The 114,042-nt window shown below is 41.8% G+C and overlaps 7 protein-coding genes and 1 long non-coding RNA gene across 17 annotated transcripts; 4 read left to right on the top strand and 4 right to left on the bottom strand.

The window, feature by feature from the left end:
- Positions 1–1,695: 1,695 nt before the first annotated feature.
- On the bottom strand, positions 1,696–11,622 carry LOC110974217 (mitochondrial ribonuclease P catalytic subunit-like). Of its 4 annotated transcripts, none has more exons than XM_087143017.1 (7): positions 11,452–11,622; positions 8,863–10,005; positions 7,277–7,415; positions 6,756–6,905; positions 5,389–5,540; positions 3,956–4,145; positions 1,696–3,297 (listed from the first exon to the last, which is right to left on the bottom strand). In XM_087143017.1, exons 2-7 carry the CDS (start codon positions 9,969–9,971, stop codon positions 3,286–3,288), a joined length of 1,752 nt encoding a protein of 583 aa, XP_086999143.1. In that variant the 5' UTR covers positions 9,972–10,005; positions 11,452–11,622; the 3' UTR covers positions 1,696–3,285. The 4 variants fall into 4 exon arrangements, with proteins under 4 accessions (XP_086999143.1, XP_022081381.2, XP_022081382.2 ...); XM_022225689.2 differs by having other exon boundaries at positions 1,696–3,302; positions 11,452–11,621; XM_022225690.2 differs by having other exon boundaries at positions 1,696–3,302; positions 11,384–11,621.
- A 35-nt stretch (positions 11,623–11,657) lies between these two features.
- Positions 11,658–21,430, top strand: ppp2r3c (protein phosphatase 2 regulatory subunit B''gamma). The gene is made up of 12 exons (XM_022225692.2): positions 11,658–11,856; positions 14,333–14,457; positions 14,651–14,700; positions 15,110–15,164; positions 15,777–15,889; positions 16,311–16,479; positions 16,881–17,013; positions 17,492–17,623; positions 18,174–18,310; positions 18,828–18,965; positions 19,452–19,579; positions 19,667–21,430. The coding sequence occupies exons 1-12, from the start codon at positions 11,793–11,795 to the stop codon at positions 19,800–19,802; spliced, it is 1,380 nt and encodes a 459-aa protein (XP_022081384.1). The 5' UTR covers positions 11,658–11,792; the 3' UTR covers positions 19,803–21,430.
- Positions 21,323–48,069, bottom strand: ganab (glucosidase II alpha subunit). Of its 3 annotated transcripts, none has more exons than XM_022225614.2 (26): positions 47,966–48,069; positions 46,914–47,021; positions 45,849–46,079; positions 44,986–45,156; positions 42,977–43,019; positions 42,190–42,253; positions 40,885–40,981; positions 40,532–40,633; positions 39,834–39,912; positions 39,410–39,580; positions 37,882–37,943; positions 37,294–37,371; positions 36,985–37,060; positions 36,169–36,295; positions 32,743–32,966; positions 31,927–32,023; positions 31,203–31,304; positions 31,005–31,063; positions 30,367–30,551; positions 29,413–29,477; positions 28,384–28,460; positions 27,890–27,964; positions 26,975–27,088; positions 25,455–25,564; positions 24,632–24,735; positions 21,323–24,147 (listed from the first exon to the last, which is right to left on the bottom strand). In XM_022225614.2, the coding sequence occupies exons 1-26, from the start codon at positions 48,034–48,036 to the stop codon at positions 24,035–24,037; spliced, it is 2,805 nt and encodes a 934-aa protein (XP_022081306.2). In that variant the 5' UTR covers positions 48,037–48,069; the 3' UTR covers positions 21,323–24,034. The 3 variants fall into 3 exon arrangements, with proteins under 3 accessions (XP_022081306.2, XP_022081305.2, XP_022081307.2); XM_022225613.2 differs by lacking the exon at positions 36,169–36,295 and adding an exon at positions 36,373–36,499; XM_022225615.2 differs by lacking the exon at positions 36,169–36,295 and adding an exon at positions 36,373–36,499 and having other exon boundaries at positions 47,920–48,032.
- Positions 48,070–48,134: 65 nt separating this feature from the next.
- LOC110974178 (uncharacterized) lies at positions 48,135–54,250 on the top strand. The gene is made up of 5 exons (XM_022225616.2): positions 48,135–48,459; positions 49,532–49,573; positions 50,322–50,583; positions 50,932–51,068; positions 51,342–54,250. Exons 1-5 carry the CDS (start codon positions 48,432–48,434, stop codon positions 51,902–51,904), a joined length of 1,032 nt encoding a protein of 343 aa, XP_022081308.2. The 5' UTR covers positions 48,135–48,431; the 3' UTR covers positions 51,905–54,250.
- LOC147800237 (uncharacterized) lies at positions 53,390–55,430 on the bottom strand. Its single transcript, XR_015427146.1, has 2 exons — positions 55,309–55,430; positions 53,390–55,082 (listed from the first exon to the last, which is right to left on the bottom strand). It is a non-coding gene; the product is annotated as an uncharacterized LOC147800237 (long non-coding RNA).
- A 256-nt stretch (positions 55,431–55,686) lies between these two features.
- Positions 55,687–72,811, top strand: LOC110974251 (heparanase-like). Of its 5 annotated transcripts, XR_015427145.1 has the most exons (14): positions 55,687–56,112; positions 57,665–57,798; positions 58,670–58,819; positions 59,896–60,035; positions 61,902–62,075; positions 62,642–62,825; positions 63,699–63,953; positions 64,791–64,905; positions 65,818–65,930; positions 67,151–67,303; positions 68,061–68,216; positions 69,803–70,591; positions 71,132–71,183; positions 71,496–72,811. XR_015427145.1 is itself a non-coding variant. In XM_087143032.1 (13 exons), exons 1-12 carry the CDS (start codon positions 55,864–55,866, stop codon positions 69,831–69,833), a joined length of 1,854 nt encoding a protein of 617 aa, XP_086999158.1. In that variant the 5' UTR covers positions 55,687–55,863; the 3' UTR covers positions 69,834–69,870; positions 70,448–72,811. The 5 variants fall into 5 exon arrangements, 2 of the variants coding, with proteins under 2 accessions (XP_086999158.1, XP_086999155.1); XR_015427144.1 differs by having other exon boundaries at positions 69,803–71,183; XR_015427143.1 differs by having other exon boundaries at positions 71,132–72,811.
- Positions 72,812–74,182: 1,371 nt separating this feature from the next.
- LOC110974278 (Y+L amino acid transporter 2-like) lies at positions 74,183–98,668 on the top strand. Its single transcript, XM_087143048.1, has 13 exons — positions 74,183–74,284; positions 77,450–77,904; positions 86,376–86,493; positions 86,699–87,022; positions 87,725–87,850; positions 88,460–88,553; positions 88,936–88,980; positions 89,320–89,443; positions 91,183–91,286; positions 91,470–91,566; positions 92,101–92,250; positions 93,497–93,674; positions 94,538–98,668. The coding sequence occupies exons 2-13, from the start codon at positions 77,797–77,799 to the stop codon at positions 94,639–94,641; spliced, it is 1,572 nt and encodes a 523-aa protein (XP_086999174.1). The 5' UTR covers positions 74,183–74,284; positions 77,450–77,796; the 3' UTR covers positions 94,642–98,668.
- A 2,822-nt stretch (positions 98,669–101,490) lies between these two features.
- Positions 101,491–113,627, bottom strand: LOC110974285 (Y+L amino acid transporter 2-like). Its single transcript, XM_087142707.1, has 12 exons — positions 113,206–113,627; positions 109,988–110,105; positions 109,525–109,848; positions 109,292–109,417; positions 108,873–108,966; positions 108,477–108,521; positions 106,876–106,999; positions 106,184–106,287; positions 105,475–105,571; positions 104,821–104,970; positions 103,592–103,769; positions 101,491–102,507 (listed from the first exon to the last, which is right to left on the bottom strand). The coding sequence occupies exons 1-12, from the start codon at positions 113,302–113,304 to the stop codon at positions 102,428–102,430; spliced, it is 1,539 nt and encodes a 512-aa protein (XP_086998833.1). The 5' UTR covers positions 113,305–113,627; the 3' UTR covers positions 101,491–102,427.
- Between the last annotated feature and the right edge of the window lie 415 nt (positions 113,628–114,042).

Raw genomic sequence — 114,042 nt, forward strand, 5'->3', positions numbered from 1 at the left:
ATACAACCCATGTATTGGGGTGCTTCATAGGTTTGTGTATGTCGAAATCACCTGTGTACAGTATGATAAACCTCTGTGTGCTCTTTAGTTTTAAAAAGGTTTACTTTTTATGTCTGGTTTGTAACAACAAATGCTCTGGTAAGAAGTTGATGAACAGTGCTGCTAAATGTACATGTACAGTGTACGTTAAACTTTTCTTGAGGGAGAGTGCCTATTACTTTTAAAAGAATGTACTTAAAAACACATTCTGATGCATTTTTTCTATTCTTTGCCATGGATGAGGAAGTCGATTTTATTTTCCAATGCAGGTTATCCCCACGTGCTTTAAAAACCTACAAAACTCTTTTGTTGCCAAGTAGCACGCGTGGAGCTGGAGGCAATTTCGTTGCGCAGCGTTGGGTCATACATGTAATTCCCTGTAGTTTGACACAGTGTTTTAAGTGCACATTCCGCATAGCCAGGGATATCCTGGATAAATAAGAATGCATCAAGCGTTACCAAGGTTACCAAAGGTAAAGCACTGAAAGACTTGGTCATCAGTTTTGTGATTGTGGGGAAAATCTACATTGATTTTTCTCTTAACGTTTTTTTGTATTGTATTGTTTTTCCTTGGTAGTTTAACTGGGCCTTGGCATTCTTTGCTCTTGGTCTTCAGTTTCCAACTGGGATTCTCTCGAAGATGTCTCAAAGAAATATGAATCTGGCAAGCTTAAGAATGACACTGAAAAATAAATGTTTGTATGCCAGATATTCATAAGTTACATTCGTGCTCACATTAAGTAAGTAGCTGCCTCAACAGAAAGATGTGATTGGTCAGTCTTGGACAACAAGGTGACACTCTATGGTTGGGTTATACCTGTACATCATCAAGGTAACCTGAATCGTTGACACTGATTGGTTGATCCTGTGAATACCACATGCGGCGTTACTCATGTTGCAGAGTCTTTTTGCCTTCTGCCAAAACCATAGCCCCGGGCTTAGGTGTGTTCCCATCAGGCTAAGATGCGACAGGGTTGTGCACATTCAACTGAAAACTGGCCATGTACACATTGCACTTCTTGCAAGTAACCCTCATAGTGCCATTAGTGGTGGCAGCACAAATGTTATATCCCACTACCCATGTGTGCTTTAAGAAATACCAAGTGCTTACAAGTGCAGAGTAATGATGTGGGGGGGTGCTGGAAGACAGGACTTTTTGTAGTGCTTCTGTACACGTACCACTGTTGTACTCTTGGGCAGTGTACATGTAGTTTCCAGATGCACCACAAATGTAAGGGTTAAATGTATGAATAAACATAAAATTGTGGGTGAGTGGACTTTACATAAACTCTGGTTTTTTTTTAACATTTCCCAGCAAAACCCATTTCCTGTCTAAACATATGGGAGGGTGTTTCATATCGCAGCTTTTGTTAAAGACAACAAACTTTGATGTGCAATTTCTAAGAACAAAGCCCTCCCACTTTATTTGAACATTACATATTTTATAGTTTTAATCCTCAAAGTTATTAATTAATGCGTCAGTTGACATACCAAAGTATGTTTGCGGTGAAGACTTGATTGCTTAATGCAAGGATCATATCAGTAAAAAGCTGTTCACTTGATGTCGTCTTCAATAAGAACACATTTCTGTACTTAAGGCCATATGCAGTGTTCCAATAACACATTCAAATAAGTAAATGCACATGTATATCAAAATATATTTTTTCCTTGCAAGTTTATTAGAATAAAATAATACGCACAGGATTTTTATTCGAAACATTATTCGCCACAATCAGTTTTGTTCAGTATTTTATGATCGTTATTTTATTTTGCTGCTAAGATAGGATTTACCTTTTTTGTGCACTTTCCCTTAGGATAGAAAGTTTATTTTTTCAAATAACTTGTACCTTGTATTATCCTTGTATTTATTGTTTCAACAAGTTTGCTTTGTTATTTATAGGACTAAAGGTTTAGCCAATTGTAGTAATTCATTGGAGGACAATGAACAAATCATTCAAGCGATCATTTGTTAGAATACTGTTAGAGTGTTGCTCTCAAGTATTTGTTTTAATTTTTGTGCAGTAGCAAGCAGTATCAATGGACATCCAGTTTAAATTAGATGATTCGACACCTTTCACAAAAAGGATTAAAAATAGAAAATAATATATGAATTTTTAAAACATCGCAGTTTTGAGTTTTTGTGTGAGTTTTTTTCTTGCCTTGGAGTACTTTCTACTGCATTTTGAAATATGTCAAACGACCCTTGCAATGAACTTCCAGGTACTGAAGAAGCTGGAAAGATTGGACCTTGATTAGAATTGTGATTGGCCATTAAAATCTGCCAAGGGGCATGACCCAGATGTGTGACTCCACAAATTCTGAGTTCTAATTGCTTTTGTTTGGCTCAGTCAGAATTATGTGTGGTCAGAAATGTACCCTTCCCTGTCCATATCTAGTTCAATAAACTTTGGTGCAGATGTGAAGTCTTCAAAATACATCAATCATGCCACACAGAATTGGTTAACATGGATGCCACATCTTGGAAACAGCTTCGAGGAAGAAACTACCTTTGCAGTATATATTTTTCAGTCACTATACAGTTGCCAAAAAAAAAACCACCTTGGGGCAAGTACCAGCCTTTCACTGACAGACTGATGTAAACCTGCCACTCTACTACTTGAAAGGATTCCCAGTTCTGTTTCAACCACTCACTGGCTTACTCCTAAGCTGCATTGCTCAAATGGTTTTTTGACTTGATTTTCACCGGTCCTACTTTTGCATCCAAATATAGCCTGGATTCTTTCTGCCTTTGTAGTCTAGTATTCACTCTTGGAAAAAAGCTTTGCATAGTCTCTTGATCTTGTGGCTTGGCCCGTCCGTCATCAGCTGATCACCGTTTCCTTCCAATTCAAGGCAGTGGGAGACTGTCTTCAAAAGGGGAAGTAAAGTCTCAGATTTCGTCACTGTCGACAGGGTATCGTATTATCGCGATGAGTTCAGTGACTACAGGTATACCTAGCTGAATGGCAGAATGGCACATAACCAAAAAAGAACAACGGCTATCTGTTTATCACTAGTAACTCTTGGGTTCTTTCATTCATTTTACCATCCCGCCACGGTCAAGCCAAACAGCACAGAATATGGCCTTTTGCAGAGTTTCTTCCGTTGTTCGTGAATATGTGGGCACTTTGGCCTCATTTGACTCTCCTGGCACACAGCCAATCCAGTGGTACTTGGTAAGAATATCGTGGGAGGCCGTCGTCGCAAGGGATGTGCCAGCCTGTGTCACTGCACTGGGCCACGGTGTCATATGCAATCCTGTCCTGGGGAAAGGGAAAGTCACGTCTTATTGATGAGTCTGAGAGTTGGAGTACATATCCACATTCAATGGGAGACTTTGAGATGTTTGGTGGCAGTAAACATGAACTGGTTCTTTTTACCGTTTCTGAGTGCGCATTTATTGTTCTGAGCACACATGCATACATAGTTCTGAGCGTGCACAATACTGTGGGAAGAATATGTCTGCTGCCACCAGCGTTTCAAAGTCTCCTATTTGTTACAGGAAAACCACGAAGAGTTCCTATCTGGGCACTTCACAAGAAGTTAATGTTTGAATAAGACAATACCAGGCCACAATTGGAGGTGTTCACAAATGTGGGTGCGTTGGAGATAGCAGCATAATCGTTCAATCTCTGCACATATAAGTCAATCTCTGCACAATCAGTCAACCTCTGCACAATCGGTCAATCTCTGCACAATCGGTCAATCTCTGCACAATCAATGGATTTTGCAGCAGGATTTGCCAATCCTTTGCCATAACCGAATTGCTGTTTCTAATTCCTGGATGTGGTAAAGTATTTCCAGGATTTCCTGCAGGATTGATCGATCATGCCGAACTTACCAACCTACTGTGGAAAAACTTCCATTTTTCTACTTTTTACAAAAACAACTTCTTTTCGGGAGCATAGGCGCTCACTTTGAAAACAGCTTTTCTCCCCTCGATGCCTAGCGGATATATCTGGTGTCCTCTCTGCCATTTGACAAATGATATGTGGGTGGGTTGATCGAGTAACGCCTTGTGATCTCGCAGCATGTCACGTGACACATAGCAGGCCTTGGGGCCACTGTGCAGGGTTGCATACAACATGAATGGATCGTCTTCAGAACTGGAGAAAGAGCAGAACCTTTGATTGCTCCCCGATGGCAAATGAAATTGCTACATTTGCTACTCCCTGGGCCAATTTCATAGAGCTGCTTAAGCACAAAATTTTGTCAAGTGTGAAAAACCTTGCTTGACAAATCAGGCTACCAGCCAAAACTCCATGTGATGCATATTGTTTTGGAATAAAATTCACCTGTCTTTTGGTTAGCATGCCAATCACACAGATTTTGAGCTGGTAACCTTTGTTTTTTAAGCAAGGTTTTTTTGTGCTTCAGCAAATTTTGTGCTTAAGCAGCTCTATGATATTGGCCCAAGCTTGGTTTTACCTAATGACACTGTAGGAATACGGCCCACCCAATTGCAATCACTAATGTAAATGAAATGCTTCATGTCTCTTTGTTTATCTCCCTACAACTCATTGTGAGATACCAGACAGTTACAGTCTTGGTGTGTTTTCATTGATTAATTGAAAAAAATTATCGGAAAATGCTAAATAAAATTATTTCGAATGTTTTGTTTGAAACAGTTGAAATTTAAACGATCGGAAGTGATATGCGGGAACAATCAAAAGAAATTTTACTTAATTAGTTCATTCAATTAAAATATGTGAACAAGTTACGAATCTAAATCTGTTTATCTAAATAAATCTAAATGTGACTCTGCATGGGCAAAATCATCAATCATTAATCAAGTGATGAGCTACTAAAATGAACTTTAACAAAGGCATTCCTTTTAACAAATTCTGTACAATCAATTTTCATCGTCATTTTATTGTGGACTGACTCATTGCCCAACTTGTCACATGACTGAAAAAAATCTCTGCATGGTGACGCTGCTATTACCATTCCTCATACATATTCATGAGAGAGCTGGATTCTCAATGGTCCATTCATCATCATTATCATGTACCAGTCCCCGTTTTTGCTGCTTACCAAATACAAACAAGGATCGGCACACAAATTGAATACATACATAAACTATTCCCCAACAAATCAAGGCAACAATTTGCTATGCTATGACACACAAGCAGTGACACTGCTATTACCATACCTCATACATATTCATGAGAGAGCTGCGCATGAGGAGATGGCAGCACCATGAGCAGCAATTTGGGGGGTATGATAAAACAGACCATTAGTTTCTTTCAATTCAAATGCTTGCTCCGATCAAAGTTGAAAATTGACCAACGAAATATACAAAAACTCAGGCCCCCCCCCAATTTCCATCCAGACATCAGAGCTCCTTACATATTTTCGGTGAAGAAGCAGTCGGCAAGATCCCGTATGACATCCATGTGATGCCTGGTCCACGCTCGGCTGTACTGCAGCATGTGCTGTCGTCCCAAGACCAGACACTTGAGGCCGCACTCTTGGGCCAGATACACCACAAACTGTCTCAGCTGCATATCGACAGAACAGAAGCATAAGCAGAAATATTGATGAGTTTCTATAGGGGACATTTTAAGCTAAGCTTATGTCAATCTCCAACAAAACCATCGGAGTGGCGGCAGAACATCTCTAAAAGTAGAGGAGTTACATACATGTACATGTAACACATCACACAACGCCAGAAGAAATTCCTGTTATCTGATTGGTGGATCCTCATTTGTGTCATGAATGACTGGGTATATTCAACAACTGGCCACTGAATATACCCTGCTGAACATACCACTATATACTACAAACATGTATAAGCAATAGGCACAATTACAGCTCTTCACACAAACATACAAAATTTTGGGCAACACCAATAAACATGGAATGTCATTCTATCTCCACTCAGTTTGAGAACCCTCTCAGTTCATGAGTGATAGCGATAAATAGAGCTGAACAAATCAAGCAAGCTGTTAAAAGAGCAAATTGTAACGAGTATGTTGATTAGCATGAATTGAATTGGACCATGAAAACTTTATACCGCGGATTTTATGTTGAACTGACAAAGAAAACTGTGACTGGTATAAAAAGTTTTCAAAGGACATATCCTGAATTCAGGAGTTGCATAAAACATACAGTATACTGAAAGTATTCATGCACTGGAAAAAATAATTACATTTGACGGCAGATTTAATGTTCTATTCCATTTGGCCGTGGTTCATGGAATAGAACATTCATGTGTTACTCCATGAAAGTTAGTGCACTCATGAATATTCATCTTTGTATACTGTACATCTAGGTAGTGAGGATGCAAATCTGTATGATTTTTCACAAAGCAGAGGTAAATGCCTACTTGTCCAGTTGTCAGCGCTGTCGTCAAGACCATCACAAGACTACTGGTAGATATAAGGCCAGAAAAAAGGCCACTCACAAGTAACAGGATGAACAATAGCAAAGGAATATTGTTTGTTTGTAGTTCAATTGAATACATGTACATTGTAGCTTGGGGCTCCAATTCAGACTGGAGGTCTTGTGTTGATGCCGTGATGGTTGGTTTCGTGCGTCTTAGGCAGTCTTAACGGGTCTTAACCACAAACCTGCTCTTTGCTTTTGCCGGCGGCATCAAGTACAAACAGCATGCTAACCTTGCTAAAACACTCTCAGTCCCGATCTCAAACCTTCTATGCTTGTGACTTCCCAAAAAAAAAAGGTGTACATCAAATGTCCCAGTTGCTACATACCAATTTTGACGGCAGTGTGTTCTTCCGTATGTGGGCAAGATTGAGCCCATCAATGATGATATCATACGGAGCCCCCTCATCCACGAATTCCATAAAGGCTTCAAACTCATCCGGGCGGGTCTTCTGGAAGATGTCTCCTCCCTTAATTACCTATCAGTGAGAAACGGACAAGTCTTTCATTACAAATCTGCATACAATGTACATGTACCGTAAAGTCAATTTGCCACTTACTCTTATGACCAAGGATAATATAACTGGAACAGTGAATAACTCTGACAACAAAGTCTGCAAGGGATATTATAAAATGGTTGAAAGTTTCAGGGAGACAACCGAAATATGTTCAAGAACAGAAAATTACAGGTAGGACCAGGCATCAAATTCAAATTTCATTTACTGACATATTTCATGTGTCTTTGATAATGGCAAGGGTAAAAAACTTAATGCACAATCAGTGGACTATTCAATCTGGGGACATCTGTACTGAGAACATAAGACGGGCGATGAATATCTCCCTGTGGTACCTTCTCTGTGATTTGATGTTGAAGGTTCAGGAATTCCTCCTCGCCGATGTCTAGCGACTCCAGCCTGGAGCCGCAGCATTTACACTTCCCACCTATAGTTACCCTGGTCATTGATGCCTTCCACACTTCTCCTTGCCTCCTAGAACAGATATTGGTCACATATGACAAAAATATTACTCTTGGAAATGTTTCTAAAATGGCTAGAGCAAATCAAGAAAAGGTTTGCTGAAACTATGCTCTTTGAAGGGCAACAAATGTTACAATCTAAGTTATCTGATCAGCTGTTCTTTAACCCTAACCGCCTAGGTCCTTTTGGCTAGGATATCACCCTCAATCCTTCAAAATCCTCTGGCAATTCCTCTCATTATGTTGAGGCAGTGTGAATGGTATCCTGGAGCAGTATGGAGGATTTCACAAATTCACATATAATTATAAGGGCATTAATTTATGCACGGATGAACATAACACTGGGGCTAACCCACAACCTTGAGACAGTGCATCCTTTACAATCAGCAATGCAATTTTGCCATGCAGCCTCAATCCTCCCAAATCCTCCAAAACCGCCCAGAGGATTTTGAAGGACTGAGGATGGTTAGGGATAGCCCAACAGTCCCAAATCCTCCGATTTCAAAATTCAATATGATTATACATACTAGTATACCCAAGGAGTTAGGTTTAATGGAGAGCATTTCATGTGTTCCCTGCCTTTAACGCTATTAATAGCATGCTATTAATAGCACCACTGAAAATTGAATTCAGAATAAAAGATTCAACTTATAATCTTCTTAAGTTTCAGCTCACTGTTCATGCAATCCTTTGGTTATTAATCACAAAATTTGATGCCAAAACATATTTAAACACAGGCAGTATCTCAACTAGCAATAAAAGCATTTTACACTGGTGAGAAGAAAAATTCCCAGCTGGTGGGATTCGAACCCATGACCTCCTGCTCACTAATTCAGACTTGTTAACCATCCAACCACCAAGCCTGACACTGTCAGCCAGCCAAACTCTTAAGACAGCAAAGAGGTTACAATGACTATAAAATTACTTGCACACATCAATGCAGGCCAAAATCTGTATCTCTCTGACACAAAGTGCAGTCATCATCAGTCACATACGAAACAGTGGTACACTGGCAACTACCGGAATGAGATGTACTGATAATGTACCTGTAACAATCTGAGTTTTGGTGAGGCCTACACATACATTGTAATTATGCCATTTAAACGCTCCAAATATTTACCACCTAGCTATTGTCTTGTCATTAACCTACTGTAGTTGTACCATTGAACATTCTGAAGCCTTTCAACTAAGCCCGCGGGGACGGGGGGTGCTGTGGGTGCTGAAGCACCCCTAACTTTTTTTTGGACCAGGGTGCTGGTGTACAAAATATCAACCCAAACTTTGACCATATTAAGTCACAAACATAATCAAACTCACTACTGTCAGAGATCCACCGAAAAACCCTAGATATTTATGATTTTACAACTTCAGCACCCCCTAAGAAAAATGTGTTCCCGTGGGCACGCTTTCAACAATATCTTTAGTGCTAGTTTTCTCAGGAAAAAAGGAAACAGTCTTACCTATGAAACCAGTGTTTTAACTCATTACCCACAGCCACAGATGGGTAGAGTCTCTTAGAAGAAAAATACCTCAGCAGCTCACTGACCAGCTTGGTACTTCGATCACAGAAGGCAACATCCTCAGTCTCGCAGTGGAAGGTTTGCAGCAGCTTAAGACAAGTCTGCTCAGAGGGACAGTTGCCACGACTGTACAGGTCTTGGAGAAGCTCTTCAACCAGGTTGTACTCCCCCTGATCGCAAGCAGTGCAGATGATGAGCTGGTAATTGCGGGCAGACGGTGCCCCGACCTGCTTCAAGTCCTCCAGGAATCTCAGGCTCTCCCGCCACCGGTCAGTCTGGGAGAAACCGGCAATGAGATTGGTCAGCACCCCGTCGTCCAACACCGGATGGTTGGCGGTGAACCAATTATAAACCGAAAACAGTTCCTCCTGGTGGCCCTCACAGACACAGAGATACAGATAGGAACTCATCAGAGGGTACGTCAGGGGTACCTCCTCTCGACGGATGAAGTCCATGAGGGAGCGCCCTTTCTGAAAGAACGATTTATTGCAGAGGCGGGCCATCGTGCGTGACTCGAACAGTGCCTGGGACTGGTGCGGTAGGGCCTTCTGATTCCACTCTTCCTTCAGCAACTTCCACTGCTCTGCTGACAAGCACTCATCTGTTTCTTCAAGATCCTCTAATGGTGAAGCGGCACCTTCCCTGGATTTTTCACCCATTGTACCATCTAGATTGTTATTCTCTGCTGCCACATTGACTCTTCTGCCCTCCTTCTCCTGAGAGTGGTCCAGTAATGCAGCACTGGATGTTGACAAGTTCCTTGAATTTGAGTGGCCAACATTAGGTTCAAGTTGTTTGCAAGTCCAGAAGGAATTGATAATTTGGGGTGGTAACACTGGTCCCCTCATAGACATGCGACTGCCTGAAGAATCTGTCACAGCACCAGTACTGACAGCAGGTTGAATGGCTGGAGATTTTAGGAGCTCTGCAGGAGTCCAGATTTGCCTGGATTTTGTAGGACCAATCCTCGACTGGAAACATCTCTTCCAGCAGAAAAAATGATATCTAAGGAGCCAGGTGGTTGACATTCTGTTGCTTAGGACATTCATAACGGCCGATGATTTACGATGACTTATAATTGAGCTGAAAACAAAAATCAGACACATTATGCTGATTCATGTATTTCCAAAACAAAAATTTTAAATGTCGGTAGAAACATATCTGGAAATCAAAATTAAATTCCATTACACAAGTGTGCCATTCACACACATCAAATGTACAAAACGGGATGCTGTTATGCTCCCATTACAGTGCCAACTATTGTTGGGACAATCAAAAATCTAATACTGCACTTCGGCTGGCCCAAGTACTTTCGTACTAGGTAACGCAATTCAACAGAGAATTTCTGAAGTGTGGCTCACACCTGACAGAATTCATCAAAAATATGCCAACCCAGCATTTCATCCACGATGAAACTAAAACTACCTTCTGCCATTATGTGTTGCTGATATGACAGTGGCTATGGCTACGGCTATGCTATGGCACACAATACCCATTGTTGTGCCATCCAAATTATAGTTTGGACAGGTCGGACACTAAGGATACATGTACAGTAAGTTCACCTGTACTTGTGACAGAACTCAAAAATATCTTAGGACTTCACTTCCATATTCAAACTACATGTGTACCATCATGCAGGCAGTGGACAAGCATATTTTTATTCAACTAATAATGTAGTGATCATGATGCGCACATATTTACCATGGAGATTTGGGTTAAATGTTCTCAGCTTTTGGTACTTAATTCTCCAGATGAACAAGTCACTGAGAAATAAAGATTTGAAAGGATGGGTGTATTATTGATAACGCCCTCAATATTTGGCGAAAGTTGAAGTCTCATTAGTTGTTGGATGTCCGACAAATAGCAAACGAATAGTGATCATTTACCCATTTTTAGACAATTTCAACCAGTTCATTTTTGTATTTAGTTTATAAAGCTTTATGCTCTGTTGTTTTTCCCAATTCTCCCTGGAAAAGCCTTAAATTTGCACATAGCTGCAAAAAGAAAAAACGTTGAAGTGACAATTGATCATCGACAGTAAATTAACGTCAAAATTAACGTCAGTACATAATTTCACTGAAGTGAAGAGTTTCACGACAAGAAAGTTGGATGCGCAAATACATTATTTGTAAGCGCGAATTTAGGGTAGGCCTACTCCACGAATTTCCGAATCTGGGTCATCTCGTACAAGTTGACCTGGGTACGAGTTGACCGGATTCCTACTCCACGATACATGTACTTTGTTTTGGTCACACTAATTACTACTACTAGCATGACTAGGAGTAGGATAACCGATCAAAGACAAAATTTGAAATGAAAAGGAGTACAACACACTAGTAGTAACCATGGTTACTACTATGGTCTTAGGTGCCATCTGAAAATAAATTCTGATCCTGGATCAAGAATGTGAGGATTTTGAGAGTTTTGTTCTGTGAAGTAAGCCTTTGAAGTGTGATTCTACCTCTAGATCGTGGCTGTGACTGGAAACAATGAAAGTAACGTTCACATGGTTAAGTTGTAAAATGCTACCCGTGCTCTTATTCCTCCAATGTCCAGTTTAATCTTGAAGGCTAATATTTGATGATTCCCGCCAAAGACTGAATGAAGTGCATAAACTCCCGGCGCCATGCAGTTCCAAGCATGCTCTTGCATGCTGAATACACGTGTACGTGGGCTGAGATGAGGTCAACCTCATGGTTTGTAGCTCTATGGGTCAACTAACCTTTCGTGTCATTGAACTTTTCAACGACCGACGTCAGTTGAAAACATGGCGAGTAAAGTGCGTGCTTCAAACAAGGTCCAACGTTGGAAGATTTTAAGTTTTTACTGATTGAAACTAAAAGGAAAACGGTCCTAGGTTTACGGCTTACATGTCTCTCAGCAAAATGGACTGGGTGACATCATTGAAGGAGTATAACGTCAAGAAAGGAAAAAGTAAGTTTTTAATATTTTATCGTCTGTTAACTGGGGGCCGGGCATGCATGACGTTTCGTCATCCGGTTGTCGCAGTGGTGTACCTGTTTATATGGAATTCTATGAGACATGAATATATTTCCGACACCTTGGAAGTTGGAACTGTAGTAGGGCCGAGGCCTATATTAGCCCCACACACAGCGCTGCAGTGGTTCTCTTTTAAGTTTTACAATCTGTCTCTGCGAACTGGTGAAACGACTGGTCAAGTTGTCCTGACGGACGACTTGGCAAACAGTCGAGTTGTCTCAATGGTCGAATTGTCTGAAGTCGAGTTGGCAAACGGTTGAGTTGTCCGACATCTGAGCTAGGCCTATATAGGCGCAGGCCTATATAAAGAGTTCCATATGCGGTTTCGAGTCAACTCGGACCCAAACCAACTCGTACCCATGCCAACTCGGACCCACGACCAACTCAGACCCGTGTCAAGTCAGCCCCAATACTAACCCGGACCCACGACCAACTCGGACCCACAACCAACTCGGACCCAACACTAACTCAGACCCACGACCAACTCGGACCCACCCTGAGTCAACTCGGACACAACCCCAGGAGCGTGATTAACTTGTTGAAACTTTTTAGTTTGTCCACATTTACATTTTAGCATTTGGTAAATGACACTTTTGCACTGCATGCTGCCAAGCTGTAACGTTTTGAAGCGTCGTATGTCTGCTCGCGAGCTCATTATTAATATTTTGTGATCCCACGGTTACTTATTTTCTACAATAAGACGTGCCATAATCACGAGGGATCATAGAATTATTTATATAAATCCCGAATTTGGGATTGATAGTTTCCGGTTCAGAGTATTTCTTTCACAAAAAGGATAGAGGATAGAGGCAGGCGGCTACATTCATATGAGCGCATAGTTTTACTACTATTAGGGGGGTATCTTCGGGAAAAGGCAAATAAAAAAGTTCATAAAATTGAAACGAAAAGTGATCGATCTGTCCATAATCTTGAATTTTCAACGAAAAAATGAAGGCCAACCTCTTCGCGAGGTTCAAGAGTCAGCGCTATTTCGGTCTACGGGCGCGTATTTGGTGTAATGCAACCATAAGACTCAGTGAGTCCGAGTTGACTCGAGGTGGGTCCGAAACGGCGTGGGTCCGAGTTGGCGTGGGTCCGAGTTGGTTGTGGGTCCGAGATGGTCGTGGGTCCGAGTTAGTATTGGGTCCGAGTTGGCGTGGGTCCGAGTTGGTCCTGGGTCCGAGTTGGCATGGGTCCGAGTTGGAATGGGTCCGAGATGGTTTGGGTCCGAGTTGACCTGATCCCCCATATGCGGACGCCACTTGACATCCTGTGCACGAACCCTATGGGACTGGTCTGAAAAATCCTAAGACTAAGTGTTTTCTTAAGTAAACAACTTGGTTTTTCCCCCCTAAATTGAACTTTTCTGGACATGGTTTTGCTTTCTGTTCTGACCATGCTGACCACTCTCTATCATCAAGTAAAATCCGATGGAGACTCAAAAATTCTGCAAGACGATATGAACAAGCTGTGCAAACGGTCCAAAACATAGCAAATGAGCTTTAACATTGCCATTGTCATACACGTTGGACAACTGGATAAAAACGTAAACATAAAGCCATTAAACCTGGAAGTTACGGATCCAATAAGATGGTCTTTCTGCTCGACAGGCCACGCATGTAGGAGTTTTGTTCATGGTATCCAGAACAACTGCTCAAATTAATGCCAACTGTGATTCATTTGAAAGGATAAAAATTTCGGGTCTCAATGTAACTTGAAATCAAATTGAGAAATTAAAAACTAGGAGAACGAGAAAGAGGAAGTGGTAGAAGTCAAGACATGGCAAATGAAAGTGTTTTTTCTCAAGCTGCATCACCAAACCAAAGTAATAAATGCGGAGAAATTATTCCTCATTCAAGAGACCACAACTGGCCAATTTCTTCAGACGTACACATAGGGCACTGCAGATAATTGTAAAATGTTTGCAACACGTGTGCAAATTATGGGGATGTAAGTTTACTACAGCCGATCCCATTCGTTTGCAGACCACGGTTTTCCTGACGCTTTGTGACATCCGGTGTTCTTCAAAGTACTAGTCCATTTAGGATGTTAGTCAAGCCTTCAACTAATTAAAGTGAAGCCATAAAAATTTCACTTTATTTAAGAACTTGTAAGTTTTGGTCAAAGTACCAAGTGCGGAAATTATGGTAACCCGTGGATAAACTATCCATGTACGTCTTACCCCCAGGACTGTGGGGTTCCTCGTCCACTGCACTCCCACGACGACGAACCCCACAGTTCAGGGGGTATGCACATGTATAAATGCCATTAAATGGAATGAGGGGGGAAGTCGTGTTCTTCATGTTCATCAGTTTGGCATCTGCATATTTTATGGCGTATTTTATGACATCACCACACGAATCCAAAACCACAGGCCACATGTATTTTTTTACTTCATATACCTATATAGAGAAAAGCGAGAGCGAGGTACGATCAGAAGAGATGGAGACCTTTACCAAGCTGTACACCGAGCTGAAGGGTCCTAGCAAACAGCAGGATAAGAGTTACTCCGTCATCCCAAGGTTTTACTATAAGGTAGGTGTACAGGAAAGCGGCAACTGCAAGCCACTTCATGCTGTTTGATATTAACATGTCAACTTTTGTCGGGGTGCCAAGGTTGGCTACAACTCGGAGTAGTGTCGGAGTTCAAAGTTCATAACCTGTATGTTAACTGTTAGCATGTTGTGTAATGGCAGTGTCTTAGATCTGTTCATATTTATTGTTGCAGCTTCCAAGTGAGGATGAGGTGTTGCTCCAAAAACTCCGAGAAGAATCCAGGTGAGAATAATTTGAATAAGTTTATGTCACCAAGGATGGAGTTTATGTCTGTGCACGTCACTGTCAATAAGGAAGTATACCATAGTCTGTTCCAATCTGATTTAGCTCTTCCAGGCTGTATGTCTAGTTCCAAAGGTCACTAGGAACGGATGCTAGTCCGTAGCAAGATCCAAGATCCTTTTGAGGTATAGCCATATTGTTTGCAGCATGGATATAAAGTGTTGTCCTTTTTTGTTACTAGGCCTTGCATTTTATCAAACACATGTTGTGGGAAGAGTTTGCTGTTTTTCAAAGTGAAGAGCTCCAAGTTCAGTTGGACTGGAATGGAGTGGACAAGTTTTTATGCCAATATCAAACATGAAGAACACGTATTCCTACAGTATATGTGCTTTCAATATTGCCATTACAGGGCTGTGTTTCTTCAGCGGAGGAGCAGGGAACTGTTAGACAACGACGAGTTGCAAGTATGTACATTAGCCTTTTAGAAGCATGGCAGACACAACAAGATGGCGCTATTTGAAGTGGGTAAATTTGGAGCAAACACAAAAGATTTTACCAACTTCAAATAGTGCCCTCCTGTTATGTCCCCCATGCTTCGAAAAGGCTAACGTATTCCGTACCTTGGATCAATGTATTACTCCATTCTACACTTGCGAACCCTCTTGAAACAATTCTGCCCAGTTGAAATAATTTTGAAGTAGTTTTGATGAAGGTTTCTACCTCTTCACCTTCACAGAACAGTTTTTGGGAGTTTGAGTTTTGTTTCTAAGAGTACAAACAAAAACGAGAGCTTGTGACGCGTGGTTTCAGTGCCCAACTTGAGGAGGGAAACCTTCATGCATTTGTGAGACTGGAATGGACTGGGAAGGTGACTGGGTGAACAGTAGCTCTGATTAATGAGAAAGGCTGCACTGAAGTTGGAGCGATTGGACCGCACATCAGTCCAAATCAAATCAACACAATAGTTAGCTCTGCCTATCAATGATTCATGTACTCTTAGGTGGGTTTCAGTCATGAGTGAGGAAAGCTTGAGCTTGGCATTAAACTGGTTTCTAAATATCTATCCCTCCGTGCAGAACCTGTGGTTTTTGCTGGACAAACACCACACCCCACCAATGGTCGGCGAGGATCAAATGATCAACTACGAAGATTTTCTCAAGGTGGCCACGGAAGCTGGGCCTAAGTGCAAGTAGGTTCTCCCAAATCCAGACCTCAAAAATTGGGCAGGTTTTCTTGCACCATGCAAGTTAAAAATCTGTGTACTTTTTAATTCCTAATTATCCAGAAAAATGAAAATGTATGTTATACTCTGCAACATGTAGTTTGTGCAAGTCAGGAACAGCTTTAAACCTTGAGATTTTTTCTTTAACTTTCTGCTTTTTAAACAAATAAAGTGTAATTTATGAAATTTAACTTAAATCTTATCAGTCATCAACAAAGATGAGAATGTGTTGAATAGTTTCTATCATTTAGTATCGTGTTTTTAGAAATTGGAAGCCCATATGAGCAGTTTCATCTGTGAGCATTTCCTCACAGGTGAATTAAGTTGGTTTCTCCATTTTCAAATAGGTTTTGGATGGCATTTCCTTTTTCTTCCCCCGCCCCTTCAGGCCTTTCTTCACAGCCACGGTCTTTGCCAAGTTGCTGCAGACAGATCCCTACGGCCGAATATCCATCATGCAGTTCTTCAACTATGTCATGCGGAAAGTGTGGCTCCACCAGACCCGAATCGGACTCAGCCTGTACGACGTGGCCGGTCAAGGCTACCTCAAAGAATCTGTGAGTCACATGTTTGACTGACTCCCGCTGTTTTCTGTTACGCACTTCAAAAAAGGGGATTTTGTTCAACGCTCTCTGCAAAATATAAAGGCTAAATTGCGCTTGAAGGAATAAGCTTGACAGATTCGTTAGCTCAAGAGAATGACGATTTGTCGGGATGCTTTTTTTTTCTGTAAGTTTGTAAGTTTAAAATTAAAGAGAGGGTGGACAAAATTGATTTGAAAATGGCTTGACTTGATTTCAGACTGGAAGTCTGGTATTTGTATTGTGATGGTCCTACGGGATCTTGTCGTAGTCTTAACGGGTCTCGCCTACAACACACTACTCAACCATGGGTGTAGACTGCTTTGGTTCTGAAGGAATGCTCTGTCGTAACCAGTGTTTGCATCTTCTTTGTGAAGGATCTTGAGAACTACATCCTGGAGCTAATCCCCACCCTGCCTCAGCTTGACGGACTGGAGAAATCCTTCTACTCCTTCTACGTCTGCACAGCCGTCAGAAAGTTCTTTTTCTTCCTGGATCCAATGAGAACAGGTGGGCTGCAGAAGTTGATATTTGTATGCATTTGTTACTTGACCATGTGGAGTTTGCTAATATTATGGTGTCGTGGATGGATAGGCTGATACTGTCAGAGAGTTGGTTGGCAGGTTTGTGTATTCCTTAAAAGCACGGGAGTGTGCTTCCTTGTATGCTGTCCCCCTGAGAGAGAATAAGGGACTGTTTGGAGACGGGGGGGACGCTAATGGGATCTGAAGTAACCAGTTCAGTCGTGCTTGATGAGTGTGCGTTGAAGTCTGTAGCCAGTCCAAACGATTGTGAGCCTTTGTCTGCTTAGGAGTGCTCGATGGGGGCCCCTCATCACTGATAATGGTGCAAATATTAATTAAAGATCGATTGAAAATGTCACAGAAGTGCCTGCGCTTTGCAGTGACAGTTGCTTTCTTCTCACCTGAGTCCGTAGTTGTGCTTATGGATGGAAGGGTTGTCCTTTGCTTCCTCTGTCCTGTTGCAGGCAAGATCAGGATCCAGGACATCTTAGCCTGCAGCTTCCTGGATGACCTGCTGGAGTTGAGAGATGAGGATCTGCCCAAGGATGCCCAGGAGTCCAACTGGTTCTCAGCACCCTCGGCACTCAGAGTGTACGGTCAGTACATCACCCATGGACCAAATCCGATCATGAGATCGTGCACCAAAGTTGTGGTTGAGTTTATCTCAAGTCCGATGTCATTAGAAGTCAGTCACATGCCATCCAGTCTTAAGTGACAAGCCATTCAAATGAACTGTGATAGAGGCACTGCCTTGGTATAGCTCATCCCTTGTAGCATGTGACCAGACTTGCGAAGTGAGTCTGACTGTGAAGGACTGGACCACAACGTTGCCATTCAATCAAGAAGTTCACGGCAATATTAGAAGCCACGGTGCTAACCACTGTTAACAACGACAGCCCCATGAGGGTTCTTCTGATCTTTAGCTGGCATGCATTAAATTCCTAGTAAAGCACTCCCTTAAATAATTCTCTACCAGCCGTGAAACCTTCATTCACATCCCTTGATTTCCCCTTGTTGATTTGTACATTGGACTTTGGCTACACTTTACCGTTGCAACCTTGGCTGGGAGGGACCCAAGCGTACAATGATCTCAGCCTCGGACATGTCTGTAATAAAGCGGGAAGTATTATGTCCCCTAACCCCCAGGTCAATATCTGAACCTAGACAAGGACCACAACGGCATGCTGAGCAAGCAGGAGTTGGCCCGATTTGGCACGGGAACACTGACTAATGTATTCCTGGACAGGGTCTTCCAAGAGTGCCTTACCTATGACGGAGAAATGGTAAGCAAACCCCTAACCCCCGCACGACCGCCGTTATCCTGATTTTTATATTTCTCTTTCGGAACTGCACTGAACGAGTTTCATTACAGAGGGAAAGAGGGGAAGGAAATTGAAACCTGCTTCATGACAGGTTGATTCAATCATTTTCCAAGACCATGTTTTGTCTTTACTTAATTGCTTTGCTTTCACAGTTTACCATTGTTCTCATCAAGCACACAGCAAGGTCAAACAAGCGCCATCAGTTAACTAGTTCACTGATTCTCAATGCACCATTCCTCAGTGGTAGTCCCGCACTACAAAGGTCTCTAGTTAAACTGCCACTGCACTAGCCAATCCCTGCTCCCTACTGGGCATCGGGACAGGTAAAGGATGTGACCAAGCTTGGCAGACTGATCCTTAATAGTCACCATGACTAATCTCACCATAGCCAACCGGCATGCCCCTGATCAGAGTTGTTTAGACTGGGGTCAACCATGGTCCTTTATTGCACTTTCTCATTATTTGCTTCGTGTCCTAGGACTACAAGACCTACCTGGACTTTGTTCTTGCCATGGAGAATCGGAGAGAGCCCCAGGCCTTGCAGTACTTCTTCCGTCTTCTTGACGTGCAGGGCAGGTCCTATCTCAATGTCTTTGCTCTTAACTACTTCTTCCGTGTGAGTATGTAATTACCAAGGGAATGGGTTTTGTGGAAATGCTTTGGCCGCCATGTCAAAGTGCTGTTGGGTATTGAAAGTTTCTTATCCTTAATATAAAGTTACCAGTGTTGTGGTCAAGTACTGGTAGGTAGCCAGACTTTCACACTCTGGTGTCAATGCATTGGCAATCCCCAAAATGTGGTACCAGGCTAAAAGACTGTCATTAGCTTGCACATCATGTGAACTTTGCATCAGTTATTATACATGTATGTACTTTCACACACGTGATCGTTTGGAATAGTTGGTGAATAAAAGAATGTCCTTGTGAAATACTGGACTACTGCACTGTAACTTGCTTCATAATGCTGGCTTTACTCCAGACCTACCTTGAAAAGGCCAGAGTTTGAAATTTTCCCTGTTGAAATCATTCTGTTGATTGGAAATACTGAGTCATGAATCCAGATAAAGAGTTCAGCGATTCTGCTTCATCTTGTGCATTTTCAGGCAATCCAGGAGCAAATGAGACAGCACGGCCAAGAGCCCATCTCCTTCGCCGATGTGAAGGACGAGATCTTTGACATGGTCAAGCCGGCCGATCCCCTCAAGATCACGCTGCAGGATCTCATCAACAGGTGGGTTGGTTTCTTTTCTCAGGCTGTGATTAAAACAATGCTGAGAAATTTTTTCAGTCTTGAGCATTTTCCGTTTGGTTTCTCCAGCAATCATGGCGAGACTGTAGTCAGCATCCTGATTGATCTGAATGGTTTCTGGACCTATGAGAACCGAGAGGTCCTCATGGCTGAGAACAACGCCACCAATCAGGCAGAGGGCAGTCAGCAGGACCAAGACATGTGAGTGAAGATCTGACCTCAACAAAATAGACGGACTGAGTTGTTCTGAATTAGTGGGCTGACAACTTACCAGCAGTTTGTGTCGTAAACCCGGTAACAAGAGAGAGAACAGACCAAGGCTGTGCTGTGTGCCGGTGGAGATTTTGATCTGCTGAGATCTTGAAGGAAAGACTTATTTGTATGATAGCCAACTGCAGATGTGATGTGGGCTTACAACATGCTGGAAGTCAGTGCTGGAAATATGGTTGGCGCTGTGATGCCTTGCGCTTCACTAGATCTTGAAGATGCATCCTGTGTGGGTGCTTGGTTGATGGGTCACAACCTATTTCAACTTTCCACCTCTGAGGTTTCAGCCAGAGAGGTGTCTTGCACCTTTCCTGAGGACAACATGTAAGCTGTTTTTGACATCCCAATCTGTTGTGCAGATGAATGTCACAGCATGCAGAACTTCAACAATTTAAACTGTCGCTCGTTTGAAGGCAATTTTGGATACGTCAACCGAAGAACCATATTATCTGTGCATAAGATTATCGCATGGGATAGGGGGCCAGGAAGCGGTGTTAATAATGCTGCTTAACATTGGTTCTACTCAAAGCATGGGCCATGTTCAATCGGCAACCATTTGTTTTTTTCCAGTGGTAGAGAAGTCATTTGAATGCAGACAAAAATCATACCGACAGAAGTAGAAAACCTGGGTGTTGCAGGAAAAAAAAAAACAGTTTGAAGAAATTCTGGGTCCGAGTTGGAAATTCTTGTGTCTTCTACAGCTAATCTTAAAAGTGTAAATACACCTCTAGGTCATTGACAAGATGTTAACTTATTGAACCTGTAAAGGCTACAGTCATCGTGTATATCATGTTATAGATTTTTCATTTAAAAACTGATTGTAAATCTGTAAGAGTTTTGCAAGACGTTGTCTGTGCATGTGGCGAGTTTTGCTCTTCACCAACTTGCATTTGTTGCACTGTATAATGTTGTCTGAGGGCTTGTGAAAAATGCACAGGCTGACAGGGGTGGGACTTGAAGTGAACTCATGGTCCTCTGCTTACTAGTGCAGAGGTCTGAATATCCAACCACCAAGCTTGCGGGCTAAGGACAAGTTTAATACAGGCGATTCACAATAGTGCGCCACCAAGAGTTTGCAACACGTTGGCCAATCATAACGTGCCAAATTTGTCAACCCTTTCCAAACGCGCATTGGGTCAACAAATTTTGCGTATTGTGATTGGCCAACGCGTTGCAAACTCTTGGTGGCGCACTATTGTGAAACGGCCGTATTCTATGTGCAGCAGGCACTTTGCCAAGCATCTTATGAATAAGACATTAATTTTCTTTGCAAGGGTTGTTACATATCAGCAGACATTTATGAAAATGAAACCATTTAATTTCTTCTCCACCTTGATTGACTTTCCAAGGTCATCTCAACTGCAGTAGGCACTAATTCAAACCCCCTTTGTAATGACAAGGGCCTCGTATCACACAATCCACACCACAGAGTAACCATAAAAAGACATGCAAAACATATCCATTTTTAAATTTTATTACGATTTCTGTAACAGAGACATACAATAACCCATGTAAACAAATTCTATCCTATGGAAATAAAATGTCAAAGTTTTTGTGAAAACAAAATTGTGTGTACTTATGATATTGAAAGTTGGATGCGTGCCAGGTTTCTGAAACCGGCAACTTGTAATTGAATTCTAACGAGACTTCACTGCACGTCTAACAGCTTGCCAGTCAAACCAAGAAAAAAAACCCAGATGTACACCATATTTATAGAAAATGTATTGAAATTTTTTACAAAATCTTAACAGTGATTACGATGATTAAATCACAATGAACATAATTACTCTCATACAAAATTCCCAAGTACACAGAATCTCGCCTTGGGACGACTCTTGTTAACAATCAAAAGGCTTGCTTCAGATTTTCTATTCTTAAGTCATGTGCATAAAAGGCACGCACAGCTTGCTGGGTTACAGGAGATAACATTGGTTTCAAATCAACAAGTAATATTTACACTTCTGAATATTACTGTAAGATTTTGGTATTAGCTTCATTGCCAAACATTTTGTGGGCTGTTGGAAAAAAATGCAAAAAATAAATGCTGCAGTTGTGCATGGAGTCCATTAATGATATCACACATGCTATAACAATTCAGGAAAACCTAAGATGATTTGAGCCCTTCCTATTGGTCGAGAGTCTGTCACATGGCCGGTCTCACATGGTTCATAAAGCACTGCTCAGTGATCTGGAACATTTTCCGATATTACAGGAAAGTTCAGATTCCTATGAAATCTGGTGCCTTTTCCTATATATTGGTTGTATCAATACAATCTTCACTATGCACAATACTACCCATGTGTGTGCATTTGTGACAATCCTCAATTCAGATTACATTGGCCCATCACATAGTGCACTACCTCACGCACAACGTGCAAGATGTGTGCCAGTCTCTATAAGATTGTATACAACTACTTAAGAAAGGAACATACCATAAAATCGCTAGAGAAGTTTCAAAAAAATCGAAGTAAAATTGTTGAGCAAAATCGTTAGAACGTTAATTTTTTTACTTCTTTAGACTTTCTGACTTAAAGGGTATTTATGAATTATGAAAATGGACACTGGTAATGTCCTTTACCTTCGGTTCAGGCCATTACCAGCAATCTATTCTCTTAATCCCATCGTTAACAAATGTCTAGGACCGGCCATGTACATATTTATTCCTCAAGGAATAACAAATAGACTAGTCTTAGAAACTACCTGAAGACTGACAGAGAAACAAAAGGGCTTTGGGAGCAATTGGTACATTCTTTCACTCCTGTGGCTACAGCAAGCCTCTCTTAACTGTAAAAGACAGAACAAATTATTCACTGAAAAATGATAACAAAGATAAGTTTAATTCCTTTGCAGCCTGCTAATTATTCCTGATCAAACAATACTGATTTGCCAAGTTTCTAAACTCTGTGTTTCTCCTGTCTTGAGTTTTTCTGTGTCCTAGTTTCACATCATCTGTTTACAACCTTCCTTCTGGAACACTAAAATGGTCCCCTTGAGAAATGTATGCTTTTTTTTTGGTATTGTGTTACCAATGGGAGTTGGTCATTCTCAACTTCAAATTTAGTAAATCTGTGAGTTCCCTTTTTAAGCTCTAAATTTTCTTTATCAGTTCTACATCTCTGCACCCAAAACCTTATACCCATTACATTCCATCCCATCACGAGTTCCCAGTCTAATTCAAAAGATGAGCTTTCACACTTCAGATGGAGCGAAGCGAATTCAAATTTAACCTTGTTAAACTTTTCCAAGTGAAAATCGCATGAGTTGAAATCACAAATTCAACCTGACGTCATAGTTTCAGGTTGCTGTTTTCGCATTTGCGGCAAGTGTGCACTGGCCTCTAGAATAGATATGTATCAACAGCAAGTCTCCTGAATCAGTCTGTCCACGGTTCACTAACTGCAATGTAATTCAGCTGATGTGCTGAACAATGCAAGTATGCTCACCGTGCATTTTGGGGGGTTTCCTTCATGGTGTGAGTAAAATACATACATGCATTAGTACATTGCATACTATGATGAATCATAACATGAAGCTGGATGGTTCTCGGCATACTGTGGTTGGGCTGGTCATGCAGTCTGACACAGTTTCAGAGAGCCCCTCAAAGTTTGAAGTGTGCCCGTCCACGCAGCAATGAGCCAAATGGGGAATGTAGAACACATATTCCAGCATGATCTCACCAAGATCATTCTCCAGAAAGTGTCCGCCTTCACAGACCACCACTCCCACTTGACGACCTCTGGCATTCTGCAGCTCTTCTCAAATGTAACCCGCTCTGTGAAAATGAGTCACAACTGGCCAGTGCAACTATCAAGTTAAAGGCGTTTAAAAGAACCTTGCACCATGTAAAACAAAGGAATCCACATCTGTCACTCACATGATGTCCATTCTCATCAGGATGACAAACTGAGTGATACATCAACACAAACAGCTCAGTTTACTCTTTCTGAGGTAAAATGAAACTCAAAAGTGCCTCTGGCGATCTGACTAACTTTCACGAAGCGGGCCACGAATGACAGCGTCTAGTTACTTCTGTAGAAAATTGATGTTCTCACTGTAAAGTTCCAAATGTGACAAGTTTATAGATGCTCCCACAGGACTGGGACTTGGAGTGTGTACCAAGACTATGTGTGGAACTCACTGAAGGACCGGGCGGAATAAATACTGTCTCATTTATTGCCTGAGGGTCATGACCCAGTCGGTAGCCATGTTGACTTCTGGTTTCCTGATCACCAGTACTTTGCTGTCCTCATTGAAGCTAAATTCTACATTGTGGGTCTCTATGACTGCAAAGAAATAAGACAACAGACTGAGAATTAGTCTCAAATTTCTGTGTGCAAGAACGAGTGACATGTATAATCGTTCCAATGCTTGAGTAATCTCCACTGCTTTTGTACAGACACAGAGGCCAAAGCTCATGTAGCACATACGGTCCATTAATGTAATGGCTCTGAGCGGGACCGAGAGAGGGCGCAAGTTTCCTAGCAACAGAGGCTCCTCTGGTGGAAACTCCGCTTTGCTGGTTCACGAATGACAGAGATGCATGGCTTGCGTACGCATCGCCAACAAAATGAATACTTGCCCCTGCTCGAGGCAGACAAGACCATGACAGGAATTTTGGCCCAAATTATATTCCCATGCCTTTCGAACAGCACCACAGGCTTAGGAAATGGGCGCTCGGCAGGGCCAGTGAGATGTTTGGAACTCCAACACTAATGACACTGAGGCAACAAATCCTTAAACATTGCAAAAAGTAGACAAGCTGCTTACGATCTCCAGACAGTTGGATGGAACTCGGCGACTTCTCCATTCCTAATACCACCACCCTCTCTAACCATGATTTAGTCTTGTACCTGGCATTCATATCTAGAGACCTGATTATCAGGAGAAAAAAACACTTGTTACCAGACTGATCTGGGGTGAAGCCACTTTCATCAGTCTTTTGAGGAGTCTAAAACTCTGGCATTAACAGATCACAGATGTAGTTCTTATTTCAAGAGAGAAATTTTAGAAGAAATTGTGAGACCCTTTTATTTTAAAAGTGGACTTAAAATTCTCAAAGTTATGGGGGAATATGATATGAAAATTTTGCATTTATTTTCAAAAGCCCACGAGTGTTTGAAATTTGCAAAATATCATCCCTGGGTATGAGACAATACTGCCTCATACCCAAAAGAATTAGCAGTTTGTACGCAGGACTGTGGGTGTCTGAAGCGGCAAGAATTGTGGGTGATTGAAAATTAGCAGATGTGGATGGACGACTCATCTTGCCTTTGATATACATATTCTCGATGCACTGACATAAGGCAAGGTGACCAAATAATACATGTACCTAAACACAATCTGTCCAATCAGATTAACTGAAAGTTAGCCTGAACTGGCACCCTGGAATTTGTGGGCACCGAGTACAGAGAAAAAAAATACCAAGCTATGAAGTACCAAAGTGAATATTTCACGTGCACAATTATGTGTGTAAAAGGTATTCGTGTAAGAACCAGCGCGTGGTAAACCAACATGCGTGCGTACTCCATTCCTTTGCACTACCCTTTCTGATTCAAAATGACGTCAAACTTCGATACTCTTTAAGTCTTACCTTGATTGAATGACGTTGTTTTGGAAGCTAATGTGCTTGTACTGAAAGAACCCTGACTTGAAATCCAAAGAATGGCCGTCGTCCATGTAGAGCTGTCCAGATGCCTGATGCTGTATTACATCAAAACAAAAGGTGGAGAGGCATGATATGTCTAAGTTAATGCTGTATCCCAAACGGTCTTCTAGAGCTATCACTTTATCTGTTGTCAGCGCTTCATTGTGGGTTCCAATGAGCGAAGACCTAAATCTAGCTCTACACAATAGATCCGGATGCAGCCTAAGACTTGATAAGTTGTATGAGGACTGATGGTGTGATGATGGGTATTCTATTGCATGAGGACTGATGGTGTGATGATGGGTATTCTATTGCATGAGGACTGATGGTGTGATGACGGGTATTCTATTGCATGAGGACTGATGGTGTGATGATGGGTATTCTATTGCATGAGGACTGATGGTGTGATGATGGGTATTCTATTGCATGAGGACTGATGGTGTGATGATGGGTATTCTATTGCATGAGGACTGGTGGTGTGATGATGGGTATTCTATTGCATGAGGACTGGTGGTGTGATGATGGGTATTCTATTGCATGAGGACTGGTGGTGTGATGATGGGTATTCTATTGCATGAGGACTGATGGTGTGATGATGGGTATTCTATTGCATGAGGACTGGTGGTGTGATGATGGGTATTCTATTGCATGAGGACTGATGGTGTGATGATGGGTATTCTATTGCATGAGGACTGATGGTGTGATGATGGGTATTCTATTGCATGAGGACTGATGGTGTGATGATGGGTATTCTATTGCATGAGGACTGATGGTGTGATGATGGGTATTCTATTGCATGAGGACTGATGGTGTGATGATGGGTATTCTATTGCATGAGGACTGATGGTGTGATGATGGGTATTCTATTGCATGAGGACTGATGGTGTGATGATGGGTATTCTATTGCATGAGGACTGATGGTGTGATGATGGGTATTCTATTGCATGAGGACTGATGGTGTGATGATGGGTATTCTATTGCATGAGGACTGATGGTGTGATGATGGGTATTCTATTGCATGAGGACTGATGGTGGGATGACGGGTATTCTATTGCATGAGGACTGATGGTGTGATGATGGGTATTCTATTGCATGAGGACTGATGGTGTGATGATGGGTATTCTATTGCATGAGGACTGATGGTGTGATGATGGGTATTCTATTGCATGAGGACTGATGGTGTGATGATGGGTATTCTATTGCATGAGGACTGATGGTGTGATGATGGGTATTCTATTGCATGAGGACTGACGGTGTGATGATGAGTATTCTATTGCATGAGGACTGATGGTGTGATGATGGGTATTCTATTGCATGAGGACTGATGGTGTGATGATGGGTATTCTATTACACAATATGGACGCCGACGAACAGAGTAAGCCTGTGTTTGAATGACCATGCACAGTGGCGACAGCCACACTTATTAGCTCACTGATTGAAGTACTTTAAGAAGGCTGATTGTTTACTTTGGTATCCAAGGCAACAATGAGCGTGTAGGGATCCTCGATGCCCAGGAATGAGCAGCGGCGCACTCTCTCCTTGCGAGGGACGATGGTGCCGCCCCGTTGGAAGACTGGGATCTGGTAGACACAGAAAGAACAAATCATAAGGATGCAATGCCTGCCCTGTGGCCATGTTAGGAAACTCACAAATTGTCATCTTCCAAAACAAATACCGGGTTGTGGCAACCAGGAATAGACATCATGGTTTCTCACTGTAGAATCTTCTGCCGCAAGAGCCTTTGGCCATTTCATGAATGTTACAAAAGTAGACATCACAGCAAACCACATGATAATTTTTACTTAGTAGAACTGGCATGAAACAGTCAAATGAACTAAAGCAAGAACTCACCACATGCACATAAGCCTGACACATCTAGGCAGTGAATTACACTTAGCAAACTTTTCCTGCTTACCAGTGAACATCGTCACAAAAACAAATTAAACTCCATAGTCGTGAAATATTTCACATTCAACAGCTTTGTTACTCTTTTACTGTGGTATCAGAAACATGTTAGTGAAAATCCCAAGAGGAATGTATGAGACGAGAGTCAAAATTAAGTTCCCAACAGAAACAGTATCAGAATGGGTTACTGATGGACATAAACCCAGCCCATCAGGACTTGACCCTGATATTTGTCAATATGCATATGTCTCAAGAGTTTCTGCTCAAATACAAATTCTGTCACAGCTCTACGGACCATGTGTACAGAGCGAAACTCCCTAAGCCAAAATGCTGACCAACATTCTTGTTAGCTTCATCCTCTTCTCCATCTTTACAAGATCCCTTCCTCTCATACCAATGTTTATTACCGATTTGTACCCATTCAACTGAAGAATATATAACTATATCTTTTATTACGGAAGGCCCACTGCACATACCTTCTCAAGATTCACATAGATGGTCTGTGTGCTGGGACCAGTGTATTTCTGTGCTGTTTTCACGTCATACCAAATCTGATGAAATAACGGTAAACGCTTATGAGGGGGGGCTGATATCAGTGTCAATCCAACTGTCATCCAACCATTTGAAAAACGAGTAAGTTTGTAAAAAACTGATGAAAACTAAACACAGAGATCATGAGATGCATACTAGAACCACTTCAGCACTGATTTGTTTACAAAGAACCTGTTGGACAGAACAGGGTTTATTCATACATAATATTTGAACCTGAAAAAAAAAAGATGAAGTTCCCTACACTACGTCTAAAAGTATACAACTCCAGCACAGGATGTTAAAAATGGAGGAAATGATAGGAAACGAAAATACAAAGTCCAACATCCTATCAATGTAGGAAAAATATAATTTCTGTACAGCACTGACTTTGAAGTACTGCTCGTCGTTTTGTCTTACACTACAGAAAGGATAATCTTACCGTATCTTGTCCAGGAAAGTAAACACTGACAGAGCTGGCACCTTTGCTGGTAACGGGCTCAACGAGGAGGGAATCACCTTCAGAAAGGGAACAAACATAGGGGAATGCAATTTATTAGGAAGGGGAAATTTGGAGGTTCAAAGCTGGGACTCTCGACACATATCATCTATGCATATTCTTGAATGCATCACAGGGACATGGCAGTTGTGATAAGTCACAAATTTTTTGTCGGGCAGATGTCACTTTTTATTGGGTTTTTATTACTCCAAACTGACATATACATGTATTTATAAACTCTGCGTACTCAGTATTATTCGAAAGAAAGTGAAAAAACGTCACAACCTTGCTCGGGTGGGACTCCGACTGAACTTGCCGGCGTTATCTGATCTCTGGTTATCACCAAGGTATACAGTGATAGCACAAGGGGATCTTGGACCAATTGTTGAGGGTGCTATGTAGCAACTGTACAAGTACCCTTCATTGGCAGATCAGGAGGGCGGAGGGGAGGCAACATGGGCCATGCCCGCCCCCCCATAAAGGGGACAAGAATTTTTTCGGTTTTGAAACATGAGAGAACGGTAACATTTGTGGGCTTATTTCACTTCTCTTGATGCTCAAAGTGAGTAAAAAGCCTCTACAGTTAGCCTCATCCCTAAGAAAGGTCATTAAAGGTTACATTAAGAAATATCCTAATTTTTTGACCTCCCAAATACAATTTTGGCCCTCGTTCCAGAATTTGGTTCTGGATCTGCCCTGAGTCATTCTTGAAGATTTTTAGGCCTACAGACTGTTTTGATGTCAAGAGACAAACCCTGATATCATGAAAAAGCTGCAAAATGGAAAATTCCCCATTTAGTGTGGAAATGGCCTTACTGCTTCAAGAACAAACTCCTTGGCTAGCATCGTGACCTGTGCTTATACTGTAACAACTACAGAAACACTTTGATTTTAGCAGAATTTTAATGCCAAAAGAGGCAGGAAGAAGTTGGACGTTATGTTTCTTGGAAGTCACTGAGAATTCCATCGCACCTATCATGAACTGGTCCTCCATGGCGAAGGTCTTGGGATCATCAGGAAAAGCCAGCCACATTGGTCTGTGGAAAAGTTGGCAGAAACAAGGAAAGAATATTGTCACGGATTGAAGAACTTGATGCGCAGGGTGGGGAGAACTTATGCAATGGATTGGAAAGCTGAAGAGAGGAGAAATTACAACTCGCAACCTCCCACAAATGACCTTCAAGAGAAAACGGTGTCAAAACTCTTCACATTGTTGTATCCTACAAATCAATAAAAACACGTCATCTTTCAACACAGATTAATCAAAACTGTAAAAAATGTAAACATTGGTTTTAGATCTTCCTAAACTATTTATGGTAGCTTGAAACATGAAGTGGGCGTACATTATAGGTGAAAATGTGAAATAGTCAGGCATAAGAAGTTTTAGGAGTAGTGAGTAAACTTCAACTCCATCTTCCTAGGCTTAGGAAGCAGAATGGACACAGCTTTGATTTCTTCCCAATCTTCTACTGCTTCGTGAGAGGGATCCTTGAGGGTGTGACCACTGCCTCAATCCTGAAACTTTCTCCGGGAATAACTTTCACTATGGTCCTGTTTGTTTCACATGGATCTAGATCTTGATCAGTGATCCTACTGCCAGTTCACTCTCTCTATTACGCAAGTTATGGTGTCAGTGAACAAACGTCGGATTACTGATTGTGATCCGGATCCACGCAAATCAAACGGGCCCTATGTGGAGACAGTGTGAATGATATCTTGGAGCAGTGCCGGTGACTTCTAGTATGATCTAGGCCTACGTTTATACAAGGCTGAGCATTGCACACAAAGTGTGGCCAAGACTTTGACATGATGTATCCCGGCAACTCGGCCACACACATGTTCTTTACACAGCCTCAATCCTCCAAGATCCTCTGAAACCACTTGGAGGATTTGAGACCACTCCTCAATCTCTCATGACTGGCTCACCTCATCACAGGCTGGCCAGTTTTGGACGCCTTGTAGAACGCCGTGTACCAGTACGGCAGCAAGGCATAGCGCGTGCGGATTGCCATCCTCACAACGTCCATCATGTTGGGTGGGAGAAGCCACGGCTCACGGCGCTTGGTGTCCAGATGGGCGTGTGCTCGGAAGAAGGGTTGGAAGGCGGCAGCCTGGGGCCAAATCAGAGTTTTGAATTTAAAAAAGAATCTAAGCTCTATGTCTGAAAAATCTCAAGCACACTGCTTTTTATCTCCCCTCTATCTGCGCATGGAACTGTGTGGGCTTGGTCATACTTGATATTTTGTGCACAATTTGGGTCGCACGTAATAGCTACGACACATTTTCATAACAAAAGAGAGAACAAAAATTCCGAATATTCTGTTTTTTCCCAAAACAAGTTTGACACCCCTCCTCCCTGAAAATTTGGTTCGAAACCTAACCATGCCGAGGTGGCAAAAGTGTGTGTTAAAACATCATCTACGAACTCTCCATGCCAGAGATATAGGAAGGACATCACCATTGAACTCGCAATTTAACTAATACAACTAAGGCCCTAGCGGTCAATAAACCAGCAGATTATAAAACTATTTTATAGAACAATGAGAAGGAAGTTAATTCCTTACCTGATACCATCTAGTCAGTAATTCCGGTTCGGGGTTCTTGAAGAAACCTCCAACATCGGCTAACATTAGAAAAAAAAAAAGGCCCATAAGATATAAGAACAAGAAATTTCAAACAAGGAAGAACTAACAATTACTAACGAGATTCATACCCAGTGAGCAAGTCTCAATAAAAAAATTCACAGAGCTGCTTTTGCTTACCACCTATGAACGGGATACCAGCTATGCTGATGGAGAGCAACATGGGCATGCTGATCTTGAGATGTTCCCAGCTCGCCTCATTATCACCTGTCCAAATAGCACCTAGAGCAGAGGAGCAAAACAGTCAGGAAGCCGCTTGGGACACGTAGTGCCTACTGTTCATGCTAGCTCTTGTTCCATTAGCATTTTTCAAAATCCAACAAAGTCTAAATCAGCACCTCAACAGAGACGTAGAAATCTTGTCAAATAACTAGGTGAGATTTTGAATATGAAACAACTGCAAAAACGTTCGTCTGTCCATGCTCGCCTTACTACTCACGAGTAAAGTTATGGCTGGATTTTTGATGGACTTAATGCCCTGTTCATTACTTACCTTCCACACAGGGCAAAGACCCAATCTGAAAATCTTCCACATTCTGTTTCAATAATGGGCAGCAAAGTTAGCCACGTTTTCATCATGTACGTGCACTCCTTTATTTCACGGTCATAGGGTCAATTGCAACAATGGAATCTGTGTTCTTCTGCATTCAAATGACCATTGCTTCCGTTTTAAGTGAGATGTCAAAATTTGTGGAAGGACATGTCAGTTTGTAGGTCCCAGTTAATTATCTTGTTGGATTCTACGAATAAACTTAAGGATCCCACCAAAAACGTTGACACTATCTTTCTGTGGTGTGTCCATTTTGATATGGAGAATTGTTGCCCCAAACATTCCATTCTTTACCATATTTCTGGCTTCCTGTGAAGAAGGCCCTGGACAAGACAAATGATCGCTCCTTCCCATTGGATCTTCGATGTTGACCATCAACAGTTGCCATGTGCTAAAAGATGAATAAGTGAAACAAAGCCCAGAAAGCAGCCTTATATTTAATCATACCAAATTTCAATTACCAAAAATTGATGAGATTGACACGACAGAGGAAACTCTGAGCCTCCAACCTAGAAATCCATTTTTTAAAAATAGCTAACTGTGGACGGAAGATGTGGGAACTTTTTAAATTTTGGCACACTTCAGAAAAGATTTTATAAGTTTATGTTCATTCACTGAAACAGCCATTTCAGTGGTGGGGGGCTAATGATCCAACCCTTCCCTCACCAGCATGCAAGAAAGCATCTTGGAAAAGGCAGCAACAAGATTCTACCCACTTGTGAATTGCATTATTTAGGCCCTAAAGTTTACATTTCCCAAAAAGGCAAGATCAGCTGAGACTTTCTGGCTTCCCGCCACACATCTCAAAAGTCATCTGAACAGTTTTGTACGACATTTCTCAGTGCAATCTCATATGAGCATCCACTGAGTGACGTGTTGCAACCGGCCGTACGTAGAGGCAAAGTTAGACAGACTTCTCGAACTTAGTGTGTAGGACAAAACCAAATGAGGAATTAGCATGGTTGAATGTCAGCCGGAGGTAAGGCAGGGTGCGCGAGGCTTTCTAGCCCATCAGCCATCGCTCATTTACACATCCTCTTGTGAACCTCTGTGTTCAAATTATAATTGCCCATCCAACAGCGTTTCCTCCTGGGAGATTTTCTAACATACCACATATAGACCATACAAGTTGTGCACGTCCCTGTGTTCCCAACCGTCCTGGTGAATGGCATCCTTGTGCATGGTCACCTCTGGACCGTTGAACACGGACGGCTCGTTCATGTCGTTCCACGTGAACAGGTGGGGTGTAGAGCCCTTGTAGTTCTCCAGGGACAGCTGCTCCGCCCACCAGTTACGGGTGTCGGCCCGGGTGAAGTCGGGATAACTGGACGAACCTGAGTTGGGCAAGGTAAGTGTTCTAGAAGTTGTCAACTCCTCCAATCTGACAGTGAAACTCTGTGCGACGGCAAAATGTATGACAACGGTTTCACTGTTTTGGAAGGCAATAACTAACACACACTAAACTCTAATGCGTCCTCGATCTTTATTCAGCATTGAGAGTTTCTCTACATAGCGGGCAAAATTTGCTTTGTTTAGTGGGTGTGTGGGGAGGAGGGTGTTAGAATACTTTGAATAGCATAATATCATGCACAGTGTCTGTGTTGCTGTTTGCCTTGGTGTGATGCACTGATTAAGGGGTTCCGCATATACAGTCCTTTACGACAAAATAAAATACAGAGTTGTAAGGGCCAGTGTTTGTTACTACAGGTATTAACCTAGCAGCCTTTCCCTAGTGGTTTTACATTGTTGGCATGAATTGAACACTGTATCACTTGTTCTTCAACACCATGCTGGCTAAAAAGCCTTCTGCACACTTTTTTGATGGTTGGAACTTGTGTGCTACCCAGGTTAAGTCTTGTTAGTTGAAACTTGTGAGTGTGTTACCCAAGTTAAGTCTTGTTAGTTGAAACTTGTGAGTGTGTTACCCAAGTTAAGTCTTGTTAGTTGAAACTTGTGAGTGTGCTACCCAGGTTAAGTCTTGTTAGTTGAAACTTGTGAGTGTGCTACCCAGGTTAAGTCTTGTAAGTTGAAACTTGTGGGTGTGCTACCCAGGTTAAGTCTTGTTAGTTGAAACTTGTGGGTGTGCTACCCAGGTTAAGTCTTGTTAGTTGAAACTTGTGAGTGTGCTACCCAGGTTAAGTCTTGTTAGTTGAAACTTGTGGGTGTGCTACCCAGGTTAAGTCTTGTTAGGTGAAACTTGTGAGTGTGCTACCCAGGTTAAGTCTTGTTAGGTGAAACTTGTGAGTGTGCTACCCAGGTTAAGTCTTGTTAGGTGAAACTTGTGGGTGTGCTACCCAGGTTAAGTCTTGTTAGTTGAAACTTGTGAGTGTGCTACCCAGGTTAAGTCTTGTTAGTTGAAACTTGTGAGTGTGCTACCCAGGTTAAGTCTTGTTAGTTGAAACTTGTGGGTGTGCTACCCAGGTTAAGTCTTGTTAGTTGAAACTTGTGGGTGTGCTACCCAGGTTAAGTCTTGTTAGTTGAAACTTGTGGGTGTGCTACCCAGGTTAAGTCTTGTTAGGTGAAACTTGTGAGTGTGCTACCCAGGTTAAGTCTTGTTAGGTGAAACTTGTGGGTGTGCTACCCAGGTTAAGTCTTGTTAGTTGAAACTTGTGGGTGTGCTACCCAGGTTAAGTCTTGTTAGTTGAAACTTGTGGGTGTGCTACCCAGGTTAAGTCTTGTTAGTTGAAACTTGTGAGTGTGCTACCCAGGTTAAGTCTTGTTAGTTGAAACTTGTGAGTGTGTTACCCAGGTTAAGTCTTGTTAGGTGAAACTCGTGAGTGTGCTACCCAGGTTAAGTCTTGTCAGTTGTATCTATAAGTGATGAGGTGGAGGAAACAAGTTTCGAACATGGGGAAGTAAGTCCCACATATGCGCACAAGAAATCAGCATGATTAAAGTGCCTCATTAGTTGTTAACTCTCTGACACCTGACCCAAGTACCACATCAGCTGCATTCACATGTGTTACTCTTGGTACTTGAGGTTGCAGGAAAATTGTGGTTTCAGTGGAGCAACACCCCTCCATTATTCACTCAACACAAGTCACTGTTATTATTTATTCATCGGTCAGATGGTCCTGTCCTATAGTCAACCCATAGAAATTTTGAAACGAGGCCTTACACTCCTGCTGTTTGTGTACTCAGGAGTGTACTCGTGTTAACAGAAGTAAAACACTAGAGCACAGCCTGTGATTCCCAATGTATATTAACTTACTTATGCCTTTAAGAGAGTAACGCATACTCTGTCACCTAATCTTCAACCTGAGTTTCCCACGTTCTCATTACTGTGTTTGTACCCTGACATTTGCACACTGAATGTTCAATATTTACAAATTATCATACAGTGAAGAGTGCCCAGAGACTGATTTGCAAATGGTGAACGTCATCTAGTCAGGGGTTTAGATAATTTTCTTCAAGCCGTGAGTACAATACCCACATCCTTGCTCCGAGTAGAGTACAGTATTCTTTCGCCCTCAGTATTGTTTAGTACGGTACTCTTCTCCCTGAGAGGGAGAGTACTGTTCTCCCTGAGAGGTGGAGGAACTGAGTAGCCATATTATGAGAGTTTGTTCTTTTGCCTTAATAAATATAATAATACTTGTTATTTCTCTTGAAAATACAGTAAACATACGGTGCTTAGTGATAACCATGAACTCATGACACCGTAGACAAAATCACATAAGTCCGTATCGGCCCGCGTATGACGGCAAGTGTGAGGCTACCATGTTGACCAGCTGCCGTGCGCACACGTGTGTGCCCAGCAGTGGCCATTCAGACAATCTTGGTGCATTTCGTCACTCGGCGGTCAAATGCGCTCACACTCAATCTTTCTAAGGTGTTTCATACCTAAATTGTCCAAAAATGATACCTAGTTTCTTTCAGATTACCGGAAACCCTCTAAAAACACCATTTCAAAAATGCCCGTGGATCAAAGCATGCAGAAAACTTCGTGTTTTTTGATGATAAGTTTGGGCAACTCAAACTCTATCCATTTGTGCAAAAAACAATGAAAATAGAGGGGTCCTTGTGGGCTAGAAATCAATCAGTCTTCAGGAAGTCTGGTGACCAGGTTTTTGTGCACAAAAACAATCCATGCACGCAACACATGCAGAGTAGCCCATTTGGTTTATAACACATTTCATTTCTGGTCTTCCCCGTGGATTCGGGATTTTGTGAATAATTTATCATGGTGATGCACAGAGCAGCGGGACAAGCTATACATAGACAAACATGAACAAATTGGTTTCAGCAGCATCTGCTACAAACGTTACTCTGTTGGGCAGGGCATAATTGATGAAATATGAAAAACAAAGAAACTTATGGTATTCTTTCTCAAGTAGAAATCACTGCATATTTTACGTTCTGCATGAGGTTCTGCAAGAGGGTTTATGCTGTGTATTTTGACTAAATTTCCAAGTCAGGAAGTGTGTATATGCCAATGCGCACATTATCTAAACCCCTGTCTGGTGAAGTGATGCTACATGTCTCCATTCCAGGTTCCCATGCATACCCGTTTCCCCCACCACGCACAATACCTACCGGGCCAGCACCAGCCTTCGTACTCACTGCCATCGGGATTCTTAATCATCAGGTCTAGTTTCCGGGCTTCTCGATACATCCTATAATTGTCATCTCTTTTGAGATGCGGGTCGGCAGAGGCTACAAACTAACGGGGTGGGAAGGGTGAGGAAAAAGGGGAGGATTTCAACAACTCGGAACAATCAACGCGAGCAGAATACGTACCTGGCCAACACCAACCCTCATATTCATTGTTGTCGTGAGTCTTTACTAAGAAACCATTGTCAACGGCTTGTTTGTGCAAGTGAAATCCAGAATCCTTCTTGAGATGAGGATCGACAATGGTCACCATCTATGGAACAGAGTACAATTCAAGGTTCTTTCGACAGCAGCAAAGAACTGCAGACGTGTTAGCAATAGCTAATTAAAACCTGTACCCCTCAAATGTGAATTTTTTAAAAAAGTAAGGTCGGTGATCCATAAAATGACTTTAAGAGAGTAGGCCAATCTAGTAAGCCCCACCCCTGCATCCCTGAGCAATAAACACTCCTCTCTTATGTCAATATGCACGTTCCAGCTGTACACATCATACAAGAGTAAAAGCTCTTGGACTTTTGTGCCATCATGTCAGTCACAAATCAGGGAGCTCCGTGATTGATAGGAGCAACGTAGGGCTGAGCGTAATGGTCTAATCTATCCTTCGGCCACGAGGCATCCCATGTCCTGCCAAACGGCTCATTCTTTCTGCTTTAAACATTTGTTCTGTACCATTCCACAGTGAATCAAAGCAATTTTCGTCCAAAGAATTTGGACAGTTTCTTTATCATTTAGCTCTACCTTTCTTCCCTTGGCTGCGACTTGGTTCTGCATTTCCTCAGGATGGGAAAACTTGTGTGAATCCCACGTCATATACCTAGCAGGATGAGGAAAAAAAGTTCGCCAATGACACGAAACAGCAAAAAAAAGATGCCAAAACCTGGAACCTTCCTGCAGAAGCATCTGTTACAAATGCCGTCAGTACCCTTAACATTTGCACAGAGTATCTGCAAAGATATTAAGAGGTCTCAGATTCAGCGCCAAGGGCAAGACAAGACAAGGGCTCCTTACAAGATCAGGATATCTAGATATACGTCGTCATGTCCATACCTTTTGCCATCCGTGTGCTCAATATCAAGCCAGATGACATCGCAGGGGATGTCGTGTTCGTCAAACTTGGCATCCACACTGCAGAAAAAGAACAAGAGTTGATTTTGTTTTTTAAATGTTTCAGAACTCCAAGTCTTCAAATTCTGACAGGTCTTGGAGGATTGAGGGCGGTAGATTCTAGGTACCGTTCCTTAACGTGGGCTTCCAGCTCCTAGAAACTTACAGTACAAAGAACATCTGCACAATTTCCTGTAGCTAGGACTTTGAAGGGATTCAGTCAGACTATGGGCAAAAGTTCCCAAGGAGATGCAGTTAACCTTGACCCTAGTCGACTTGGCACACTTACATGCACAGTGAACTGGATAAGCATCCAATCAGATGCTATTTAGTTTTGAGCATACTCCAAACACAACTGCACGAACAAAAGCATGCATACGATATGTTGGCCCAGCAAGACATAACAGATTGCCCTCTCTCTATTGTCCACTCACTCCGACCACATTACTGTGGCATCCAAACTGTGGAGTTGAACTGAACCAACACGACGGCCTAGTACAAGGAAAGAGGCATTTCTTTTATGCGACTGACCTTTTCACGTCATCCTCATCATTGTAATTCCAGCGACTCTGATGATATGCAATGGCAAACAACTGGAAAAAAGAGAGAACAGAAACAGTAAATTGGTATCACACAACTGAAAATGGCACTATGGTGACGAAGATTCTGTCGACAGTAGGCCTGATTATTATGAACCCCTCGTTCAAATAATCAATTTCTATTTGACCCAACAGATGACCATGTGATAACAGAAGCTGCTTCTCCATGTTTCACATGAGATCAAGCAGTGTCAGCCATATATTACAGCCACGTTACTATAGGGGCTCAAGGTTGTCGACCTCTACATGGTGGGCTCTGAAACTGTCTAACACAGGCAGGCAAATGACAACGACCTGAGATACAGCAGCGATACAGCAGCAATACAGCAGCAACACAGCAGCAATACTGCAGCAATACAGCAGCAACAGAGCAGCAATACAGCAGCAACACAGCAGCAATACTGCAGCAACACAGCAGCAATACAGCAGGAATACAGCAGCAATACTGCAGCAAAACAGCAGCAATACAGCAGCAATACTGCAGCAGTACAGCAGCAGTACAGCAGCAATACTGCAGCGGTACAGCAGCAACACAGCAGCAATACAGCAGGAATACAGCAGCAGTACAGCAGCAGTACAGCAGCAACACAGCAGCAATACTGCAGCGGTACAGCAGCAATACTGCAGCAGTACAGCAGCAGTACAGCAGCAGTACAGCAGCAACACAGCAGCAATACAGCAGGAATACAGCAGCAATACTGCAGCAATACAGCAGCAACACAGCAGCAATACTGCAGCGGTACAGCAGCAATACTGCAGCAGTACAGCAGCAGTACAGCAGCAGTACAGCAGCAATACAGCAGCAATACTGCAGCGGTACAGCAGCAGTACAGCAGCAATACAGCAGCAATACTGCAGCAAAACAGCAGCAATACAGCAGCAATACTGCAGCAGTACAGCAGCAATACTGCAGCAATACTGCAGCGGTACAGCAGCAACACAGCAGCAATACAGCAGGAATACAGCAGCAATACTGCAGCAGTACAGCAGCAATACAGCAGCAACACAGCAGCAATACAGCAGGAATACAGCAGCAATACTGCAGCAATACAGCAGCAAATAACAGACGGTGAATTGTCAGTTTGCATATAATCATGATCATTATGGTAGATTTTTATTTTCAGTGATAGCAATAGCAAGCAAACATTTAATCAGTACATAATTACAACCTTATATCAACTCTGCATACGCATACACTTTATACAAGTCACAAACCATTCTATCCCATTCTTTGATGGATTCTAGAATTAAGTATTGCTTTTCATTTTCATTGAGCTGCATTTCATTTTGGAACATTTGAATCAAAACAATAAGTATACAAACAAAAACAATTACTAAAACATCCAAATATTTGAAATCTTGACTCAGCCTTAACAGACATGAAGGCATCTAGATGGATACGCACTTGGATAAAAAGGCACTAAATTTGAAAATGTGGAATTACTAGGAAGGTCACTGACCGGTGGGAACTGCGGCATGCCGGTAACCAAGGCATACTGGTACATGACCTCCTCGGCTGTAGGGCCCATGAAGAAAAAGACATCCAGGATACCACTCTCTGAGAACCAGTGGGTGTCTACCTGAGGCACTTCTGTGTCTCGGACCAAGTCTAGCATCCTGTTGAACATGGACTACGTAAAAAACCAAAGGAAGACTGTTAACACGGGGAGTGGGATCTAACTTGAAAAAATGGCCATGAAGTAGTATTTCTTAATCACAGCAATTCTAAAAATGGGCTCTTTACCGACTCATAACTTGAGTTAACTCACAAGTGGTCATTTTCAAAAATGTGGCTTGTCCGAGGTGTGCTCTGGTCAAGAATATGATTAAGAACAAGCCATGAACATGCATGAGACTATTCAGACTTCGGAAACATCATCTAACCTTGTCCGCAGTATTTGAGCTGATGTCAATCCACGTTTCTGCCGCATTTAGCCACAGAAGACCCACTGTCCTTTCAGAACTGCAAAATTAAGGCACATTATAAGACAAAATTCAAGATAACACAGCACCAAAAGAAGAGTTACTGACAGAGGAAAACTCCATCAGACACGCAATACATAATATTCGTGTTAAAGTCAAGTCCAGTCCATTGTAGGTCAAATTTCACATCTGAGTTTGAGTCTGGTTACAGGCAGTGGGAGATGAATAAAAAGATGTATTCCTTTGTCAGGATTTATCTGAATAGTTTGTGAATTGACTGGAGACCGGATCACTTTGAATGAACTTGAGAGGACTTGTGATGGACTCGTTTTGCAACACCGCTTGGAACAATACTTGGTATTTTTGTTTGCATTGGTGTGATATCAATTGAATAGTATGCTCTTTCTGACAGGGAAAAATTGTTTACAAACAAAAACAACTATCCCTTTCAAAATAAAACCAGCTGACAAAATAGGGGCTCACTCAAATTTCTTTCTTTTCATTTGTCATTAATGTTCAAGTATTTCTTGATTTTGTTTCATTTCTCATATCACAATTAGTATCACCTCTGAGCATCAGCTCTTGCTGATTCCAGACCTACGTGCAAGGGTCTTTGCCAAAACTACTTCTCTCTTGGTTGAAGCCTCAGGTTAACTTACTTGTGTGCCAACATGTATGGTACTGAGCCGTACAATGCCATTGGGTTGTAAAGTTCGTACTCAAACACATCCAGGTTGTACAAACGGTAAGGGTCGGTGCTCCTGATAAGAAATATGAGGAAAACAAACAGGCTTCATGATACAAAATGAAGTTTTAGGGTTATGATTTCAATGACAGAGTGGTCCACCAGAGGTAACAACTTGCAAATCTTTTAAAAATTTAACAAATTAGCAGGAAATTTTGAAGTACATATCACTGGCAAACAAGCAACCTTTTTTTTATTTCAGACATAAAACTGCTTGGCATTAAACTGGCCTTTCTGTTTTTGTGAGGAAGCGTCAGCAATACTTACACAGTGGTCTTTAGAGCAAAGGTGTCCGCATGTTCTGGTATGCCGTACACATGATCAAACCCAGGAAAGCAGAAGTCCACGCCGACTGACGTAGGACCTAAAAACCAAAAATAATAACCAAGCATTTGTGACAAAATCACCAACCGGTGGATCACGATGAAGTTGTAACACTGCTTTCTGGCAGAATAAATCAGAGAGAGAGAGTCTCTTGAGAGCAGCGAAGGTTGGGGATAGACTTCCTTTAAACCAACCAACCAGTGACGGCGAGAATGCTGCTTATTGGACAAGGATCTTGCTATGGGTTTGTTTAAACAAACAATTGTGCCAAGTTGGTGCACATATGAGTGACAACTCTTTCTATATTCTTTTGTCTGGGGGAGCGAGGCCCTTTTATAGTCATTTGTGTCATTTTCTATCACTCTGAGTGTGCAGATAAATACTAGGTCCATCATGACAACCTGCATACAGCACGACAGGTCTTGCTCCACAAAATTTCAACAATGCTTTATGGGGTTAATACACCATGCACATGCACACATTTTTTTACACACCTTTGGACTATCCTATGTGTTAAGTTTGTAGATTTTGGGTGAAAATTTCCTTTACCCATCCAACTTCATTTTGTGACAAATCGAAGTTGGATGATTTATCGTTTGGAGCAAAAGCACATATGCAGATTTTGCCGCCAAATGTGGCCTCTGATGTGCAGTTGTCACGCCTCGCTGCATTTCTCATAAAATACACTGAACTACATCAACACCACTTGTTAAAGTCTGTGATAAGTCAGCATTTATGAGGATTTCAGTATCTGCATATGGAGCATCACCAGGATTTTTTGGAGGGGGGGAAGAACAGTGTTTTTCCAGAGGGAAATATTTCTGAGGGTAGGGGAGGACAAGGGCAAAGCACTCATGAGCTCAGCAATGATAAACAACAAACAATGGGAGGGGAGAAATCTGGAGGGGTTTTAAGCAAGTTGGGGATTTTCTTCCACTTTTATCTCTTTTTTTCATTCTTATTTTTCTAAGTATTTTCCAGGGGGCCCCCTCGCAATACCCACATATCTGTAAACAAGTAATCCTCAATAACATCAAGGTGGTCAGATTAATTCTTTTCCTCATGGGATCCGCCTCATGGGATCCGCCTCATGGGATCCACCTCATGGGATCCGCATACACTGTATATACTCTATGCTGTAAACAAAGGGATCAACATGCGCATATTGTGTTGGGTCCAAAAGATTCTGTTGCTAGGTACAATAGCGCCCTCTGTCATTCACGCACACAGCCCATTGTCAAAGTGTACCTTTAGGCCTGCTGTCCTTGTGCGTCTTAAATGTCTCCTCCCAATTGTTTGGTTCCTCTGCATCCTGAAAAAGTCAAAAGACGTGGCAAATACACAACCTGGACATTTCTCTAGAGTCAGCCGCTAGTATGCTCTACTTGTTTGGGATAGAAAAAGTTCCTTGTGGCTTGCGAACTTAAGCCGACTCAAAAGAGGTGGAATTGTGTATACCTATCACCGCAGCTACGTTAAGCATGTCACTTGGGTCAAGACGAGTACATGTACATTCCTGAAGCATGACCAGCAAGTAACTGAGGGCGTACTCCCAATCAGACAGAAGCACACTCTTTTATAATGTGGTTAGTCCAATGATAGAAAGGTGAAAATTGACCTGTTCATGCAATGTGATCGAATTTGTAGGACTTGGTATCAAAGGCCCAGGGTGATGGTGTGTGAGTTGGAACACACATGGTTCATTGTGTGCAGTGTCTGGCTTGCTGTACCAATTGTTGGACTATGCTTGATTTTGTCAGGTTTGGTTCTGTTCAATGCAAGTCATCCTATACTGCATAGACCCATCCATGCCATATCACTGCAACTCCAACGAAGTCATCTTGTTGGAGTTTATCAGGTTTGGTACAGTGACCTACTTGTGCAAGCACATAGATAAGAACATGTATCTGTGGGATTTTGTGAGGTTCAGTATACTCCCTAGTGCAAGAGCCAAGGGGGTTAGGGTTAACATGCACACAGGTATAAGAGTGACTGGATTTGGTTTTCATCTTCTCAAGAGGGACCTCTCTCTCACCTCTTCACCTGCTCCTAGGCCCTCTTGCTCTGGTGACCTGGGACTGTGGGCGAGAATACACCAGAAATGAACCTCTTTTAGATTGAATGTGACACTTGGAAACCTCATAGTTAACTTGCATGATTAGCTGTTGCTTAACTAACCACTTGCTGCCGGGTGGATTTTTCTTGAGCAAGACAAGATGCCGGGTCCTTTTCAAGATTTTCCATATTCAAAATTCTTCGAAAATTCATCATTTCATTTAATGGCCGTTTATACCTACATGAAGGACTCTTTGGGTACTACTCTAAAGCTGACAGGTGACCTTCATTGACTCCTGAATATTTCAGCCAGGCCTGCAGCCTTGGAAAAAGAGCCCCGATTGTGCGGTGTTGCATAAGATTCTTTTGTTCCCGAAACTGGCAGAGTGCACTGCTGACCTCTTTTCAATAGGGGCCAGATCTCTGGTGGTGGAGAGCTTTTGTCCCTGGTGGTAATCCACTCATTCTAAATGCCTCAAACCATGGCATACTGTTTCAAAACAAGGCTGGATTATCTCCACTATTGAAAGCGAAAAAATGTCACTAATGCCCAGCAGCTCAGTCTTTTGTGCGGAGCATGGTCTTTTGTTATAAGGCCCAACTCTTTTGTCCCAGTTCCGGGCTCCCCGGCTCTGCATATAAAGCCTATGTACTCGAAAACGGGTTGCCTGGCAGGAAGTGGTTAAGGTTGAAAATTGGCAGTCTAAAAGAATTCATACATCTGTGTGTTGTATTTCCATACTTCTAGTAAATGCACTCTGAAACTCAAGACCAGAAGGTGGAACACAATCTTGAAACAATTTCAGCTCGTATGACGTCATCCGCATAAACAGCAGAAAAATTTTACTATTATTAAAAATTGATTGTGTGGAACATAAGTAGTAATATTTCAATGAGAATGATCCGCTTCTGACTATGGCCACAACAAACTGACAGAAAATAGAGAAGTCCATGCCATTGAACATTAAGTAAAGGTGTGGAACCCTGAAGGTTGTAAGCCTTTGGAAAAATCTACTGGGATTTGTACAGAATTTGCAGGATTGAGAATGATAGAGCTGGGTCCCATTACGAGATGTTACTGTCATCAGAAGGTGCATCAAACATCTGATTTTGTGCCTGCACAATGTTGGACTTTAACAGTTTGGGGAGGGTTCACAGCAGGAAATGCATGGGGCACTTGGGTTACTGCCACACAGCAGGAAATGCAAGGGGCACTTGGGTTACTGCCACCTAAGACTGGTAACAGAGGTACTGTACAGAGAAATTTAAAATGAGGAGCCACCAGCTCCTAGAAAAAAAACAGATAGGCGCCAGGTGATCATTTGTAAAATATGACTGACAAGGTGGGCGATTAACGGGCACAAACCATGGTCTCCATTGGCGATAAGAATTAAACATTTGGTCACATATCGTCATTTTTTAGGCGCAAATTTTGCATCATTGTTTTAGGCGCAAATGCAACTGTTTTGGTCGCACCGTGTAGTGCTGGGTAACCGTAGGCTTGTTCATTGGTAAACAGTTTGTCAGGGCTTGTCCAGTGAATTTAACCCTCTCTTAGATCAGTGCAAACTGAATTTTTTAAGATGAAATTCTTTCTTCCTTTGACTCAAGACGATACAAAAAGTTGAAGGTGATTGAAAACCACAACGATTTTGATGCCAAATTGGCCTTGCAAAAATGGAAACTGTTCATAATCAGCCTTTTTTTATAAGCAAATAAAATTTAAAGCAAAGCAAAAATCGTCCAATCCCAAATTTCAAATAACAGTTTTCAATTAAATTAGGATCGCTTGTTTAATTATGATGATTTTGACTATGTGGCTGCATGGGCTAACAACTAAATTATCTAGTTGTGGTTTGCAATAACATGAAAGTCTATGGGAAATGGCTTAAGCCACTAAAAAAGTGGCTTCCATAGACAATCATGTCATTTTAGCCATAGCCAAGTAATTCGGACATGGCCTGGCTCTTCTTGAACTACTTTACAAACCTCTTTTTTTCACTTTGTAGCTCGTAGTTCATGAGTCCCCTGGAGTTGACTGAGATGACGACATCGTCTTTTTGCAAGAGATCCAGTCGGAGAGGGTGGGGTGTCAAACGGACAGTAACGTCTTGGGGTAGCTTAGCCTCCAATGAACCACTTGACTGGACAACTTTCCAACTGGACATTGAAAATAGAGAATAATCCATAAGCCAGAGAGAAGAGGAACTTTGTAAACCATTTTTCAAGGACAAAAACAGTCAACCTGACATTGGCAATGTCAATTTTCACAAAATTTACAACTTCCCAACTAGGTACAGAAATGCAACGTGTAAGCCTATCAAGTTTTTTTCAATTCTAATATCAATAAACATTCGTGCGCACTGTAAAGAAAACCCTGGCCAGTTGCTTTTTCCAACAAGTGTAGAATGCTAAATTTTCTACGAAAACAAAAAAGGCAGTTCACACTTGTTGCAAGAGAAATACTGAACGCAATCTGGTAAGTCATATCAAATATTTGCACCGTGAATTCACGAAAGTTGAACACTTTTCAGCTCAAACAAACTTTGCTGCAAATGTTTCATGATGTCAAATTCGCTATGAAGTATGAATTGACCATTGGGTACGTGTAACAAACATTCCTTGTTATCAATGAAACCACGAATAGTTTTTAAAGAAATGAAAACTGTGACACAACAGAAAAAAGAGGGCAGCCTGATAAGAAGCAACAGCTTTCACAAATGGACATCAACTCATTGGGATTGCAATATCGTTGCGATTTGAAATCCTTTAAGAGAAGTACTGTAACCCAGAATCTTCGCTGAGCCATAAGTCAGCATTAGAATCATCAGGGCTACAGACATCTTCCTCACCGGCTTTTCTGTAGATCCGGCTGCACCACGTCCGGCACCTCATATCGTCTGTTGAAAGGATCTTTGATCCGTAGCCGGACAATGCTCTGATCCAAGCCAATCAGCTCCAGTTGGAGCTTCCCCCCGGTGGCCGAGTTCAGGACGACAAGTTGGAGGAGATCGTCCGAGATCTTGAGGGTATCCATCAATGCTTCATAGGGAGAGTTACCCGACTTCAAGTCTCGGTTTCGTCTGTGTAACAGTCCAATAAGAATTCAATGATTATGACATGCCATCTCAAGTTTGACACCAAGCTAACCAAATTTGTTGCAGAGGCTACTCCATAAATTTAGTCATAATTTAATTTACCACAAAGCAAAAGAAAGGAGATTTGCAAGCGAGGAGAGCTCTCCTGCATCTGAATCTGCTGTCTAAAGCCATGTCGCTAGGAGAGTTCATTTTGTTAGAAGCAACACGACCGTACTGCTTGCACTTCAGTCATTTGAGAACCAGCAAAGTGCAGTTCCTATCAAAGGAGCCTCGATTGCTGGGAAAACTGTGCCCCTCTTGTCTGAGCTCAAGGCTCATTTCATGTAGTACAGAAACAACATGGATCAAATATTACTTATTCACTTTAAGGGCTGCCAAGATTCTTCCAAATTTACTTAGCAGTTTTGGAGGTTTGGCAGGAAGACGGAGAGCCCATCCACTAATACATGCACATGTACCTTAGACGAGGCTTGTAGCAATAGATTCAACACGCAGTGTATTACTGATTCCTTAACTGTGAATTTCCAGAGAATTCAGGAAATATCTTCATTTTCATGAAAACATGACATAAATTTTAAAATTAATTCCGGAGGTGACTCATAATGCATTACTGCAAAATCAGCGGGCATTATATTTGACCCGAAGGAAGAACTGGACAAGGTTCTCAGCAGACCACCAAAAATATACAGTCTACTACAGTACAGAATGTTGAAATTGAAGGAAATAACAGACAATGAAAGGACAAAAAAGCACCTGAAATCCTACTATGATTTGAGACTATCGTGGCTGCAAGTATTCTTTTCTTTTTTAACTTACTGGCAAAAACTACTCTGGCTGCATGTCTTAAAGTTATTTTTGTCAACAGCAGAGACAAGCATACATCCAACCAGCAGATGCAGAACTAACAGGAATCCTTCCATCATTCTGAAACAAACAATAAAAGTACTAGGGTAATATTTTCAGCACCTTTTACCTTTGAAAATGTGAGATTTTTTAAGGTAAATTAAATTACACTCAGAATATATCCCACTTTAGAAATTACTACAATTTTGCAGTTGAAGACAGCTGGAAATATCCAATACCACAGGCTGAGGGCATGGAGAGATCCGCCACATTTTTTTCCACTTCTATAGTATTTTGAATCTCCCCATCATGCCCATGTCATGATAAGACCATAGGCTACAAAGCAAGGCATTATGAAAAAACTTACAAGATGGAAGAAACTAATTCAGTTATGATTAAAATCATGGCAATGATGAGAACTAAATACACACGTACCAATCACGATACAAATAATGCAAAATGAAGAATAATGACTAGCACTACTACTAACTAGCATGGAGGAATGTTCTTCTAAAATTATTCCTCCAAGTAGCAGCAACAATGAGAAGGAGGAGACCAAAAAGAGCTTGTCGAGTGAAGGTCCCTTTGATAAATTAGGGCCTACAACATTGCAACCCCAGGTCTGACACTGTCTGAAAATCTTGGTAAGTTTCTAACATTAACATTCCTACAAACATGACACATGAAATTGCCATTTCCATTTCGGGCGCACTCAGATCCCACTCTAGTCCACTGTGTGATGAGAGGTGAAAAAGGCAGCGCGATCGCAAGCTCCGCCAGCTCAGCAGTACATGTACACTTGTACATCAACGCCGCGCTGCAGGCATTGCCGATTGGTTATAAACTGCTGGCACAACACAAGTTTGGACGACCAGAGGAAGACAAAGTAGGTCTGAGTGTTTAAATACCACATTCTTTACAGCATTCAAAATTAAATTACGCTGGCAATTACAATGCTGATCATTTAAATTATGCTTACTTCCAAAAATTCCCTAATCTTTGTAATTACTGCTTAATGCACTCACGAGTAAGTCCACGTCGTTTTACGTGCACAGGAGGCTGCCATTTTCATGGTTGAGCTTTCACTGGTATCCATCCACTTTTCCGCATTGCTGCCAGTCAAGACAATCTGGTACATACAAATTGATTTTGTCGCTGATTCTTATTCAAAAACCACGAGGGATTGTGGGTCAGCTAGGCTAACCTAACGCGAGCTTGAAATGAAAGTTACCCAATCACATGCGTTATCGTCCACAAAAATTGCAGTCTATACCAAAACGTGAAATTGGGACGAGCTAATTTGGCACGTGTTGCGGCGAGGCATAAAACTTAATCGCGTTCGGTAGAGAACCAGGGAAAATAGCAATTTTTGTGTTTAGCTGAAACGCAGAACGAAATATCGTATAGCGCCAAAGGCGCTCGCAGAAAGTTCTGCAGTATAATTCTATTTCTACCTCAATGATTTAATCATCATATTCGTAAATAAAGAAAATGTCGTGTGGAGGAGTTGAGGTAGCAAGTGAGTTCATGTTGTGTGGATAGGCCTATGTGCTCTATGGCTAGTGTTAGGCTTGCATATCGAATGTGATTAAGTGACGGAGCTGCATGTACCAGCCTTGTTTTGTTGTCAAGCTACAGTAATGTCATGGCCATCGCGTATCGGCACAGTGCAGTGGGCCGGGTGCTCGATATGGCCCGGGGATGCACTTGCAGGCCGCGCGCGCCGAGCAGAGGCATGCTCGCTCGCCGCCCATAATTAACAGGTGCTGGCTGGGGCACTCTCAAGTGTTGCGTATCTAGGGCTTAGAGTTAGACTATGCCCTAAAAGATATGGCCCAAAGGAACACCCATTCTTCTAGTGATATTGACTACCCTTAGAAATGTGGGGTCCGGCGTCCACCTCTTTCCCCCAGGGCGGACGTCGGGCCCCATACTATAATTCAGGGGGTAGGCCTAGGCGTAGCTTTGACTACGTACACAAAAAGAGTTCCATATATGAACAACACTAATTTTCTTTTAACATGTTATACCAGCCATTAGAACACCCTACAGTGAAATTTAAGTGAGAAAATTCTGAAACATTTACTTCAAAAATGCATAATTTTTTCCAGACATGTTTCATGCACAGGGGCATCAAGTGTTGTCCATATTGCATGCATCCTACCTCTATGGATGGAACTCTTTCTACGTACACTTTTCTGCAGATCTGTAGCCATTGTTCCAGACGTTAATTTGCGCATCCATAGCTTGATGATTTGTGCAGGAGTATGAGATTATGGAATCATTGATGATGTATCCTAGGCTGCTTCCAATTTGGAAAGACTTTGTAGTACGTTAATCATGCCCCTTCCTGAAGTGGCCAGAAACAAAACAAAGAAATTGAATAATCTCGAAAATAATTAGCTTTTATCAGACCACAGCAAACTAAATAACATAGATGGTATAGGCCTACCTTTTATCAAAAATTAGTTGACTGAAATTTAGTCCAGCTAAAATAAGCCACACTAAGCAAGATAATTTCATATTTTAGTTTTATATTGTGTGTTCCCATGACAATAAAACAAAGTTTTTTATTTTTTATTTGGTTTCAGATACCTCTGGGAAAAAGCATGACGGTTATTTGAAGTATTATTGTAAGTGTTGTTTGATTCTGAGTTACAGGCCTTCCATTACCTGTCAACTTTCTTTGAACTTGTCAATTTATTTTTTTTTAAATGCTGTTGTAATTTAGTCGTATTTTAATTGCACCTGCTTGGTACATCAAACTTTACATCATCATTTCAGAGAGTTGTCAGAAATATTCTTTTCTCTCTGTAGTGTTTTTTCTTGTGTTACTTTATCAATCAACCATTTCTTAACTCTGAACCTGACATTAAACTCAGGCCCCTAATTTTTTGTGATAACTTTCTTGACCTGTCCAAAATCTTCCATTGATTTGGATACATTCTTTGTAATTCAACTTCTACATGTATGGGGCATGAGGTTCCTTAATTCCTGGGCATATATCTTCCTCAATCCTGCAGAATCTGCCGAATTTCCCAGGCTCCCAGCAGATTTTGTGGGATCCATGTGGATGTGTAGTGTAACTTCTTCACAGGGGAGTGACCTCTGAGGATTTTACCAGACTTACAAGATTGTTGACCCCAGCATTGTTGGATTGTAGGGGTTTAATTATGAAATTGTTGCTAGTTTCTAGCACTTTGTGCATAAGAAACTAAGCTCAACTTTCATGGCAGTTTCATAACAATTCATCAGAGACTTATTCCCACAGGGTTTTATGGTTATTGTTGCCACACCTTTCATGTGAATGTTTGTTGATTTCTCTTCATGCCTCCATTTCACATTTGTCCTTCACTTCCTTTTTGGTTCTTCTTGATACAGGCGGCCTGATCTTCAAGGGGTGGAGCAGACGTTATCTCTGCATCTACAATGATGGGAGGCTGGTCATCAAGTCCTCCACATCTGACAGCAGCGCCAAGAGCTCCTGGAACATCAAGACGGAATGCCAGAGCCTGAGGGTAGGCCAGCAGTGCACCCGCATCGCCCCAAGGCCAGAGACTGGAGCCGACGTCCTCCTCATCTTTGCCTTGACCATCAACAAGAAGAACCACTTCTTTCAGGCCGACAGTGAGGAGACGCTCATGTAAGAACTTTCTTTTTTTCTATGATTCCCCCCCCCCTGGTCCCTAAGAAAGAGAAAGGAAATACATAAAATGGGCAAAGAGGACAGAATTCCTCTTACAATTATCAGCGGACTGAAATTTTGCTTGGATTGCCTTTTGCCAACCCAAGCCCCCCCCCAAAAAAAGAAAGATAAATGAGGAAACTTTTAACTAGAGACTGGGGGCATTACTTCCTGTTCAGAGTTAACTACATGTAAAAGCTCCCTGTACAGTTGTAGAACATGTCACAGTCTTCCAATGCCAAGGAAATTTGTTCAGAAGTTCTGTTTGCAGCAAATACTTTGAATTGACTGAATCTTTTGTTGCAGAGGATGGTTGAAAGCCCTGTATGAAGTCAAAGGCGTCCAGCCAGGAGTACCACCAGGGCAACAAGCCAGCTCTGTACCCCAGGGGCCACCCATGCCTCAAGGCCCTCCTCCGCCTGGATTCGTCCCAAGTGTTACAGGTAAGACTCCGGCGTCAAGTGTGTTTTTTTCTGATGGTAGATTTGAATGGAACCAAATTTCATTTGTATTCGTTCAAGGAAATGATTATAGTTCTTAACGCTTCAAAAACCGAAATGGAAAGAGTTTTCATGCATCGGGAAGTTCAAGCACACATGTACTTTGAGGTGCTATTTGCGCTGTGCTCGTGTGTGTAAGATCACTTAGTATTTATTTGAGTGAAATGATTTAATTTTAATTTCTGCCCTTATTTTTTTAATCCTCACTGAATACAGGACAGCCTCCTCCCTCTTACCAGGCAAATTCACCATATCCACTTCAGGGGCATGCGCCACCGCAGGGCTATGCCCCACCCCAGGGTTATGCCCCACCCCAGGGTCAATATCAGCAGTACCCACAGCAGTATCCACAACAGGTGGGTGTCGGCCAAGCAAGGCTGATGCAGCAGCCACAACATAGAACAGTCATCGTGAACCAGCGGCCAAGCAACGACGGATTTGCGACTGGCGTGCTGACAGGTGCCCTGCTTGGAGGCTACGGCTACGGCTGGGGGCATGGCTGGGGCTATGGTGGCGGTTGGGGGTATGGGGGTGGGTGGGGCTTTGGGCACCACCACCACCATGACTTTCATCATCACCACCATGATCACCACCATGACCACCACTATGACCATCACGACTTCGGAGGGGATCACGATGGCGATTTTGGTGGGGATTATGGAGGGGACATGGGTGGTGATTTTGGAGGTGACATGGGTGGGGACTTTGGTGGCGACATGGGTGGGGACTTTGGTGGCGACATGGGTGGGGACTTTGGTGGTGATTTTGGTGGGGAATGAAGTCCTGAATGGGGCTACTTGTAAAACTTTCTTAGAAATGATGAATGTACCCGTCTAGAGCTGGGCCCACTTTCATAGTGCTACTTAACTGTTAGCAGAAAAGTTGTACTATGGCAGAAAATCTTGCTAACCCTAAGCACTCTTTCATACTGGTACTTGGCGTGCTTGAGCTTAAAACTGCACTCACAAATAAAGATTTCCATTGTTACGTCACTATGTGAAGCAAATATTTCCATTTCCTCCATGGTAAGCGTGTCTTTTATAGTACCCACTGCATAAGGTCTTCAGGAAAAACACAGAGCCTCTGTATCGTAAAATGGTGTGCTCGCTGCTTAGCAGCGCCATGAAATTGGGCCCTATTCTGAACATTTACAGTATATATGCTAGGGCTCCATTTCCCTGCAACATGGGCAGCATGTTGGTGGAGAGTGGATTTTTGATAATTATCTACCCCGTGATTTAGACTAAGTTCCATGTGTTACAGGATTTTCTGAATATTCATGATTTTTCTTGGTTTTTTTAAGCTTGAGTTTCACATGCATATTATTCAGATGAAAGAGAATCCAAATATTTCAGAGTAGGTATTCAGGAATGTACTTAAAATTTTGTTGCCCAAGGATATCCGGAAAGCTTGGAATAGACTGGGGCCTTACTCGTGAGATGGTCATTTGGATGATGCTCCAGAAATCCATTTATTTGACTCTCTGAAATTGGGAAGAGTCTGACTGTTTTCCTGTCATTATAGTACAGTATGTCTGGATTTACTGTATTCTTAAGAGGCTTGTGTACTTCTGTTTTTGTATTTATTTACATACAAGTAGAGCCTGATTGGTTTATCTCAAGGCTGAGTGTAAACATTGTTAGATGCAAAAATAGCTCATAAAATGTCAAAAAAGGGAAGAACCCTCATTGTGTAATAGTTGTACGTATTTATAGTTTATTTTTCTACAGTTGTGCTGTATAAATCTTTAAACTAAATTGAGACTCTTTCAGAATTCCAAAGACTTGTTTTGAAATTTGTAATGCATACGATGGGCAACATTAAATTGGAAATGTGGAACATTTTGATGTTGCCCTCCGTGAGGAGTTTTAACTGCCCTTGAGTTCTTAAATACTTCATGAAATTATAAATGCAAGGCTTAACACTTCAAGTTTAACTTGATTTCTTTACCTTATTTTAGAGGCTGAAGGACTCAGAGAATCCCCCTTTTTACCATGAAGTAGACGTAGGCAGTAAGAGTATACTGTTTTATGCGCCAGACGTCTGCTTAATGCCAGTCTTGTTTTTACATTGGCTTTTTGCCCGTCATTGATGTATATATATATAAACACTGTATACTTAGTGCTGTCAGAAAACTCGTTAGAGACTCAAACCCACAAGTTCCTGTTGACATTTTACTACCTGACTTCAGAGTTCGTCGGGGCTCCACCTGATTAAGCTTGTGAAACAGCCAATGTAAGAGTTACCACCTGCCCAAAGCAAAGTAACTTCTGCTTTACATTTATTTGCGTGCAGATGCCCATACTGTACACTATTCCCCCACCAAGTCTAGTAAACAACAACAAATTAACAAAACAAATTTAAATGTGGTTTTGAGTCAGTTTAAATAAATCAAATTGAATAGTCCAACATGTGCAGTGTTTGTATGAAAAAAATATATAAATGGGCATAAAGTATAACGTTAGACTGCCAGAGTATTATCAGATATGCACAGTTGGCACTGTGCCTACGAAAAATTGAGGCCCATGAAAAATTTTCTGAGTTTACAAAGATATCATTGTGTACTTCTCTCTCAGAATATTTGATTTGGGGAAAAGCTGCAGACTAGCTAGTATATAACTTACAAGTAGAGCGTATGGTATCGAGATCAATGCAAGGCGCTCCAGCTCCATGTTATTGGTGCTGGTGTCTGTGATACAGTAAGGCCTGTGCGGAATTATCTTGCCCTATGAAGTGAGCTTTCTAGCAATGTAGCAACCGTTCATCCCATGCTGTAAACCTTTTGGAACGACCTGGAGAGGATAGTTTTTCCTACTTTATTAAGAAGGAAAATATGAAATTTTACCATTGGGCATTAACTAGATTTCCCGATCAATACTTTTTAGTTTGTACAATACTAATGATGACACATTGTATATTTTAAGTAGGCAAATGTGGTATGTTTAGACTCATTATATTGAGAAGATTGATATCGTGTGCAAGGCTTATATTTTGTGTGAAGGTGTGCTTTCAAGGAACTTATCTAATGACTTTGCCACTGAATTTAAATTTGTGTTCAAGTGAGAGAAATGCAGGATGTCAAATAAACATTCCTATCATGGCAATTTCTGAAAGTGAGAATCTCATACAGGGAGTTGTTTTTATTTCAAGTGCAGATAAGAGTCTTTCAGAGAGATCCCGGTTCCTTAGCTGATGACCATGCAGTCACTTGGGGTGTGAAATTTAATCCCAGCAAATGTAATATTACTAAAGTTCCGAACTTTATCAGAAGACGTTTATTTCTAAGATATCACAAAAGGAAAGTATTCACTTTGTCATGTGACCCTGCATCCCGGGTATCAACCCCCCCCCCATTTGAAATCAGTGAATAATGTCCGTTGTAATGCAGCTGTCACAAATAAAGATGTCCTGTCTCGGGTGGTGTGTTAAGTATATTTGTCATCCTGACCCACAGACGGTTTAGCTGTCGTCCATGTCTGCCGCGTGGACGACGGACGCATCCCAACAGATGTTTTGTATGGTGAGCTTACCACAGAGACGCAGCCCACAGGACGGCCTGCCCTCCGCTACAAAGATGTCTGCAAACGTGACCTGAAGGTATGCAGCGTCAGCCCAGCGGACCTAGAATCAGCGACACCAGATCGCACCAACTGGCGATCTACTGTCAAGGCAGGGGTCTTGCAAGCCGAGGAAAGGAGAAAGAGTCAGTGGGAGGAAAGGACGATCCCCAGGCGGCAGAGGCTTCGGTCAGCTCCTGTTGCCACCACCATCAACTACCGGTACACCTGCAGCAAATGCCAAAGGACCTGCCGCTCCCGCATCGGGCTCTGCGCACTCATAGCAGGCGCTGTGCAAGTACTACAACGGACTGACCAAGGTGCAGATACTCTGTTGTCTTCCGAGACACACGGATGTCAACCTTCAATGCAGCCGTCGCTTATTTTCTTGTGGTGTACCCTTGAAAAAAAAAGTACACACCCCCAGGTGCCCCGGGACATTTAGCCCTAGTTTAATCATGGAGGTAGCCTCCATGGTTTAATACACCATTTCCCCTCCCTTGGAGCGCACTCTGGGACAAGCTTTCTCTCGACTCAAACAAATTCTGCTTGGTGCCTATATTAAAAAGTGAAAAAACAGCATGTTAATTTATGAGAATACAACGAACGGACTACTCTCCGTTTACCTGCAATGCTGCAACTTAAAGTATATGGGCAACCAAAGTCAGCAGAAAGATCACCTTTGGGTCGGTTTCTGATTTTACCCCAGTTCATTCAAAATGTACGATTGGCCGTCGGTATCCGGTTCGTAAATGTGACGTCGCCTCAGGTTAAACCACACCCACTACATATGCACTGCACATAGAGTTACATGCATTGATATGATCGACGTTTACATGGAACCATGGAAACGGAAGTTTACGCGCAACTTCAGCGATCGTCCAATGGGAGCCTGCAAATCGTGGCGCGTCCACCTTTGTGATTAAGTCACTTACGAACCAGATAAAAGTAAAGAATGATGCAAGATGTGTTAAAAAATCCCACGCAGCTATCGGAACACCACATAATACACATACCACTAAACACTAAAAGACTTGAAAATGCAACCCTTTTCAAATTCAATTAGAGAAATGTCCATTTTGATAGGTTTATCCAGTGGCATAACTCAGTAGTGGGGGGCACCCGGGGATGCAAACACTTTTTCAAAGGGGAAATCTTGCCCGCGGTAAAAGTGTGCTTACATGTATATGTCCACTGTGCTCATGCGGTACAAGTTCATGTACAGTATATGTATGGTGGGTCATTGGAGTTCGGTTGACAGTAATCGAATCCTCAGGAATAACTCATGTTTTCGACTCATCAACCTACGGAAAAAAATCGCGGCTCGCTCACACTTTTTCATCTTTGTGGCGATCTTTCCCTCTGGATTGGAACCGAATTTGCCACGAACGACTCAAAGTGGGATCCAAACCTGCACTACTCAAAAAAAGGTAAGAACAACTTTTTTCTTAATTTGTAATTTTTCTCCAAGCAATGAGTGGGGTCTAGTTCTTTCATTTTTTTGTTTGTCTACATGGTATTCTCGTTGGAATAAAAAAATTTAAAATGTTTCAAAACATCAAATGCCCATTCTCAGCAGTAAAATATCTCATATAAAAAGTATACACAAAATAAAAAGTGGTCCTTACTTGTTTTGAGTGGTGTAATTACGCACGGACCCCACTTGTGGTCATTTTATGTCCAAGTCAATATGCGGACCTGCAGCTTGCGAACTATCCCTGGTTGGGCGACGTTAGTCGTATTGTGCGTGTACACGTACGTACAGGTACATAGGTCGCTTACCCCGTGCGGACGTCCGTACGTGCACGCAGCAGTGAAGCCAGATTCGCCCAACACCTTTGGTTATGATGACGTGCTCTGTGTACGTACCGTCACGTGTTTTAATATTGTCAATAACAATGAATAACGTGACAGTTCCCTCGGGTAAGAAATTCTACCTGTCGACCTATAACAACACAATCAGCTCTACAGTGTAACTGCGCATGGAGGTAGGAAATGTCAGAACTAGTTAGTAATGCTAGGCCCTGATGGAAGATTTAAGATGGAAAAAGTGTCCTAGTATGACTATGAGAACTGCTCTGCATCATATTCAGAAGGTGGAATTGGCGGTATGCCTTTTCAAATGTGCTAGAAATCCTCGTATTTATTATTTTGTATGCGTTATGTGAGGTCTGGTGTATTCTTGACATGTTCGACCTTTCAGTTTTGGATTAGGCCTACATGTAGTTGAAATGTAAACCTGGGAAAGGCCATGTGCAGGCCTGAACCCGGGGTTTCACGGCTCACCGTCCTTCGTGCACCTTTAAGCAGCAGTACTGCATCATGACCATTGATGGTCACATCCTCCATGATGTGACCTATGCCATCACGTCCAGGACCTTTCATTGTAATTGCTGTCCCTTTTGGAATGTGGGAAATGTTGGGGAAACACCAGGAAGTAATTTTGTATGTTGTCGACAAACTCTGCCCTTGTGTTTCATGAAAAATGAAAATACACACTTGGGATGTGGAATTGAAACGTCATCGTTGAAAGATTGCTGTTAGTCTTTGACTCCCTAGGGAAAAAGTTGAGTCTACAAAAAGTGAGTGAAACTGTCATGAATTCCCACCTTGAATAAAGCTCCAAGCAAGAATAATATGCCATTCCACCCCGGCCTGTGGTGTGGAATGACTTGTAGATGTACCAGTTTGTACAATTTAAAGTCAAACCTTGTGAATACAAGATTCTGCTTATAACAAGGATTTTTTTAGATCCTCATTCTTTGTTTATCGTTGTTTTCATTCCTGAATAATAAAGGTTCTGGTTATAACAAGGTAATTTGCCAAGTCCAATGGGCCTCTTAGGAATTAGGTTTGACTATATTATACTTGTGCATTCTGTGGTGAAAAGTTTTGTCATAAATCTAAACTAATTATAAAAATAAAGAAACTCATTTTAGTTTAATAATTATGCTTTGCTTTCTGTTTCAATTTATAATGCAGATTCCATTAAACATGAGGGCTGTTCGCCAAGCATCCTTGCTAAGAGGGCAGTGTGTGGACAGACTCAGCATGGTGATTGTTACCGTTGCGTTGGTTTCCTGTCTATCCTGTGAAGCAGCAGTGCAGACAAAAATGTGTGTCCACTTGGGAAATTGTAAATTTTAAACTCTTCATTTGTTAGTATAAAAGGTTTAAAACTCAGTTGTTTTACCGATTTTCCTTGTCATTATTACAGCAAGAGTGGATTATAGTGGATTTAGGAGTGTTCCATATTTCCCCATTCTTTAATATTGTTTAATATATTTAATATTATTGTAATATTCACCCTTCCATTATTTGTACCAATTTCTATGCTTGAGCACTTTTCATGATGCATGCTGAGGAAAAAGTTACCACATTTTGCCAGTCCGTTGTTCTTGAACAGAGGACCTGGTTCAACCAATTTCGGACCCTTTTTTTGGGGGGGGGTCATTTTTCATCTTGACCTCCCTATTTCAAGACCTCAAATGAACAGTATATACATTTGTGGGGCTTCCTGTTCTTACTGTTTAACAATTCCCTTTGAGGCTCTCCCACTGTAAAATCTTTTTATGCTTCAAAGGGATACAAATTAAACAGTTTGTCAGCATAAAGGTTTGAATTAATGAAAGTTGTAGAATTTGCATTGTTAATGTAAATAATATTTTCCAGATAGTACAGCTTATAATTTGTTGGGCTTTGAAATGGTCGGCCACTTTTGATAACGTGTTTCTGAATCCTGTTAAAAATCGAGATCTTCATGATTTTAAGATACTCCCCAATCTACTGGAAGATTTTTGAGATTTCATCGGATTGAGGATGGTGCAACGCCTAACCAGTGTTACGTACTTCACGACATTCACGTTAATCAATTATTCCTGGAGAATGTGCCATTTGATTTCCACGAAATAAGAGATTTAGGATTTCAAGACTTTTCTCAGCAAAAATGCGATTAAAACAAGTGCTCTTTCCGTGTGAACACACTAGGAAACAACCTTTCTCAAGCAAGAATGATGCTGTTGATGTGCAAGTGACAGTTAATACGAAGGACATCATCCACGTCACAGACAAAAGGTTTCTTTCTGTGGCCTTCACGATAGGGGACTTACGCAAGCACTGGCAAGATGACCACCTTCAGTAAGATTCTTTGCAGTTATCAAGCTTTTTTGAATAAATCCTTTTTAATAGGGGGTCCCTCCATCCCGTATGTATGTATGCCCTAGCACTTTCCAAGAGACCTTGAGAAGAAATCTTCGTTGAGTGGAATTGAAACCATCAACATACGAAAATACTTCAGCAACTTTTAACCAGTGAATTTCATACAAAGGACGTCCTCTTATCTCCCCCCCAGCCTTAACCCCTCCCCCAACCCAACCCTCTAACCCTTTACCCCTCCACCACCCTTAAACCCTCCCCCAACCCCTCCCCACACTTCACCACTCCCCAGCCCTTACCCCTCCCCACCCTAAACCACTCCCCAGCACTACCCCCCACCCTTAACCACTCCCCAGCCCTAACCCCTCCCCCCTTAACCACTCCCAAGCCCTGACCCCTCCCCCACCCTTAATCTCTCCCCAGCCCTAACCCCTCCCCACCCTTGATCTCTCCCCAGCCCTAACCCCTCCCCCACCCTTAATCTCTCCCCAGCCCTAACCCCTCCCCCACCCTTAATCTGTCCCCAGCCCTAACCCCTCCCCCACCCTTAATCTCTCCCCAGCCCTAACCCCTCCCCCACCCTTAACCACTCCCCAGCCCTAACCCCTCCCCCACCCTTAACCACTCCCAAGCCCTAACCCCTCCCCCACCCTTAATCTGTCCCCAGCCCTAACCCCTCCCCCACCCTTAATCTCTCCCCAGCCCTAACCCCTCCCCCACCCTTAATCACTCCCAGCCCTAACCCCTCCCCCACCCTTAATCACTCCCCAGCCCAAACCCTTCCCCACCCTTAATCACTCCCCACCCTTAACCACTCCCCAGCCCTAACCCCTCCCCCACCCTTAACCTCTCCCCTGTACATGAACGCCGTTTGCTTTTCATATCTGTCCCTCTTTTGCTCATATCTATCACAAAGTGCGATGGCTGTTCTTTCAATTTCAAAATTGAATTGGGAAACACCATTTCTGGAATCTGTCCAAATTTTTTCATCAGTGATGTCACTGTTTTCAGATCGGATTTTAAACCCAAATTATTTTTTTGGGGGGGGGCCATCACAGGTCGAGACAACTGCATACTCTCGGTGAGGGTCTGTCTCCTTCCTATTTACGCTTGGGAGGAAGTCGGGCCAATTTTGCATTCTTCAAGCAAACTTCCCTGGATGCAGAGCAACTCAAATTCAAAAATTTTACATTCACAGGTAGGTGTGAATTAATATAATGTCACTTTAACATTTGCTTTTGGAGCAGATTTTTGGGTTTTCGTTACACTTTGTTAACCGCACAATAAACTTATATTACAAAGCAGCAGAACACGTTAAGAGTTACTTAATAAATGAAAATACTAAAGTACATGTAAGTGTTGCTATGGATAGGTCATAAACATTATGAATAATTTATAATGTATTCAGTGGAAAATGTGTTATCATTTGACTACAGTATGAGATAATTTACAAACCGAAGTACTGAGTAGCTTCCAAACATTTGCAGAGAGAATCAGTGATGTGGCCATCTTTACTTTCATCCCTTCTCCATCTCCCATGTCTTCATAGACACCAATCTCTCACTTGATTATTGGCTGCTGTTGTAGCCTCCCTCCCACTTCACCCCCACCCCAACGGGTGCGACAACTGATCTCTTTTTGAGGATGCTCTCTGTGGCCCGTGCATAACTCCAAGGCATATCTTTGGAAATACTGACTTACTGACTTTCTTTGGATCTGTAGGATGGTTTTAACAATAACATGATCTGACTCAGTGGCAGTACAGGTATGTTTGTTCATGGCCCTAAACTATCTATTTTGCTTTCTTTAAGTTGCCAGGATGAGTTGAAGGTCCGTTATGGTGCCTGTAGAGTGCATGTAGTCAACTCTCAACTTAACAAAATTGTTGGGACTTGCCAAACTAGTTACACCGGTTACATTGTTGTAACCAAAATCTCTTTAGAAAAGGACCTGAAAGTTAACACAAAAGGAATTCCAAAACACTCAGGATTTACTCTTTACAATAATGATCTTCATGTCTAGATTCGGCTGTGTACCAGTGAAAAAGTCAGTGATGGAAATGCCTTCCCCCCCTCCTCACCAACCCCACCCTGTCCTCTGTCCTTGCCTGACCAAAAAATGGCAGGCAATTATTGTTTGCATTTGTAACATGCGGGCATTGAACCTAGCTGATTTGGGTCATTTTTCCCTTCCCACTCATGAAAATTGAAAAACACTGCACAAAGTCTTGGAAAGATTGGTATTTCCAAGTTGCATGCCTGTTGTTATCGTCGGGTTGAGGAATAAAGAGACCATCCAAAATGGAAAAGAAGGCACAGCTTTACATTCAGCAGTCCTGTTATAAAACTGAAACAAACAATTCTGTGTCTAAAGAGTGTTCCTAAAAATGCTCCTTTGTGTAAGTGGCATCAGACAATTTGGCAGGGACTTTGTGGGGTGTCAGTCTGTCCAAATTCTTCACATCTCACGTCAGGTTTTTTTGCAACTGTCGTGGTTTGCAGGTCTAATTACACAAGTCAAATCACAACCTATTCATGTGGATCTCAGCTCAGGCCCATTTACAGAGAAGAGTGGTATCAGGAAAGCATTGACAGGGAGTACTATTTTACACTACATGCAAAGTAGAAACCCTCTCGATATCCAACTTGCTGACTTGCTAGGATAGCAATCCCATCCGAAGAATTGAGACATAATAAGGAACCATGTCTGTCAATCTTTATGCCAGAACTGACAAGACCACTGATTAGCCGGAATGCATTGTTGTGTTACGACATCTTTGAAAAATTGCTTGGTTTTCAAAATACAAGTTCCTTGCCCTATCCTTCTGTTTGTCTGCTCTCAGTGCAAACAGGCTTGTAGCTAGGAAACCTCTAGCGTTTGATATTTATAAGTGCAGACTTCCAGTATACATTCATGCTCCACTCCTTAAAGTGAAAGTGGCCCTCAGAGGGTAGGTGGCCCTTTTGAACATTAAGGAAAAAGAAAATAGAAGTTTGTATCATTGACATTGTCAAGTAGGAGTAGGAGAAATATCATCGATGATGTCATGATGGTTCTTTGACAGGTGGAGACTGGGATGAAATCAATAATTTCAGTCGCTTGTTGGGCTGGGATCTCATCTTTGACATCAATGAATTCCTGCGGACAAATGGCCAGTGGGACCCAACCAACTTCAAAACGTTACTGGATTACAACACAGCCATGAACTACACAGTGCCGGTCTGGCAGATGGGAAATGGTAACAGTGCTTCCGTCCATACTGTTCCTATGCAGTCCTGTGCCAAAATACTACCTGACAGAACATTTAGATACCAAAAATGTAATGATTACTCAAATTTCTATCTGTCTTTCACCCCAGTTCGCTTATTTATAATTACAGGGATGCCTTCTAGTGTGTGAAGTGCTGTTGAATTTTTATACAACGTCATATTACATTTTCAAAATTTGACACCATTGCCTTAGGTATAGCATCCACAATGGACTTGAAGGTACTGCCACATGTCGGTTATATTTGGTACATTTTCGAGGGAAACAGTGGGCAGATGCATCACACCACACAACCCCTTTCTTCTGGTCAAGAGAGACAAGACGTTGGTCATTGGAATTAGACTTTGCATTCTTCAGATTTGCACAAGAACTGTGGGAAAACTTGTATGGGTTGGTGGACTTACTCTGGTCAAATGCATTCTAAACAATGAAGACTAGATCAGTTATGCTGAATGCGACCTGTCCTAAAAGCGTTGGTCAAATTGCCACTTCATTAATACTGCTACGCTACTGTCTCTCAATCCGTCCTTGTCACAGAACCCAATGCCTATCAACACTCAGAGGGAGTGACCATCACCGCCCCTCAAGTGGCTGCAGACTACATCAAGTTGAGAGCTCTCCTCAATGCCAGAAAGCAGTACGCAGATGCCCTCATCATTGGCCCAGATGTCACGCAGCCACGACACTTGCTGGGATTCTCTGCGGTCAAGTTCTTGCAGGGGTAAATTGTACATTGCTACATAAGTGAGAGTTGATAAGCGTTGGTTAGCGTCCCAACCTCATCAGGTGTGTGCCTTGGTGGTGACGCATCTGTCTAATATGTCACTTCGCATTTTCTCAGGCAATCCTCATAAGTAAATGTTCCAAGCTCAAGAGAAGAAGGAATTTTTGTCGTTTCTGCAAATCTTTTAAAAAAGAATAAATTTTCAATATTACAAAACTTTCCCTACAGATGTTGAAGTTTTCTGTCTACTTTCCTATGTCAGACTGATTTAAAATATCAATTAATTGAACTTATTCAGCCAGTAAACCTATCTCTCTTTCTTTGATGCTGATATGACAAGGGCTTAAGTTCAACCTTCATGCAATTTATTCTAAGTTGTTTGTCATTGAATTATTGACCAAATATCTTAAACAAAATGGACATGCATCTTTGGGAAATCCAGAAGGGCATAATCTTCACCCCAACTCCAATCCATCCAATGTGGTCAGTATTGGCTGCAAATTCACAGAGTCCTCCAAATCAAACCACTGTGATTCGTTGTAGCTTCACCAAGCCCCATGCGGCAGTTATATTTTGTCATCCTTAATCCTGCAAAAACTTCCAAAATTTCCTGCAACGGATTTGGTAATATCTGGGAGGGTTAGACTCTGACGAGTTCAAATTGTAAGAACATTTAATTCCCCACAGTATCAGTTGAGACCATGTTAGTACATCATCACAGATGACAGGTGTCATTCTAAATTCCACCGTGCCTGAGCACAGAAGTTATATATGTAACTAAATGGCGAACTCTGTCAGACATAGAGATGTCCCCATCCCCTCCCCCCCCCCGAAAAGGTTTAATAAGAAAAGCGGGGTCCGTGTTGACAGATTCCTGTCGAAGTGTGGGGATTGCACCAATGTGACCACCTTCCATAGCTACTACCTGTCCTCCCGCACGGCCAAGCTGGAGGACTTCATCAATCCCACCACCCTCGACGTCCTGAGGGGTGAGATCAGAGCGATAAGGAACATTGTCAGGCAGTATCGTCCGCAGTCAACTCCCAGGATCTGGCTGACGGAGACGGGAGATTCTGTCCCTGGTGGTGTGTCAGGAATATCAGATCGATATGTTGGTGGTTTTCCGTAAGTTGGTAGCTCTGGAGTTTGGGGTTTTTTTAATCTAGAAACTCATACAGGTACACAGACTTTCCTCTGATTAGCCATTTTCTTAACCTTTGCTTAATCCCATGCATGACAATACAAAAATTGAAAAAACTACAAAGCCTTGTTCAACTTGAATTTCCTCAGTTCTTTGTGGCTTCTTAGCTTTTTACTTATTAATGACAAATCCTTCACTGTGAATCCTGTAACACTGTACCATACGCATTGGCTCAACGACACAATGCTTTCTTTAAACAAAAAAAGAATTTTTAATTTAACCTATTTCTGACAGCCTTTTAATATTGTCCTAAAGAGGTTTGTTTTCAAATCAGTTACATGATAGTGCTGCTCAGGCATAATCTATTGTAAAGAAGACTTGTGTTACATATGATATTAACCAACCACCTTATCACAGCAAGTTCTGTTTAAAACTGATGAGACATCTAAGCTATCTTCAGGATGGGCTTTCTATGTGCAGCCATGGAAATCATGGTACCGTGTCTGTCAAAAAAAAACTGTGAATGCCAAACCCAAATGAAAACAGTTGCTGTATGGCCTAGTTCTGGCATGTATTTGGTTATGGGTTTGAGCCCCATCCTAGTAATTGTGGAAATTTTGTTCACAGTCTCGTTGGTAGCACTAATTATACACATGTGCTTGTGGTATCACATCAGGAAAGGACAACAGCAAATCGTTATCAATCATTGCTGTCGTAATCATTTTCTGTCATTGTCATGATCATTGTCGCTCTTATCGTTGGTATACATACTCTGCGTTTCCAACTCTTCAGTCGTGTGAACTATGTGTTCTTGTTTCCAGGTTTCTGGACAAGTTGGGAGTGAGTGCTCAGGAGGGCTTGGAAGCCATCATGAAACAGCAGTTCATTGGCAGGTTCATTGGCCTTGTCAACAACTCCAACATAGAGCCCAGACCTGTAAGTGAGATGATAGTTCATCTTGCATAACACCACTGAGCTGTATCGTACTACTTGCAGTGCCTAACGTGCATTACAAAATGAATCCCCGATGAGTGTGTCCATGTTTGATGTGCACATTAGGCCAAGGGAAAGCTTGAAATTTTGTCTGGTGGGGTACAGTTGTTTACGTAAGTGAACTGAATTCCATACCGGTGTCTTGGTGTAATCAATTGGTGTAAAAGGAAAGAGCCAGATCAGTGTTTATGGAATCAAACAACATAACAGAACAGCTGTCCACATCCACAGTTAATGCTCTAAGGCCAACCTGGTACCTTGCTCGCCTGACCTAATGTCCCTTCAAATTTTAAAGGGAGCATGGGGCTCCAACTATCTATAAAATTTGACACCCATGTTGAAAGCAAAAACAAATTTGTCAGTAAAGTTTACAAGTATCTTTGAACTTGATATTTTGACATTATTAGGTTTTGGGACAGTTCTAGGATACCTCACCGTAAAGCCCCTTGTAAGCACATCCATTCTGTTAATGCACAAAAGCTTGCAAAAAGAATCCAGTCACAGCTTAAGAAACTTACAGATAGATTATTAAGAGGAATCCATTTGAACTTTCCCATCATGCACGCGTACTTTGGGCTGTGGGTCCTACTTTTGGGGACTTCACTGTAACATTACACTGTTCTCAGACATTCCTGTTTCCAGCTGAAATTAAGGGATTTAACCATCCAGCTGGCTTAGCAGTCATATGGTCCAGATGTCTTCACTAATAAGCCAGAGGTTGTGGGTTCATATCCCACTCAAGCAAGCTCTTGAATTTTTTGCCGAGAGCTTTCAGAAAGCACTGGACATACAGCGATACCAAAACCATATTGTTCTGTCTCTTGTTTTTATTCACTTTCTCGGTGTTCATGTCAGGCATACTGGGTGGCATATCTTCACAAGAAACTTGTGGGACAGCGAGTGTTGAATGTGACAATAGACCAAGGTGGGAGCAGTCTGCGCATCTATGCCCACTGCAGCCAAACAAGGTACGAAATACATTCTCCTCATGCCAACCTCTGATATGTGTGTGCTGTGCGCATAAAAGTCAGTGTTCCTGTCAAAACAAATGTACCCAAATACGAAAAGACTCAGTGGGAATCAAGCTTGAAAATAAATAGGCATTATTTTCAAAGTACTGCTGCCTTCAATTTGGTTATTTAATCTGTAAATCTGTTTTTTCGAAAAGGTACATGCCAGAAATGTTTATAAGCATGAAAGGAAGTCCAAGTCCTTTTGCAAGTATGTGTATATTTCCTGCATACCCGTTTGACATCTGTATGCCCAAACGCTCAAGCGCGCTGTGTACTCCTTATTAAGGCAACTCGGCCAACATTGTCTTGGCATTTTGGTCTGGTTCCTACCTCCCAAGGTTATGTTAATTTTCCTTGGGGACTCCAAAAAGGACCTGAATACAACTCTGAAATGAAAGTTATCTGGCTCAGTACCACAGGGTTCCAAGCCATCCTGGAAACCAGGCTAAACCTGGAAAATGAATTTCCCTCTTTCTAGTCAGGGAATTTGAGAAGAATGTTGCCAATCAGGGAAAAAGTCTGGGAGTTGCATTGGTCCAAAAGAGAGAGTGGTCGGTCTGTTTTTATATTCACTGGGCCGTTCAGCTGTGGTGGCGTTTTAGTCATGTCAAATTGAAAAAGGTCAGAATAGTTACCCTAGAATTTTGGAAGTTCATCAAGAAATTCTGTTTTCGTGAGATACTGGGAACCCTGATACCAGAGCAGGCTATGGAGTTTGCGACACACTCTCAATGAGGAAACACACCAAAGCTATCCATTGGTTGGTAACTATCAGCCACCCCTATGGGCACTGAGGTAGACCAAGAGAGGGTGCAATTTTCCTAGCAATGGATCTCCAGTGGCTAGTGAAACGTTTGTTACCCACTGCTCCATACCATGTTTTTCAATAACTATCCAAGGCAACGATAAGAAGAGCCCGTCTATTAAGTCACGACTTGCAGATCAGCATGTCATCTTCATAATCAATCGCCATATCTGCATGTGTATCATAGACAATCGCTGAGCTTTACCATAGGCTATTTCTTAGTAGTAGCTTGAATTTAAACAGCTTGAAATCTAATTCATATTCATATAATCAGAACAATAGATGTCATTAGGTATTCATTATTCACGTATACCCAACCAAATGATGCCATACTAGAGACGTACAGCCAGCTAATTTTTTTTTATTTTAGAAATTCAAGATACAGACGTGGAGATGTTACCATCCTCGCCCTGAACCTGGACAAAACAAAGGGAATACGGCTGAGTTTACAAGGTAGTCTGGCAGAGAAGACCATCGAAGAGTACTCACTGACACCATATGGGGATGATGGTCTGCATGCGAGGTAACTCAGGTCCTGGGGTCATCAAAATCATAAAGTTGGCAAAATACAACTGTTTTGAAAATTTAAAGAAGCCTGTGTGATTGGTGAACCTGAAACTTGGACGAGTCGCCCTGAAGTTATGGGTCATCACAAGTCATTCCGTCTGTAAAAGTAATCATGCAGATGCATTTTGACAGAGACGTTTCATTGGATTTGTGCACACCCCGGTTGCCTCGATACGTGTTGCCTGACTTGAAGCCCGACATAACCTGACAATTTAATATATTGACTCTTGATTGAGCAGTTTGCCTCATGATGTAAAGACTAAAATTGTGAAAGAACGATCTGTACCCAAAACTGAGCAATGAGCAATACGCAGCCTGTTGAGCAGGTTTCGTTAGCCATAGCTCAATTCTTCAATAAATCTAAGGACTCCAAGACCCCATTAATGGCTGTACATAGCCTAGTGATGTTATATTCCTAAGAGATGGGTACGTGTCTTAGCATTGTGGTATTTATTTCGATTGGAGTGTAAACCAAGAAAAAGTGTAGTCTTTGTAATGTCATAAAGTGGGGGTTGTTACACTTTGGTAACCTACTCCCTGGATTGATGGACCTTGAATGTTACATTCAGTGCAGTTTCATTGATGTTTCTCTTTAGACGCTCAAAATGACACTTCTGCACTAATGCTGGAATGGAACTGTTTTTAAGCTGCGCAGTAGTGCAACCGGCACAGATTGCTAATTCATTTCTAATTCGCCTTTTGTTTTTATGCAGATACGTCAGTTTGAATGGCATCAAGCTCGACTTGACCAATGATATGAACCTCCCCAAATTGAAGCCACACCCCCTCGTGCACCCATCCACAGTCATGCTTCCCCCTCTCCGCTACGGTTTCTATGTCATAACAGGCTCAGCTGTAAGAGCCTGTATGTGAGTACTGCTTACAGATAACTTTGAGAGTTGATTTTTGTGTGCATGCCTTCCGTTATTGATGAGAAGTATTGCCCATCTTGAGCTCTGTATTTGAGAATGACAGTCCAGTGTCAAAGCATACTGTTTTACGTACCTTTTTTTCTGCATTAATTCTTGGCCAGCGATGGAAATTTGGACGGTTTACTCATTTGTAATTTTAAAGCCACATTTGTACTGGACTGAAAATTGTAAATTTTATCACAAGTGTTCGTTCACATTCGATCATAGTTTTTCTTCTGTGCGCCCACCTGTGGATTATAGAGGCCAGCAGAAAGTCCCATGGCCACCATAAACCTTTAGTTGCATGTCATGTCACAATCACATGAGGGCGCCCTGCTATTGACTGTAATCAGCCACTAGATGTGGTTTGATAACAGCGTCTGTAAGGTTCAAAAGCACAGTGAAGTAGCCAATGAAGTACAATTCGAACACTGGCTTAATGTTTGTTGTTTAACCTTCTAAGGAATTAGCCAACAACTCGGGCGTGCATTGCGGGAAACCATATTAAAAATGTCCACCGTTGCATATTACAAACTGTAGACATTGAGTATTAGCAGAAAACGTACCATTGAGAATCGTGTATACTAAATTATTCATGAGTGTTGTTGTTTGTGTACCAAGTTCAACTGGACTGAGGGGTTATGGGCATAAACGTAAGGCCCAGATTTTAAAATCTAGGTCTCTTTTGAATATTGGTGTTAACAGATCTGAAATTTTTCTTAGTAAAATGTTTAACATACAGATGTCTCATTCAAAATGCAATGATTTGTTGTATTTTTTTGGTATTGATGTGCAGACTTTGAAGACAGGTTAATTTTTGCAGTATTGGCTAACTACATGTACATGTCCAGTGTAATCTCTGTATATTTTGCAAGAATATCCTTTTTTTTATATCCAGGAAAAGCTGTTTAAGTGGTGTTATTCTCTAAAAGATAAATCAGCATAAATTGGTATTGCCTGAGGTTTTGTTTATATGTACCCCAACCTAACAAATGAAGCTGTAAGTTGCTAAATAAAAATAATGAAAATTTATAGAGCGCCGGTATCCGCCATGAACGGCACTCATGGTGCTAATTAACAAAGGCATGTTTGGGTTACAGACCATGAACAGAATCTTGCACTATGTCAGTCAGTAGGACCCCTCAACATTTTTTGCCTATGTAGCAGCCATTTTCATCAAGATACGGAACTGAGTGATGTCCCAAAACAAAACAGCTCAATTTGCTCTTTCTAATGCAAGATAAGATAAAATTTCTGGAAAAACAGCCGGATGATAACTTTTGCAAGATTTGATCACATATACAGAGCAATTATCTCATGTCATGGAGACCATTTTGATAAAATAATGAAAATCATATGTGTATTTTCTTAATGCAGAATGAATTTCATAAATTGGTTGAATTCATTAGAATCACGGCTGCGCTAGCTGGAGTAAGATTACAGTATTGTAATTCAAGGGGCTTTGCAATTTTCAATCTTACCTTTCAGGTCACTAGTTTATAGAATGAATTTCATCAATTCTATTTATTCTTTACCACTCACAGATGTTCTAGCTGGAGTACAGTTGGCCTATAATAATTGGAGGATGCTTTAAAATATTCAGTCATACTTCGTAAGTCAGTGTGTCATAATTGGTTTTTGTAATGTCGCACTGTGCTTGACAGAAAAGTTGATGTGGCAATTTGGAGTGTGCATTTCTGTAATATGCTCCGTTACTTTTGATCCTGCATTCCAATGGGGACTTCTACCAGATCTCTTTCTTTGTCTTTCAAAATCTACCAGGAGGTTTTGGAGGAGCGCTTAACTGTTAATCACTTCACATGAACCTTGATGCCCGTGTTGTTGGCTGTTTAGTCCCTTTTGTGGTTTGGGGGATATGGTGATCAGGGGCTTGGACCTGGGGGTTTTTCTGAGGACTGACCGAGCTGTCAGTATCTTATCTTCCAAGGAAAGTGTGTTCACCGATCAGGTGTGAACGGGTCAGCTAGGTCTGAGTATGTACCGGGTGTCATTGAGGTAGAAAACATGAAACAGGGCCAGATTCATTCGCCACAACTCTCCTCATCCTTTGGACTAGATTTTGCCCGCTGTCTTTGTGTTCCCAGAGGCTCCATGCCTTTCTTGTTAACCTCTTTGTCTTGATAATCTCTCTCTTCCTTCATGGACTCTTGTGTCTGGGCTGGACACAGCCGTGGGAGAAGTCCATCACTTGACAACTGCTCCCATGGGAGGAAGAAACATCTGACATGCATTTGAGTTTTGCAGCATATCCCTGTGGCTGTCTTTAGTCAGACGGTGCTGGAAACTGCGTTAATTGTTCTGGGATTTTGGAGGTAAAAAAAGTTATTAAACTGTGGTTTCAGTCTCTCGTATTCAAGAATGTTTTGTTGGTTGATTAGGGGTGCTGGGGGATATTTCTTAAAGTTGACATACTTTCAGCTTAGGTCAGGTTTTCCCTACACTGAATGTGATATTAGTTTCAGCTTGGCTGTATAATTTGATGGATGGTGGTTTAAAAAAAACTGTGAGCATTGTTTTCATGCCACTGTCAAGCCGGGTCCTGGTGATGGAAGTCAACTCTTAGCTTAGGTCGTAGCGTTGATCTAGTCGTCACCTTCCAGCTCTTTCCCGGGTGCACTCGTAGATGGAAGTAGGCATTTATTGGGAAACCAAGACTGCTGCGTTTGTGATTTTCCAGGGCTACAGTGTTACAGGCTGAAATAGATCAAATATGTTTATCACAAGTAGCAACAGGCAGGTGTAACTCTCGGAACAGTTTAAATTCTTTTAAGGGAATGAACACCATCATACATTTTCTGGTCACCAAGGCGGTGATGTCACTTTTTTTTTCTTTTTTTTCTTCTTTTGGTCAGGTATAAATCACTCCTCAAGGCTCATATGGCCTCTCATGGCATTGTGGACCAAGTATGTACAACCTTTTTCCATATTTTCATCAATTCCTTTTTTGAAAAGGGAGTATTCGTTCCTGAAATTTAACGTCAAAGCTCTTTGGGAAATACTAAAAACTGCTGTAAACTGCTCACTGACTATAGTGACCTTAAATATACAAATTGCAAAATGTCAGAGGACCTGAAGGTTTTATCCTAGTTGAAGCTTTCTCTCAAGCAAAATGTACAAGTGTTTTTTGCAGTATTATTTGTGAAATCTAGTCTTTCTTATGTCTATTTTTCAATGAGTCGTCAGACTTCTTTTGAACTGTCTTTCTTCATTTTTTAGGAAAGCCGGAGACGGTAGGACCGGGTTTAGTCAGCAATTTAAAATACGCTGACAAGGACAGCTCCAGAGCCGTTCTTGGGGGGCCGAGCAAATTTTGTTCAAGGGGACCATAAACTATGGAGGCTGAGTTTTAAGTATTTTTGCATGTTTTTGTACAGTGGAGGGAAATGAAAATGTTGACCAAACATTTCCCTTTTGGGGCGTGGCCCTATTTCCTACCCACCCCCATCCATCAGTGCTGTCCGAAAGTGGTGCATTGTACATTTTGTTTACATTGCCACCCATTCCTCATAAAAAAAAAGAGGTTTTTTTTTGAGAGTAAAATGAAAGGCAAAGATAGTTGTTTTTGTGTATTGTAGAAGACCCCTTTTAAACACTGGTGCACACAGGCCACTTCAGCTTGCTGGGCTGAGGAACAATCGACAAGCAAAAACTTGTCTACATTAGTTCCTTGTCAGTGAAGTTGTCTGACATTTCACCACATTGCAATAATGCAGATGCAGTTATAATACATGTACACAGTTCTTTATGTGCATAGCAGAGTACAGTGCAGAAAGTTAAGGTCCGCAAAAGGACAGAATTTGATCTCTGGTTTAATTGTTCTCGGTTCTTTTTTTTTTTCACTTTGATGCGTATCGTCATCATACACCGCGCTGGTGCCAAAGGTTACGGACAGCTTTTGACACTCATATCTCTCAGTTGAAACTATATATTTATAGCTGACACTTTCATGAGATCAAGTTTGCATCGAATGAGCCGAATTCAACTTTGTCACTTCAGAAACGTTATCTGTCTTGCTCAGCGAGGTAATACAAACAAAGCGATCGTGTACGGATGGAATGAATTATATTAATTTAATGACCATTTGAATTCTTCACGGTTTTACTGATTGCACCTCCAGCTCCAACGATGTGTGAGTTACCATGAAATCGCATGCACCGTCCACGTGCAGAAGAGTCATCCGTTGTTTGCTTCATTTGTTGAAGAACAGCGTCGGTAGGGGCTTAGTGGAGTATCCGTTAATTCACTGGAATCATCTTTTGTTAAGGGGGCGTGGGTATTAGGTAATATCACACTTATCATGGGGATGTAAAATTATTTTTTATTTATGTGAGTTTATCCTGGCAAAATTATTGTGTTTTTGTTGTTTTTGGTTTTGGAGTTTTTTTTAAGAGAGAGAGAGAAAAAAAACAAAATTGGAGATTTCTTTATTTATATCAACAGAATGTACAACAGCTATATTTTTGTATGACAGAAGTGTTTCATTGATCAGTACTTAACTTGATGAAATAAAATGTATACAAAATCAGAGAAAAGTTGTCTTTTTTGTTGACCGTTTTTGTAAAATGATGTATTTTTTAAAATAATAGTTACACCATTTTTAATTTATTCGGCGTTTCAGGACAGTGTAAGTGAATTTGTGAGTGGGATTCTTGCGCACACGAATACACAAAACATAGCGCATTGAGGGATGTTCTGAAAAATTCCTGTTCTTGAAGGGGACTGTAATAACAAAACCGTGGATAAATTTGATTGCAATTTATAGGTTCTCTATGAGTTATATAAAACATGCAGACAGATGTCACGTGTGAGAAAACTTATTCGTTTCATGTGGACAGACGTCGTTTTTCTTGGGAGGGAGATCCATGCTCTCATTTTACCTTTAATGATGCCACAAATCCTATGTTAAGATTTTCGGCCAAGCTTACAGATGCAGGCTAAGTTTCAAGTACTCTACATGTATATGTCTATTTTATAGCTATGGCTCTCGACAACGGATGGGATTTCCTAATTCCTTTAAAGAGTTTTACAACTAGCAATGTGTAACCATCAGAGTGATTAGTCGGTGGGGTTAGGGGGTGGGTACGTCTATGTGGTACTCTCAGTGAAGCAGTCCCGGTCAAACTTGACAAGTTGAATCCCAGACTGTTTCCAGTAATTACCTTACTCTTTGGAGACTACAAACAAGGGGTCAGTGACACCTGTTTCAACTGTGTAACTGAGTAATCGTATTCGGTGCCTTCTACTTTATCAAGTTCCTTTCTTTTTTAATGTTGATAAGGGAGTTGTGATATTAATCCGTTTACAGACGTGTGTGGCTGATACAAAGTTCATGAACCAGGGCAAAAACAGCTGTGAAAAGCGTGACGGTTCCCAGTATATTTAAACTATATTGACTTATTAAGGTCACAAATTCTGCCGCTTTTCACCTGAGTTAGGTGAGAATTGTTTGGACAGTAATGAATTTGGGTAATTTGGCAGGTTAAAAGCGGCCTATTTCACCATTGGATTTTGATCGTGCACCCAACCTTGCCCCTTTCCGGTCCCTCTGTGACGTTCACTTCTATTTTTTCTGCTCTGTCCACCCAACCCCAACTACAACACGAAAGTTTTTATAATGGACAAAGATTTCCGGTTCGAGTCAATGGAAATTTCTGCTGGTAGTCTGATAATGAATGGGTCATTTTGGTAACTTGCCAAGTCTATTGACGGTGACAATGCCCATGTTAACAGCAATACGTCAGAGATGTATCTTGCTTGCAAGTTCGTAGTTTTTCTTGGAATAAAACTCAATCCACACGCCCACACGTATTTGTCACATAATTAAATTTGCTGGCTTGTACATTCCGTGGCAGTGTAATTATTAATTAATGTCCACTACCATCGCAAGGAGGTAACCTTTTGTACCGTAATGTCTTCTTTTTTTGCGGGTAGAGATTATGTAGGCCTACAATCGTTCATACCCGCGGAGGAAGGAAAAGCCGACCGAGGCTGTTCAACTTGTACAGGTGCGTTTGGTTTAGTAGGAGCAGTGGCGAAGCCAGGGGGGGGCCTACCTGTGGGAACTCTTGTCCTTTAAATATTGGGATTAATTTTGGGGAGGGGGCTGTTGCCACTGCAGTGTGCTGCTTTGTGTTACTTTTGTGTGGATTAGATGGACGCATTTAGCAAGGATTTAGTTGACAGAGCCGTTATTTACAGTTTCATTGGCGCAGCCCGGAGGAGCAGGGGAGACCCTTCCCCGCGTGAGAACTCTTGCTTGCTCCTTGCCACCCCGAGAAGAGCCTGGTTACGCCACTGCTTCAGAGTTGGCGGAATCAAGTCAGATGTTAGGGGCCGCGTCGTGGCGGATGTTTGACACGAAAATGTGCTTGACCTGATAAGCTATCCATGTAACGTAGCCTTTGCTTTCTAGCATGGGTCAGTGTGTGCTTCCTTCGTGATTTCAACACGTTTGACGTAACGTCAGAGGGCAAAGGTTCCATCATAATTATTTGCATAATGTAACGGCCTCGGGATCCAGTTTGAGCAGGCTTTCCTGAGGAGACACGACCGGTATATTATTGTTCGTATCAGCTGACAACGCATTGTTAAGAAGACAATGGCCGCCCCGACGACTGTTTGCAGCAGAGTTTTAACCTCGCGTGCAAGCCTATAGAATTTCCTCTGGACTTCTCAAATTCAGTCATTCAATGACTGATGCACATCCCCTACCAAGATGATACATACGGTCAGAAATTATGGGGGTAGGGGCTTACCGGGTGGGGATTGGGGTTATTGAACTTATTTGGAAAACTGCTGGCTGGTAACAGCTATTGTCAGGACAAACTGGGCAGCTTTCCCAAGAGTAGGCATTATGAGAGCAATTCAACTGTCGAGCTGGCTTTATCTGTGTCGCAATCGTTGGGTAACAATCACCGGAAAAACTGCAGTGGATACGTCTGATCATTAGTGAACATGTCATACAAGTGCAGCCGCGATATGGCTGGAAAAGATCAGTTGTGTCGTACACATGTACATATGTACATCCCCTTGTCACCACACGCCGGTCATTGACAAATACTGCATTCATAGCAAGTGAGCGGTTGGAATGGTATAAGGTTTCTCAAATTATGCAAGTAGGGCCTACTTATGTCTTCAATAGGTTAGAGAAGTTGGTCAGTCAGGAAAGTGCAAGCTTGCCCGAACGTCCTGTAGACTATTATCTGCTGAAGCTATTATATGCACACTGAAAAAAAAAACCTTCTGCTGTCTGTAAGGAACTTGAGTCCTTGTAGAAAATCAAAATAGATATCTCCTAATTTCAGTGATAACCCGGAACAAATTACATTTTTTATTCCCCCCCCCATGCATGTATGACATGCGCGCACTTCTCCCCAGTCTGACATGATGTCCCTACGGCTATTTGTACGCATAATAACCCCGAAAGTTTACTCCATGAATAAAACAGGAAAGAAAAATCCTTTTCGCAAAAGTTCTTAATGTCCTTAAAATTTGAGATTTTGAAACCCGTTTGTTGTCGCGGTTGTGCAAAAGGAGTGGACAGAAATTAGGGAATGGAGAAACATGCTTCGAGAAATTCGAAGTCGCGTGAGAATAGCGATTCAGACGGAGATGACACCTGTTGAGCTGCCGGAGCGTCTCAGTCCAACTACATCCCGATAGGTGATTCATTCTGACAGACGACCGAAGAGATACTCTTCAGCCAAGTTCCCTGCAAAACCTGCGACCCGTCGAGGTACTGGCCTCGCTCTCGGCCGTGCCCCGCTGTCAGGCCAGACCTTACGGCGGCACGCAGGGCTTAATCAACGAGAAGTCTAATCAATTTCGAACTCGGAACTTTACTCTGGGAAATGCATGCATCGGTACAACTTTGTGCGAATAACTGCATGTAGTTGAAAAGGGTAACTCGGGGTAAGGAAAGTTAAATATTACAAAATGATAGTTTTAACTTTTAACGTTTTAATGCTAACTTAACAGGGCTCAGTGACATCAGCTTCCTAATTCGAGTACATACTTTTTCCACTATTTCACTGACAACGAAACAGATTGTAACAATGTAGGCCTACGCCGACTTCGCTATCGTTCCAAAATATGTTTTCAGCGTAAACTGCGGGAGACATTTGAACAGGTTGTAGCTTGGCTATCAAAATAAAGTCAGTCACGCATCTTGGCTTTTTGCAGGTTCAAATTTCCGACCTACTTTCCCCGCTCCTTTCACTTTTTCTCCATGAAAGTGCAGTCATCCCGGGTTGGTTTTACGATTGAAATTTCGCCAATTTCGTTTTGATGGTTAATGGTCTGGGAGATTTACCCAGAAGTGATGATTCCGTCCAAGGACTTCGTCATGTTCTGGAGAGGAAAGAAACTGTCTCCTGACGTTGCGAAATACTGAAATTCTCACTGATAACAATCATCGGGAATTGCTTAAAACAGTAGTTGCAAAGTCAGCTGTCACGAATGCCTTGAAGTGGGAGCAACAGGCCCTCAACCTATACTGTCTCTTCATCTTGCTCCAATTCTGGATTCGGAGTTCTCAACCAACCCCTCCGGTTGATTACTTTATCCATCCATGGGAAACGACTTGAACATTTTAGAGGTACGATGTCAAAATCCTGATTTTGGCATGAGGACGACATCCCAAACTTAGGATGACATCCAGGGGCAGGCGGTTCCTCAAAGGATGACGATGACAATATCGTAAAAGTGGTACCGTTATCGAGGGATGCCGACATCCTCCTCATTGGATGTTGTCGTCCCGTAATAAATTCTCTCAGTGATGTTGTCACTCCGTTATGAATTATTGCTGAATATCGATATATTTCTCAAGACGTCAAGGTTTTTTAGACGAAAAGTATCTCTGGGTACCTAAGGCATGTACGGCGAATGACTTGGCTGCAGCTTGAAATTACACACGGCGATATGGTTACAGCCACTACCGAAGACGCGTGTGTAAATTCAAGCTGTAGCCTAGAAATTCAGACGTGGCTCAGATTACATGCAAATCATATTACGTAATGAAACAAGCGAGGCAGCCAGCTGCGGAACCGATGAATGAAAAACTTCACACATGAAACAGCCGTTGTCTTCTAACGTCAGCCTCGAGTGTACTTGGGTCGCTGTGCCATATAAAATGCATGGTAAAAACCATTTGACACTCGTTCATTTCGCAGAGCTGGTCACAAGAGCCATTGTTCTCCGCGGTAGTGACGGTGACGTGGGGTTCAACAACCGCCCCCTCCTCGAGAGGACCGGACGGACTCATCACGGTATACCCTCGGCTCATGTATGTAGAGCCGCTTTGTCTCGAAAAGACGTCACGAGTATGCGCTGTGGTCACTCTGCCTAATGATCAACCGCATTAACTTGAACTCTTCTCATCCAGTCAGCTGCCGGCTGACCAGGGACAGGTAGCAAGAGTAGTGGACAGCTAGCGCTGATCAGTCCAACAACAGCCACTTAGACAATCGATTTGGAGACAATCGGCCCTGAGCAGTCCAGACCCTGCTGTACAGAGAGCATGGAGAACAAGCCAGCCAATGGATCGACCGGTCAGATGACAGCAGCCGAGGTGGCCGACCATGCACAAGACCCCGACCCTCGGGAGACCGGAGATTCCCCGACCAGGGTAGGTGTAGACAAAGGCAGCGTACATGTACATGTACTATGCTCACTGAGGGGAGCTGTGGCGTTGATGCGGGGAGGTCGCAAGCAAAAAGCTCCATTGTTCTGACATGTTCACTCTAAAAAGAATCAGTCAAATTTGACTAGAATTCAGTAAAAATTTGACTAGCTCTTCAGGGTCACCTTTGTGTTACTGTAAATTAGTCAACCTAACTAGATTTTTTTCCCGTCAGTTCACTGATATTTCAAAGAGCATCGAATGGGAATCTTGTCAGAAAGCATGATTTGCCAGCGTGGGTGTTTGACTGAATCCGTTGTCAATTTTGAACATTTTGACTAGGTTGTTTTGAGGGTGTAATGCTGCATCCTGCCTCCACTTTCTTTCATCATGCATCATCTTATAAGGATTAGTCATTGCAGGAATGCGCCAAATACATGAATCCGAGACTGAGACGAAATCCAATGTTTCTTGGAAATACATTTTCTTGACTCCTCATTGGCTTGGTACATAACCGCTGAAGTAGTTAAGATGCAACTTTCTTTAGAAACATTTTACTAGAAGCAAAATGTGCCTCAGGCAGTTTGCCTATCTTTCCCCCGCTGAATACGCCTCAATAAAAGAGGGAAGGGGAACATGAATTTGTTTATTTGATGAGCAATCGTTTGGCTGTCAGTGTCAGGACAAACGCATGTGGGAGCAGCTGTAATTAGGCCCTTATGTTGAAGGTTTGTCTCGACGAATCGCGAAGAATTAAACAACCACCAAACAAACAAAAAACCCAAAGCAATGTTCTGGGTAACTTCATAACCTTGGCACAATCTATAGGTCGTTGCAGCATGGTTGGAGAGTCTCGTAGAACAGAGCTGTTGTCTTAACCTTAGAATGTGTCTGAAATCTTGTTGGAGATGAAACTTGCACATTTTATCGCTATCACTGTACTTTGCTTGGGAATGACAAAAAGTCGGATATTTTGTCAGAAACAATGCCGACATTTTGGATTGCATTCGATCTATGATCTTCGTGGTTAACAATTCACGTGATCGGCTTTTGTTGTTTGATATGAATAATTGCTTCATTAATGTGAAAAGATGGCGTATGCAGTCAGTTATATATAATGACTACACCCTCAATTACCGCCCCTTCTCCTGCAACGACGACGGTCAAATTGTCGACTGCCTGCCACGCCAAATTCCACCGTTTGAAAAAAAAGATTACATACCCGTTTAACTGAAAGCTGGGGTAGTTTCCACGTGTACTGCATTTTGCCGACGGTTTTCACAAACTTTTAACACGGCAGTAGCAGTAATGTGCGTGGTCCTGCTGCCCGCATCATCATAGCTGGACAACCTACGCGTTATTTTGATCAAGCCACGCATAATAATTCAGGGATGGGGAAAAAAGACCGAAAATTTTGTATCGGTATAATGAGCAGAGACGCCAGCGCTATTTCATCCGAACTAAGTTTGCTTTTGTCTTTCGATAGTTCCATGAACCTTAAGGTAAACCAGCTGACCGTGCTGCATGGCAGTCAGCTGACCTCGGGTCAGGAAATAATACATGTACCGGCACCTCTGCGTGCATTGTTTTTCGCGTATTCATTGTTCTGCATGATGAGTTAAGGATGGAGTTAAGCCTTGTTCCCATTGGACTTTTTTGGTTAACTTACCGCGACTTTCCTGTAGAATTACTAAATTAAATCCAGGGGTAACATACGGTAAACTAACGTCCCTGTCAACTTACCACGATCGCGAACAGGCCAAATTTTATTTAATAAAAACTGTGGCCAGTGGCGTGTCCATGTCGGGGGGGGGGTGAATTTCCCAAAAAAAATGATTGTTCAGTTATTTTCATCCTTACGATAGCAGTCATCTGCACCCCCAAAGGCGGTGGTACCGTTTCTAGAGCGCTTTCGGTTCCTTGATACCAAACTAAAGCAGACGAACAAAAACAAATTGGATACGCCACTCCCCGTGTAGCATGTGCTGAGTGCGTGCACAATCGCGGGCCGAAGAATGATCATTGCCCGGCGCCCAACCGAAGTCCACTGTGGATTAATGATTTCCGCGACGGACTTCCAGAACTGCAAGGCACATCACCGTAGCTCGGGGTTACATGTGCCTTACAGTTCTGGAAGTAGGCATGATCTGCCAGGCTAGCTTGATAATGGCCTTGCTTATCATTGGCCTTAATAATATTTTGATGTACTCTGGTGTGCCAGCGGGAATTAAAGCAAAATGATGGAATTTTAACGGATGGAAGTGTTTGAGTTTGTTTTTGCATTCAGTTGGGGACTCTGAACAATAGAGGACAATAAGGTCCCCGATTGACAGAGGGTCCCCGATTGACAACTGTGTACATAACATATGGGTGGTCTTCTAAAAAAGTTGAAGTACAAACAAAAGAGGAACAATAGGGGGTCCCCAGTTGCAGGCAAATACACACCTGTGTGCGCGTTTGTTTTCGTTTTTCGCCCAAATTGGCGTTAGTCGCGTGACAATTTTATCGAAATTTGAGAGATTTGGCAGGGAATTACCCTCTTCATTTTTCTCCAAATTTTTTGCATTGTTCCCAAAGATCGTTTTCCTGTATATCATACTGAAACCCTTAACCACTTTTGAACGACTCTATTCAAATAAAAAACCATTACCTAGGCCTATACCTGCATGCATGCAATTCAAATTAAGTGGAGCCTTAGATGCAAATTAGATACCGGTTGTAAAATGGCACGATTGCATGAAACACTTGAACAAGAAAGCACGAATTTTGTAAAAGCACATTGACCTCTCCACACTATGACACGGAAATCCATTCTCTAATTAATTTTCTGGGATCAGCGGCATTGGTAGCGCGGCAGGTTACAATACCGTGCTACCAATGCCGTTGACCCCAGGTACAATAATTTGTATATCAGCGCACAGGATCAGGAATATGTGCACGTTTGTAATCAAAAGTACTTATTCCCAGCTACACCTGCGTATACCACAGCCGCTTCCATCCCCATCTTTTTGGAAAGGCGAGGTGCTGCCTTTTTTCAAATTACGGTACCCGCATCTTGCCTTACCGTCCATTGAGAGACATTCGGCACGATTAATGTGAATTTCGTAATGTCATTTCCCATGCGTGCTTCAGCTCAGACCATGCATTCCTATGTTTATATTGTAATTGATGGTACCAGCACAAAAAAAAAACAAGTGCCAGCAGCTATACTTAGCCTTTTCAGGGGCGAATCCAGGATCTTTTTTATTGTTTTTTTGCCGGGGACCGGGGTCAATTTTCTCGGGGGGGCTAGGGTTCTGTATTTTGTCGCTGTTGTTGAAACCATTTTAACGTTTTACTCTTCACTAAACATGCAAGGGATTATGATCTTAGAGGGGGTTGCACCCTTTAAAAGTAAGCTGCTAGAAATGGCAATGAGAAGGATGTTGACCCCTCATTCGCACCCGCTTGTTGCAATTTGTATTTTGCGTTGATTAAAACAAGACAACTTAAAAGCGTCCAATGTTTAAAGGCCTCGGGTAATAACGCTATTTATACATTTGGGAATTTCAATTGGTATCATCTCTCTTCCAAATTTTATTTCCGTGGAAATGATCATTATTCAAAATAGGTTGCCCTTTAGTTTCCGAAATGTCAGACCTCTGTCTCCAACGTACGCTTGCGTGTACGCATTTTGAATGTGACCGTATGAAGACTCGTTCATACTTCAGGCGAACGTGAAAGGGACGCGAATTTGACGTCACGAAAGATTTGCAGCCAAATTTCGCTCGAGTTGAAATGTGTTCAACTTTTGCGAATTCGCAACGTGAAGTTGTTTTTACTTTTGCGCAAAGTCTTTTTAGAGTCTCTAGTTTGCCCGTTTGACCTTGTTGATGAAGATAGAGTGACTTTTAATGGGCGAAAATTCCGGGGGATGGGGTTTTAAAACCCCATCCCCGCCACATTTGGGATGGGGAAGTGGGCTATTGAATCCCCCCAACACACACACACCCAAATGTGTATTTGCCTGCAACTGGGGACCCCTATTGTTCCTCTTTTGTTTGTACTTTAACTTTTTTTAGAGGACCACCCATATGTTTTGTACACAGTTGTCAATCGGGGACCCTCTGTCAATCGGGGACCTTATTGTCCTCTATTGTTCAGGGTCTCAATCGAATGCAGAAACAAACTCAAACACACCCACCCCCACCTCCGCACACACTTTTCATAGCGAGAAAAAAAAATGAAAGCGGATTGTAAAGAATTTTTGTACTTCCCAACAGTCAAAATGATATTCAACGGCACTCAAAAAGGGAGACCATTATCAAATAGGCCACAAACACGCGGCTTTGACGTAAGTACAGAATGTACATCTGTATCATGAGTATCGCTCCCGTGTCAGCCCCCCCCCTTTTAAAATTCCCATGGCCGGCCAATTCACCCCCCCTGCACAATTCCCCATCCCTCCCCCCAATCTCCAGCACAAATTTACGCCACTGATGACTTGTATTGCAGTCATTTCTCTTCATTGAGACATCCTATATGGCCTGCTACCTTCACCAGTTTTTTCTCGCATGTGTCAATATGTCGGTACCTGGGCTGCTATCAGCCTACAGACGCTCTCACAAAGGCGACCTTTTATCTAGATAGACTTTTTAACAAGATATCTAGCTAAGCTTCTGGGATACAGCTTTTTAATTACACATTACCAAGTTAATCATCAATGCTACTTTTTCCACAATGATTTTACGGACCTTGGAGAATCGAACCAGGGTATTAACAGTGAGGTTCCAAAGTTCAGATTTTACGTGTATGTGTTTCAATAGCCGAATTGTGTTTTTGACAGACTCAATTCCCTTTTGGGGGGCCAGGGAGGGGTGGATTGAGAGGTAGGAACTATTTGATTCTGCCGAGTTGGAATAATAGTTCTAATAAACCAATCAATTGTAGGAACAGTTCAGTCGTGCCGAGCCTTTAGCCTGTTCGAAGAGCTGGAAAGTCCGCAAGTCTCCCAAAATCTCGTTGGTCGCCCCTCCACGAAATAAAGCTCTTTCCATCCCACATACCGAAAACTTGACACTTTTTAAGGATTCTTTCAATTTATCACTGGATAAGCCGAGTCTGCAGAGGCATCCAACGACATCAGCTTGGAGATTTCCTTTCCATTTATGGATACCTTTTTAAAGTGCACTTTGGCAAAACTAATTTTGCAATAAGGGGACGATGTCCCACTAACTGGAAGGACGAAGGTAAATCGGCAGTCAGTGTAAGTTGGGGGTGGCACGGGAACCACCGGGAATTAACCTTCACTTAGACTCAGCCCCCACCCTGCTCTCGTCAGAAGACTGCTCACCTGATGTAGGCTATTTTTTAAAGGCGCGTGCGGGCTCGAGAGTAATGGTCACTTTCCTAACCTCTGAATTATTTTAACTGCGCCGATAAGAATGATGTAGGCTGATTGCGTTGGCCTTATCTATTATAATGTCAAACATCGAACGATCCCTTCATAAACACCTTTGAGAACAATAAAACTGTACAGGTTGAACTGTGTAGGCCCTGATCACACATCCACCCACCGTCAGCATCTCTCGTCGTATCCCTTCTTTGGTGGCGTGGCTTGGGGTTGTGGCTTGAGTGCTAAAACGGAGTGGAGGACCGAAGAGCAAATTCGGCACATTCATGGCATGGAAGCAAAAAATTCACGACAGAGATATTTAATATACACCAGTTACAACGAATGTTCAAATCAATTTTTGTTCCACAATAAGCATAACACTGTGTTAGCCTGTATGAGACGAACACTCTAGGCAACGGGCAAACAATACTGCGACTGCGCGCCCGCCCTCCTTAATTCGAACCATCATGCTTGACAAGCTTCTACACGTATCATTTTCTGATGGAAATGGGCAATCAGCGCTCTTTTATTTTCAAAAATGCATCACTGTGGGTAGGCGCACCTATTGTAGGCGCACCTGTTGTAGGCGTACCTGTTGTTTCTTCGAATTAAGAATGGGAAGTCTTGTGTTGCTCTGGGGTCGGACGTTTTCGTGGAAAAAAATCTAGGCACATTGCTTCGTAATTAGCAACGAAAATCGCAAGCTGCTCCGAACATGGTTGATGAACAAATTGGCGACAGACGTAATAACCGTGAAACTGATTAACTTGGGGCCTTTACCGCGTTTAGTACTTGGGGCTAAACGGCGTCGGATCGGTCGATCGCGACTCGCTGCACTGAGTAAATTTGCCATTCGCTCGTTTCCGAACTGCGGTGCTTTCCCAACTATTCCTGCGTGTGTTAATTGCGGGATCGCTGTTAACCATTAAAGACTGGAGACACTTTTTCTTTGCCTAATATTGACTATTAAACACCTCAGATGCGTCTGTGAACCAACATGGACAAGTAAACATTTCTCTTCCTGGCAAAATAGCAATCATTTATTGCTTGTGTAATGTACTGAATATTATTCGGAGGATTCATGAAAATTGTGCTGTTAAGCGTCGAGTCTAGTATGCTTGAAACATTCTTTCAGGATGAAATCAAATGTCTTCTCAGAATGTTGCAAGAATTACGTCTTCAATCTCCAACCGATGTTTTCTGGTTAAGAAAATAAATGCATAGATAAAGGAAAATAACAGACTGTCTATTACGTGACAAACTTAACGATAGAACTCTTTATACCAAGTTTCATATTGCCTTAATCCCAATGTCACCGGTGACGGAAGGGGGGGCATTGCCAGAAATTACTCACTGGGGTTCACCTCTGAGAAAAGGTCGCTTAATGCTTGCTTCTTGCTCGGTAGGCCTACTTCCTCAAGAAAAGAGAATCAGAGCTAACAAAATCTTTGAAAAATGTTCAGCATTATTACCGGTACCCGGTAGCTGAATAAGCCAACGTCGAGGTTTTCCTCCAGGGATGATAGCACACTTTTGTAAATATGAAAATATCTTCAGCATTAAAACTGAAAGGTGACAGAATAGTTTTACCGTTTGAAATTGTGAAACGAAAATTGAACGTGATGTTAACTGGGAGAGGCCTAAACTGAAAGGAAGATTTGCAGAGATCAGTTGGTGATGATAATCGACTGGTTCACGTCGACCTCAGCGATACTTATATTCGATAGGGTTATTCATTGTCGACAAAACCTTTCCTGACACTTGAATTAATGGTCAGAGTTTCAGACAGGAACACCGTTGTGTAAATTACTCTCAACCCGTCGAAAACAACCGTTTTGTCCCAACGATCGCGCCCAACACATCCAGGCCATGTTGGGAGTAGCAAGTCAATGAATCATTATTGTAGTAAACAAATTGTAGCGTTAAGACTACCAAAGACATCCAAATTTCACGAACAGGAACAATCGAGGGGATTGCAGTTTGGAGGAATAAATGAAATGCCTTGACGATTGAAACTGTATGAGAAATATTGGGCACATAGAAACCTTTTTGACAGGGTATAGGCCTGTCCCTTCTTTTTTCGGGTTTATGTTTTGGGCCAAGGATACAGAGGTAGTCCAATCAAACTGGCCCAAGTCCAGGGCTTTGTCATTCCAAACTGTTGCCCAAACTCGATTCCAACCTTTCATGCCACTGTTGGGGCACCACTAAGCAAGGTTTTGGGAATGGTGCCAGTAATTAATTAGGACTCCACAACTTGCTTCTTTAAATATTTGGTCATGATCTGTTGATAGCAGAGTCCTAGTTCCCAACCTTATTGTAGCATAGCATCTTCCACTGTGGAGCTGGGACTTTTACCAACGAGCCTATCACAAGACCTCCTGCAACATTTCTGATGATGCAGGGAGGCTCATGGCTGGTTCATTTTCATTTACCAAGAGGGGGAAAGGTTGATTGGTCATCTGTGGTCATGGCTTTCTTCATGAATGAGAAAGAATTCTATATACGGACAGCCATCAGAAAGCAAGAACAATAACAAGACCTGAAACATCAAATTTAGCATTGGAAATACTGAGGTATTCACTTTGAAAAAATTTAGATTTTGTCAGACCAGTCTTGTGGGGTTTGCGCACGGGGTGTCAAGTGGCTTCCCTTTTGGAATTCGTTCCTGGTTAATTGTTGGCAGGAGTTTCAATGCAAGCATTCATCATCAGGGATTCAGCCATTCCGGTTGGCATTGCAGAGGGTCTTCTTCACCTTCCCTCTCTGGGACCTTGGGTGGAATCCCACCCATGCCAACAAGTGGATTGAATGGCTAACAAGTGGATTGAATGGCCAACAAGTGGATTGAATGGCCAACAAGTGGATTGAATGGCCAACAAGTGGATTGAATGGTCCGGCCCCATCTTTTAATACTTGTGTCCTCGAATGTGTCTTAATGTGTTTCCTACTGTTGAAACCCGGCATATGGATTTTTTTTTATCAATCTGCCAAGCTTAAATTTCTTGTGTACTTTGTAGGAACCCTTGATTTCGTTTCCTGAGGAAGGTTTTTGTAAATTAATTTATGACTGATTTAATGTCTTCCTTTTTCTAAATGGCAGCTTGATGAAGAAGATGACGGAAGTAAAGTCAAGCTACAGCGACAGATCTCTCTGGTGAGCGGCGTAGCAATCAATGTGGGAACTATCATTGGTTCGGGGATCTTCGTGTCCCCAAAAGGTAACTTGGAAATGGAGGAATCTTTTTTTTTTCACAGATAATGCAAATCTACTTTGCCATCCTTCACCTTTCCTGTCATGATATGAGTTGTGTTCCTTACGGGATCTCAGAGGGTGTATGTTGTTACCTCATAATATGAGTTGCATTCCTTACAGGATCTCAGAGGGTATATGTTGTTACCTTTTTCTCCCTTGCCTCCTTGCAGGTGTTCTGTTGGGAGTAAGCTCAGTTGGAATGACCTTGGTGGTATGGGTCCTAGCTGGCATCATCTCTCTCCTGGGAGCTCTTTGCTTTGCCGAGCTGGGCACCATGCTGCCTTCCTCGGGCGGCTTTTATTTCTACCTGCGGGCTATCTACGGCGAGTTTGTGGCCTTCTTGTATCTCTGGGTCTCACTGATCATGCAGGTGCCGGCGTCCTGTGCGGTGGTGGCCATCACCTTTGGTCGCTACGCTGTCCAGCCATTCTTTCCTTCTGCCGACTGTGGACCGCCCATGGCTGCGATTCAGCTTCTAGCTTTGAACTCTTTATGTGAGTGTGCCATGTTCCATAACAGTGCAATCATCAAAATGAAAACAATAAAAACTTTCTAAAAGCTGCTTGTCAAGAATATATTCATTTAAGACAAGGGAAGTAAACTTTGGACGAATGAGAGTCTTTGAGGGATTGAGAAGTAAACCCTGTGGGGTTTTGCCAAGCACAATAGGAGCTTTATATTTCTCTCGCGATAAGAAAGTGGATTTTGGAACCAGCGGATTCAAATGACAGGTCAATTCACAACCAACAGAGTTGAGTAAGACAGACTCTGCAGTGCTGTCTGTAATTAAGGATCCAGCATTAGTCCTTGTACCATGCCTGCTTTCATTAAACAGTGTTGTTTTAACTTCATTCCAAAGGTTAATACTCCTCTGACTCAAGAAGCGAGTCTTACATAAACAGGTTGTTAGAATAATCCCCTTTTTAACCAAGAGAGATATCTTTTTGATGTAGTCACAAAGATTTCAACACTTCACAGGAACACCCATCCGGACAAATTTTCAAACCAATGCAAATCTCTACAGAGCCAATTTGGCACATCACACTGTTGTTTATCACCCATTTCCTTGGTATTTAAAACCTGAGAATATTTCTTTACTAGTTAAGGTACTCTTTTGCCAGTTCATTTTTCTCAGAATTCTCAAAAATCCTCTTGTTATCGATATCTGAATATATTTGCACCGTGCTTCCTTACAGTGCTGTGCGGTTTCTTCAACATCTTCAGTGTTCGCCTAACAACCACCGTGCAGAACGTCTTCACTGTATTCAAGATGTTGGCATTGACCATCATCATTGTTATGGGTTGTGTCCAACTCTTCAAAGGTGGGTTTGAGAGTATTTGTCCCTTCATGCATAAAACAGTAATCTTTGAAGTGCTACTTTTCCTTCACAATCCTACAAACCTGATGGGTTTTGATGGTTCTGAGAGGTCTAGGTTTTACCTGTTTTCTTATAACTTGCGACACATTCACAATGTGAGACTTGTGACAAGAAAGAAAGGGAACAAATTTTAAATTGGAGTGTCAAATGTCATCTGTGCATGCTATGCTAACTTATTGTCAATTTTTTGTTTAGATGTTGATACCTTGGCTGTACTTGTTTTTTGCAAAAGTTTATTTTCCCAATGCACAGAGAAAAAAAAGAAAAAAAAAATCATTTTTGAAAGGAATTAAATCAAATTGCATCAACTGAAATGGATTGTTTTTGCAATTTTGGTTGTGTTTGGCTCAGTGTCGGTGGATGTTGTGGAACAGTTGGATAATTTGTGGACACCCTTTGCATTTAATGGATACCTGACAATGTCTACTGAACAAACCATGGACACTGCTGTCCTAAATGTGCATGGCCATGAGGACCAAAACAACTGGACACAATTACTTATCTAAGTTACATACAAATCGAGAGTTTTTAATGTTTTGTTCTATTCAAAAGGGGAAACAGCTAGTTTTGAAAACTCATTCGAAGGGACAACTTATGCTGGTCTTGGTAATGCACTGTATTCTGGATTGTTCTCATATGCAGGCTGGTAAGTTCAAAACTTAATTTTCATTTGCATGTTGAGGTTTTTATGCATCAAATCTCAATGTAAAATATTTAATTTGAAAGCAGTTTCTGTCAATAGTTCAACTTGACTTTTTTCCAGAGCGTTTCAGAGCAGACAGATGTGTAACTAATGATTCAAATTAAGGGAAAAAAATTCTTTCTTCGTGCCAAAGCTCTTCAACAAGATGACAAGATTTTGCAATCCTTTGACAGTTTCTTGCACTATACAATTAAAATTCTGTGTTCAATTTTAACTTTTCTTTCCCATGCTGACTACATTATTCTTTGCCCCCCCCTTAGAATGACAGGATTGACCAGATCTCTACCTTTGTCATCTAAATGTATTCTTGTTTGGCACTGCTCAGGTATAACTTGAATAATGTTGTTGAGGAACTACGAAATCCACACAAGTAAGTTTGAAATTCCTTCAACCTGCTCTTACGTAAGCTGGCATGGTTGTTGCCAAGGAGATGATGCACAGTTTTTATATGTCCTGGACTCAGTCCAAATTTCCAAATGATTACAGCTCTTTATACCTAAATGTTGATGTAAAACCAAAATTGCTTACTAAAATACGGCTTAGCTTTCACATAAGACCCAGTCACTTTGAAAAGTATTGCCAAGAAAACTGGGTAATAGTCAGATGCCACATTTGATAATTACTGCTAGGAAAATTCTCCCAAAAGATTGAGAATCGCATGAATACACAGGCGTGGGCAAACTGTCAAGATATCTGTATATTTCCACAGGAATCTACCTCGCGCCATCTACATCACCATGTCTATTGTGACAGTCTTCTATGTATTTGCCAATGTTGCCTACTTCACTGCCATGTCGCCCCAGGAACTGCTCGCCTCCGATGCCGTTGCCGTGGTAAGGCAGTAAATCAATTGGATTAAACGCTGCGTCTGAATGATGTATCAAGAGGTCTAGATCCAGGTCTTTGCTGGCTACAAACACATGGGCACGTACCACGGTTGTAGTCCAGTCCATCACAAGGTCAAGTGAGTCCATCATGGACCATCCAGTCGCACGTCAAGTCACAAGCTATTTAAGTGAGCTGTGACATGAGCATTCCTTTGTCACTGTCCATCCTATTACTCGTGACTGGTCTCATAAGAAGGACTATTGATTGGATTTGTGAAGGGATTCTTGTTCAGAGCACCTTGTGTTGGTCTTGACTACTTTTTTAGTACATGCTGACAGAAGATGTTACTGTAATTACGAAAATCTGCTTTCATATTTGTCATGTCAGTTATTGTGCTGTAAAAGAGTCCACTTAAGTATACCCATTACGAGGATTACTTGAAAGTTTCTTGTGCTCATTTGTTTGTTCTTTAACTACATTTTTAAGCACCATTTTATGGTTGGGTGGTGTGTGTGAGACACTCTCCAGTTGTATGGAAATACGTTTCTTTTGCAAGGATATGTTAATTGGTTGTTTGTACTGATGTCATGTGCTTCCCAGTTTCTGATCTTTCATCTTGGACATCAGGCTTTGTTGAGAAAGGCATCAGTGTCTTTGACTGTGGCTAATCATGTTGCATACTGATGAAAAAGAATTGAAGACATAGTCACAAGATGTATAGAGTGCAGGGGATATCTATGCATATTACTTTTCCTTTTTATACCCAGATAAACTTTTCCATAGTTAAGACAAACTCCAAAGTTCCCCTCAAATCCCCTACTTACCAGAGGGACTTACCTTTAAATTCTTGTGTACCCACATTGAAATTTTCGGTTAGCGAAGATTTTGGTATACTCTCAACTCATTTGCGGTCATGTTAGCATTTTGGCGTGAAGCTCCTTGGCGTGGTGGCATGGATTATGCCAGTATCGGTGGCCATGTCAACACACGGCTCCAATAACGGGAGTTTTCTTGCATTTTCAAGGTACAGATTACCCTGTCAAGTATGCCGAATCGGCAGTCACTCAGTCCAGCATGACTTGGACCTTATCTACATATATTTGCTCATAGCTGGCCACATCAAATCTCTTATATTAAATTGTTACTTGGACGTTGACTGCCAACCATGTATTGATAGGTGAACTGATTTCTGCAAGTATGCTTGTTGTACACAAAAGTCTTTTATATTATAAATTGAACAGGTTAGCATTGCTGACGACAAAACAAATAAAATGCAGCAGTTTTGTCGGCAGTCAAATGTGTTCAAGTCTCAGTTTCAATTCATGCGTGACTGCATGGACCAAACATTAGGATGAATTACCAAAAATGCATGTGCCTTGTGTTGTCTGCGCATGTTTCAAAATTAAATTAGCAACAACCAAGATGTTTTCATCAAGGGCTCCCAGCTTTCAATTTTGCTTCTACTGTTAGTATGTTGCTGAACATTGGACTAGCCGGTAACCGATATGAATAGTGAAAAGGTGTATATATGTATTCCTGTTAACATGCAAAATCTCTCATGTCAGAACTCCTCATTTCCATATTTCATATGACAGGCACATAAGACGAACCCCTTCACCAAGCCAGAGCAAACATCAATGTTCCCGATTCAAGGAATTATTTGACCATGGCATGACTCATGCCCATCATGTTTTTTTCATCATCTCCTTTCCTCCTCCACACTTTTCTCTCTTTTTTGATTCAGACATTTGGTCTCAAGTTGCTTGGGGTCGTTGCATGGTGTATGCCGATTTTCGTCGCCATGTCCACATTTGGTTCAAACAATGGCAGCCTGCTTGGGCTTTCTAGGTAAAAATCACAGATGAGAATGTTCATAATTATATTTTTGTATGTGTTCACTTTGTAGTTTGGGCATTTATCTATCTAGTTTGATGGCGTTAAAAAGTTCAGCGCACATACATTACGGTTGTTCCCCTCATAAACGTGCCGATAGACTCTTATCCAGGCTTTTATGCTGTCACTGTGCCATAGAATGTTCTTTGTCGGAGCTAGAGACAGACAACTACCGAATTTCCTCGCAATGATTGACATCAAGAGGAAGACGCCAATGCCAGCTCTACTTCTTGTGGTATGTAACCAGAACAGACAAAAATGACATCACCACTATTTTCAGCAAAGAGGTTTATACTTCGGATTCTTCTTTCATCTGTCTGAATCGATGGAAGAAAGTCTTACAGTTTTAATTGGAAGGTATATTTGTCTAAGGGGCTATAAACATGACATCAAAAGTTTTTTCTTAGATTTTCCAAACTGAACTTACAATGTACCACAATGTAAGGCATTCTTGGCCGAGTTGTGATACATTTCCTGTAAAACAAAGTACCTCTAATGAAAGATCTAGTAATTAACTCATCCTATTCATATACATATGTTGGCTTAATTACCCACGATCAGGCTGTTTGTATTTCCCTCATGGTACATATGCACCTAATAATGTGGCATCTCCATTGAGCCGGCTTGTTCAGCATAGTCAGCTAGTTATTTCAAAAACTGACATTGAGGCAAGTTACCTTGTTGAAAGCACTGAACAATGAAGCTTTGATGTGCGTTGTCTTTTTGCAGTGAACAGTAATCTTTAGTTGTTTTTTTTTACTCCTTTTAGACTTTCCTGACGTGTGTGTACGTGTTCGGAAGGGATGTTTACACCTTGATTAACTATTTTAACTTTGTGCTGTGGACATCAAGTGGTGCTCTGTCAGCTGGCCTGATCTATCTTCGTTGGAAACAACCTGAAAGAAGAAGGCCTTACAAGGTAATTGAGTATTATTGCCTTCAGGGATAGTCTTTTTGTGACCTTGATTTTCAAAACTTATTAAAGTTTCCTTGTGTTTGTGCAGATATCACTGATAAAGATGTTATAAACCCAGGGACCTGCAAAGCACTGTATGTTCTGCAGACCACCCTATGCCCTACAAACTGTCTTGTACCCTAGTACAGACCACCCTGTACCCTACAGTCTGCCCCCTGTGCCCTACAGACCACCCTGTGCCCTACAGACCACCCTATGCCCTACAAACTGTCATGTACCCTAGTACACTCCACCCTGTACCCGACAGACCACCCTGTACCCTACAGTCTGCCCCCTGTGCCCTACAGACCACCCTGTGCCCTACAGACCACCCTGTGCCCTACAGACCACCCTGTGCCCTACAGACCACTCTGTTACCTACAGACCACCCTGTGCCCTACAGGCTGCCCCGTGTGCCCTACAGACCACCCTGTGCCCTACAGGCTGCCCCGTGTGCCCTACAGACCACCCTGTGCCCTACAGGCTGCCCCGTGTGCCCTACAGACTACCCTGTGCCCTACAGGCTGCCCCGTGTGCCCTACAGGCTGCCCCCTGTGCCCTACAGACTGCCCTACAGACCACCCTGTGCCCTACAGGCTGCCCCGTGTGCCCTACAGACCACCCTGTGCCCTACAGGCTGCCCCGTGTGCCCTACAGACTACCCTGTGCCCTACAGGCTGCCCCGTGTGCCCTACAGGCTGCCCCCTGTGCCCTACAGACTGCCCTACAGACTACCCTGTGCCCTACAGGCTGCCCCGTGTGCCCTACAGACCACCCTGTGCCCTACAGGCTGCCCCGTGTGCCCTACAGGCTGCCCCCTGTGCCCTACAGACTGCCCTACAGACCACCCTGTGCCCTACAGGCTGCCCCATGTGCCCTACAGACTACCCTGTGCCCTACAGGCTGCCCCGTGTGCCCTACAGGCTGCCCCCTGTGCCCTACAGACTGCCCTACAGACCACCCTGTGCCCTACAGGCTACCCCATGTGCCCTACAGACTGCCCTACAGACCACCCTAGTTGTGCCCTACAGACTGCCCTGTGCCCTACAAACTACCCTGTGCCCTACAGTTTTTCTAATCTTGATTTTTTCTGTTTATAAAGAACGTTTAAGTTGGACCACTTAACCAAACTGCTCCTTGGAGTCTCCGTATATTTCCATATATCATCACTTAAACAATTTTTTCAAATTCACATCATTCTTGTCAACAGGTGAACATTATTCTGCCCATCTTCTTCACCTTTGCCTCCATCGCTCTGGTGGTCCTGGGCACCATCTCGGCCCCCATGGACACTCTGATTGGTGTGGCTATCACACTCACCGGCATACCGTTCTACTTCATCTTTGTCCGACCGGCCAAGAAAATGGCTGTCCTCCACAAACTAGACGGTAGGTGGATGGACCGAACATGCCCTCCTTGTCTCTCACTCAGACGCAAAGTCTGAGAGTGGCCAGCTAACATTGTCCTTTGGTTGTTTTGCTCTGTTCAGTTAGTGTAAATACCATTCTTAGTTTCATATTTTGTGAAGCTGGTGGCTGCCTTCACATTCATGGTCAATGTGTGGTTGGGTTTCCCATCTCCGAGGTCGGGAGCTGTGTCAGGGTAATCACTGCCGCATGCGTTGGTGAATAGAACTGAATTACCTTGGAGTGGTGCTCAATAATGCATGGTACTCTTTGTGATAAAACCACAAGAAAGAATCTCTGGTTCTTCACAGACTTCCATCAAACCCTATTCTTGTGTTGGCCATCTTAAATTGAAAGTGAGGTTAACTTTCATTTTGGAAACTTGAGAGTGAAAATATCAGAAATGAATAAAAGTCTGTAACAAATTATTGTCAATTTTCCTTAAAAATAATTTAAACTTTGTGATAAATTAAATCTAATTTTTTTAAGCCTGAGCCACATTAAAAGAAAAAATATACATTTAGTGATGGACATTGCATTTATTGATGGGCCCCTCTGATCCATAGTTGGTCCAAAACTTTTATCAAGTCTTCCAACTTTAGTGAAATCCAGGTACTCGGTCATAGAGTCATTGTATTCATGTCTGAGTGTGAACATTCTTGTTGAAACATTCCTTGATTTTTCTCAGTTTCTGCACGCGTGTACCCGAAATTGCGTGTTCCCAAATGCTTTCTAGCTTTTTTTTTTCATTTCGGTTGCCAAGTGGAAAACTGTTGGTATTCAGTGTTGCTGAAAATGGAATACACAAACAACCAAGAATTTCATTGTTGTTTGTCTCTCTGTAGTCGCCATCACTCACTGGTGTCAGAAGTTGTTCCTGGTGACCAATGAAGAGAAGACCAACCTGACCAATGGAGACACAAACGAAGAAGAAAAGAAACTTGGATAGAGATGCATGAAGCGGAAAAAGTCTGTCAAAGGAGCCATTTAACCTTGAGGAGCACTGGATTGCAACCCTTCTCCAAACACTGCTGGGATGAATCCTCACCCACCACAAAAGCTGCATGGGTAATGCATGTTCTGGTGAGGCGCAGATTTTGTTTTTCCTGTGAAGACAGTAAACTCACTGGAAGTCGCAGAATGCTGTTCAGTTTCCTCATCAACCGTCATGGACAGTTTAAGCTGCCAGCTTTCCTTTGCCAGTCGACTGGACATGTTGAGACTGGGAGTCTTACACCGTACATGTACATGCAACATTGCTTCCACGGCCCCATAAAACTTGACAGGGCCCAGTTTTAATGGCACTGCTTTAACTGATAAAAAAAAGTATTATATTCAGATGAGGAACCACTGTCAAAGTGGATCTGGAAACATTTTTGCAGGCACCCTGCTGAATTCAACAACGTGAAAGTGAAACCTTGAGATGTACAGACAGAACCTGCCCCTTCACTGTTGGTTATCATTGGATGCTAGTGGATTTGGCAGGGTTTCTTGAATGAAGTGAGTGATAATCTAGCTGCATGTGAATAGATACATCTGAATCAATTTGATAGTCCGTATCTTCACTAGTTCTTAGTCTAATAGATTCAAGTCTAAAATGAACTCAAGGTTTTGGTAGTAGGCAGGTTCACTAATCAAAAAAAGCACCCAAGGTCTGACAATCCAAACTTTTACTTCCCTTAGATCTTAGATCATTTTAGACAATTTAATTTGATAGTGCTTTATGAGCCGTTGTGTCGATTGGGATCATTATACTCTTGATCTGTTTATAATTTGGGACCAAGGAACCTTTCCGCTGTTGAACCTTCAGGGCCTGTTTGTTTCATGTGGATCCAAATCGCGACCAGTGATCTGACGTTGGTTCACTGACACCTGAACTCTCCTAATGGATGCAACGAACCAGGCAGCATTGGGACCACTGATTGAGATCGGGATCAGAGTGAAACAAACAGGCCCTCAGAGTAACATATTTCAGATTATTGAATATTTGGGCCAGCAAACCTTCAGACGTGAAATCCTCAGACTATTGAAACCATTGGACTGTTTAAAGCAAGATAGCACACGGCTTATGCAACATTCCTGGCATAAACAGTTTTCTTGCACCAATCATGGTTTCCTATGCCTTTTGTAATTTCAAGTGGTACTTGTATTTTCTACTTTTAAGACTTCTTAAACTTCTTTCGTGCTTGACATCCATCTTTTTAAAGAAAAAATTCAGGTTGATAATTAATTTAAGTAAGGGGGCATTGCATATTGTTGTGAGTTATAAACATGGAATCTAAGCTTGTTTTCATTTTACGCCTCGGAAGTTTTCAGTAATTGCAGAATCATTGTGTCAGTTAATTGTGTAAAACTGGCCTTTGATTTTTTTGTCTGAACAGCAAATGTTAATTACAACTGGAGCTTCGTAAGTGTATAGCAATCATCAGGCTGGATTTGTCTTTGGTATAATTATATGCATACAGTCAGTGCTGTAGGCAAAACTAATTGAATAAGACCACCACTAGACCCCCACACAACCAACACAAGACCACCAGTCTGAATGGAAGTTACAGGCTATTTGAACGACCTGAAGCAAATGTATTCTTTCGTCATTATTCACCATGATCCTTGTGACTGGTCTTGTAACCGGTCTTGTGACCGGTGATGTGATGATCATGACACCAAAATTGCACTGTCCATAGTGACAGAAATCACTGTTAGCTTACAAAAATAACTTCTTTCGGGAATATCTGTCTTTGCCAAGTGTCTTGAGGTGAAGTCGGTCCAATTCTGAAGAGCGGCAGCTTGGAGTTAAATTTGCTGCCGAGCGCCAACCCGGAGATACTTTACCAAAAACCACCATCATCAAGCCATCATAAGATGTGTGCCATGTGCTGTTTTGTTTATCGTTTGTTTTTTTAAATGTCTGAGCAAGTTTGAGCAATGGTGGTTAACCAGGATTTGACTTGGGATCACCTCAATATATGATGGTTGGACATCTCCAGTCCAGCCAACTCTTTGGAACTGCTATGGGGCCTCAGTGACTTTGTATAAGTCATGCAGTTGCATTGTTGATTCTCATTGGGTATTTATGTCATAAAACACAGAGGGAATGTTTGACATGAAACTGAGCATGTGGGATGCAGTCAAGTGGAAATGCTGCCAGCAATGCATGCAGCCAATAAAAAAACATTAGTGGCAAAGACTTCCAGATTTCGGGCTCAACTAGTGTTGGTTAAGTCGCACTGTATTGCTTGTGCGCATTTGTAGGAAGAGATTAGCCCTTGATTTATTATACACAGTTGAGGCTCAAACTTTCATATTGTCATGTGTGCATAATGTCTATAAAGAGATTAAATTTAATATATTACAAGAAAGATTATGTGTGTGTCAAAAAGGGACAGCTCTGCTTAACGCAGAAACCATCCAAACCTGGATTTTATGGGATTTAAAAGATAACTTTTATCAAGAATTTAGCAATATGTGTAATTTGTACGATACGTAGGCTTGTGGATTTGAAATGTATAATTCCAGAATGTTTGTTTTTATGGCCATTACAATAACGTCATGTAAGTAGTTGATATTTGAAGATTTTATCTTAGACCACATGTCTAGGTTTATTTTTTCCTTTCATGTATTATTGTTAAGAGTACCGAATGTTTAGGTAATATTTTGCCTACACACAAATATCTTGTTCATTATGTTAGTTTTGTGCCTGTTATTGGAACTTGTAAAAAAAGGTTTTGTTCGTAATTAATAATTTCTTATCCCTTTTGTTTTACCTCTGTCAGTCATGACTATTAGTTAATCTTGAAAAAGAAGTTGATGCAAGTTTGTGTTGCTGGTTTTAGCCAACTTTGCATTCTGTGCTTTTTAACAGTTGCTGCATTGTCTTCCTTTGCCAGGGACACGATACCTATAATGTGTTTGTCATTTATTAAGGAGCACTTCGTATGAGTGTGACCCATTATCCAGAAACTTGGCTGAAATTCACTTGGGATGAAGAAACTGTTTGAATTTTTTTTTCAAAAATAAGATATATAAATTTGAAAAATATGCAATTTGTCCACAAATCTGAACAATTGAAGAGCTTTAGCAGTGTACCATGTGTCCCTAAACTCCTTTTTCGCTATTTTGACTTGTTAAATTGATGTTTAGCTGTCTTAAGGCTGTAGAAACTGACTGCATATAACTGAGAGAGGGTAGGATTCTGAAGATACCAAAATGGTTCTCATCACATTTTGGAAATAAACTCATTTTGAATTACAGGTTAATAGTGACAGTCATTGGAACTTCAATCACAAAACAAATAATTTTTCCTTAAAAGCCATTATTGCAGTAGCACCAATCTCATGGGGAATATTTTGACTTGTCAAAATCCATGTGTGCATGTACATGTATATAGCGCCATCACAGTAGTGGCGTCTCTTTGATTTCGAGCTCATTTCAAGAAAGTTTGAAAGGGCTCACAGAGAACAGAGTTACTTTATTAATGCAGTTGATTATATGAAAACAAAGGGTCGTTCAAAATGAGGATACTGAAATTATGAGCTGTAGTAAATTTTATTCTGAGTTACAGAATGTATTTAGATGATTCGTTTATTCAAAAAAATGAGAAGTAATATATTTGCTGTATTAAATTGGTTATACCCGGCCCACATTATTATTTCATTGCCTTAATGCACAATGCTGTAATACAATATGCATGTAAATAATTCCAGGTTTTGAAACTGAGACTTTTTAATTTAATTAACCTGTGCTTCTTAAAATATATTGTATACAAATTGCTTGGGTAACATGATAGCAGATGTCTTAATTTCACATAATGGAGGCTTTGTTTTGTTTAAGGTTGTAACAATTGAAGTATATTATTTTGTTCTCTAAAGTTTTCCTTTTAATGCTCTAAAAACATTCCTTTGTTTTTCTGAGAGTATCAACTTTTTCCCCTCAGTTGTATTATTAAAAGCATGACACAATGGGATTGCAGATTTTAATTGGTCAGTCTCTTTTTAACCTCCGTTCTAGGTACTGTAATGAGATCCAACGATTCTTCCATCGTTTTGACAGTTATATCTGATCATGGCATTTTATGTACAATCGCAGCCTTAGTAAAATGTTCCACTAAAAAAGATAGTGTTTGGAAGAGGCTCAATATGCCTAAATGGTTTTAGCAAATGAGGAAATGGGGCTCTGTACTGTGACATGGTGCTTTGTTTACAGTTTTCTTTGCAGTCAGTCGGGGCCCACGGAGTGTGAAAGCCAACATCTAAGTAAAGTGTAGCGTCATCAGCAGCTAGAGAGGTTTCAAACTTGTGTGAATTTTTGCAAGATTCCAGAAATTCTCAAAAATTGGCCACTGGAAATTGGAAGAAAAGGGCCAAATGGAAATGGTCGATTAATGAAATTGGTAAATTATACCAGCAGACTTTTACTTCCTCCACTCCATTTTCATGTGCAGCTACTTTTCAGTTCCTCTGAGACAAGGCAGAGGGTTCAGTGCTACAGCAACTGGGGCCTGGGGTTTAAGCCAGATTTTGGAAGATTGCCATCTTCAGATGGTCTTTCACTTTTTGATTGCCGTATTCCGGAACCACTAAACACGGATCTGGGCACTCTCACGACTTGAAAGTGGTTACATACATATGACAATTTACATGCAAAATACATCATTTTTCCCCCAATGAGAAATTTGAAATTAGACATGTTAGGCACAAAACACACTCTTTTGTACACAAAGGGGGACCTCCTATAAGTTATGTGACCCACTCTGTGAAAATGAGTTACAAGTCACCAGAGCCACTTTGGAGTAAGAAGTTCTTTAGAACAATTTTGCACAATATAAATCAATAGGAACCCACAGCATTTGTCACCATGGAGTATCCACTTTCATCAGGATGCCAAACTGAGTGATACATCAAAACAAAAAGCTCAATTTGCTCTTTCTGATACAAATGAAAACTCAAATAGTGATTCAGGCAACTCATTTTCAAGAGCAGGGTCGGAGCGGGTCACAAATATAATTGAAATTGCTAACACTCCTACACCCACTCAGGTGAATTCATTTCACTAATTTTTGTAAAACTAGCATTGATCTATTTGTGGATCTGCACTTTTCACCTGTAAAGTGCCACAAGTAAAAACTGACTTGCATCTGAGGTTTTCCTGTTGCACCCAATTTCAGAGTCGCTGAAAAGTTTGCGGGTAAATTGTGCTGACCATAGCAGAAAATCTTTCCCCTCCTGTAGCACCCTTTCATTGCATGCATGTGCTAATGGCTGTGAGTACACTCTCACTAGAGGGGGAGTATACTCCTGTATCGAAGTATAATGCGGACGCATACTACTCGTGTTAACAGGAGTAAAGTGCGCAAACACAGCCTTTTATTCAGGCTCACCTCCCTCTGAATTACGAACCCCCCCCCTTCATAGAAGGGCACCTCCCTTCTTTCTGGATTTGTCACTGCTTGGGGTGGCTTCAAAACAACAACAGCTTTCCACTGACACCTCGCATTGGGTGGTTTTTTTTTTTCTTCCTGCAGGCCACTGATTAATAGATAGGAGTTGGGATTAAGTCAGGTAATGACTGGAGAACCAATGGTTTGGACTTGGGTTATAGTGTTGAAACTTTGCACTCATTCTGGCTTGAGGTAAAAAGAAGTTCTTCATTTTATGCTTGTACGCCATAAGAATTCCTCCAGCAAAGAAACAATCGAGTAAATGACACCTGTTTATGGCTTCCATGGGTGGACTAAAAGAGATGGCGCGTTCGTACACAGCTGTGATATTCCTTTAGGGAGACGGTCCCTGCTGATTGTCACTGAGCAAAACCAAGTGAAAGGGCAACAGAAACTTTGTAAATCTATGACAGACTGTTTATTAATGAAACAAGGAATGTTACTCGGCCGAAAATGAAATTGTGTACAAATAAGGAATGGTTATGGGTGCAATGGTAAGAATTATTTCATGAGGTGACAGATGAAATGTTTGATTCCACAAGGTGAAGCCGAGTGGTATGGAACATTTCAGCTGTCACCTCATGAAATTATCCTTACCACTGCAAGAATGTAAAATATTCATTACTTGTTTTATACAATACGTGCATAAATCCTCTTCTTTCAGAACAAATAGGTTCCGCTTGCTTGTTAACATCTGGCATTTTGCCTGATTTGTGTCTGAAACGCTACCCACAACATAGTACTGTGCAATGTTAGACTGGTTTCCTTCCCAACATTATTTTCCTCTTTCTTACTGGGAATGAGATATAGGAAAATGGGTTGCTGGGCTGAGTCAATTTGAATAATTCACTATTTGAATATTTGACCCTCACTTTGATCGAATATCCGAATATTCGGTCACACCAACAGGCAGATTGTTGATGAACAAACCATACACAAAATCAGTTGCAATAACGCACACAATTGTACATTATGATCAATATAATAGCTTCTCATATCTAGGAGTATCTCCAGCCACGACTTAGCAAGGTTTAAGAGATGAGCAAGACTTCTTGCCCTGTAGAAAATTTCTACTCGTTTTAAATTGTTTAATGAATAATTTACTTTACTTTTTAAATCGTAATATTTCTGATGCTTTTTATTTGAATCTGCTTGAAACAAGCCTCCATAGTACAATATTTCCCATTTAAAACAAAAGAAAATTTCCTTCCTTTTCATGAATTTTGCATTCAAATATTCAAATTCAAAAAATAATATTTGAATATTCCACAATCGATCGAATATTCAGTTGTTTGGATATTTGGCACAGCCCCATTGGGTTGGAACCAATCAAGTAAAATAAAGAACATCACTCTACAGGTATTACTGAATAGAACAAAAAATTTAATGACATGAGATCTATGATCCACCAATCAGATGACAGAGATTTATGCAGCTATCAAATAATACAAATTATTTTTACAAATGTTATAAGCAACAGAAAAAAAACATAAGTAGGCAAGAAAGTCCAAAAGATAGTAAAACTATCAAGCCCAACTTGTGATGATTTACACCACAGGATTAACCACTGAAGATCTCACGAGTATTGATAGGAGCCTGCAAATTCTGTGCTAATCAGAATTTAAAATGCTCTTGGCAGATTTGACAGACAGGTGCTCTAGTAATACAAGCTGGTAAAATAAGTCACATGCATGGTGCTAGGCTGCTATTTTTCACCTGTTCAACTATATGGTTAGGTAAAACCAGAAACATAACTCTCAAAGTTTTCATCTGAAAATGAAAGCAAACGTTACACTGTTCCCACCAATATGTTCATTTATCTTCAGGCAAACTTGAATTCTCGATTCTGATCGGTCAATCCATGGCAACAAACAGTGTGATACATAACCATAATTGCATAATGCACTGTTATAACTCCACGCAATGTGCCATTTTTATGCTAAAAGCAAATGCACAACTGCAAAATTTACTGTAAATTCAAAAGTGGCACTTTGGGTACATAGAACCTTATAACTTCTTTATTGTGCATCAAGCCTTTGGCCTTGTGGTGTATGGGACACAGACACGCTGCATTATTCTGTGTTCCACGTGCGCTTGTGTGATATTAGTAGAAAGACAGTTAAACTGCTCCATAAAGTTCCAAGGCTAAATGCTGACAGTTATAATGACACACGATTCAACCTAACATGGTTTTGTGGATTGGTTGATCCGGTATTCCTCAAGGTTAACTGAGTTCTTGACTGATAAATTGCACTTTAGTCCCATCCAATCACATCTCCTTTTCCTCTTTGGCCATCTTTCAGGTGTCTCCATTGGTCGTTCCAGTCTTCTCTTCATTGGTGACCAAGAACAATTTCTGGCACCAGTGTGTAACAACAACTACAGAAAAAAACCGAAGAACAATGAAAGCACTGGAGTACAAAGCGAATTGTTCTAAATCGGAACAAGCTTACTTTTCCATTTTTTTTTTCAACAGGTGTTGTGCATGGCAGCCATCTGTCCGGTAACTGCTTTTGTTATGGAAGGATAGTACAAAAGGTCTACTCAGATGTATCCCACAGGAAGAAAAGCTCTCACCAGAAAAATAGCTGCCATGCGCAACCTCTCTTAAAAATCTCCGAGTAGCACTAAATAAAAGAAGGGGCACATATCATGGCTTTGCTGGGCTAATACAAACTGGGTAGTGGAACTAGGTGGTTTTCAACAGTCCACTCTGTCTACATCTTAGGCTTCATCCATGAAATCAACTGCTGATTATAGACCTACACTGCTTAAATTAAACAGACATCCTAGGATATGTGCATTGATATCAAGGATTTCCGGTTGCACCATATGGCTTGTTATTAAGATGACAATTTCAAAGTCCCATGGTTAAAATTCAGATATGAGGCCGGTGACCGTCAGAGATGAAGTTGAGTATTCTCCTTCCACCTTACTGACAGACTTCCACCTTGGACTTTGCTTTCTGTGACACTGCTCAACTCCGCCTACTAGAGAGGCAACCCAACTGTATGCCAGTTTAACAGCCTCAATGCATCGGAAATTGGTTGCTACATGTGGCATAACATAACAGCCAAACTTCACGTTTACGTACATGCAAAAACTTGGTGCAACATGCGAGGGTGTACATTTTAAACCAACTAGCCCTTACAAAGACAAGTCAAAATGTTGGCAACTCTCAGTCTCTGTATCTGAGTGAATGAGATCTAAATAGTCTATGCCATATCCAGGGTTTAGGTCGGAGGGAAGCCAACATGAGATTGGTTTTTCTGAAAACAACAGTCCAAATGTTTTTCTTCCATACATATAACCTCATTGCCTCCTCAAAGGTTGTAGTACTGTTTCAAAAGTGGTAGCCTTTTCACTTCATGGGGTAAAAATATTGCAACATGTTTGGGGGGGGGGAATTTTGCCCCTCCCCAACTCTGGGAACGCCACTGGTGTGTTCAGTCCATCCACCTACCGTCTAGTTTGTGGAGGAGAGTCGGTATCTTGGCCGGTCGGACCAAGATGAAGTAGAACGGTATGCCGGTGAGTGTGATAGCCACACCAATCAGAGTGTCCATGGGGGCCGAGATGGTGCCCAGGACCACCAGAGCGATGGAGGCAAAGGTGAAGATGATGGCAAGGCAAATATTCACCTGTTATTAAGAAAACAAAATTTGAGAAAAAAAAAAAATAGATTAATTCATTCACATAGACAATAGACCTGGGTCAGAAAGCACGGTTTGATGATTTTCTATTTTTTTCTTTTTCTTTTTTTTTTTATCGAAGACCTCCAAAATTTCAACCCTGACGGCAAAGACTCAAAGAATGAGTTTACTTTCTATAAATATTTAGAGTGTAAAAGAACCTAGCAAAACCGCCATTGGTACGCACGGACCTGTCCTCAATTTTGTTTCTCAAACACTCTGCTAAACGAGTTTTGAACACCACTGAATGTTTTGCAGGTGGCCGGCTCCATTTCAGATGGTGATTTTAACATAACAAAACGTTCTAAATTCAAAAACCAAGACCTCAGAAAGAATGCGTTCATTTAAGCAAAAATTTACTATTAAATTAAATAAAGTTGGTTAACCACTACCTGCCGGGTGGATTTTTCATGAGCGGGATGAGATGACAGGACCTTTTCAAGATTTTCCGTTTTCAAAATTCTTTAAAAATTCATGTGTTCATTTACTGCATGTTTACACCCACACAAATTACACTCTGGTGGCTATTCTAATCTGACAGGCAACCTTCGTTGACGCCTGAGTATTCAGCCCAGGCCTGCAGCCCTGTAAAAGAGAGCCCAGAATTGTGTGGTGTTGCATAATTTCCTTTGTTCCGGTGAATGCCAGTAGAGTCTTTTCATACGCCGCTGGATTAGTGAGCAGCAGCGTTGTGTCGCTCATCAATGGGGCCCTGGAGCACTTTTGTCCGCGGTGCTCGTCCGCGGGCGCGCTATGCCCAAAACAGTGGTATACTGTTTCAAAACAGCGCCGGATTACCTTCGAAAAATGGAAGTGGAAAGATGATGGCAATTCCCAGCAGCAGGTCCTGTGCTCCGAGTACAGTCTTTTGTTACACAGACCAGCTCTTTTGTCTGAAACTGGGTGCCCCGGCAGGAAGTGGTTAACATGGTCATTCTCTTTTCTTGAAGAGACATCTTCCTCGGAGAAATGTTTCCAACACATTTGGTAAAACAATTACCCTGTAAGGTCTTTTTCTTTGTGGGTACTTCCAACGGAGATAGACCAGCCCGGCTGAGAGGGCACCACTTGATGTCCACAGCGCAAAGTTGAAATAGTTAATCAAGGTGTAGATGTCCTTCACAAACACGTATACACACGCCAGGAAAGTCTAAAAGGGAATACGAGGAGGGGGGCAATCGTTAAAAAAGAGAACAGGAATAGTGAACACAACAATGCGTATCCGACTGATGGTGCCAATAGGTACATCGGTTTCATTTTGTATTCACAGCTTGTTTTATTCTTGTTGAATGACCTGGCTCCATGGAAATGCAACAGTTTAAGCATATCATGGATGAAACTCAAAATCCAAACCTAGAGGTTTGTCAACACATGGGTATGCATTAAGTGAACCACTACATTTTTCACACAGGCTGTTTATAACAAATACATAAATGCTGATTTTAAGAAAAGAAGTGTTTTTAATGAATAAGTTTAAGAAACTACTAATGTGTCTGGATATTCCTATTCAAATGTACCATTCACCTTTTAAAAAACATCAACACTGTTTTACAAAACAGTAAGATATTTAACACTGACATGCAGACATGAAAGATGGATCTTAAGTAATCTTCAACTACAAATACCAATGTTATAAATCCTGCAGGTCACATACCACAAGAAGTAGAGCTGGCATTGGCGTCTTTCTCTTAATGTCAATCATTGCAAGGAAAGTTGGTAGTTGTCTGTCTCTAGCTCCGACAAAGAACGTTCTGGGATAAAATTAGCACACTCCATGAAATAATACACCAATACATCATGAATGTTTACAGCAACCTTAAATCCATCACAATCAACCAGCTGGAACCTTTTCCATTTGCTCTGATCAATCAGATCTGACAGAATATGTTAAATCTAGTAGGTTTCAGCTGGTTCAAGGACACAGAAAAGAAAGTCCAGATGCCATTTCTTATATATACATGCAAATCTTATGGTCCGTGTAAATGTGCATCGGTTGACATGTAAATATTAAAAGCACTCATGTGAGTCTGAGGTCAACCGAGCTACCTGTACTTTGTCTGTCTTTGGAAAACCAACTGCACGATTCAGACTGATCAGAAATGTCAAAATATTTATATTAAAGGGGTTTGCGTTTAGTGTCCATTTTCTTAAACATATCAAGCTTAGTAAGGCATCAAGTACAATAATGTAATGTAAATATGCTCCTTCAAATGAAAGAACAACAGGTGACAAAACTACGCACGAGAGTCGTTAAGATTGTAGAAGTACTCACAGTGCAAAATGAATTCATATAACATCAATTAATAGAAGAAATGGAGAATCTACAAAAATATGCAATTATGAAATTTTCCATCGATAGTTACCTCGATATGGCAAGTACACTGCCATTGTTTGAACCAAATGTGGACATGGCGACGAAAATCGGCATACACCATGCAACGACCCCAAGCAACTTGAGACCAAATGTCTGAATCAAAAAAAAATAACAAAAATGGTGATGGCTGGGGAAGGGGAATGGGGAGGGAAGAGGGTGAAGACACATAGTGAGTGAACCTTGCCATGGTGCAGTAACTCCCTGGGTTGAACCAAGGAAATCCATTCCATTCACGAGTCAGCCATGTTAATTTAAAAGCATGGTCAACTTTATATTCTGGGCAGTTAAAAGTAGATATGGAAGCAATCAAATCAAATAAAATTTCAAGCCAAACAAGTACTTAAATGCAATTTCAAACTTGTGATTTGACATACAATAATTAAACCACATTTGGAAAAAAATCTGAAAGGGAGGCTTGGAACACATGCTAATCAAATAGTCTGGTACCATCTCATTCAACAAATAAAATTCATGAAAAAGATTCAGAAAACAAGATCAAAGTGACCTCCTCGTGAATTTCAGGTCTATTGGCATTTGCTCTGGGATTCCAATGGAGGGATCTTGTCTGAATAATTTGTCAGGAACTGATTTCAAATTTGTATGGTTCCAGCGATTAATACTTTTTTTCAACGTGAATGCAATTCTGACGCAGTTTTCAGTTTAACTGATTAAGTGCCTCACCACGGCAACGGCCTCGGAGGCCAGCAGTTCCTGGGGTGACATGGCAGTGAAGTACGCAACATTGGCAAATACATAGAAGACTGTCACAATGGACATGGTGATGTAGATGGCACGGGGTAGATTCCTGAGGTTTGATAAACATCAAGTGAGTATGAAATATCCCTCTGTCTCAACTGCGTATTCATGTTTGTGGATCCACACTTGTGGAGCCAACTGTGGGGAAGACTTTTGCAAGAAAATTTGGACTTCCTTGAGCAGACCTCTACATACTCCTGCAATGCTTTCGCTCCCTTTCAATAACTCATAACATTACTGGTGTTGTTCCCACAGCCACCGAACGAGTATGTTTGATCTTATCTCTTACCTCAGTCACCTAGGACACCTTTTTTTGGAAAAAGATGTTGTCGCTGACAAATGTAACTTACCATTGGCAGAACCGGGGGGGGGGGGGAATCACCCCCCTCCTTTGAAAAGGTAGTTATTTTGCCCCTCCCCCCACTTTATAGACCTACCAGCCGTTGGAGTTAAATTACAAATTCATAATTGTACTCTTTTCAGTCTAACGGCTGGGGCTTGCCCCTCCCCCCACTTTATAGACCTACCAGCCGTTGGAGGTAAATTACAAATTCATAATTGTACTCTTTTCAGTCTAATGGCTGGGGCTTGCTCCTCCCCCCACTTTATAGACCTACCAGCCGTTGGAGGTAAATTACAAATTCATAATTGTACTCTTTTCAGTCTAATGGCTGGGGCTTGCCCCTCCCCCCACTTTATAGACCTACCAGCCGTTGGAGGTAAATTACAAATTCATAATTATACTCTTTTCAGTCTAATGGCTGGGGCTTGCCCCTCCCCCCACTTTATAGACCTACCAGCCGTTGGAGGTAAATTACAAATTCATAATTGTACTCTTTTCAGTCTAATGGCTGGGGCTTGCCCCTCCCCCCACTTTATAGACCTACCAGCCGTTGGAGGTAAATTACAAATTCATAATTGTACTCTTTTCAGTCTAACGGCTGGGGCTTGCCCCTCCCCCCACTTATAGACCTACCAGCCGTTGGAGGTAAATTACAAATTCATAATTATACTCTTTTCAGTCTAATGGCTGGGGCTTGCCCCTCCCCCCACTTTATAGACCTACCAGCCGTTGGAGGTAAATTACAAATTCATAATTGTACTCTTTTCAGTCTAACGGCTGGGGCTTGCTCTCCCCCCACTTTATAGACCTACCAGCCGTTGGAGGTAAATTACAAATTCATAATTGTACTCTTTTCAGTCTAACGGCTGGGGCTTGCTCTCCCCCCCAACTTTTAAAACCATTCCGCCACTGATGATGTAACTACTTTTAGCCAGTATTATTTACAGGGATGCCAGACAAAGGTTACACAAATAGGCCATGAAAATGTTACAATGCATTCTGGGAGAATTGTGCTGGTTAAGTGTCTGAAGCAAAAACCACACCATACATTCATTCTCTTCATGACTTCCAGTACGGCTGACAAGTGTGACAATCAGCTCACTGGGCATCACTTTACCAAAACTGTGCGCATCAAGGCCTATTCACGTCCTCAGAAGACAGCTTGGAGGAATGTCAAACTTACTTGTAAGGATTTTTAAGTTCCTCAACAACGTAGTTCAAGTTGTACCTGAGGAATACAGAATATGAATACATTCAGATGACAGAAAGTAGTAAAAATCTCAGTTTCAAATGAATAAGGTTCAGTTGAATATTGAACAATGACATTGAATGACAAGATTTTAGAAAATGAGGTCAATCTTCTGATTCCATATTAAAAAATATAAAAATGAAACAAAACTTGAACTGTTTTATGTATGCACATATCAAAAGCAACACACAGTCTTACAACCATTCCAAGCTGGTCAATTATAAACATGTGACATCCAGTGCTTTTAAATTCGGACTTTGAATTTACTGTTAAATTTGCCTGATGACAGTCTGAAAAATATTTCAGTGCAGTTTAAATTTGTTAACTTACCAGCCAGCATATGAGAACAACCCCGAATACAGGGCGTTACCAAGACCAGCATATGTTGTCCCTTTAAAAGAGTTTTCAAAACTGCCCGTTTCCCCTGTTGAAAACATTAAAAGTCAATCATTCATTACGTATGCAACATAAGACAGAAACCTGGCCAAGTTCTATCCATCCTTGAAGTCAGTTGAAGACAATTGTGTGTTTTACAAAGAGGACATCCCTAGTGAAAAAGATCACTATGTCCACAAATAGAATAATGGTCATTCAAAATCCACTGACAATAAGCCAAATGGTTGAACTTCCAAACAACCTTACACTAACTGACCCTTCAAAACCAATCAGGTTTGTTGGATTGTAAAGGAGCGAGAGAGTTAGAGCTTCAGCTTCTACTTGACGCAGGAGTTGATGTTTTTGTAACCCACCTTTGAAGAATTGGACACAACCCATAACAATGATGATGGTCAATGCCAATATCTTGAATACAGTGAAGACATTCTGCACAGTGGTTGTTAGGCGAACACTGAAGATGTTGACGAAACCGCACAGCACTGTTAGGAGACATAGACACAGGAGGTTTCAAATCTTACTTATTCCAATTACGCGACCTTAATTGGTTTCACGGTGACTGCCCTGTTATTCAGCCCATTATACTCACGTATAGAGTTCACAGCCAGGAGCTGAATGGCAGCCATGGGCGGTCCACAGTCGGCCGAAGGAAAGAACGGCTGGACAGCGTAGCGGCCAAAGGTGATGGCCACCACTGCACAGGAGGCCGGTGCCTGCATGACCAGTGAGACCCAGAGATACAAGAAGGCCACAAACTCGCCGTAGATGGCCCGCAGGTAGAAATAAAAGCCGCCTGAGGAAGGCAGCATGGTGCCCAGCTCGGCAAAGCAAAGAGCTCCCAGGAGAGAGATGATGCCAGCTAGGACCCATACCACCAAGGTCATTCCAACTGAGCTTACTCCCAACAGAACACCTGCAAGGAGGCAAGGGAGAAAAAAGGTAACAACATATCCCTCTGAGATCCTGTAAGGGATGCAACTCATTACAGGAAAGGTGAAGGACGACAAACGTAGATTTGCATCATCTGTAAAAAAGATTCGTTTCCAAGTTACCTTTTGGGGACACGAAGATCCCCGAACCAATGATAGTTCCCACATTGATTGCTACGCCGCTCACCAGAGAGATCTGTCGCTGTAGCTTCACTTTGCTTCCATCATCTTCCTTATCCAACTGCCATTCAGAAAAAGAGATAACACCAAATGTATTCATTTAAATTCCTTCTGGTGACCAGAACAAATGGTTCATCAAAAATGCACACGCAATATACACATAGCTTGATAAAACCTTAACCCTAACCTTCCTCAATCCTCCAACAGGTGAAGGATTGAGGAGGGTTAGGGTTAAGAAAGGACAAGAGAATGTTACATTACAGAGGAATTATATGATGAGAGGCAGGCAGGGCCCCAAACCTCACTCCAGTTGTTGGCTTGGAACTGATGAGAATCTACCACCACTAATAGATTGATTTTAACTCCCCAAATAAATTTTTACAATAATTTCCCACCATCGATTAACTGTCCACCCAAAAAAACCTTACCAAGAAACCTTTCTCCTTCCATTGGGCCATCCAGAAACAAGCAACTCGCAGGACGCCCTGCATCAATGATGGGTCCTTCAAGGCCCCCTCCTTCCCATCATCTCATCAACCTTATTCCCAGTTCACATTCCATTTTCTTTGACTCACACTCCCTCAACAAAATGCAAATGAATTTTCTTGCATTTTTTTAAAAAGTAGTTAAATACATGCACATATTGAAATTGGCTTATAAAGTTATACCTCATTGTCTTTGTTTACGTTTTAATGTTACATAACTACTGTAAAATGATTCAAGTCAGCCATCTTGCTGCCTTGAATCATTTCTTATGAAATAACAGGCTAAAAGTTAAAAATCGAGGACAATATATACAAGTGTAATGTTTGCATACTAGAGGAAGGTGGGTTGTTCCAGTGATCTTAATCAGCTTGTAGAAAAACTACAAGCGTACATGCCAAGCTATGAATCAAAATGTGTTTGTTTTTCCATAAACATATGAAGATTGATTAAAATATTTGAGGCAAATTTTTTTCTTTACATTTTGTCGATTTATTCTTGCAAGTCTTTATTTTTTCTGCTACAAAGACTTTACCTTTTGGACTTGTGACATACAATGTATCCATCACCGTTTGACAAAAGTTTGTTGACTTGCGCTTTGATGAAACCAAACCAAACAAGATTCAGGCTTATTATGAGCATGCAGGCATGCACGACTGACGGAAAACATCGGCCTTGCTAGACTGTTTCCCGCCCCCTCCCCTGCAATTTTCTAAGTCCAAATGCATTGATGAAAATGGGATCAGGAACCAGACTATGGCCGCGCAAGCGAATTCTTTAAACACGTGCTCGAGCCTGAGCTCAGGGCATTTTCGAAACGAGTGGTTAGGCTTAGTCGTTGGCTTCGCTGATTCCAGCCATTTGATGCAGCATTCCGAACTGCATGTGAGGCTCTGATTGGAACCAGCGAAACCAAAAAACCAAGCCTCACGCATTCATTTCGAAATGCCCTTAAGTCCCACACTGGTCACATGCTGGCTACAAAGTACATGTACATACAGTATCTGCACACAGATTCCGATAAACTCGCCTTCTAACGAAGACGTGTTTTGCGATCGCGCATCGATTTATATGGTGTACAAAGTGACCGACAGAGCTATACTGAAAACTTTGACTCACTTATTTCGCAAATGTTTATTTTCCGATAAATTTGTGGATTTTTTTACTGCATTTTTCAAAAAAAAAAAAAATCCAGGCCGCCTCCAAAAAGGAAGTCGGTGGGGACAAGAAACATGTTTTTTTATTTCACCAAAAAGGCAATTGTTGACACGCTTGTCCATTTGTGGAAACAGTAACATGATGATCGAAATATATTTGAACTGATTTCCCGAAGATTTTCCCGAAATTTTTCAGTAAAACTTAATAAAAATAATAGGGCCTAATATTTATTTGGGCAATTCCACATACAAGACAAACACAAAACACAGCGGGCCGCCCAGGAGAACATTAAAGTTTACAATTAACCTGTCGCCAAAAGGCAGATGTCTGCCAAAACCCAAACAGAAAAGCAAGGCAAGAAAGAGAACATAACAAATAATAATCACTGAGATAAGGTTATGGCATTGGGGTTAAAAAAAGAACAACCTAGCCAGCAAAGTGGTCCTTCAGCTCACTCAAAAACTGACGTAGAGGGGCACATATCAGATTATTAGCCAAGTCACTAAGCAAGGTGCTCCTAATGCATTGAGAGGAAATTATACAAACTTGGCAGCCTTCAGAAAGATTATTATTTCTACCTCGGCATAAAAGTAAAAACAAAAAGAAAAAAGTTGTAGTGCATGTACCAATGGTCCTGTTTCATGTTTCTTGGTAAGAGTTCCACTTATGGATATCACCATTTTCTCCTGCAAAGGTGCAAAGCCATCAGAAAGTGATGTCCCAAAAGTCAAATTTAGCACGGAACCTATCGAGGCATTCCATATATATGCACGCCACTTGACACCCTGAGCACAAACCCTATGAGGGGATTGTATACTTGGGGACCCCCCTTTTTTTGTCATTTTAATCTCACAAAACTGGTAAGTCTCCCCGAAAAACAAAGGCAACACTCTCTTTACTGAATTGACCCTACTTTTCGGAAATTTCAAATCGTGAATTGTGAAAAAATGTAACTTTCTTACTGATAAGCCAGCATGCAAATTGGAATCCACCACGTGTCATGTATTAAAACACTCAGTTTCCCCTCATATTTCCCTCCAAACTCGAAACCCTGCCCTTTTTTGAAAACATCAACCCTACCCCTACAGTTATTGAGCATGATGTCACTGTCATCTACCAAGGTCAATTCAAAAGTTAAAATGTACATAGCTCTCCCTTCTAAATTTTATTATAGGAACAGGGTCCCCAAATTTACACCCCCCCTGAGACTGGTGTGGAAATTCTAAGCATTTCCTACGTAAACAGCTTGGTTTTCCCCTCCTGAATTGAGCTTTACTGAACATGTTTTTGCTTTTTGACAGTTAATAGGTCACTGTAGGGAATAATTTTTGGCATCCGTATGTGGAACTCTTCTCCAGCCCCAATAATACTTTTAGAGAAAAGGCTTACTTAAAAATTGTCAGTCATGACAGCAGGATTTGTGCACAGACAGACAGGTATTGACCGGGTGTCAAGTGATGTCGGTCCATGGTCGGTCGTAGGCTCTTTTCATAGTCACGGTCTTCAAATAAATAACTTACGAGCTTTTCACGATCGTCATGCTGGCCTAGTTCCAAATAAAACTCATCTTCAGTGGCGTCAGATTCTTCTAACTCCTCCAAGTGTAACATGTTGTCCATATGCGAGCATGGAGGGTACGTAATGCGGGGATGGTGGTGTTTATTTTAGGCTAAGGCTGCAGGCCCGCTCCAGCTTGTACGTTACATTCATTTATTCAGCCACCTGTCGAGCAGCTAGCAGCATGGAACGGGCGGATTATTTTCCACTGACGTGACTAGTGAACTGACAACGTTGGCAGCCAAACGATCCACGACCACAAATCTGTGCAAAGGCAATCGCTGTACTATAGTATCAAATGTCCATGATTATCAAGAAACAATGATCTTTCAGGGGGGGGGGGGGCGTACGAGACAGCTGATTGATTACACGTCACATGTGCACAGCATTGCATCTCACAGTGTAGCTATGCCGGTAATAATATACACGTACGTACGTACGTGGCCAGTATAGGCAGCTCGTCAGTGTTGATAGACTGGAGATATGTCCTGATCTAAGAGATTGAGCCAGCGCCCAGGACGATGAAGAAAAAAATGATCATAGAGGTTTTTAGAGAGGACAATTTTTGAGGGGCCCAGCTTTTCCAGAAATAGTGCCATCAAAATAAATCCCAGAAATCACAAGTCATTTAAGTATTTGCCTTTAATGGACCACGTGCAAAAATGGAAAACTGTTCTTCAGGTATGTTTTGGCGGTCATAACCAAGAATTGGTTCGGTTTGGTCAATCGCTTTGAGGGGTTGAGTAATACTACATAAGCACAGATAATTCTTACCCAATTAAAATGCAAAAACATATTCC

Source organism: Acanthaster planci, linkage group LG01 (genome assembly GCF_054643075.1).
Source record: "Acanthaster planci isolate LZ-2023a linkage group LG01, COTS_SCS, whole genome shotgun sequence".
Lineage (NCBI taxonomy): Eukaryota > Metazoa > Echinodermata > Asteroidea > Valvatida > Acanthasteridae > Acanthaster > Acanthaster planci.

What these genes read in the sequence shown, in the direction of transcription:
- LOC110974285 (XM_087142707.1), bottom strand. Translation starts at nt 113,304, where the DNA reads ATGGACAACATGTTACACTTGGAGGAGTTAGAAGAATCTGACGCCACT. An exon ending in GAACTTAAAAATCCTTACAA is followed by an intron (nt 107,000 to 108,476) that starts GTAAGTTTGACA and finishes ATCAAACCTCAG; the next exon opens with GAATCTACCCCGTGCCATCT. An exon ending in CCTCCGAGGCCGTTGCCGTG is followed by an intron (nt 106,288 to 106,875) that starts GTGAGGCACTTA and finishes TTTTTGATTCAG; the next exon opens with ACATTTGGTCTCAAGTTGCT.
- LOC110974178 (XM_022225616.2), top strand. Translation starts at nt 48,432, where the DNA reads ATGTCGTGTGGAGGAGTTGAGGTAGCAA. An exon ending in CGGTTATTTGAAGTATTATT is followed by an intron (nt 49,574 to 50,321) that starts GTAAGTGTTGTT and finishes TTCTTGATACAG; the next exon opens with GCGGCCTGATCTTCAAGGGG. An exon ending in GACAGTGAGGAGACGCTCAT is followed by an intron (nt 50,584 to 50,931) that starts GTAAGAACTTTC and finishes CTTTTGTTGCAG; the next exon opens with AGGATGGTTGAAAGCCCTGT.
- LOC110974251 (XM_087143029.1), top strand. Translation starts at nt 55,864, where the DNA reads ATGTATATGTCCACTGTGCTCATGCGGTACAAGTTCATGTACAGTATA. An exon ending in TGGCAAGATGACCACCTTCA is followed by an intron (nt 58,820 to 59,895) that starts GTAAGATTCTTT and finishes GGGCCATCACAG; the next exon opens with GTCGAGACAACTGCATACTC. An exon ending in TCAGCTGTAAGAGCCTGTAT is followed by an intron (nt 68,217 to 69,802) that starts GTGAGTACTGCT and finishes TACCACTCACAG; the next exon opens with ATGTTCTAGCTGGAGTACAG.
- LOC110974217 (XM_022225689.2), bottom strand. Translation starts at nt 9,971, where the DNA reads ATGAATGTCCTAAGCAACAGAATGTCAACCACCTGGCTCCTTAGATAT. An exon ending in TTAAAACACTGGTTTCATAG is followed by an intron (nt 7,416 to 8,862) that starts GTAAGACTGTTT and finishes TATCTGTTCTAG; the next exon opens with GAGGCAAGGAGAAGTGTGGA. An exon ending in ACACACTGCCGTCAAAATTG is followed by an intron (nt 5,541 to 6,755) that starts GTATGTAGCAAC and finishes GTCGATATGCAG; the next exon opens with CTGAGACAGTTTGTGGTGTA.
- ganab (XM_022225614.2), bottom strand. Translation starts at nt 48,036, where the DNA reads ATGGATACCAGTGAAAGCTCAACCATGAAAATGGCAGCCTCCTGTGCA. An exon ending in TACTGACTAGATGGTATCAG is followed by an intron (nt 30,552 to 31,004) that starts GTAAGGAATTAA and finishes ATTTGGCCCCAG; the next exon opens with GCTGCCGCCTTCCAACCCTT. An exon ending in ACTGGCCAGCCTGTGATGAG is followed by an intron (nt 29,478 to 30,366) that starts GTGAGCCAGTCA and finishes ACTTTTCCACAG; the next exon opens with ACCAATGTGGCTGGCTTTTC.
- ppp2r3c (XM_022225692.2), top strand. Translation starts at nt 11,793, where the DNA reads ATGTCTCTCAGCAAAATGGACTGGGTGACATCATTGAAGGAGTATAAC. An exon ending in TAGACAACGACGAGTTGCAA is followed by an intron (nt 15,165 to 15,776) that starts GTATGTACATTA and finishes CCCTCCGTGCAG; the next exon opens with AACCTGTGGTTTTTGCTGGA. An exon ending in CTGCAGGATCTCATCAACAG is followed by an intron (nt 19,580 to 19,666) that starts GTGGGTTGGTTT and finishes TGGTTTCTCCAG; the next exon opens with CAATCATGGCGAGACTGTAG.
- LOC110974278 (XM_087143048.1), top strand. Translation starts at nt 77,797, where the DNA reads ATGGAGAACAAGCCAGCCAATGGATCGACCGGTCAGATGACAGCAGCC. An exon ending in TCTAGCTTTGAACTCTTTAT is followed by an intron (nt 87,023 to 87,724) that starts GTGAGTGTGCCA and finishes GCTTCCTTACAG; the next exon opens with TGCTGTGCGGTTTCTTCAAC. An exon ending in TGCCAGCTCTACTTCTTGTG is followed by an intron (nt 91,567 to 92,100) that starts GTATGTAACCAG and finishes TACTCCTTTTAG; the next exon opens with ACTTTCCTGACGTGTGTGTA.